Here is a 144,179-nt window from a genome sequence, read left to right as displayed (position 1 = left end):
CCATGATGTGTCTTCCTACATGGTTATTTAAGAAATGAAAAGCTTCACACTCCATCTTTAAGGGTTAAAAGAACCGTTGCTAAACATATAACACGCTAGAAAAATAATAATCACTGCAATAATGATCCATTCATAGATTCTTAAGTATTTGCCTATTAAAATCCAAACAGCGACTTTTTTTTTTGGCCGGACAGTATATTACATTTCCAAAAACATCTCTTAAGAATGTTCTATCTTTTTTCTTTTTCCTTTGAACACAATCGAAGTTATATTAAAAAAATATCCTGGCTCTTCCAAGCTTTATAGTGGTAGAGAATGGCATTCACGATTTTGAAGCCCAAAAAAGTGCATCCATTCATCGTATTTAAATCATATCCATTCATCATGTTTCCATATTTAAAACTTTATAAATTATAATAAGTAGCTTCCGACAAACATTTGTACGGAATTCAACTTACAGCTGAAACGTAACCTCTGACGTGATGCATGATGCAGAAGTAGTATAAACTTAGACGCCTCTCATGGTTCAAACAAATAGGGCTGGGCAACAAACTCAAGCTCCTCTTCTCTTATATCGAAATCCTCCACCATTTCTACTTAAAAATTCTCACTTTAGACTTCTAATTTGTGACTGGTGTTTTGTTTCGCTGTATCCTCTGCGCTTCTGTCAATACGTCATGCGTTGCGTCAAAGGTTACGCTTCCGCCGTAAGTCGACTTGCGTACAGATGTTTGCCGGAAGCTGGTTATTATACTATCCCTTTAAAGTATTAAAGTATTAAGTATCTCAAATATTTGAATTTTTCAAGAATTGCACTCTCACGAACATTCTTATGAACTTATTAGAATTAATCTTAAGAAACTTCTTAACTACTTTCTTAAGAAGATTTTCATGAATCTGGCACCTGAAGACATACAATAGCTTTTTTGTGATAAACAAACTGAAATTTAAATCTTTATATACTGATTATCTTCACCCGCAGCTCTCATAACAAATATGGCACCTATGCACAGGTTTGAAGTCATGAAGAATTTTGATGTTATAGACATTCAATTTGCATCATATATACATATTGGCGAGAAAATGATCAGTGAATAATGATTAATATTTTGGTCAACCACAAAAATCATACAGCTTCAGAGAAAATGGAATACACCCCATAAGTATATGGGATACTTTTATGGTGCTTTGTGTCTATTTTGGAGTTTGACGGCCTGTTGATCTATGATCTATGTTAAAAAAAACTCAAATAAAAAAGAATATGGGTCTGGAACATCATGAGTGTGACCATTTTAATTTTTTGGTGGACTGTCCCTTTAAGAACAAATCAATTCAAGGTATTCAAAATACCTAATAAGCAATACTGAATAAGCAACAAAACTCACCTTTACACACAGTTCCGTTGTCCACAGACTCGTACCCAGCCTTGCACACGCAACGCCCGATAGGTACCAGCCACTCCCCATCTCCATTGCAGTACAGTTTAATGGGTACATCCACTTCCTCTCCATTAGGTACACAAGTGCCTCGGGCAGACACCAGAGAGGTGCTCTCCGCCCCTGACAAGGTCTCCTGAAAGATGGCCCCATTCCGAATAATTCGGGGACATTTGCGATAGAAAACCTTTACGGCGATGAGCGACATGCAGCCTCCATAATCCTGAAAGGCCAAGTAGAAGCCATTACGGGACACCGGCCCAAAGCTGCGTACTTCCGTGTTGATCTTCATCACACGGCCGCCCAGGTCCACCTGGGAGAAACTCTCATCGGCCGCAATGGTGTCCACCTTGACCCAAGGGTTTTCCATCCAGGCGGGATACACCTTGGTGGCTACATCAGAGTCTGATTCGAAGTAGTACAGATTAAAAGTCTCCTTGCAAGAGCCAGGGACATTCGGGATGCTGCTGCAGTCTCGCACGGAGAACTTCATCTCCACGTGGATCCGTTGGGCACCCCGCCGCCGGATGTATTTGGTGCGCACCCAGTTGTTCTGGTTGGCGTCGAAGACATTGCACACTTGGTAGGTGCGGATGGTGTTCATGTTTTCGTCGTAGCCGCTCACCTCTTCCCACTTTAACCAAAGAACAGATCATTTTTGAATAAGCAATGTGTGTGACTAATAGTAAAAGCATGTTTTTCTTGCTATTTGCATATTTATGGAACATTCATTCTGGTTTCACACCATTACAGACGCATTATGACATTTAAGGTAAAAATGTGCAGAAGTGAGACAAACGACATGGACTGCATTAAAAATAATCTAATTTGGAATTCTTTCAACTTCTATTTCTGCACCACATGAGTCATGCTGAATTTGTGCACTGAATTATTCATTTATGCTAGGTCTGATCATCTAAATTATTTCAATGAGGCTCACCCCCAATGATGGATATATCGTCCAGCCCAGCTCTGCCGTTGCCGTCGTGGAGTCCATCAACACATCTGAAAAGAAATGCATACCAAAAACCTGTAAGTTTAAAATGCTGCCGCTAAGAGCCCATTACTGCACGTTTGAGCATTTGTAAGGTCATTGTTCTTCAAGTCTCTTAACAGTAATTATGATGCATAATGGATAGCTTTTCTGAATGTTAAATGAAGGATGACTCACACAGTGAGATGCAGAATAACAGTTGCCCATTTCACAGCAGTAATAGCTCACTATTTTTTGACTCTTATTGTTAATCAGATGTTACAAATGGCTATTACTAGATTGGAAGTGCTATCCATCACAGATGATTGATCACATCATGTTCTAACATCTGCTTCCCTTCACATTTAGTTTGGAATTGCCCCAGATGATAGAGAGTGCCTTTCTATTCAATATGGCAAGTAGGACAAAATAGTTTAGAAATATGACTCTGATCTGACATTTTGAGTTATTTAGATGGGTACAAGTGGTTTCTGCATATTGCCAGAAGCAGTCAATGAAACGCAAGGGTGTTTTTAGCAGCCTTTTTAGCATCAAAAAAGATCTGATATTAAAAGTCTGGTTGAAACCACTAAGCAGACAATTATTTTCACCTTATGGCCAAAAATAAGGTGAGTCGATACTAAAATAGCTTGTCAAAATAATTTAAAAATCAAAAACTAAAAGTGAATTTAGGTACAGGTATCTCAACATTACAATGTACAGTCTGAAAAATGGATATTCATTTTGAAAGATTACATTTAAAAGTCTTATTTTAATTAGTGATTTTAAAAGATTAAATGTATCTAAATATAAAAAAAGAGGAAATGAACATTCACAATTAATATCCAATATCGTCCAATATATTTCCAATATCAACTAAATAGTAATAATAAAAAACCTACCACTTCTTGACAAGCAAAGTTTTTTTAATGTTGATGCAAGGCCTTTTTATGGTTTCAATCGTCATTTAGACACCCACCCCTCCCTGCATAAATACGGACCAAATCCATATAAGTATGGAAAAAACATCCTGATTTCCTATTGAAACAGGAAATTAGGGCTGGACAAAAGTGTTGTTCCTTTTCTTTTACATAGCGAAATGGAGGCTTACAGGAGTTACAGATACATCAGAGTCATGATTTGCTACTTTTTAGTTGGAGACAGGTGGTATTAGGAGGGGCGGGACACTCTCATTCCTAAGGGCTTTTTATTGGACAAAAATCTATGCAGTGCAGGATGAGTCATCAATATTTTTAGTCTGTTTTCCCAGAAATTTTAAAGGGGTCCTTGATTATGATTTCACTTTTTTAACTTTAGTTATTGTGTAATGTTGCTTTACATCTGCAAAGTTACGACACTCAAAGTTCAATGCAAAGGGAGATATTTCCTTTTACAGAAATCACTTTTAAGGACTACAACAAACGGCTGGTAGGGACTACAACGAGCTTCATCCCGGGTTGGTGACATCACAAATTCCAAAATGTACATAAACCCTTCCCTCGGGAACACACAACAAAGGGGGCGAGGCCATGTAGGGGTGCTTTAGAGAAGAGGAAGAGTTGTTGTAGTAGAGTGTTGTTACCATGCCGTCATTTTACACCGGACTGCTTCACAAACAAGGGTCAATTCAACGCAGGATTTGCACAAAAGACATGCTAGTCGATGAGTTGAATCAACTCGAATAACTGCATAAATTTATCCACTAACCATTCAGAAACGTCCTGATGCAATCTAAAAGTTATAACTTCCTGAGTCTCTCCATCAGTGTCCGACTCAGGTTTGAACAATGTAAGGCTGAACAATGTTACTGACAATCGTCATTTTGGCTGCGTGAGATTCTCCAACTTTGTTGTTGTTGAACAACCGAAACACAAGCTGTTAAAGCTCCACGCTCTTCTGGAAAGGGGGCCGGGAGCAGCAGCTCATTTGCATTTAATTTGACAAGCTACAATAAATGATCTGTGGGGTATTTTGAGCTACAAAAAACTTCACAGACAGGGCATTATAGGTCCCCTTTAAATTAGCATATCTGCCAAAAAAAGTGATTTTTAAGGAGCACACTTGCATACAGACAGCATCAAAGCTAACAAATAAGAACTAAGTCGCAAAACCACCAACAAATTTTGATTTTATAGGGTCTTCATGTGAACATCCCGCAAGCCAATTGTGTGAAATATTCAGAATGGAGACAGGAATGTTTTTCCCCCCCCCAAATATTTAGAAAAATTAGAGTACAACCATCTGTCCAAGGCTGTAGTACGGTGTATAGCTGTTTATTTTTATGTATAAAAGAAATGTAACTGAGCATTTTTCATGTCATGAGGGAGGATCACAATTGGGGGTCCTGCCTGAGCATATGAGCCCCAGTCAAGGCAACATAAACACATCCAGTGTGACACACAGACTCCCCGTGGCATTTATGAATCGGAATTTGGCAAGTGGCAAGAGGACTTCCTGAGATCGAAGCCAGAAGCCCCGTGACACACAATCCTGGGATCCCTGTAAACACTAGCTCGATACAGCCTCAGCCATTAAGTGTCTCATTTATATTTCAGCAGCTTCTGCAGCTCAGGGGCAACCAAAGATATTTCTCTCAGGAACAGCAACATCACTGTGTGTTTAGGACTGTGAGTGTGAGAATATGATGAGCCTGGGAGGAAAATACAAGAGGAAACAAACAATCCTCTTTATAAGCTCATGGGTCAAACAAAAAAGCACAAAACATTATTATTAATACAGCCTCATTCATTCAAGTAAAACATCCCTGCAACAATATCAAGAAAACCAGTAAACTACAACTGTCTCTGCATTGAAAGAAAAAGTTGTAGCATTTCCCAGTACTTGGTTCACTGTTTAATCAAACCCCCACTCCATCTGTCCAGGCATTCATGCAATCTCTCTCCCTCTCTCTCTCTCTCTCTCTCTCTCTCTAGCTCTCTATATTTTAATGAAAAGTAGGGCAGCGGGAGCCCAAGTCCAGTACATATAATCCTTACAGGCTGCGCTACACTCTGTATGCCACACTGGATTAATCCCACGGGAAACATGGCGAGTCTTCACTGGATTTTAGGTCAGCGTGCCAAAGCACAACTTTCAGTCCCACATTTTTTATTTATTCATTTCATCACCCAGTTTGCACATGCTGAGCCGTGCCAATGCGGTGAACAGAAGCACGCACCCCACATCCACAGATCCTCATCATCCTCAAACAAAAATCACTCTCTTTAGGACCTTATGCTATCCATGCTAAAGTAAAAAAAAAAAAAAACATTTTTCTTCAAATGGAGACGAATATACCTCAAAATACCCATAAAAACTGTCACAACATCATAGTAAGCAGGTAGGATTAAGTAATGTTGATTAAAACGCACCAACATGATAAACATACTAGTTTCCTCCACTCTTGATGTTACTACGAGTGAGCCAAAATATCAACAGTGAAATTTTAAGTGGAGAAACTGGTAAACACTATGGGTAACAAATCTATGCAAGCTCAGTAAACACCATTTCATCTAACAGAGGCTGAGAAGATGAATACTTGAAGTTTAATTTGCTCTTGTGATGGTGCTCTTGAGAATCTATAAGCTACACTTAATGTTTTTTTTTACGGCCGCAATGTTCCTTTGTATTTTCATACTATGGGGCGTATGAGACAGCATAAAATAACTAGTTGAGACACATCTGGAACTCACTGAAATATAGGCCGCCAGATTACGACTAAACCAGACAAAAAGTGTGACGATAATTTAAAAACTAGGCAGGAAGGCTTTGTGTACGTCTATATACGGGATGCATGAAGCCCGATCACGAAGAAGTCACTAAGCCAAGCAACTTTCTGTTGGCCAGTAAGGCAAATTCGCATGGCCAACTTGAACCTGATGAGGAGTCTGCATGGGGAAATCTTTCACCCACACAGGAAATTCCAAATTGTGCAGATTTCTATTGAAATGACTGTATTTTGCCTGTGAAAACACGCAGAACAATGGTAAATGTGACTGCACCTTTTAGCAGCTTGAATCAGACTCACAAAGGTAGTGAATTGAACTGCTCTCTCACTGAATCGAGAATAATGTTTTGGTTATGTCCAATTCAAAATGAACCAGGAACTGTTAATGTGATGTAGACTATATTTTAGATAAGACAGAAGACATAGACAGTCTATTTATGAAAGTGTAAATAAAGATACACTGAGATTTACAACATCTACATTACATTTGCAAACTTAACGTAAATGTATTTTAATGAATCATGATATTTAAAAAAATACATTCACAAAAATATTATTAGTTATTGTTTGCAATATAAGGTCGAATTTTAAGGATGACCCGACTAATTTATTTTAGAGACATGCTGGAAAACATAATCAACACAACATTTCATCTTTTTTCCCCACAAACAGGCTGAAATATTCTATAAAACTTTTTTTCTTAATCTTTTTTTTGTCCAGAACCTTGATAAACATTCTCATTTCATGATGCTTTTACTGTCCTGATCTCCAACGTTAGTTTTGTCTGTTTTATTCAGATGGAAGCACAAAAATTGCCCTTGAAAAATTCATGTAGAGTTAAATCAAAAATTAAATCAAGCTTTGATCATACACGATATGCAAAAACAACCCCTCACAAACTATGCAGATCCCTATGGTATTTCATTCTATCAAATATTGCCAACACACGCACACATGAACACACGCAATACTGATATTATATAATGCTTATGTTACTGACATACAACAAGATCCATAAGTCTGAGACCACTTTGAAAATCTGGGACTCAAAATCTAATTTAACCTGGAAATAATTGGGGGGAAAAAAAATGTTATGACTTAAAATGAATTAGAAATATAGAAGCTTCTAGCTTCTCATCACTAATCAGATAAATGTTACACTGATCATGTGACTCCTTTGTACAGATGGTCAGATGTTCTTCCATTGAAGCAAAAGCTGCTCTTTAGATCATGAGGATCTGTTCTCCACAAACTTGTAGCGTTCATGTAGCTGCTGCTGCTGTAATTTGAAATGTGAAAAAAAAAAAAAAAAAAGTAAACATGACTATGCAAAAAACGTAAACATTATTATGCAACTGAAACAGCATGTACACACCAGTATATAGTGGATTCAAACAGTGCTGAACGTAATAGATATTCTAAACTGATCAATAGCTTCCATGTCCTACAATGAGCTGCTATGACACAATGTGAACATGTGAACTGAGGACACGCTCAGAATTCCGCATCCAGAAAGAGGACAGAGTGCATTGATCCTCTGTGCTCCAGATCTGTCAGTCAACCTGTGGGTGGGATGCTAAAACATTCACTAGACCACGGGGACCGCCACAGTGTGTCTGACTGTGTAAATTCACAATTCATCTTCAAAAGAACAATAGCACCAGTCTGCAATGACAAGTCTGCCATATAGAAGAGAGGATATGGTTTTGTAGTTTCACAGTATACTTAAAGGGTTGGATCACCCAAAAATAAATATTCTGTTCTGTCATCATTTACTCACCCTTGTGTGGTTTTCTTCTGTGGAACATAAAAAGAATATGTTCTGACAGTGTTATGAATATATATTCTTTAGTATTATTTATATATAATTATATAGCATATTAATTAGTGTTGTCAAAAGTTCCGACTTCAGTATCAAGTCGGTACTGAAATTTGCCCCAGCATTTCACTCTAGCATTTTGAGCACTGTTGAGTGGATTCTTAAACATATCTGATTGGCCGTTGTGTTCACACGCTCTACAGATATGTCTGTGATAATAGTAAAGTAAAATACCGTATTTCATTAACTGACATAATGTTAATTTACCATCCTATTGATGAACTAATATCTGTTTTGTACCTTTGTAATACACTGACAGCCACCAAACACAATTGTGATGAGAGTCACATGATGAATCAAAGTTCATCACAAGCAGCTTTTCCAGCTGAGAAGGACAATACTAATATATAGAAGGTGCACACAGACTAAACACACTAAACACAATCATGGTAACACACATGAAATTAAAAAATGCAATAAACATTCATTTAACAACATTAGATGTAACATAACTGATTAGAAAAATATAAGAAAAACTAAAAAGAAACATAGTTATTCAATTAAAAACATATCAAATGTGTAGTGTCACGCAGGGAATTGTGGGAATGTCAATTTACATTTTTTTTTTTTTACTGTAAATTATACAAGTAGACCTATACTTGTTCTTTTTCACTTCCAAAAACTGTAAATTTAATGGTATTTTACTGTAAAATTACATTAAATGTACGGTTAGATCTATTCCCTGTATATAGTACGGAAACTATCCGTTAACCAATTAACAGTTTTTCATCTTTTACCGTTAAAATCACAAACTTTTTTTTTTTTTTTTTTTTTTTTACAGTGTAGTCAATCACAGACATATCTGTTGAGCGCGTGAACACAATGGCCAATCAGATATGTTTAAGAATCCGCTCAACAGCCCTCAAAATGCTAGGGGGAAATGCTGGTATTGTCACATTTCTAAAACTGGGTACCGAAGTCAGTACTTTTGACAACACGAATATTAATATATTGAAGTGTTCTTTTTATTCTTTATATTTTCAGTTTTCATTTTAATTTGTTTTAGTTAAGCGCTTTTATCATTTTTATTAGTTTTACAAAATTAAAGTTAACAATAACAACAATGAATTTGTCCATACAATGAAAGGGGGGTGAAAACAACATTGGACCCCACTGACTTTAATTTTATAGACAAAAAACAAAACAAAACAAAACAAACACTATTTGACTTCTGTGAAGAAAGTCAGTCATACAGGTTTGGAACAACATGATGGTGAGTAAATAATGACAACATTTTCAGGGGTGAACTATACCTTTAAAGTCAGCATGAAAAGGAAGTTGCGATAGTCTTTTCTTCCCTATTGTGATGTATAATCGAGTGACAGGGCTTCTCGAACAAGAAAAAAAATGTAGGACAGGACTTGATTTTGTCCAGTGGGAACTGATTGGATCGTTGTCATTTGATCTCATGTGAGTGACAGGTTGTCCCTCCCTCGTGCCAGTAAACACATCATCAGAGAAGAGAAGGATGTTGTTGCAAGAGGGAGGGGGAAGTTATTTTGATTAAATATTACAAGGGCACATGAAAAAAAGACATGCACAGATAAATCATTTATAATAAGTACTGGCAACATTCCATAAAAAATAAGAATAGTCAATTTTTATTTCATGGTGACTTGATTTTATTTCAAATCAAGCAAGCATTTTCCTCCTAAATCCATTGTTGGATACACAATTGAGATTTTCTGACCTACAAAAGCTATTGATGAAACATTTCTGTGGTACAGTGGCAGTAAAGCATGCGCTGTGATCCAACAAGAGATTTGTCTCACTCTGTTATGTCAGGATTTCGAGCAGACATCAGGGGGACGTTTTGCCCATAAACCCCTGCATATCTCAGCTGTGTGACTGTCTAACATTTGCAGACAAGAGCCAAATGTGATGGCGCTGAATGAGCAGTGGGTCAGTGGAGCAGCCTGCTCACAGTTTACAGACCAACACTAATCCCCTCCTTTCCCAATTTACAACTCTCATCTCCATGGCAATGTGGGACAAGAGCCGAAAAAGCGCCCTGAAGCAGACAAACCATACTCTGATTATGTCTACTCGCATTTGGGGGCCAAAATTAACCACACCTGCCAATGATGAGTATATTTACAGGCCATGGAGGTCTACATTTTGCATTATTGCTACTTCATCCCTGCGATGAACAGCAAAGGTCGTTGATTATCCGAGAAGAGTCAGTCTCCATTTCTCTGTGATTTTGATCTGCATTTAGTTTTGGATGCTTATTAATGCGTTGTATATTACACATAGGCCTATTTGACTTCACAAAGATTACTGCAGAACTAAAAACTTCCTAGATTAAAATGATTGTCATTGAATAAAGAGATCAGAGGTCATGATAGATTTAGTTTTAGTAGACGGTTAGTCTTTCAAACAAATCGCTTGCGTCACTTACATCAGTGACGGTCTGATTATCATTCTTACAATCCGGCCCATGTCATTTTGCAGTGTCCAATAAAGTTACTGGCCAACTGCTAAGTTTTATTTGCAGGGCAAGCCCAATTTTTTGCTACATTTAGAGCTTTCTGAGTGTTTACTTCACCCCTGCTTGCACACTACCGTTTAAACTTTGGGGTCGGTGAGATTTTTTTAATCTTTTTGAAAGAAGACTCTTATGCTCACCAAGGCTGCATTTGTTTTATTAAAAACACAGTAAAAACTGTAAAAAATATAATTACAAAAATGTTATTTATTCCTGTGTTGGCAAAGCAGAAGTTTCAGTATTATTACTGCAGTCTTCAGTGTCACATGATCCTTCAGAAATCATTCTAATATTCTGATTTGGTGCTCAAGAAACATTTCTTATTATTATCATCAATGTTGAAAACAGTTGCTGCTTAATATTTTTATGGAAACTATGAAACATGGGTTTTTTTTAGGAGTCTTTGATGATGTTCAAAAGAACATCACTTGAAATTAACTTGAAATAGAAATCTTCTGTAACATTATAAATGTCTTTACTGTCACCATTATCGATTGAAAGGATTATTATTCTTTACAAAAAAAAAAAAAAATAATAATAATAATAATAATCTTACCGAACCCACACTTTTGTATATTCACTTCAGAAAATGATTTATTCAAAATGTACAGACGTGAGCCTAAATAGACAGAGAGAGTACATTCATGAATTACTAATGGAAAATACATTAACTTAAAAATAATCTACTCCATAAATACACTGAATGCAAATACAGTCTAAATGACTAATGTATGAGAAGGTAGAAGTTATAAGAAGCATCCCAAGATGATTATGAATTCATGTTTTCTACTGAGGCAGCAATAACAATAAAAGACTAAATTATAATTAAGACAACAGATGTGATATTAAACCAAACATGTACCCTTGTGTTTTCAGATAATCAGTTACAAAATCGAGGATTGTGGAGAAGTAGGTCATGAGCTTTTTGAAGTTCAATATTTTATGTCAGCTCTCTGTGGAATAAAAGCGCTTCTGCTCAACCACTGCGTATTGACTGCATCTGACTTCTGTTACTATTGAGGATATTATGATTATGCAATATCAGCTCATTATCTGGGATGTCCATTCATAATCATTTCTTGCTTGGCTTTGGGACATTCAATGCACGGTAAATGAGGAAAAAACATAATGAAAACATAATGAAGCTTACGCAGATCAAAATTATACATGGAACACATCCTGAGGCAAATTCTCTGCATTTAGAAAGATTACTGAGCAGAATATCTACAATCTTAAAATCAAGTAGCAAATTCAGAACGAAGTTAAAAATGATTCCAAAAGGTTCCAGTTGAGAAGGTTTTGACTGAAGACTGATGATCACTCAACAACAATCCATTTGCAAATCAGATTCTCGGTGGATATCGAGTAAATTAGCAGCTTCAGGCTATGAGAGCAAATTAACTTTTCATCTGATTTTTAATCACTTCGAATAGAGATTCTTTAGCTCAGGGATCTCTCCTCTCTTTTCATTAAGTTCACTTCGGAATGTAAAGCTTCTGGGTCAATGACTACAATTTATATCCAGATTCTTTTTCAAAAAATGAAAATATCAGTTTAGCACAGTCCATTAGACACCTGTGAGCAGTGACTGAGCCAGGTTTTAACCCTATCAAGTACATGGGGCTGAATTATATTGCATTACTGTACTGTATGGACTGGCATAAAAACATTTACTTTTTCAGTAGTAGCAAGATGAACGACTTTCCAGCTTGGGTGGCATACAGATCAGACGGGTGTGAAATGCTTAAAGCACCATATGAACAAGCACAAACAAAATAATCAAAATAAAAAGCAAAATAATATAGTCCACAATAATGCCATGTGCTCAGTGTTAGCTTAGCTGTACTTGGACTAATAAAAAATACAAAAATCTAGTGAGCATTTTCAATTTTGTTTTGTTTGCATTTTGTTTTTTTCTAAGGCACGTTTATAAAAACGACTTAAATGTCCTAACTGAACTAAAGCCTACTACTGGCTTAATCTAAGCCCTGTCTGTGAAACCAGGGGCCTGTACCATGATGGTAGTTGAACAAACTCAGGGTTATAGGATTAGTTTCGAGTCGACAAAACCAAACCACTCCAATCCGGCTTTGTTGGTACCATGATGCTGATCAGCAACTTTCTCTGTCAACTCAGGCTTTGATCCTGAGTTTGTGGAGCACGTGCACATGAATGCGTGATATCAGTGGTGAACAACCAATCACATGCCTTGCAACAGAGAGAAACTCTGATTCACTTCTCGCGAGAGAGGCAGCGTGATTCAAAACTCTTTTGCTGAAGGTTAAGAGATTGAAAAAAAAATTAAGAATTTAAATGCATTTACACTAAAGAAAATACTTGTCCATGAAAGAGGAAAAATAAAAGAAATGATCTTGCTCTATCAGTGCAAGTGAAACTTGTGAAGTTAGTTTATATAGTTGCTTGATAATATATAGCAATAGAGACTCAAACATGTAAGGTCACATGTAGTCATTTTTAAAGAGTTATCTATTGATTCTACAGCTTATTTATATTACATATGATCTATATATATTAATATTCATTTAAACTAAATGCTTAATAATAACTGTTAAACTAAAATTGCTTGTGTGTAATGGATTAATAATATAGATCATATAATAATTATATAAATCATAAAATAATTCTAATTATCATTAAAGCCAGACAATTTCATTTTTAAATATTTGTTTTTACTATATAGTGACCTTTAATTTGGAGGAAGTGAAACCGGGGGTGTGACTTTATTGCGTTGGATGTGTCAGTATCACTTTGCTTACATCTGATTGGTCCAATTTCGGTTTGAGATCTCTTGTCCAGAACATAACCTGTCCCGGAGCAGGTTAGCTGTGGAGCGTAAGTTACTATGGTGATTAACACCGCTAAAAGCCAAGTCACTTTCATGGTACCTAAAACCCAGGATTGGTGCAAACTAATCAAACTTACCTGGCTAGCCAGTGAATCCGGCTTCATGGTACAGGCCCCAGGCCTTAAGGTTTTAATTCTGGCTTTTTCTTCATTATGATATCAGAACAGTTGTATCACACTGACATTTTTGCTTTAAAATTAATTTTAAGTCAATGAAATGAAAAACATGCTCATAGACTTATTCAGGTCATTGTACGTATAAATCACATTTTTATGTATTTTTGGATAAATTAATAGATCTTGGCAAAATAAAGAAGTCATGTCTTTGACCCAACGGTGTGCCCACAACTTTGGAGAGAAATAACAGGAATATGATCCTGTGTGCTACTTATCTCCTCATCCTAAACATCAAAAGCTTTCATAAAATGGAAGGGTTGCTAGTTTAAACTTTTTTCTACTTTCTCCCACTGACCACTGCACTCTGCTTGTGCTCTCCATTTAAAAAATGAACCATGTCTGCCCACGTATGTGTGGTAGTAGTTAGAGAGATATTGCTCCTCGATAACAGCTGACACTTTGACATTTTGTTAGATGAGATTCTGAGTGTTTACACATACAAATTTGTTTTGTACCCTCATCTCTGCACTCAAAAATAGCATGGATTTAAATCAATATGACAGCGCATCAAACTGGCTAATAATTAACATTAAGAGGACAATCCATTTCACCTCATTTTATTCAAAATGATCACTCAACAAAACAGAGAGACAGATGGATAATTAAATTGTCAAGCAGATGGCAAGTCCCTCTTGGATACCTGATAATTTCACCATTTTGACCCTCTCACAAGCCTGTGGACAAAATCTTGTCATTTCATGAGAGGCCATATGGAAACTCCCAGTTTCACATCACTCATAAATTCATTGATTCAGAGACAGTTTGTTCTGTCTGTCGCTCTGCAAAGCTGACGGGCCACAGAGCCGACTGTGTCTAGCATGACTGAAATTGGTAAGGTTTGCCGCGCTTATGTAAAGGCTCGGAAAGATGTCGCAGATGCCAGAGGCAGGTCTTGCTCCTAATAAAGAAGGACGGGGGAGTGCAGAAAGTACTGAGGCCTGCATGACAAACGTCACATGGACCCTGCGCGCATACACGTCACACGATCGAACGATTGAACACAGGTGCTTTCTAGGACACACGGCTGCTGTTTTTGTATGGAAACTAAAAAGTTGGTGGTTGTATTCCTCTGATTAAGGATGGAAAGTAAAAAAATCTCCCACATCTACAAGGGTCAATGACGTATAAGAGGGTCCACAATGGAGAGAAGGAAAAATTTTACAAAAATCTTGGTCATATCATTTGTGTATTAATATTGGTTTCACGTGACTTTGAAAAACTTATACCACTTGCAGAGACAAGTGTATAAAAATGGACGTAAATCATGTGATGTAACCATCAAAAGTATAATTTCCCCTACACCAGGGATGGGCAACTGGCGGCCCGCAATATTTTTGCAGGTGAATCAGGTGAACTGTATTATATTCTGCTCAATTTTAATACATTTGCAAAGTGAGTCATGTAAAGATAGCTTTCAGATTAGGATATTAATGCTAACTCCAATCAGGAGAGGTCGTTAGGTCCTGCCGATAACCGTAATTAAAAGGTGAGTGTTGTAGGATATGCACGCTAATGTAAACGTATGAAGTATGAACAAAGAGGGGTATGAAAAATAGACCGGTCATGCCAGAGTTGCTCTCATCTCAGATTAAAAAGGTAAAATACAAAATCAGCACCTTTTTGAGTCGATTGTGCACCAGCAGGAGAGGCCACAAATTTCTCATTGAGGGCACGTTTACACGACAACGATGTATTAAAAGTTTTTCCTTTGCATCTTTTGCATACAGACGACAACATTGTCAAAATGATCCCTGTTTGCAAGGATCTGCGACTAAAAACGACTAAGAACTCTGTATTCTGCTGCCATGCCAGTAGACGGCGATGACACTTTGTAAAGAAACTACGCAGCTGTACGCATGCGCATGACGCCACCGTTTCCACAAATTTGCATTTTTGTGGTTTACACAGAGACGATAATAAAAAGTTCCACTTTGAAACTCGTTTTCAAAAGTTTGCGTTTTCAGGCCCACAAAATGCTGTTGTTTTGTAAATAAAACGGAAAAAAATCCATTTTTAGTTTAAAACTGTGTCATGTAAACGGCCACTGAGACAAGCCTTTTTGATAGTGGGAATGTTGTCTGAAATGAATGGTAAATGCATGTGTTCTTATATTCAGCTATTGTTAAAAATTATGTTATATTATTTTCATTCATGATAATGTGCGGATTTTGGTAATAACATTTGGAATAACTGTTTTTTGAATAAGCACTTTTTAAATGTTCTCTGAGGGTGGGTTGAGAATGTTCTGTAGGCGACTAATCAAAAATAGGAACTTTGTAAATTTGTTTGTTGCAAATTTACAGGCAATGCAACAGATGTTTACATTTGCTTTTCAATTGACAATGAAACTGCCATTGGAATTGGCATAATTGCACCAGTTTTATAGTTAAAAAAAAAAAAAAAACGTATTGCATTAATTGTACATTGATTTCCCTCAAAAAGAAAACTGAATAAGACAGTGTAAAATGTGTGAGTGTGGATTAGTAATCTGGCTCCTTATAAAGGAGAAAATTGCTGGCTTTCGTCATTATAAAAGTTGCCCATCCCTGCCCTACACCTTGAATACAGGTGAATGTACTTCTTAATCATCATTTTCACTATAGCTATCTATTACATTTGTTTCCAAGTAAAAACAAATGTATGTGTTTTTGTCTTTTTTTTTTTTTTTTTTTTTGTCAATGTAGTTTTTATTTTGTTTTTATTTATTTCAGTTTTAGTTATTTAAGTCAAGTTAAACTAAAAGAAAATGAGAAATGTTTCCTAAGCATCAAGCTAAAATAAAATAAGTTTTTTATGCAGGTATAACAAATGTTCATACTTTATTTCAGTTAGCATTTATTTTATTTCCAGTAGCTGAATTTCTTTTTAATGTTTTTAGTTTTAGTTAACTATAATAACTCTGGTAGGGAATTCAAATCATTGTATGAATTGAATTTTTAATGTATTTTTGAATAAACAGCACCTTATCATTAAAGCAAGATATCATTAAAAATTCACTGTAGTGATGTACTGTATGTGTCAAAATCTGATTCTGTGAAAATTACAAATAGTGTATTTTTGACATAACAAACAGCCACTAATGCACTGCTACTTTAATTTATGCACACTACTTTCTCTACAAAAGCCTGGGGGGGGGGGGGGGGTCGGCTTTTCCAGCACAGTCCTGTTATTATAGCTTGCAACATGATTGACAGAACAAAACAGAACAGGAGCTTAAGTGGCAGTCCAGCTATGTATTTTCTTCACATTACAGCAAATCATTTACTCGCTGCCCCTAGGCAAATGAAGAACCCAGCGAACAAAATTGAAACAGGACGGATTCATTAGATTAGTCAAAGCGGGGTCTAATTCACACAGACATCCCCACTCACTTGAGGAAATATCCATGTCCTTAGTCGCAGTCTAAGTCATGCGTGTCTCGATGCTGTAAACAATTATTTCACTCCCAAGATCTGTATCTGCTCTGAGGTGTGATGAATAAGCTTTTACTCCTCACATCCATCAGACAGACCAAACAAACAAACAGGAATGGACCGTGTGATTTTTAGGCTATGGCTAAGCTTAGGCATTGTTAGTGTATCACTATAAACAAATGGTTTATCATCAGAATAACTTACTAGACAAAACAAAACTCTCATCTGATGTTCCACAGAGAAAAATAAATATGAATGAATCATACACTCTTAAAAAATAAAAACATTAATATCCATGACCTTTTTCATTGCACAAAAGGTTATTTAGATTACTAAAATGTTCTTCAGACTAAAGAAAATGGTTCTTTTAAGAACTGTTCACTGAAAGGTTCTTTGGGAACCGAAAATGGCTCTTCTATGGCATCGCTGTGGAAACTCTGTTTTGGATAATAGTATTACTAAGACTGATCAAGAATAAGATGATGATATCATCAAAAAAATCATACTAAAAAGAAATGTATAACTACTGTAATGTTTCTCCTCCCATGTCCTGTTGCAACAGGTCTACCATACCAAGGAGGACCAACTGACTGACCAACCACACTGATTCATTCAATATAACAAGATTTCTAATGAGAATCTAAATGACTTCCAAATTTCTAAGAGGACATCTGCAGACATAATTATGTCCCTGTTTTTCTGAATATAAGACAGAATTCACTATCTTAGAGTTTAAAAAGAGATAGAGGTGCAGCTCTCCTGAAGGTTTCAGGTGATGATGAGGTGCTGATGCAGATCTCCAGGCAGAGATTTGAGACAATGGCCCACGTGTACTAACAGACTGGAGCATGACAGACAAAAATGTACTGTGGAAATGACTTTAAGGTATTCTTAAGATATTTTCAATTTCAATACTACTCTATTGCTCTTAAAACCCACATAGATAGCATTTTGGGGCACCTATCTGCATTCGTATTTGTAATAGGCTACCAGAAAATGCTCTACTAGGCAGTCCACTAGGTTTGAGAATATACATTCACAAATGTTACTGAAGATGTATCATTTTCTGAGACAGACATAGAGGCTCGATTATGCTGCTTAAAGAGACATCATTTACGCCCTCGTGTTGTTACAAACCTGTATGACTTTCTTTCTTCTGTGGAACAAAAAAGGCAGAATGAGCCTCAGTCACCATTCATTTTCATTGGAAAAGATGCAGTGAAAGTGAATGGAACAGACTGCCTAACATCTTCTTTTGTGTTACACAGAAAGGAAGAAAGTCATGCAGGTTTGAAACAACATTAGGGTTTTCATTTTTAGAATTTCATTTTTAGGTGAACAATCTCTTTAACTTTTTCTCTTTTTAAACAGTTTGTACTGATGTAAACGGAGTATAACAGTTGACCATTTCAACTCATTTATACCCACAGACAGTTGCAGTGCACCTGTTTTCCCTGCACTTTAATGCAAACGGAAGCCTTTAAATTGAGATAATATGACATGACTGTAAAACACTAGTATCAGCGGCTTTCTTCAAATTCTTATCATCTTAATTTGATCAATTTCATCAGTGTGATGTAGCGTAAGAAGTAACAGACATTTCAAAGCACACACGCTTGACACAGACACATGCTCTTACCTTCAACAGCCCACACAATCCGTATTATCCATAACAAACGAATTATATCCATAATTGCCGTAAATTTGGGCATTTTACTGTAAAGACCCAGAATATTCATTGAAAACTTGTCCGGCAGGCCATCTGTGAACACACTATGATCACAAGCTCTCGAATAAACCCCATCGGACTGGAAGAACTAAAGCAAGTTTGGACGAAACCAATGAAACGCAGACGAGGGGGCGGGAATGTGTGTATGACAAGAGTGATGCTCAACAAACCTGATAATCACTAGTGTCTGCAAGATAATAATAATAGTAATAATAATGTTATTATTATTAATATTATTCTTATCGTTGTTAGCCTATAAAAGCTAATTTACTACTTTAAAGTTATTAATAAATAAATTATAATTTTGTTACAAAAAAATACAACTGAACAAATTATCTCTGAAAAATTATTAATTTAAGTACTTTAAAACCTAAACCGTGTTTTTAAAATTAAAATATATTTTTTACGTATTTATTTTTATCTTTTCCTAGCTACTATATCTGTTAGCAACTGGTAACAGGATTATATCCATAACGTCAGTCATTTAAAACTTGTCTCGGAAGTCACGCAAAAGACGCTGTGGAAGCACTTAAAGCAAATAAATAATTATTTATTTCGAATTTTTAAATAAATATCATTCTTCTGTTTCATACAAGCCAAGTAATTTGCCCGGCATTCACTTGTTTGATCAATGACACTAAGAATTTATTTTATACCAACAGTGCCCCCTGGAGTTTGTTCTGTCTAGGTGCGGGGGGAGGTGGGAGGTGGGGGGATGAGATAGAGTGGTGCATGTGATCATCATCTATCAAATAGTTCTCTAATCCTTTGAGTCACTTGCGATTTTATAAAACTGACAGATCACACAAGGGGCTGGTGTGAAGAAGACAAACGACCTCGTTTCTCAACACCACTGCTCGTGATCTTTGACTCCCATGTGAGAACCTCCATGTGGTACTTCAGCCCTCATACATGGATTCATTTATATTCACAGTGACTTTAATAATATAATTTTGATTCCTAGATAGTGAAGATATTAGCACATGCACAGTTAAATTTTAAAAACGTTTTTCACAACAGACAAAAACATTTAACTTTTATATTTTAACAAAACATTTTAAATATTTATTTATACATTTTAAAAACATAAGTAAAAACATTAGTAAAATGAATACAGATTTTAAGTACAGTCATTTTTTAATATAAGACAGTATTTTACATGCACATTTGCTTGTATCTAAAAAACATGCAACTGAAGAGGAAAATCATAATGACTCATTAAAAATAGAGCATGATTATACAAATTTCTGTGAAAATCCAAACGGCATACAACAGAGCAAGAGCAAGAGAGGGATAGACTACAGGAAAGGCAGAGACGGAGAGTTAGGGATAGAGAGAGAGGGCGAGAGAGGGAGGAAATAGAGCAGAAGAATATGGAACTGACATAAAGGAATCTAGGATAATTCAGCCTCAAGATGAGTGAGGACTGCAAAACGGCAGACTGGAGATTCCAGGGGTCGTTTCCATGGAAACCTTTGCCCAGGGAGATTGGCGACCCTCCTGTCTACTAATGCTAGCAGAGCGAAGATTGTAGGTCACATATGGCACCAACAACCCAATCAGGTCTAATCTGTCTTGACTTGTGGGTCATGATTTGAACCATGAAACTGGTTTTTACTCTGGCTCATATCACTGATTGTGTGCGTGTGTGTGTATATATATATATAGAGAGAGAGAGAGAGAGAGAGAGAGAGAGAGAGAGATGCAGTAAAATGCATCATTCTGCTTAATAATTTGAATTAATTACATCTCACTGAACTTATGTAAATTTTCATTTAAAGTCAGGACCATTTCGGAGTGGCTAGCAATAGCAAGCTTTGAAAGCATGAGATCCCAACCTCTCTTCAGAGCGTTTCCAAAGCCACACCTCCTCCAAAAGACATGAACGCACACAGCAGGGTCTGCAAAGCGTCACAATGTGTTAAATCACCTCATGCCTCAAAGCACATAACATTACAAAAATAATGAATGTAAACAACTTACAGAGCTCTAGTTGTACCACCTGACTGCTGCAGATTCATTTCGGCGTTGATAGTGTTGACATAGACATAGATAGCATAGCTTTACGCTGATGACGTGTGATGTCTGCGTGAGCAGGGTGTGCGGAGGTATGGAAATACATATGTTGGAGATGTAGCACATCGTATCATTGCAATCGGACTGAATGCAATGATTGGACGAACATTTTTGGTTCGAGACTTCCACAGAAGATATATGTAAAAAAAATTTAATATTTAGACCACTTATATTTTTGATTGTTATCAGGATGTGAAGAGAGTTTCAACCAGTATAACAAAAAGTGTTAAAGGAACACTCCACTTTTTTTGAAAATAGGCTCATTTTCCATCTCCACTAGAGTTAAACAGTTGAGTTTTACTGTTTTCGAATCCATTCAGCTGATCTCCGGGTCTGGCGGTACCACTTTTAGCATAGCTTAGCATAGTTCATTGAATCTGATTAAACCGTTAGTATCTCGCTCAAAAATGAGTTTCCAAAGAGTTTCGATATTTTTCCTATTTAAAACTTGACTCTTCTGTAGTTACATCGTGTACTAAGACCGACAGAAAATTAAAAGTTGTGATTTTCTAGGCCGATATGGCTAGGAACTATACTCTCATTCCGGCGTAATAATCAAGGAAATTTGCTGCCATACCATGGGTGCAGCAGGCGCAATGATATTATGCAGCGCCTGTGACCTCCTGCTTGCACAGGGAGCGTGCCTTGCAACCATGGAGACATTTGTGAGAGACGCTGTGCAATATCATTATCAAATTAGCCTATTTTCAAAAAAAGTGGAGTGTTCCTTTAAATGTTATGAGCGTTATAAAAAGTGTTATAAAACAAATTGCTTACTCTACCTTTAATTTTTTCTTCTGTTTGTATCTGTAACTCGGAAGTCTGAAACTAAACAAGCTCAAAGAAGTTCAGCGACCCTCAAAGAGGGTCAGTGCGTCTTGCTCTGAACTCTACCATGAGAGCACAGACCCACAAAATACTCTCTTTTGTGAGAGTAAAAACAAACATGACACGGTTGACACCCCATCATGCCATTTTGATGGCTTCTGATAGTAACACGCACTGATACGGGTCTGGCTTTCTAATCCTGCTGCTCTAAATTGGAAAAATTGACCTTGCTCACAAAGGGTGACTCAAATTTGCTCTCTTTGACATTTCAGGACTTAGCAGAGCTTTCTGTTAAGATGAACAAGGCCTGGAGGATGAACGAATATTTCATGAGTAATTTAATATCTGGAGCACGCACAAGGTCCTCTGTGAATTAGGCTCTGAAAATAGTAGGATGGTATCAGTTGGCAGCACCCCAAGTCTTTAAGATTGGGGAAAGTCGTAAAGGTGTGGGCACAAAGAATGTGTAAAGAAAGAAAGAAAGAAACAGAATAAGTAAATATGTGACCCTGGACCACAAAACTAGTCAAATAGTTGTATCTCAGCCAAATATTGTCCTATCCTAACAAACCATACATCAATTGAAAGCTCATTTATATCAGCTTTCAGATGATGTATAGATTTCAATTAAAAAAAATTGACCCTTATGACTGTTTTTGTGGTCCAGGGTCACATAATAATGACAATAATATAATGGTATGGGTACCTAACATAACCTTTTCCCCCATCCCACACTACTACAGTTAGGTGTCACACAATTGATTTTGTCAGGTATAATTAACAGCTTGACATATGTTTATGTTATTAGATATGGGATTGTGTGGGCCCAATAAAACCAGCATGGAGCAGTCACAGCTTGTGCAGACAGGCTGATGGTATTGATCTCACTATCCGTTTAGACATGGAGCCCGAGGGGAAGGGATCTGGGGAGCAGCTCTCTGCCTCACTTCAAAACCAGGGGGGCAAGATCAAATAAGTAGTTGAGTCAAGCAAATGGCCACTAGTCAATAATTCTCTTTTCATGGCACTGATATCCACTTCATGCCTGATTCATTATTGAACTGGCTTCCAGGCACACAAACAAAGCAATGTATCTGATATTGTCAACAAGCCGATTTAATCACTTTAATAGAGGCCTATGGTAGTTTATTTTATGCAAATATTTCTTTAGGATCATCATTTCAACTGTTGTTAGCTGGCCTCTGATCTCTGATGGAGATTTAGGGACAAACACAACAGAAACACATAATACAGTAGAATTTGCTGCCCTCTTGTGACTAATGTTATTCAAAATAATGTCCAGCCATTAAAATCATATCGGATATCATCCGTGTGTCCCAACGCGCATATTATCCACCCTATCTGCCCTAAATAGTATTGAAAATTACTAATGTCCCAGAATATAATAACCTATTAAGACAAATAGAGTATTGTGCATATGCAACAGTATTGTGTGTATGCATGATTTATTAACAGCAATTTACTTTAAATTTTAATATATGTATTTTTTTTTTTTTTTTCAAATTTAAACAAAAAAATACATTATATTATATAGAAACATTTAAACAAAGAAAAGTAATGAGGTAAAATTAAAAATATATATGTAAAATATATATAAAGTATAAACTGATGAACAGAATGGATGTGTAAAGTCAGGAGTGCGGCTTTAAAGGAGGAGATCTTCAGATTATGACGTGCAGGCCTACAGTTGGCCGAGAGGATGCTGAGAAGTAAGTGCACGGGTTATTGTAAAGATTAAAGCATGGCTGGTGAGTGGCTGGTAAGCTCTGGTTATGTCTGTTATCAGCTTTAATGGAATTCCACTTTGAATCTTTTTTTTTTTTTTTAGAAAAATAAGTCTCTGTGTGGATAGACGTATCATTTAGGGGATATACAATGTGGCAGGAGGAGTAAACCCTGTGGTAAAGGAGTATACCTTGTGGTAAGACATTTTATCATTTATTCTACTGAGAATATTACATCTTACAGTAGAAAATAATATTGGAATCAATGTTTTGAGTAGTACACACAATGCTGTTTTACTGTTTCATCATGCTCATATAAAATATTACAGTTATCAGTGTAATTCTTTTTACAATTCATGTTAAAGATTAAATATATATTTATATTGATGTGATATGTGAAGTTCAGAAGGCTGCATCTGTGAAACTGTCCTTTCTCTTCAAGCCTCCCAGAGAAGGAAACCACTAGACTGCAAAGATGAAAGTGAAATGGACAAAGTTGGGAATGGTCTTCTTTCTGCTTCTCTCCTTTGTAATGATGGGCTGTTTCATTTGGCAGTACAGGCTTCCCAAAGCAAAACCAGGTAAAATGACCCAAATTAAAAAGGGCTACTATACTGTAGAAAGATCCAGGAAGTGGCAATCAAACATCAGTGAATGGATGGTGAATGCTTATATACATAGAAGAAATGATGCATTTTGTTCCCACAAGTAGAAAATCATGTTCTTGTTTTATTTTTACTCAATGGGTAGAAGTGCCTAGACAGCACTTACAGCATTGGGGAACATCCTTACATTTGGCTTTTCGATCTCCTTATGCTTAATTAATCATTTGCAGGAGTTGGCTATGGATTACCCACAGCTCGACGTAGTGGCTTGTAGATTACTGTGTGCTTTAAAGCCTGATTATCACTTGGGGGAAGGGAAAAAGAACTTTGTAAAATACATGATTATGAACCAAACACCCACCCCCTTCCTCCATTACATGTCAAATGCACTATATTATATAATGATAAGATATGAGCGAGGGCATTAACATGTTATTTTATATACCATATTTGCCGTGCATATAAATTCATGTGGGTCACACTGAAAGTTCTATATGTTTACATATATTTGACAAAGCCAACATATGATCTTTACACTTTACAGTGGATATAAAAGCTGCAAAAGAAGTGAAAGAGGAGAAGATGTGCCCACGTTTCCCTGAGCCTGTGCCATTGGTGCACCCGATACCTGTCCTCATGGAAGCTTTGGACAAGGTCAGTCTGCTGAAGTCAAATGATGAGTAAAAATCAAAGAAGTTCTTTCTATGTAAATTCCTAGACCACTCTGGTTAGAATATTAGTTCTCTTCTGTTTATAAATACTGATAACCAAATTGATAACTCTTACAAATATGATGTGCTCTAGGTGGATGCGCTTTTGAGGACCAGCATTGATGCCACAAAACTGCCGGCCGTTTCTGCCATTGTAATATTTAATGATTCTGTATTGTGGAATGGTAATTTTGGTAGAAAGAATGGAAGTGACCCGACATCTCCCCCAACAAATGAGTACACAGTTTACAGGTGGGTTACAGTAGCTTTGCACACTTATGATTTAAGTTTATGTTGAACATCTAGATAGTTAAATTACTGCGCTATATACAGTACGTGTCAAAAGTTTGGAAACATTACAATTAATTGTAATTAATGCTCACCAAGGAATCTTATGCTTACAGAGGCTGTATTTATTTAACAAAAAATACAGTAAAAACAGTAATTTTGCGAAATATTATTACAAATTAAAAGAACTGTTTTCTATTTTAATGTAATGTAATGTATTCCCGTGATTAAAGCTGTATTTTCAGCATCATTACTCCAGTCTTCAGTATCACAAGATCCTTCAGAAATCATTTTAATATGCTAAGGTAGGCTAACATTTCTTATTATTATTAACAATGCTGAAAACAGTTGTGCTGCTTAATATTTTTTGTGGAAATGGTGATACTTTTTTCAGGATTCTTTGATTAATAGAAAGTTCGGTTGCTCTTTATTTTACAGTACGTTCACTTACGTGTACTTAAAGTGTACTTACCTAAGAAAATATTGGGTAATATAAGGTAACCACATGGGTAAAGGTTAGGTGTAGGGGTAGGTTCAGGGCAAAGTCCCTTTCAATGAAAGTCTGTTCACTCGGCGGCCATATTTGCAATGCCTCCGGGCAGCTATTTCGGGCATCCAAGACCAAGTTCTATCTATTTGAATGGGGAAATCCTGAAATCTCAAAAACTGCCTGGCGAACTCACATTTAAATAACATATTTCAAATCAGCAACAAAATCTGACATGAACTGTCCCATAAATGTTGTTTCTTATTCACAAATAGCATTAAAAAAAGCTTATTTTTAAGGCTAGAAGAGTCAACGCGCATGTGCAGTCCTAATCGCGAGTCTTCGGTTTCTATGGGAACCGGAGCCTCTAATGGCAGCTGCAGTGAAGCAATGACTTTACCAATCAGCGATTGGCTCTTTTACTTAGAAGGCGGGACGTATTCCGCCATATTGCGTGTTGCAGTTTCTCCCATTCCTAACTAATGGGAGTGAACCGTCTTTCTATATCTATAGTCTTTGTTCAGGGTTAGTACCTAGTTATTACCCAGTTATTGTAATAGAGTACCTCAAGGATGACATGTTTTTGTAGGCAAAACCCGGAAGCAAGTTAGCATTTTAGGACTTCCGGTTCCATCGCCCTACAGTCTATGGGTTTTTTGAATGGGTTTTTGCTAAATTGCCTGAAATAAGGTCTGTGGTTAACAAAGCCTCTAAATATTTTCACGTTTTGATCTATGACATAAAACACACCAGTTATAACCCGCTTGTGATTTTTTTTAAACCTTTATTGTGTCTTAAAAACGGCGGTTGCTAACAAATTGCTAAAAGGGACTACTTCCTTTGGCAGGGGACTTTAGACGTCATCATGACAAACAGGACATTTGGACAGCATTTCTCATGAGAAAGTGGATAAGTATTCATACACAGCGCAGATCATAATCAGCGAGCATGTTTTTAAATAAAGTTGTTTTTTAAATAAAGTTTGAGGAAGCTTGGTGGTGGTGACGTTGATCTGCGACCATGGTGTGCTGTAGTCCGTTTATAGCCTACTGTTAGCTTTTTATATCTGACAGCTTTATTTAGGCTTCAAAATGTATAAATGTTGTGTTAACTTGTAAAGATTATCTTGATAGACAAAACGTGTAAGTGTCATAACCCTTTGTTAAACACAGAGCTTATTTTTTGCGATTTTCCAAAAGTCTATAGGAAAAATGCATAGGCTTTCGATCGAGGGAACCCGTGCGCCACTAACTTCCGGGTTGGCCTACAAAAACACGTCATCCCTGAGGTACTCTATGAATGAGCCCACATAGTATGTACATGAGGAACAGGACTGTAAAATAAATTGCTACTGAAAGTTCAATTAACATCATTTATTTGCATTTATTAAATGTATTTTTCAACATTGATAATAATAATAAATGTTTCTTGAGCACCAAATCAGCATATTAAAATAACTCCTGAAGAATCATGTGACACTGAAGACTGGAGTAATAATTCTAAAAAATTAGCTTTGTCACCACAGGACTAATTACATTTTTAAATGTGTTAAAATAGAAAACAATTCATTTAAATTGTAATATATAAACATTACACAATATTACAGTTTTTACTGTATTTTTGATTAAATAAATGCATAAGAGACTTTCAAAACATTAAAAAACTGTAATGTTTCCAAACTTTTGACAGGTACTGTAGGAGGGCCAAAAGCGTGAGTTGCTTAAAATGGACCTCATACATTCAGTGACAATGAATTCCACTGACCTGGAAAAGTAGATGCCCACCCTCTTGAACATACTTACATTAAAAATTGCTAGTATTGTGCATAGATAGCTATGGGCTCTTTATAATTTGATTCTTTGTTGTTTGTTATTCTACAAAAGAATTGCGAGCCTTTCAAAAATCTTCCCCACCTTGATGCTGTATAAACTTTGGGAGGATGGAAAAGTGGATTCCCTGGATGACCCTCTGGGAAAGTATGTTAAGAACTTCACCATAAAGAACCCTCTGGGGAAAAGATGGAGTCATGACCTCAAGTCCATCTCTGATGGCATGAGCAGTAAAGAGGCTCAAGCCCACATCTCCTCAGTTACCTTGAGAAGGATGGCCAGTCAGCTGTCAGGTGAGGACCACAGCATCTGTCACTGACCTCACCTTGGTGTTTAGATCAGTGATAGATGATTAGCAGGTATATAATTAGTGCATTGCCATTCCATGGTTCCATGTTCTGTAAAAATAAAGAAGGTGAAACCTGTAATTAGATCAACTGTTTTTAGACTAGGAGTTTTCACGGCTACCCTAATCAGCTCTGTTGCCTGACACGACTAAGTGGGTTTGCAACCGACCCGGTCCTCTTAGGAATGGCTCTAACATACTGTACTCAGCTTACCCCAAGCTAATGTTTATATAATGTGCCAGGAATACTGGTGCTGATTATTTTGGTACACTTAATTGCATTCAGAAATAACCTTTAAGTTGTTTTGACAGGAAGTCTACAATGGAATATTGTTTTGCCTCACTCATAAAACTGTTTATAATGAAAGACCATTTCTGCCTTGGAGTAAAAAATACAAAGATAACTGTGAGTTTATATCTCACAATGTGACCTTATGTCTTATTTTAAAATATATTTTACAATGTGTTTTATTTTTTTTATCCTAAAGCAGAAACAGGGTTCCATCATTTTAAGGACACACAATACAGTATATCAACATCAAATATAATATCTTCTGATATAAGAGATTTTTTATTTGTTTGTATTATTCAGGATTAGACCGATTTTTTTTTTATATTTTATTATTAAAGCTAATTTTCTCAATTTTCATTTACCTTACTTATGCTGTCATATAACACTCAAATAAAGTTAATCTTTAAAAACATTAAGAATTTACTAACACTGTTTATTGTAATCTTTATAAAATCTCAAAATGAATATCTATTTTCATAATACACATTATAATGTTGTGATGTAGCATTTAAAATGATTGATTTCTGTGTTTAGTGTTTTATTTTTTTATTAATTTAGACAAAATAGTATTCATTTTTAATATCTGCCATTTATCGCTTATCAGCCATAACATCTAAATAATAATTGGCTTGAAAATGAATATTGGTGCATCTGCATCCCCAATAATTTTACTTTCAAATCGCAAACTTCAGAATATTAAAATATCTTTCATAACTAATTTTTGAAAAGGCTGATAAGGTAAACACCATATCAAATGAATGAAAATATAAAATACTGGATATTCTGGATATTCTATACTGGATATTCTGGATATTCTGAAATTCTGGATATTCTTATCAGCCATAACATCTAAATAAGTATTGGCTTGAAAATGAATATTGATGCATCTGCATCCCCAATAATTTTACTTTCAAATCACAAACTTCATAATATTAAAATATCTTTCATAACCCATTTTTGAAAAGGCTGATAAGGTAAACACCATATCAAATGAATGAAAATATGAAATAGTGGATATTCTGGATATGAAATACTGGATATTCTGAATATTCTGGATATTCTGAAATTCTGGATATTCTTATCAGCCATAACATCGTATTGGCTTGAAAATGAATATTGGTGCATCTGCATCCCCAATAATTTTACTTTCAAATCGCAAACTTCAGAATATTAAAATATCTTTCATAACTAATTTTTGAAAAGGCTGATAAGGTAAACACCATATCAAATGAGTGAAAATATGAAATAGTGGATATTTTGGATTCATTTCTGATTATAGGTTTACCAAGGCGGCTCAGGGCGACTACATTACTCTGGAAAGGCAACACTCAGGCTGCTGTGGATTTATTACAAGATGATGTTCTCGTGGCTGACCCTGGAACAAAGTAAGTTAGTACATAGAATTTGTATTGAGGATGTTTAATGAATGAGAGGAGGTGTAAATAATTGACAACAGCAGATGCAGTCCATGCACTTGTGGATTCTCCCTGGAGGAAGTAATTCTAGTCCTCTGCTGTCCTCAGATGCCACTACAGCAACTTGGCCTTCTCCCTGCTGGCCCACGTGATGGCGGAGAAGGTAGCAGGGATGGATTATCAGCAATGGGTGTCTGAAAATATCCTGCAACCGCTGGGAATGGAGGACACCGGATTCGAAATCACCCCACAGATAGTGGACCAGATGGCAATAGGTGTTTACTCAAGTGGGCGGCCTGCACCCCTCTATGACCTCGGCTGGTATAGACCATCAGGGCAAATGTACTCCACACCTGCTGACATGGCCAAACTAGTGATGATGCTGCTGGGCGCATACTACCGTCAGATTCTCCAGCCCGACACCCTCAAAACCATGTTGACTCCTCTGTTTCGGTGTAAAAACAGTTACTTTGCAGATCAAACAGGCACACCTTGGGAGGTGAATGAACAGTTGGGTTATAACATCATACGCAAAGATGGAGATCTAGATGGTTATTCGGCCTCGATGTCCCTCGTTCCTCGCTTAAAGCTCGGGTTGGTCATGCTAATGGCTGGAACCAAACCTGAAGATGAGGATCTTGTGGCCAAGGCCTACAGTTATCTCATCCCTGCCATGGAAAGTGCCTTCAGAGATGCACCTCCTGTTCTCATCCCTCCTCCAGACGCTGCTCCCTACGTAGGCTACTTTACTTATAGCAACATAACATTCTATGAGATCAAAGCAGACACAGATGGAGTGCTGTCTCTGGAGCAGTTCGGGCCTCAAGTAGACACCATGGTTCCTATGAAGTATAGAAGTTTGAAGCTCAGTTATCTGCAGGATAGGGTGTTCAGGGTGGTGTTTGAGAAGGAGTACCCATGTCAGCTGAAAGTTAATGCTGCCTCGGTGTCTCTTGAATCTCAGGACGGACAGCTCTTTAACTTTTACATCTTCAACAAAAAGGGGCTCTCGCCAGGTTTTGATGTCCCAGGGTTAAACACTTATAAAGTCGCAAGGATACTTCGCAAACCGATTTTCAGCAGTTGAAGAAATTTTTGATCTTTGTGAAATCATTTGATCATAAATTGTTAAGTAAAGTGTCAAATTCAGAGGAACTTCAACCTTTGCTTGTGTACATTTTAATAAACATTTGCCTCAAGATAAGCACTGAAAGTATAGAATACATTTTTTGTTATTTTTATTTTGACAGTTTTAAAAATGTACATTTTTATGTAGGCTATAGTATCTCTTGCCATCTGATCGTTTGTCCCTTTTTTCAGAGGAATATCAGTACACAATTGACAACCATCCATTCATTTATGTGTGTTTCTGAGAAGCTTGAACTGCATGTCTTAATTAAAGTGTGTGCCTTTCCTAAGCATTTGCACCTCTCTCCAAAGTACCCAATGTTGAGTTTTTAATTGAGTTTAGCTATTAGCTAATATCTTGGTTTTAAACATTTACTTTTCTTTAAATGCAAACTAGTGTAAAAGGCCCACACCAAGGATGATAACTAATCGTTCTAACACTATGAGAATGATTATCGACACAGATGAACGATAAAAAAACATTGACAGCCAATCAGAATCCCACCACAGCGCATGCTTATAATAAACAGAATGTGTATTAGTAAAGTGTTAATAAAGTTATCGTTATAGTTATCTTTATAGTTATCGTTTTTGTGTGAATGGGCCTCATTTTATCACCCTACTTTTTATTGATAATGTAAATGTCTATTTTTTAAAAAGAAAAAAAAAATCTACTCTTACACTGTATATGCATATTAAACAAATAAAATAAAACAAAAAATGTTATATAAAATGTGTCCCCACATTTGTTTTGATTTATATCAGTACATTTGTATTCTCCAAAAATTTAGATACTAATGAAATATTTTGTTTCATAAATGAAATACTTAAATATTATGAAGCAGCTGTAAAGAAACAATATAGTAAACATTGTTAGCAGTGACACTACATCAGTGCTGTTGAGGCAACCAGAAATGTTGTGATATTATAGGTTATAAAATGTTGTGGCTCTGTGAATTTTAGCAATGGCCCCATATCACTTGTGGATACTGAGAACTGGGAAAATCAAGCTGTACATCACTGTTGCCTGTGTTAGAGGACAGTAATATCATAAAATGAGCGGTCAAAAGATAAGTGATGGAATAGTGTACTGTAGCTTCCCAGCAAACACAGAACGTTAACGTTAGTATTTGGTTCCTGTTCGGTTATTTTTTTGAGAACCAAATAATAACGTTCTGGGAACATTCTTTTTTGGTTTTATTTTTTTGCAACCATAAAATAACGTTCCCAGAACATTGCAGGGAGATTATTTTTAAATAACCTAAAAATAACTTATATAGAACGTTCCTTAATGGTTATTTTTAGATTATTATTTTGCAACCATAAAATAACGTTCCCAGAACGTTGCAGGGTGGTTATTTTAAATAACCTAAAAATAACTTATACAGAACGTTCCCTAATCGTTATTTTTAGGTTATTATTTTGCAACCATAAAATAACGTTCCCAGAACGTTGCATTGTAGTTATTTTTAAATAACCTAAAAATAACGTACCCTATACAAAATGTTCCCTAATGGTTATTTTTAGGTTAATATTTACTACCAATGTAAAAATTTAGGCTCTGAAATTAGTTTAATACAGCATTTATGTTGAAATGAGATCAATCAAAACGCAATATAATGATCAGATAAATTCAACTTTATAGCTAAAATATTAAGCCAGTGTTAAGCATAGTGTGAAAAGCACAGAAACATGATGTTAATCAAGAAGTTTTTTGTTTACGGACCAAAACAAGCATGTCCTGCCAAACTGTGCAATTCAGTGGTAAGAAATAAATGTACTGCTAAGTCAAATAATTGTTTATTCATTTCTTAATAATGTCTGTGAATAAATTTCATATTTTAAAAAAACATAGATTGTGTTGAATTCATCGTTATTTGGTGCTGAAGGAATGTAAAATCTGGGTAGACTACCCCGTGAAATATAGTAATTCCTAACCCATTAATGGCCAAATTTAATCTTCCATATGATGGTTGATGTACTCGGATTATTTTTTATTAATTAAACAATGAATAAAAACAAGATATGGTTTGTATAATACTGATTATAGGCCTCCATACATCCATTTTCCATACTGCTTATACTATACTGGGTCGCGGGTGTGCTGGATGATTACTGACGTACAGCGGGGTAATGAAATTGGAGTAAAGAGGTGATGGGGACGTTAAAATAACATTATAGGAACATTAAAATAAATTAAATTAAAATAACGTTATGTGAACGTTAAAATAACGTTAGGGGAACCTTAGAATAACGTTATGGGAATGTTAAAATAACGTTATAGGAATGTTAAAATGACATTAGGGGAACCTTAGAATAACGTTATGGGAACATTAGAATAACATTACAGGAACATTAGAATATCGTTAGGGGAACATTAGAATAACATTATGGGAACGTTATTCTAACGTTAAAAGAACGTTAAAATAACGTTATAGGAATGTTAAAATAACGTTAGGGGAACCTTAGAATAACGTTATGGGACCGTTAGAATAACGTTTTAGGAACGTTAAAATAACGTTATGGGAACGTTAGGATAACATTATAGGAACGTTAAAATAATGTTAGGGGAACATTAGAATAACGTTATAGGAACGTTAAAATAAGGTCAGGAGAATGTTAAAATAAGGTCAGGGGAATGTTAAAATAACATTATGGGAACGTTAGAATAATGTTATAGGAACGTTAAAATAACGTTATGGGAACGTTAGAATAACATTATGGGAACGATAAAATAATATCAGGGGAATATTAAAATAAGGTCAGGGGAACGTTAGAATAATGTTGGGGAACGTTATTCTAACGTCATAGGAACGTTAAAATAACATTAGGGGAACGTTAGAATAACATTATGGGAATGTTAAAATCACGTCAGGGGAACGTTATTCTAACGTTATACGAACGTTAAAATAATGTTATAAGAACGTTAAAATAACGTTGGGGAACCTTAGAATAACATTATGGGAACGTTAGAATAACGTTATAGGAACACTAAAATAATGTTATGGGAACGTCAGAATAACATTAGAGGAACGTTAAAATAACATCAGGGGAATGTTAAAATAACGTCAGGGGAACGTTAGAATAACATTATGGGAACTTTGGGATAACGTTATAGGAACGTTAAAATAAAGTCAGGGGAATGTTTGAATAACGTTCCCACTGATGTTATTTTAACGTTCCCCTGATGTTATTTTAACGTTCCTCTAATGTTCCTCTAACGGTTAGAATAACGTTATGGGTACGTTAAAATAACTTTAGGGGAACGTTAGAATAATGTTATAGGAATGTTAAAATAACATTGGGGAATGTTAGAATAACGTTATAGGAACATCAAAATAATGTAATAATGTAAGGGGAACATTAAAATAACGTTAGGGAAATGTTAGAATAACGTCAAGGGAATGTTAGAATAATGTTATAGTAACGTTAAAATAATGTTACAGGAACGTTAAAATAATGTTAGTGGAATGTTAGAATAACGTTATAGAAATGTTAAAATAACGTCAGGGGAACGTTAGAATAACGTTATGGGAATGTCAAAATAACGTTAGGGGAACGCTAGAATAACGTTCTACAACAAAAATACTTACGTTCTGTTTCCGTTAAGAAAACTTTCCTGTCTAACTAAAAATAAACCTTAAAAAAGAACGTTCTGGGAATCAAAAACTAACGTTCTGGGAACCAAAAATTATTAGCTGGGTTTCTGTTATCCAGCACAACGTGTGCCCACTTAACACTGTCATCTTACAGTTTATATACTGGGATAACGAAGAAGGCAATGTCACTAAGGCCTTTTAAATCTTTCAAAGATGAAAACATTTTTACCTGTCATCCTCATCCTTCACACCTTCATTTTGTAGGTTGTTCAAGTGAATCATCTTAATTCTGAAATCATCCAGCAATCATATGCAAAAAGTTTGCATTTTGAAAGAAGACTTTTGAAAGAAGTTTTTCCATAAATACATTTATAGCCTACTAATTATAATTAATTGCGATGGAGCTCACATTCTCTATGGCGGCATACAGGCTGTTCTTTTTATAGAAAGATTAAAAAAAATGTGTTGAAAGTGTGTGTTTAATTATAAGAGAGCATATTTATCTATTTATTACTATATAATGATTATTATTATGTATCAGACTGAAGCTTTTCGCAGTTCTCATGGGCTGAAAATGAAATGCGTGTTCAGCTGTGGACGCAAGATGTCACTGCAACATCACAAATCGGGGCCAAACAGCTCAATAAACATGGAAATATGGTTTGCATATTTTATATAGACATACAGAGATGGCATTAAAAAAGCAAGTTTTATCTGAAGCCATTCTTTTTGGCTGCCACATCGTTTATAATATTCTCCTTGGCTGTCATCCAAGTAGGTTATGAGTTCCGGACCCCGCATTCTGTACTTCCGTAACCGCTCGTTGCTAATTCCACTCTCCGAAGTTTCACGAAAACACCCGAAGTGAAACGAAAGGTCGGTCCTCTAGGACTGCTGGAGGCGGCCACAGCGCCATGTTGAACGGAATCATCACACTCCGTGGAGATACTCTCGTCAAAGAGCAGTTATAAACAAAGTGTTATTCATTTTCCAAAAGGGGCACACCTGTCAAGATCGCCCTGGCAAGAAGAGGCCAACTAGATCCTCGGAAACCCCGGCCGGGGAGGGGGAACAGCCCCCCAACCTTCAGCAATGAAGATAAACCACAATAAGCGCTAGCTGGCTAACTTCAGCCTGCTATTCTCTCAATAAGCTAGCTAGCCTGTTAGCTCAAGCTTTTCTATCCGCTCAGACACCGGCAACCTGCTCTTACAAGGCCCGGTGTTGACGTAACTCGCCAGCAATATTTTTTTACGTGCACTGTTTAGCCGCTAGCTAATTTATTTGTAAATATCTGTAAAGCCGTGCGTTTGTTTTTGTTTTTTTATTTGCAATGAGTTTGCCGCCGAAAGCGGTGCCGAAACCAGCCGCTGCCGCCGCCGCTGGAACTGGACCTGGAACCGGGCCGTCACCCTCGAGCCAGCTGCGGGCCCCCCTAACCACAGTACCGCTACCGCCGGGGACGCCGGTGGCTCAACAGCCTCCGCCAGGGCAGACATCGTATCCTTCTCTAAAAGCATATTACTCCATCACAAATATGTGTTTTTTTTTTCTTGTCTTTTTTTCTTCAAATCCTAGTGAACTGCCTGCCCGGACAGTATTTCTGAACATCTTAGGGATTCGGTTTGATGCGCATATGATGCCCGAAACTGCTGTCTAGGCAGGTGGGTCACTAGGTTTTGACAGCGCTAGAGTGTGTTGTACTGTGTACTCGCTAACTGAGTGTCAGCATAGCAAGACTAAATGTTTGGTTTGGTTATGGTTTAAGTCCGGTTTTGTTTCTTGAAACGTTACATGGAGGTACTAGTGCAGTGGTAACAGTGTTTATGTCAACACACAACCTGTTTAGTCTGATCCAGCCGTGACAGTACTAAAGCTAGCTCTCTTTTTCCGTGTCACTTGAAAAATAAGATACCGCATTTAAATGATTTTTAGATCATTATTTCATGATTTACTCACTATTTATGTTGTTACAAACCCGTATGACAAAGTATGGCTGACTTCTCACTTGTGCGAAACGCATAATGTAAGTCAGAATGACATCTTGTGTCACCATTCACTTTCATTGAATGTTTTTCCATATATTGAAAGTGAATGGAGACTAAGGTTGTGATTCTGCCTAACATGTCTAATATCCTTTTTTATAGTAAGGTAGGGTGAACTAAATAGTGTTCAGCTTATATGTTTTCCCATAGAGATAAACCATTTTGCTTGCCCTCAATGTCTTGTTTATATTTCTCTATGGATCTAACGCTCAAACCCTTCTCTTGTAACTGCCCATGTTTCCTGTCAGCATCTTAGTTTCTGTACAGAAAAGAGTTTATAGGGTAGTTTTATTGTATCCGACTACTAATATAACTTCCCCTTTTCATCATAAGAAAGTAAATATGTTGGTCTGGCATTTGCAATGAGTCTCTTAAATCTATCTGATTGCTTTTGGGAGATAAAACAGGGTTAAAGACTAAATTAGACTGTTTACAATGGGAATATAGTGCTAACAATGCACAATAGTGCAGTCGGAAACAATCAAGGCTTTCTCTTGGGTTTTATTCTTATTTATTTTTTATGATCGAGGAAGATTCCCCAAACGCATTTACAAGTTAATACTTTCTGTTTCTTTTTTTGACTATGTAAAAAAATGCATCCTCAATGCACTGGTTTCATTGTTAGTTGGCAGGAAATCTACTTGCAAATATTTGCTAGCAGAGAATTATTTGCTATAAACTCTAACGTGAGATAGAAGAGATCAAGCAAATCAGTAGCTGATCTTTTATATAACTCAAGTCAGTTTATATTTACATTTATTGTTCCTCATATAGCACTCTGATTTAAACAGGAGTGTATTTAGGCAGTGATGCACTGCATGGCAGACAAAACTTTTGGCGTATCTAAAGCAATTGAGGATAATTTTGAAGTGGAACAGAATGAAAACGAGACATTGTGACTGCTGTGTCATTGCAAATGTATATCTTGGTAAATGATACTGTAGCACTAAAAATAATCTGTAATCTACAAACCAGCTAACTGTGGTTGTAAAAGAGTGACGTGGTCATGGAGCATGAGAATACTATGATAGTGTCTTGGCATCATGCCAAGGGAAAGTTAAAATGAGTAACTAACAGCTGTTGTTTTGCGCTAGTTACAGTAAACTGTACATTATCTCTGTTTGAACTCTCTCTGTGTGTATGTGCCTGTGGTGCAGTGGAGGAGGAAGGGCTTCCCCGCCCTCTTAAGTTAACAATAGCCTAGTTGTACAGACAGAACTGAAGCAGCACGGATCTGCTGCTGTGCTGGAGATGGAAGACGCATCTCCATCCTCTGTACTCCAACAGCATGTTAATACACAATCAGCTTCTTGTGTATGACAGTTGTGCTGCACCTTTTTTGCAGCATGGATGATGATGTACATTTGTGCGAGATCCTCATTTCTTAGAGGAATCGCACAGTATGACTCCATCATTCAAAAGACACTGTTGTTTATTCAGTAATGTGAAGTATGGTTGATTATAAGGAGGAGTTTTAAGTACTAATTATGTAAAGTTTGCATCGTTTTCTGGTGTGGCTGGAGGTTGTGAGTTCATAGAGGAACAGGGAAACACTGTAAAGTGAGTTAGAGTAGAAAAAATATATGTTTCCTTTAAAACAGTTCCCTTCTTTTTAAAGACACCCATGGAAAAGAGAGCAGGGCTTGACACTAACCGTTTCCCAGACAAGTGTGAGAGAGTTTCAGGTCATTTGATGGATATTGGGTCCAGAATGGTGTTGTCTTTATGTTTGTTGATTGTGTACATGATTTTAAACCTTGCAAATATAAACATTTGCATTTCTGTTATGTATTGAATATTGTTTTTAGCGTATTTAAAAGGTACACATTTTACTAGTAATAACCGATGACATGGTGTTGTTAGCATCATGGTCTGCTGTTTGAGCTACAGAAATGTGTCAGTTCTGCTCATTTAAATGTCAAAAGATATTTAAATCAGTAAAATTAAATAATAATAATTTAGATTAAATCAGAGATGAAAAACAATTTTTGATTAAATGATTTATTAATGTGAATAATATATGCTAGCTTTGAGAGTATTAGATCCCACTCTCCCTTCAGAGCACTCTAAAACACCTCCTCCAAAACACATGAATGCGCAGGTCGCGCACAGCCAGAGCAGATTCAGCGTCATTACAGTTAAATTACCTCATGTCTCAAAGCACATAACATTACAATAACAATGAACGTAAACAACTTACAAAGTTCTAGTTGTACCACCTGACTGCTGCAGATTCATTTCGGCGTTGATAGTGTTGACATAGAAACGCATAAATCTGAGTCTGAGGATGTGAACGGCTCCGTGTAGAACATCACGGGTTGCTGTCTCTAAATTACGGTTATGACATTGCTTTAACGCAGCATAAGTTTGTTGTTTTGGTTCAGGAGGAACTGTAAAAGGCGGCTGCTGTTTGTTTTCGACACTCTGTGAGTGTCTGTGTACAACTCTGCATAGAGTTCGGACCGATGCAATGATTGATTTTCTGGTCCTCCTGAGACTTCCACAGATGATATATGTACTTTTTTTTTTTATATTTAGACCACCTCTATAGAGGGTATGCACGTGACGTCACCGTCGACCGTTATGACTGTGGTTACGCCCACTGAGTGGCAAAAGACTGAGTGGCAGCATTGGTTTTCAGCGAAAAACACATCCAAAAATGGGAAAGAGCTTTGCGACTGACTGTACAAATAGCTTTGACACAAAATCTGAGGTATATTTTTACAGACTGCTGAAAGCTACAGAAAAAATAAGCAAATAGGTAGCTGCAATTCACAGAAACAGCTGGACTCTAGGCAAAGAAACATGTTTTGCAGTTATCTTTTTGTGTCACAATGTTGGATTTTGGGGTAAAATCATACACTATATATTGTATTGTAATATATTGTGTTGACAACTCATCAATTAAATATTTACCATCTTATATTCTGCATAATTGGGTGTTTTTAAATAAACACTGACAAAAACTGTACAAGTTTTAGGCCTGGACGATACGACGAAATATATAACATTGATATAAGTGATCACTCTGATTTAGACCTACCTATATTGTAGTTATATAAAGCATTCACAGTCGAAAATCAGGCACATATAAATGTCAGGAAACACGATTCCTGGCTGCATGCCAATATCCATGTGTTAGGTTTCTTTGACATGTCATAAGGAACAATTTTGAGCCCAACCTTTAGTGTAATTGTTTGTTTTACTTGCGTTTTCGCAGTTTCCCCTATTAAATCCAGTCATGCAGCAGGTTCTTTTGCCACTCAGTCCAGCTGAGGGAGCACGTTCCGGCGGGAAAGTGACGTCTATGCATACCCTCTATTATTGATTGCTATCAGGATGTGAAGAGAGTTTCAACCAGAATAACAAAAAGTATTTATGAAAAAAATTGCCTACCCTATCTTTAGGCCCTGTCTCGACCTAGTATTAAGATGCATTTTGGTCAATCGGATCACAAGTGGACAACGATAAATACAGGTGTAAATGGGGTGTAAAGCGTTTTGAGCTTGTCCACTTTCGACCACTTCCAGAGGTAGTCGAAAACACATTTGACCGGATTGCTTTTGTAGTGGAAACGCTCATGTGGTTGAATGCTTTTGAACAGCCACAGAAGACCGCGTAATGCGTAAACATTATGGGAAGCGTGCTAACCAGATGGCATTTAAACATTATCGGCTGAAGACCCAAGTTTGGTTTGAAGACGAAAAACGTACGAAGCAAAGTGTTCTCTCACCATTCCTGCTTTCTAACACACACTCACCACTTTTGGCATGTCTTGCGGCTTAAATGAAAGCTGATGCTGTCTGTGTTTTTCCGAGAGCTTATTTGTCAATTAGATCGAAAGATCTGAAAAAACCCTTACGTTTGCCCACCCATAGACCCTCCCCTTGAAGAAATCAGGACAGAAATGGTTGAAAGTGGACAAAAGAGACAAAAATACCAGGAGTAAATGGGTATGTCTCCCTCATCCACTTGTGATCTGATCGACCAAAACGCGTACCAGGTGAAAACAGGGCCTTAATTGGGCCGGTGAAAATATTGGCATGGCAAGCAGAAGAAAAAAATACGAAGAAGATGATTTGTATGGATCTGTCATGCAGAACAGTTCTAGGTTATATAACTTTGGTAAAACAGGCTAATTAGCTAATTTGCATGTGGATAAATGTGATCTGCTTGACTCTGTCACCTCTTTTCATTCTGATGTTACTGTGCTTGAACAGTTTCCTTCATGCATCATGTGTGTTCTCCCACCTTGTTGCTGTGTTTGGCCTTAAGTACTTTCTTCCCCAGAGTTTTCCTTAATATTCATAATATTCAAAGGATTCAAAGAGTGCCGCCTCCCCTGGAAGAGCGAATCTTCCCCACGCAGTCCGTCACTGCTGTCTACACTGTGAGTTGAACTCTCCATTCCCCTTCTTTACATCTAAACCTGTCATCAGGTGGCTTCACCTTAGATGATCTGAGGCCTTCCCCTATTTGCTGCAGTCATTTTTAGAGGATAAGAAAAGGTCTTTAAAGTATGCTTTATAGAAATAAAGCCATTTTAGCATATTGTTTGATTGCTTGGACTCTTAAAGGAGACCTATAATGCCCCTTTTACAAGATGTAATATAAGTCTTTGGTGTCCCCAGAATATGTGTGAAGTTTCAGCTCAAAATACCCCACAGATAATTTATTATAGCTTGTCAAATTTGCCCCTATTTGGGTGTGAGCAAAAACACACTGTTTTTATGTGTGTCTCTTTGAATGAAAATGAGCTGCTGCTCCCGGCCCGCTTTCCTTTAACAGCTCGCGCTTCATTTGCTCAACAACAACAAAGCTGGAGTATCTCACGCAGCCAAAATGACGATTGTCAGTAATGGTTTTCAGCCTTACATTGTTCAAACCTGAGTCGGACACTGTTTGAGAGACTCAGGAAGAAGTTACAACTTTTAGAATGAAAAAGTGAAATCATAATCAAGTACCCCTTTAAGGGCCGTGACGTACCATGCCGACGATCAGCCGTTGGGCCGTTGGTGAGTGTCTGTCGGGCTAGTTTTTGCAGTGTTTTCCACATGTCGGCTCACGCAGTTCGCATGTGTGACACCCTGAATGTTTGGTCACATGTGTTTATATGTATATGTACATTTCCTCAATTTATCATATAGGTCTAAGGACTAAGTATTAAATTGATTCCACTAATATGTTTTATGAATATACTGTATAAAAAGTGAAAGCATGAAGAAAGAGCCAATACAGGGGTTTGGTTATGCAGAATACACTGTTTATTGATTTGGCTGGATCACATGTAAAGACTTCAAGAATTATTATTGCTGAATAGAGATATTCATGAAGTTACAAGACACTGTGATTAAATGATTGTAATAAAGTCATTACTAGAGCGGCTCAACTTTGAACAACAACGCAAATTTGACCGTCTCATTATTTGTTACATAGATTTTACTGCAGTACTGCCAACTGGACAGTGGGCGTGCTACACATGCTGAATAGGCGTCGGGACAGTCAGTGAGTGAGATTGCTCTGATTGGCTGTTCAGTTTAGCGAAAGTGATGAAAGCTAGCAAAGAAGTCAATACGGCACACACAAAAGGCTGCTTCTACATCTTACTGAGCACTCCAGTACGCAAATATTTGCATATAACAACATGACCCACCTGGAATGAAGAAAGTGATCAGCATGATTGATATTCAAAATGGGAAGCAAGCTCTGCTTTGTTTACGGTCTTTATATCTGCAGTCTTAGTTTCGGTTTCCCTTTTTGAATGATGAAAATAGACTGTCGATACCTAATGATATAGACAGTTATTTTCTTACATGCAGGCACAGAACGCACATGCTAGTTGACAGTTGGCTATCCTTTTGTTGTTTAAGCTCAGCTTTTTGGCCCAGACGCAGCTGACGCAAGTCATCAAAACAGCTGGCTTTCGTCACCTTAAAGGGTTAGTTCACCCAAAAATGAAAATTATGTCATTTATTACTCACCTTCATGTTGTTCTACACCCGTAAGACCTTCATTCATCTTCAGAACACAAATCAAGACACAAATTAAGACATATACAGTTGTGGTCAGAATTATTGGCACCCTTGATAAATATGATCAAAGATGACTGTAAAAAATAAATCTGCATTGTTTATCCTTTCAATCTTTGATTCATAAAATTAGCAAAAATCTAACCTTTCATTGAAGGAAAAGAATTGAATGTGGGGGGAAAATCACATTATGAAATAAATGTTTTTCTCCAAAACACGTTGGCCACAATTATTGGCACCCTTTTATCCAATACTTTTTGCAACCTCCTTTTGCCAAGATAACTCTGAGTCTTCACCTATAATGCCTGATGAGTTTGGAGAACACCTGACAAGAGATCAGAGACCATTCCTTCATACAGAATCTCTCCAGATCCTTCAGATTCCCAGCTCCATGTTGGTGGTGCTTCTCTTCAGTTCACTCCACTCATTTTCTTCAGGTCGGGGGACTGGGATGGCCATGGCAGAAGCTTCATTTTGTGCTCAGTGACACATCTTTGTGTTGATTTTGATGTTTGTTTTGGATCATTGTCCTGATGGAAGATCCAACCACGGCCCATTATTGGGTTTCTAGAAGAAGCGGTCAGGTTTTGATTTTTTTTATCTGTTGGTATTTGATAGAATCGATGATTACATGTATCTGAACAAGATGTCCAGGACCTCCAGCAGAAAAATAGGCCCACAACATTAAAGATCCAGCAGAATATTTAACCGTGGGAATGGGGTACTTTTTATCCATGTGTGCACCAAACCCATCTGGTGGGTTTGCTGCCAAAAAGCTCTTTTTTTTTTTAGTTTCATCTGACCACAGAAGCCGGTCCCATTTGAGGTTCCAGTCTTGTCTGACAACTGAATATGCTGGAGATTGTTTCTGGATGAGAGCGAAGGATTTTTCTTGAAACCCTCCCCAACAACTTGGGGATGGGGGATGTAGGTGCTGTTTGATAATTTTTTTTAAGCTTTCTGAGACTCAAGACTCAACTAATCTCTGCAATTCTCCAGCTGTGATCCTTGGAGAGTCTTTGGCCACTCAAACTTTCCTCAGCATTAGGACGATTTAGACACACGTCCTCTTCCAGGCAGATTTGTAACATCTTTAGTTGATTGGAACTTTTTAATTATTGCCCTGATAGTGGAAATGGGGATTTTCAATGCTTTAGCTATTTTCTTGTAGCCACTTTCTATTTTGTGAAGCTCAACAATCTTTTGCTGCACATCAGAACCAGATTCTTTGGTTTTACTCATTGTGATGAATGATTAAGGGAATTTGGCCTTTGTGTTTCCTCATGTTTATACTCCTGTGGAACAGGAAGTCATGGCTGGACAATTTCATGTTCATGATCACCCTGGTGTGCTAAAAAAATGTAAATATGATTGGGAATATACTTCAAAGTTATTTTACTCATAAAAAAGTAAAGATATTTATAATGTCTATTTCAAATAAATTATGTTATACATAACAGACTTTTGAACAGTAGGTATAGGCATTATAAATATCTTTACTGTCACTTTTAATCAGTGTAATGCATCTTTGTTGAATAAAAGTATAACTTTTCCTTGAAAAATTCTTACTGACCTCAAATTATTTAACGGTAGTGTATATTCAGCCACAGGAAGTAGTAAAAAATTGTGACATTAACCACGTTTAGATATAATAAATTTTGAGAGCACTAATATAACAATAATAATATAAGAATTGTGTGTGTATTAGATGTTTCAGATGCTGAAAAATTAAAGTTAAATTTAAATAATCTTCCAGATTTATTGTAAAAATTCCACAAAAAGTCAGAAATCATCCAAATAGTTACAAAAACATTTCCTTGGTTTATGTAACATTTTTAATATATTTCATTATATTTTATTTTTGGCTTATGTAGTATGTTTTTAAAATATTTGACATAAATAGAGGGCATGCTGGGTGTTTTATATCTTATGAAAAAAAAAAACACCCATATAAAGTAAAAATGTGGCTGCAAAATCATTCCAGAGAGCAAATGTTGCCCTTTAATAAGAAAATTGATTTTTGATAGCGGGCTGGAGTGACGTGATGTTGAGAGAGCAGGACTGATGATGTTTGAACAGTACTGAGGGAAGTGAACGGGTGGGGTGCTTTTTTCTGCTGAGCTGGTCTTTCTCCTGTTCCTGCTTCCTTTGTTGGGTCAGAAAGCCCCTCATTCTGGGAAACACAGGGCAGCATGTGTGATCTCACCCACCCCTCCTTAGCACAGCAGCACCCCACCCTAGAAAAGCCCAGGCTGCTGGGTAAGCAGTGTAATCCCTCCAAATAAGTGGGTCATTCTCCACCTGCTGATGTTGCCTGGGAAAGCCAGTCATGTGAATTTCCAGGTGTTCAGTTCAGACTGACTGATTGTCATTGAATCATGGTGTACGACCAAGGTGGAGATGTTTGATTTTACCGCAAGCTCATTCCAGATGAACACGTCTGGCTCGCAGATGGCCGTATTTTAGCCCTCATAGTAGATAAAATCTGTGCGCTCTCTGTTTGAAGCCTTTGATCTTCAAGGAAGTCGACAGGACTGCAGGTTTCCCGTTTTCTTTAATGAGTTATGGAGTTGCTCTGGCTGCACTCCCTCACTGTGCAACCAGCAAGTTAATCTCATTATCAGTTTCTGGCCCACATTTACAATTTATAATTACAGCAGCAACTTTGAAAATCCAGGGAGAACTGACAATGACACTGCACTCTCTCATATGCCTATGATGGACTGTAACCGCTGCTGGCTGTAATGAGAGCTCACAGGAGAATTTCATGTGGTGATGATTGCTATCTACATGTAAGCAGAGCGTGCTTGTAGAAAAAATCAGACTACAAGATCTAGTCTACAGTACACAGGAATAAAGCTTACTTTCTATTGTTTAACATTATTTGGGCTTTGTTCATAGTTAATTCATCAGTGACCATGAAGAAAGCTGCCTTGGACTATGGCGTCAAAATCAACATAATGTAAAATAATGTTAACCAAATAGCTATTGATTTGTTTTGGGTTAATGTTGCAGCTAATATACACTATTGTTCTGAAGTTTTAAAGTAACCTTCAAAGAAATAATACTTTTGGGACACATTTTATTGATCAAAACTGACAGTAAAGACATAATGTTACAAAAGATTTCTGTTTCAAATAAATGCTGTTCTTTTGACCTTTGTATTCGTCAAAGAATCTTTAAAAAATGTATCATGGTTTCCACAAAAATATTAAGCAGCAAAACTGTTTTCAATATTAATAATGATAAGAAATGTTTCTTGAGCACCAAATCAGCATATTAGAATGATTTCTGAAGGATCATGTGACACTGAAGACTGGAGTGATGATGCTGAAAATTCAGCTTTGACATCACAGGAATAAATTACATTTTAAAATATATTAGAGAAGAGTTATTTAAAATTAATATTTTACAGCATTACATTATTTTTGATCAAATAAATGCGGCCTTGGTGAATATAAGAGACTTCTTAAAAAATCTAAAACATGTTAAAAAAATCTTACCAACCCTAAACTTTCGAACAATAACATCGCTTCTCTTAAAATCAAAATTATTAAATTGTGGTACACATTAATTTACAGAAAGTTATGACAATAGCAAATAAATATCAGTTTGAAAAATGAACATTCTCTAAGGGAGACGTCGCAACAAAGACTTTATGTATAGAAAGACGATGCACTCATTTTACTATGAATGGGAGAAAGTGCGACTCGCAATATGGCGGAATAATTCCCGCCTTCTAAATAAGAGCCAATCACTGATTGATAAAGTCATTGTGTCATCGCAAGAGCTCCGGTTGCTATAGAAACAGTCAATTTTCTGAGACGCACATGCGCATTGGCTGGTCCGGCCTGAAAAATAAACTTTTAGTAATGCTATTTTAACATAAGAAACCACATTTGTGACACAATTGTTGTCAGATTTCATTGGTGATTTCAAATATGAAATTTAATCGTTAGCTTGGTGAACAGCTGTGGAGAATTTGATGTTTCCCCAGAGAGATAGGAGCTGTTCTTGCATGACTGAAAAAGCTGCCCGAGAGGGATTTCAAAGATGGCTGTCGAGTGAAATAACTTGTCTTAAAGGGACTTTGTGTTGCATTGCTGTTGAGGGTGAACTTTGACCTTCAGACTTCCTGGTCACAAAGCCTCCTCAAATGTGGGGTTACAGGAGAGAACTAATCCTCTAATATAAGTTTTAGGTTCCTTCTGGTATTTTCAATCCAAACAGTTCCAATGCCCCGCCCCCCCCCCACTTTTTTCTTTCTTTCTTCTCATTGTATATTGTTTTATTTGATAACCTGTCATGTTACTGAAATGAAATGGGTTTATGAATGTCATTTCATGTTTACTTTAAAAACAGCAATGCTTGTTTTGACTGACTCTAGGGTGTTGACAGTTATTGCTTTGTTTTCTCAGGTACAGAGACCCCCTGGCCCCCCATATACAGCACATGAAATCAGCAAGGGACACCCTAACCTAGCGGCCACACCGCCGGGTCACGCCTCCTCCCCTGGACTCTCTCAGGTATCAGTTCCAACACTATTCTCTGCGCATCTGTATGGTCATCCTAAAGGCTGGGAGGCAGGAGGAGGGGTGAGTGCACCCGCACAACTGCCTGAGTGTTTGTATGCTTGGTAGGGCTGGGCAATATATTGAATATTTGTAATATTAATAAAATATAAATAAATGTAAGCAACATTCTGAATACTCGCTGCAAAGATTTTATTGCAGTTTTAATGTTACGTTTTTAAAGGGAGAGTTCACTAAATGAAACATGAAAATGAAAATACTGTCATTTTCTCACCCTCATGTCGTTCTAAACCCATTAGACTTTGATTCGTCTTCTAAACAGAAGTGAAACTGTTTTTATTGAAACCTGAGAGATTTTTGTCCCTCCATTAAAGGGGTCATGAACTGCATTGTTTTATTATTTTATGTTTCCTATGGTGCACTTGTAATGTTAGTATGCTTTTTACATCAAAAATTGTCATAATTTTGAAATAAAAGGCATTTTTCCTACCCTGATTTTAGTCCTCTGATTTGAACGCACTGTTTAAAGGAGCGTGTCTGCGGTGTAAACTCCCACTGCTGTGATTGGCTAACATCTTTGCATATGAAATAGCTAAGTATTACTGTCTCGAAAACTTTTAGCATGTTTGTACTATTACAACTCTCAAGGTTAACTAATCATCAGGGCTCGACAATAAGGACTGCCCGATGGCCCGGGGCCAGTGTGAACGACGCTCGGGACAGTAGGCAGAACTGTCACTTGCCCGATCGGGCCAGAGCTGTAGGGTGTGCTATATCCTCTATGATATCGTAATTGTTGATTTAACGATCTGAAATTATCGAGTATGTCCCTCACTTTTCACAAAAACACACCTATTGAGTGCACGCATGCACTAAGTGATGTAGTCTAGTAGGTTAGACTAGTGCGTGTGCATATTTAGAGTACACGATTTCACTGCGTGATTTAGTCTATTAAAATGCATTTATAATGCATCAGAATTCAAGATAAGGGGCAAAAATGACCCTGTATATCTTTCATATTTATATAATTTAACATTGTTAACCAATATTAAACAAAGAGTGCCATTTTTCTACAAATATTTTTTAGCACGATTACAAATGTGATATTGATTTTATACAGCATAAAGTTTAATGAACAAGAACTTGATATCAAGTGACTTACATTTTAGACACCAAAATGCCTGTTTCGCTCTATTTCGCCTTCGAAAATAGTTCCAAAGTCTACACAGCATTGTTTTGTGTCTCTGAGCAACACTTCCTGAATGAATCAGCCGTTTGAATGAATCATGAATCTCAATGACTCGCTCATTAACAGGGACTTGCTGCCACCTACTGGCGGGTTTAATTTCACGTTTAAAGTGTCTTTTCATTTTTAAAATGATTTCAAATAACAGTATTTCATGTTTTATATTTTCAACATTTCAAAACATTATTTATGCATCTGTAACTGCTCTTGACTGATCCAACTTTAATAAAGTTTAATCTATAGTTATATAATTATACATTAGATTACAATTTCTGTACCTGAAAATCTCCTGTTTAAACCTACATGAAAAACTTGAAAAGCACTGTTTATTTCATTTATATGTTTGTTCTGTTGTATTTATTTTTGCTATTACTCATAATTTGATTATTTGTTACTATTTTATTACTTAATGTTTATTTTTCTAATAATATTTAGATCGTGGCATTAAAGGTTGCAGTGATGAACATTGTAGCCGATCACAGACATGTTGTTGAGCGCATGAAAGCAGTGGGCCTGGGGTCAATAAAAGCTTTTATTGGACTAACAAGGAAGTTTTCAGTTCTGAAACTTACAAGATATTTTTGTAGTATGATGACCTCTTATATATCAAAAGCTCAAGGAAAAGTTGATTTCTCAATTCATGACCCCTTTAAAAGTCCATTTTACCAAAACTTTGACATTTCAAACATTTCATAAAGACATTGTAAAAAAAACAAAAACCATTTGACTTGAGGTCTTTAATCCAAGTATTCTGAGACGACATGATCGTTTTATATGATTTGAGCTAGTACGGTTGAGCTTCTGTTTACCATATTTGATGTGCTCTGTGTATTTGCATTGATCAGTGTTCATACATAAATAAGTCTAAATAAAATCTGTTTATCATATAACAATTGGTGACAGAATTTTTGGTGAACTAACCCTTTGAGTCAAAATATTAGTCAGGGTTACTTGTGCCTTACAAGTGTTTGCAAAACATTTTAAATCTACTTTGAATTTTTTTAGGTGGTATTTGGTCAAATTAATGGGTTCATTGATTAAAAAAAAAAAAAAAATCACTATTTAAGCCAGTTTGAAGCGAATACATAAATATTGTGGTATATAATGAATGCTGCCAAAAGGCTGAAAATAAATCAAATTTTAACTATTTTGCCCAGCCCTAATGCCTGCCACCATTATTCAACACATCACTGTTTAGCTGTCTTGTTTCTCACAGATACATTACACACATTTAAAGGATCTTTAGAGGTCAGTAGGAAGGTATTTCAGATAACTGGGTGCAGATGTTGAAGATTTCCTATGAAACATGATATAAATCATTGATTTCTGTGTGTAAATCGTTTCTGATCTGTAAAAACATTGATTTCTTAGACAGGACAGTGTGTTTCCTTGAGTTAAGGCGGATTTGATCGCTTTTTTGCACTCCACGAAAATCTGTGAGACCTGAGCAGATAGGATTGTAAGTTTACATAATCTTTGGGAACCTGCTGTGCTGGCTGTCAAACAGAAAGCAGTGCGTCTTACTGCGATGATTAAATAAAGCTGGCGAACTAATAAGATGTTTGACATATAATCTTCCCAGTTTGCTAGACTCCTCTCTCTGCTGTGATGTTGGTCTGAATTGTTGACATTTGATAGAGACCCAACTTATCTGGGTATGCCGGATGGTCTCTATCATAATTAGCCTGTGGGGAAGTTATTACTTGTTTGTCATGGCGTAAATATGCTGATTACCAGTGTCTGTGGGTGTACAGAGGTCCGCCAAACTCTTGCCCTGTCACGCAAACACGCACACAGCCGACATGCACGTTGTGCCCGGTTCACTCTGCCACAGGAATAGAAAGTCTGTCAGGGTGACTCAGCTGTTCTCAAGCTTGTTATCTGTCTGAGACCAGCGCTCACATTCCCACTCCACGCCTGCACCGTACTGCCAGCACACCCGCCTATTAATAGGCTAAGAGTGCTCCAGAGCCTAAACCTTAATTACCCTTCTACTCTTTCCTCAATCAAAACATGTGCATGTGAATGCAGAGGAAGAATCGGTGAGGTTTGTGGATGTCAAAGGTGAATAGAGATTTACACCTAATAGATTTTGTAGCTGGTGGGTATCGAAAAATGAACATGGGTCATTTTTTCTACCATGTGGGTGGAACTGCTTCTGGAGTTCAGGCATGCAGCACTCAAAAGGTGGAATAATAGCAATCACATCTCGTCTCCATGTAGAGGTTTGTTGTGACGTAGCAGTGCTTAGCACAGAGTCTGACGCTTATAATTGAAGCTAGAGATGCTAAGCATTAAATCTTGTCATGATAGAATCAATGAATGCAATGAAGAATTGTTCTGACTGCATGCAAAAACAAACATACAGCTTGATCTGTGTAGTCTGATTCATGAATGAATGAGCAGTCTCTTTTTTAAAAGACTTTAAAGTCTTTAAAAGACTCCTGTGTTATTGGCAGAATCAAATCACCAAATCTTTCAATGGATCTGCAAGAGAGGTTATTGAATTAACTTGCACTACCATTTGGGGTGTCCCGATCAAGTTTTTTGTGCCCCGATGTGACTTATTGAATATTGAGTAGGTGTGTAACGGTACACAAACATGACGGTTCGGTACGTACCTCGGTACTGAAGTCACAGTTCGGTATGGGTTCGGTACAGCAGGTTTTTTTTTTTTTTTTATTAAACAGTGGTTTATTGAACAAATTGTTTCTCTCTGTTTCAATAAATTAAATTATAATTAACATTTTCTTAAGGATAAAAAAAAAATATCTATCTCTGCTAATGCTATAAACTATATACAGGGAGCCCTTTCTTGCACATTACTATAATATTAAAGGTTACAATTACCGACAGAGCCCAAACTATTAAATTCATTGCCATTTATTTTTAGATATAATAATCAACACTCAAAAAAACATGTAAATTGCACATAGAGCTGGTTTTGCATTAACTTCTAAATCTAATTTAAAAAATATATATATTTTTCACATTTTTTTTACTCCAATTCATTTTTTAAATATAATAATTTACACAGTTACTGTCATAAATTATTTTCACAACAAATTTATTTAAACATATTAAATAATTAAGAGATTACTAACAGGTAAAGTAAATATAATGAATTCATAAGCTAATATAGTGCTTATATTTAGTGAAATGTTCCCCTCTAGAGTAGGGCTGTCATGATTCCTTGATTAAATTTGAGTACTCGATTTTAAAAAAAATCCTCAATTGCAATTTACCTGTGTTCAGTAACCGGCAAAGTACCGGAAGTGCCACACTCCACAGATGAGAATTCATGAACTGCATTATTAGACAGTTTTCTAAGACTGCACAGTGTATTAAAACCATTTAAAAACCACATTATAGCATAGTGCTATTGTGAATACACAAAGGCTGCAGTTCAATTAAATAAATATATGCCCTGCACGTTTAATATATGAGCCTTAATTATGTGCGCCTCAGAGCGGCTCCCTTCACAGTAAATGTTGCTCCAGATGAACTGTTATCATTTACATGTGTGGAGCATGTCTCAAACTCCATCTCTGCATATGCTGTGAGTTTGGGTTGCTTATAATGTTCATGAATGCAATGTGTGGCATTTCATCAGATTTGTAAGGTAATTCATTTAAAAACCTGCGCCAGCACAGGAGAATACTGTACAATACTGTACATACAATACTGAGCCTATGTTTCTAAATATGGAACTATTTGTGGGATTTCAAAATAAAAGTTTAATATTTGCATGTTTTGATGTCCACATATTCTTGTTCAAGAAATTACAGTAGCTGTAGCATTTCTATATCATAAACAAGTAATCAAATATTAAAGATTAAGTGAACATTTTAATTAAATGTTGTTTGGCCAATATTAAACGAGGATCTGCTGTAAAGTTTAACAACAACAATCACCAGGCCGTTGGCGCCCTCTGTAGGCATTTGCTATAATATATAATGTGCATAAGATGGTTGTTTATATTATGTATATTATGTATTTTCACAGTGTTGTTCCATAAAACAATACTTACTTGCTTTTGATACTTTATTTGAACCAAATATTATCGCCTCATTGTTATTATAAAGGCTATCGTTTGCTTAGGTCTATTTTTATTACCACAAAAAATTATACTCGATTAATCGTCAAAATAATTGTTGGATTACTCGATTACCAAAATAATCGTAAGTTACAGCCCTACTGTAGAGTTAATTTCTCCCGTGAACTAACTGCTGTGGACATTAAATGACTTGCCTGAGGTAAATGTAATGCTATGTGAGATATTATTCTCAAACTGTTTTATTGATGTCTTTCCGCAGTTGAAATACTGTTTGAGAGATTACAGGCATACCTAGATCGTCTGTTCTTCTTCTGCACTTTTTCCTGTTGTGGCGGTTAGCAAACAGCGTTGCATTACTGCACGCGCCCGCTTCTGGTTTGGAGTGTGGATCACCTGTGACTGACTGTATTCGTCGTCTAACTGCACGGATCAGGGACAAATACATGTACTGTTATACCCCTTTATATATTGCTGTCAGCCAGCCAATCATCTTTGGATTCTTTCAGGAAAACCAAAAAGTTTTAAGTTTAAAACCTTACTCTGGATGACCCATGAGCCATCAATGTTCTACCCTTAAGCAAGGTAGACTGACAGCAAAATAAATGTACTGTAAGTTGATTTGAATTAAAGCATCTAAAGCTCTGTTCTGCCATCCTGTATAGTTCAATATAGTCCGAACCCTGTGGCACACAAATGCTCTGTTTGCGCCCACTCACGTCTGCTCAGGACTACGCCTCTGTTTCTCTCTCCTTTTCTCTGCCTTGAAGGCAGCATTGAGGAGATGGCAGATTTGTCAGTGTCAGCAGACCGCAGTGTTTGCAGCGGCAGGGAGTGGACACATTCACTCTGTCACCCACACTCACACAGCACACGCTCACTCAGCTGTAGGGATTTTATCAGAGAGGGTAATACTCAAATCCATCCTAACTGCTGTTTCTCCTCCTCTGCCGGTGGTCGTTCCTCCTCGACCTCTCTGGGACCCCGTGACTCCGCAGTCTCCGTACACACAGGGGCAGAATGCCGGCACAACCCCTCTGGTCTACTCTCCACCAACCCAGCCAATGAACGCACAGCCTCAGAGCCGCCCGGTGAGTGTCCGTGACTTCATCATGATAACATGTAATCTTTTCAAATTAGACTTCTGTTAGAAATGCTCCCTTTCTGCTAAGCGCTGTGCTGTTGTTTATAGTGCAGTTTGTGATGATCAGTTGGTGCTGTGTTTATATGGTACATATAACATGCCTTGCGTCATTACTTCCTCTCTGGATGTACGCTGCATATGCCATGCACAGCTTGTGGTTTATGTGTTTGTGGGTGATCATTCTTACCTCTCGCTTCTTTCTTTCTCTCTGATTCCCTCCCTCTGCCATGCCACTCTTTGCCTTCAATCAGTTTGCCACTGGGCCTCGTCCTACCCATCACCAGGTAATGTACGCATACGCATGGACTTCTTTCACACATCTCAAAAGCTTTATATTGTGTTTCTTAGACTAATGTAACACATTGATCCGGTTCATTGCGATCATTCAGAGAGATTGTTTACAGCTCCACTGCATTCAGGACCGAGAACTAGAAATTTGTCACGGGCCCTTTGACAATGGGGCCTCAGTAATGTCTGCTATGGCAGCTTTTTGACTTCAAGACAAAATTTGAAGGCCCTCCTATCTAAGCTGATACCCCTGGTGATAAAAAAAAATTATAAAAAGATATAAACGTAAAAATTTGACATCAGTTTGATGTACATCTTTATTTTTAGTGCATTTTAATTAAGATTATGTCAATATAACTACATTTAAATCATTTTTTGACATTTATGGAGCCCCTTAGAAGCTTCCTGAGGCCTGTAAGTTTAATAGCAAACAAACACTGAATTCAACCTGCATTCATTTAAAGTGATAGTTCACCCAAAAATAAAAACTGTCATTATTCTCAGTGGGTTTTTTTTTTTTTTTTCAATGGGGTCCAAAGCTCTTTAAAATCGTGTTTCTTAATAGGAAGGAATACATACAGGTTTGAAACAACATGAAGGTGATTAAATAATGACAAAATGTAACTTTTTGAGGTCACTGTCCCTTTAATGACACACAATTAGTTGGCTTAGAAGTGACACCAGTAATTGATTATGAAAACGTTGATCCATCATGGTCATTGTGACGTTTTACTGAATTTTAAATTTTGTTATTGATTCTGTCAAATATGCAGTATCTTGTGATCCAGTTAGTCAGACAGCAATTTGTCTGAGGCAGGTAAAACAGCAAGAAAGATGCAGCAATCTGTCGTAGAAGAAAGTCATACAGGTTTGGAACAACACAAGAATGTATAAATGATGGTGAACTGTACCTTTAAACCATCAAATGGTATCAGACTGCAGTCTTGTAGTGTGCTTAGTGTATTACAGGATGTGTTTACTACGGTGAGTTTAGGCTGTAGCTCAAACGAGTGAATCCTTTTGTTCAGAAGTAATAGCCAGGTGTAGATAGTAGATCTAGTCTGTAGTCCATTGTGAGCTTGACTTGCTACATGATCTACTGCATTCAGGGATCACCCTGTCTGGCTCTTAGAGCAGTCATGACACACACAGACAGAAACACACATTCAAAAATAAACGACTAGGATCAAACTGTTCAGCAGTATATGCAGTTCAGAATTGTTTGTGTGATTTGTTGTACTTTGAAGATTACTGGGAAATATTGGATGTGTAATTCTGCCTGAAAATGTGACCTTTTGAAAATTATCAAAAGTTGACAAAGTAATGACCTTTTAATTGACATAGGACCTTAAAGGCCATTTAAATATTTAGTTAAGGTCATAATTTAGGCTAAACAAGTGCACATTCACTGTATAATAATACATGGAATCCCAACTATGACCATTTAATCGTTTACTTGAAGTACCCCCTGTGATTTTTACAATAATAGTTCATACAATATATTATAATATTTATATAATAATATAATATTTATATTGCTTATGCTGTTTTTAATTGTATATATTTATTTAGGTAATTCTTTATTTTACCTTGTCCTTGTTACGTACGTTATATGTAGTTACCATAGTAATAACTGTAAATTATGCATAGTTGCATGCAATTAACCCAAAACCAATCCCTAATCTTAACCCTAAAATAAAGTGTAACCATTTTTTTTTTTTTTTCAGAATTATACATTTTTATTTAATTCTGCATTTATATTTTTTAACAAAATCATCAATTGCATTTAACACTATCACTATGTGTCTTCATCTGGGTGTGTGTTTCCTTCTCTGAATTATCCTGTGATTCATCGCACCTACAGTGAGATTTGAACTACTGTCTCTTTAAATATTGTCACAGGAACTTGTTTCTGTTCAAGACTCTCTGTTCCATCTCTTTTTTTCAGTTCATTGTGAGCGTCTGTGAGCGTTAGTGGATTTCAGGTCCTGTTTCTTGTGTGTTGCCACATAAAGATGATGTCACTTGGCTACCTAAAAAGCAGAGCATAGTGCCCTCTTGTTTTGTAAATGGCTTTCCCTGAAGGAAAGGCTCTTTGCATGCTCTGTATTGCAGATCTCTCCTTAAGTGTGTGTGTTAGTCTCTCTCTATCCCTCCATACCAATTAGTGCATTATCCCATTAGCTTCTCTCTCTTTCCTGCTTCCTGCTTCAATATTCAAGGGAGGATTCAGACCCATTCAGGTAATTTGCAGTCTTGAGGAAAATGCATGGCATGAAGTCCTCTGTTTCTCTCTCAACATCATCTTACTGCTTCCCTGCCCAGTCAACTGCACTGCAGCTACACACCCCAAAGACGGCAGAATCCTCCATTTCAGTTTACATCGCCTCTCTATATGTTCATGTTGGTCTGATGGGTTGGGCTTTTTGAAAGTGCTTGCTGTATTTTTATTTTATATTAGGTTTGCATGTTTCTGTATGCATCGATTGCTTCCTTTTGGAACTGCTTGTCGACGGGTGGATTCTCTGCTCTGCAATGTTGTAATGCTCTTGGAAACATTACTGCTAAAATGCAGACATTGAGACTCTGTGTGTCTGTTATCGGAAGATTTTCATGCTGTTGTTCAGCTGTTAGACATTGATTCCTAACCATTAATGTCGTAATTATTGACAAATGTGGATTTTTTTTTATTGCACCAATGATCATGAACACTAGTAAAAAAAGATGTTTTTAAATTGTTTTAATTAAAACATGACTGATGAAAGTGCAATGAGAAAAATAACACTGCAACAATGAAAAAATGTAGAACAAATTGACCCAGTATGTTGAGGATTGATCTGCTTGTGCTTGTACTCTTAATATATTTGAAATTGTGAGGTATTTCTGTGATGACAAAGCTGAATTTTCAGCATCATTACTCCAGTCTTCAGTGTCACATGATCCTTCAGAAATCATTCTAATATGCTGATTTGGTGCTCAAGAAACATATCTTATTGTCAATGTTGAATGCAAATGTTAAAAAAAAGTTGTAGTGCTTAAATATTTTGTGTCAAGCATGATAATTTGATTCTTTGATGAAAATCTTACTAACGACAAACATTTGAATGGTAGTGTATATTAAAACACAAATGTGTAACTAAGGTTTTCATAACGCAGTGGTACCCAATCCTGGTGCTGGAAAACCCCCAGCAATACACAGTTTAGGGCTACATCTACACTAATACGGATACATTTGAAAACGTGTCTGTTTCTCTACGTTTTGGCCTTCTGTCTAGACTGAGACAGCGTTTTTGTCCGGTAAAAACAGAGCTTTTTGAAGACGCTCTCTCAAATGGATAAATTTGAAAATGCTGTTTTCACATTGTAGTGCGGATGGTGAAAACGGAGGTATTTGAAAACTATGGATGTATGTTTGGTCATTTGATGCATATTGTTCAGGTAGATATCTGTGTATACCAGTATGTGCCTCCTATGTGCTGTTTACTGTCACAGTTTGCCAAATATGTTACAATATGTTGTACAATCTTCATATTACATTCCTGCAAAGATGCCAGAAAATTTGCTCGCAATTGCTGTCCTGTGGCAAAACATGAGGGCACTTGGGTTTTGGACCATACATGGAGTGGCGATTGAGTGTGACTTAAACGCACCAGTAAGTGGTGAGATATTTTGCTAATAAAGTGATTGTGCCAGAAGAATAGCAAGAGAACTTTATTATTTATGGTCTCTCGATATCATCTCAGTGAGCTTTTATGTTTTACGCATTCACAGTATGTTTTCTGACGTTTTCTGACATTACAGTATGGACAAGTAACTTTTGGAAAATGCTTGAAAAAAACTAGTGTGGATAGAGAGTGTTTTGAAACGAAAACTCAGTTTTCAAATATATCCGGATTAGTGTAGACATAGCCTAGATGTCTCCCTAATTAAACACACCTGATTCAACCCATAAGCTCATTAGTAAAGTCTCCAAGACCTCAAATATGTGTGTTAGGTAAGAAAGGCTTCACAAATGTGCAGTGTTGGGGGTACTCCAGGACCAGGATTGTTAATTGTTTTTTTGTTAATTGTTTGATATGTTTAAATTAATGTTCATACATTTGAAAAATTTTTTGGTTTAGTTTGGTCAGTTGCTTTTTGGTCATTTTACATATTATCATAAAGTGAAGAGTGCAGAATTATATGCCTTTTCAGTCAGTGTAAAATGGACAAAAACAAAATATGGCACTACAAAATATTGACCAAAAAAAAAGCACCTACTTTCAGTTCACCAGTGCGGAAGAAGCAATTAATCCTTTAACATGGCCAAGTATCTCCACAAATCCCCAGAAGTGTCAAAAACTATGAGTAATTCTTTTGTCAAAGAGGATGCCCACTTTGTTCATGTTCTCCAGTACATGTGAAACATTACAGTAGTTCAGCTTTTGACTTATGGCTCTGTAGATCCTGAAGTTGACACTTTAGTTTAAGCAGGTATTATTTGTGAACCATAAACTTGTGAATTACAAACTGTCACTCATGACCTAATAACCAATGTTTCATTAACCATATTCTAACAATAAATGAAGTATTTCAGTGATGTAATGAAAGAGTATTGCATTAGTGCATTGTTGTTGTCTAAAACTGGATAGTATCATTTGATTAAAACAGCTTTCAGTCTTATCATTAAAAGCATCATTGTCCCTGTACATGATAAAACAGTCATCCTGCCTGAAGAAGATCTGCCCCACTTTGTCCTTACAATTTATGTTTTTAAAAAATAAGCCGCTTAGCAGAGTGATATTAAAATAATCTCTAGGCTCATAATGTTAACTTAATAATGTGATGTGGCGTTGAAACTGTCAGGAACTCATTCTGTTGAACAAAATGGAAAGACCACATTGCCTTGGACCGCAGAACTACTATGTTAAAAGTAGTTTCAGGCCAGGGATTGAAATTTAGTTTTAAAAAGCCATCAAAATTGTGGACAAAGCTTTTAGAGGCAAATTATTATGTTTAAACTTATGAAAGTTCTTAAGTTATGGCTTGTTTCGTCCTCTTTTACAGTCTTTTCACTAAACTGAAAGGAAAATGCGGTGCATCACAATTTTTTCTTTTGAATAGATTATATATATATATATATATATATATATATATATATATATATATATATATATGTATATGTATATTTGACATTTCTCTGGGTTTATCTGTCATATTGGCAGGAAATATCTCATTGAGCTTGTCACAGTGCCTTCTCTTTGATGTTTGCATGTGATACTTTGCCAAAAGAAGGTATCTTAAAAGGCATAATCATGATGCCTACCTATTTGGAACAGCATTTGCATTGGAAGTGCCTATTAGGGCTGGCTGAAAAATATTGATTTCTCGATTTTAGTTGATTCTCATTTTGAAGAACCAATATCGATTCTTAAATCAATTCTTAGATCTTTCAGTCTATACTGTTTTCAGCTGATAAATGAACAAAACTTTGTAGTGCTCCTCCCATCTAATAAATCACAATAAGTTTTGTGCTTTGTCACTTCTGATATGAAACGTCTCAGCTTTCAAATTCTGTCAATTTTATTATGAAATTTAAACAATAAATACCATTTTGGTGCTCTTTAAAATGGCACAACAGATCATACAGCGCCTTCAGTTCAAAGGAAGCATTTGAATCTAATTGAAATCGTATTGAATCGCAAGCTTGTGAATTGAAATCAAATCGAATTGAATCGTGAAATTCATGTCAATGCCCAGCCCTAGTGCCGATGTGTGATGCCTTAAAATGCTGCCTGTGTAGGTTTTGGAACAGAGCTGCTGGCTCCTAATCATTGGTGACAGTTAGAGTAATAATGTATCTGCAGATAGTACAGCTACCGTCTGTGTTTCAAGAGCAACATGCTGACTCAGCTCTATTGGCCACACCCACAGTGTCGAATTGCTGTGTGAGAGCACAAGACTGTTTACCTGTGACAGGCTCCTCCCACCTGCTTTAGTAATCAAAATCCTTATCATAATTAACTGTACTCTAGGTTAGGCTGATTCAGACATGGTAAATGCCTTGAACCTTTTTATTTGGAATCTTTTTTCTTTAAGTAAATCTCAAGTGAAATGACTGCAAATGCTGTTACCTTATATGTCAATATATTGCATGATAATCATAAAGAAACAATTTGGCTCATGGCTACAAATATATCATGGTCTCATGGTTAATATTATTACAATTTTAAATGACTTTTTAAATTTATTCCTTTGATGGCAAAACTGAATTTTCGGCATCATTACTCCAGTCTTCAGTGTCATATGATCCTTCAGAAATCATTCTAATATGCTGATTTGCTACTCAAGTAATATTTCTTATTATCAGTGTTGAAAATAGTTTTGCTGCTTAATAATTTTGTAAAAAACAATATTTATTTCCAGGATACTTTGATGAATAGAAAGTTTAAAAAAACAGCATTCATTCGCAAAAGTAATCTTTTGTATAGTTACAAATATCTTTACTGACACATTTGATCAATTAAATGTGTCCTTGCTGAATAAAAATATTAATTTCTTCAAACAAAAATCTTACTGACCCCAAACTTTTTAAAAGTGTTTTTTTTTTTTTTTTTTTTTTTTTTTTTAATCAGAAATAGCTAAAACAGGTTAACTTACACTTACAAGGTGCAACCAAACTGCATTTTCTAGAGTGACTCCGTACACAAACACACATGATAATTTTTCAAATGTGGTTGTCACTTTTCCTGTAAAATGTAACACTGCTGCCTTTGTGTACAAAACATAATTAAGCAAGCTCACAGAATAGGAGTGACACCTGTATTTAGCCGCGGTGTTTACGTGGTCCTTATGACTCACACATTTCTGCAACAGTTAATACACTGATTCAGTGGGAAACCAGTTTTCAGTTTGGATGAAATTTGATGATTCTGTTGTTGTTTGGCGTTTGTACATGTGTAGTCACAAGTATGAGATGCTGGAGTCAACAGGTCTATTTGAGAAATTTATTAATAGAAAGTTCTCTTCATGGTATTATAAATAAGCACTTTAATTTACTGGTTATATTTGGAGTTGAAAAGAAAAGGCACAAACATTCTACTGTGATTCATACATGCATGATCTATTATGAAGACAAGTGTTTATCATCAGATAGTACCTATCTCTATATTGCATGCTACTTAGAATGACATGTTTTGTCTTTGTTTCTTGCATGTGTTTATATAAATAGTTGTACAGAAATGTGTTTACTTATTCAGCAGACTTCTTTAGATGCCATCTTAGACATATTACATGGCTGAAACGTTATATGTATCAGTTTGCCAAAGGTGAGCCACATAACTGATCTCTCCTGTCTTTTTCCTCACAGTTTTTCCAGAGGGCGCAGATGCAAACGGCCCGGCCCACCATTCCAAGCAACAACCCTTCCATTCGGCCCACATCTCAGACCCCCACGGCAGCGGTCTATTCCCCCAATCAGCCCATCATGATGACCATGGCTCCCATGCCCTTCCATTCCCCACAGACAGCGCAGTACTACATCCCTCAGGTCAGACAGCACAAGACTGCAGACACAAATCACAGCACACTTACTATATCTGGACCATGTGTTTACATCAGGTTATTTTGATGTGCTAGACTGTGTTTGTTGTGATGTTTATGTAAAAATTTGATTACAGATTATCAGTTTGTCTCAGGTTGATGTGTTGCTTGCAGTTATAAATATAATTTTCACTAATTTGTTTGTTGTGTGATTCTACAGTACCGTCACAGTCCTCCTCAGTATGTAGGGCCTCCTCCTCAACAGTACTCAGTCCAGCCCACTGGACCCAGTACCTTCTATGCTGGACCCAGTCCAGGGGACTTCCCTGCACCTTATGGTGAGTTTAGCACCCTCATCCCCTTCCTGTCTGCCAGCTTACAAATACCTGTGGGTTACTGTTGACTTTCTCATGCGGTCTGCTGACTTGCATTGATTTGCTGTTTACGGTTTTAATCTTGTAAGTCTGAATTTTTAGAATAAAAACAAGATTTTAAGATGAACTATCTTTATGTGATGGTTTGTCATTAATTTGGTTTTGGTTTGTTTAGTTTCGAAACATGTATACTTCTACATTGTATACTTCTATGTTGTTTACTCTAGGGCTGCAACAACTAATCGATAGTGACAAAAGAGTCAACAGTAGATTTCATTATCAAATTTCATTATTATATAGTAGTTTTTATATTTTAAATTCTTTTTTGCACACAATGTATAGCATAGTCTACACATATTATATTCATAGCCTTCAGTTGGCATACTGTTTGGAGGAAATTATCACATTTCAAACTGTTTTTTGTTTTATACATTTTTACTATATATATATATATATATATATATTCAAAGTTATATAATTAATTGAAAAAGGTTTTATATTTTAAGTTTGTTTTTTGTTTTGTTTTTTGCACAAGTGCATAGCATAGCCAACATAAAGGATTTACATTAATTTGCATACTGCTTGAAGAAGAACATTGGGCAAAACACTGAAAATATTTTTTCAGTATATTCAGAAAATAAAATGTAGCTTTTTTTTATCTCATTAATCGATTAATCAAAGGCGTGATCAACAGAATCATAGTTTAGTTGCATCAAATCTGGTCTGAGCGAGTCTTTAATATGGAACTTATTGTACGGTTTGTAAGCAGCAGGACCTCCCTACTATCCTGGGCAGCCCATGTACACACCATCTACACCCATCATAATGCCTACACCACAACAACCTCCACCTGCTAAGAGGGAAAAGAAAACAGTGAGTGTACATGAACTATTTATTCTGTGTCATCTTTATAGCAGTATTTAAATTGGAATGTCCCCATAATGCTTTGAGGAAATTAGTATTAAAAAACGTAATAGGTTCAGGTTTAATTCATAGATAATTAACCAGTAGGGTTGGGTTCTAATTGATTCCCAGTTTAGATTCCAATATGGTAAAAAAAGAAAAGTCAAACATTTAGATATCAAACATTTATTCTGTATTTTTGAAAAACATTCTGTAGCTGAATACCATGAACAAAAATCTTAGACTAATATAAATTTCAAGCATTTTTAAAGACAAGTATACAGTCAGTAATACAATAAGAACAAATAAGCAAATTAGCAATAGCACAAAAAAAATCCAACTGAACAAAGTTCAGAAATTTAAATCAAATGTAAAAATAACACTGCGTGTTTTTCTTTTTATAAATAAAATATAGATTAATCCTCAAAGTTACAAAAATTATTCAGTCAAGATCAGTGAGAGATTTTCTTATTCTTTTCAGTAATGACACAGACAGCAGCAGGTTTATTAGGCTGCTGTCACTCTAAGACCCAATGCACGGATCCAGTATACTGTTATACATGTATTTTCTTTCTCAACTGTTATAGTTCACTTAAGATATTACTGGCTGTGTTTATGGGGATATTTTGACATAATCTTGTTTTTATTTGTCCATTCAAGCGCAAGAAGATGTAAAAGAGAACTCAATTCAGTATTAGTGCACTATGTGAGAGGCGGCTTTTTGTGCGCTCGCTCTGGATATGCCCAGCACAGAAAACAGTGCACAAGTGTTGAATTGAGTTCTCTTTCATGTCTTCTTGTGCTTGAATGGTTTAAACCACATTACAATGCACACACAGGAATCGATAAGCGGAATCGAAATTTTAATTTTATAAGAAGTATCCGATTTCAGAATTGGAATTTATTTTCGATTCCCAACCCTATTAATCAGGCTTGGGTAATGCTGAACAGGAATTATATTGTACATGATGCTTCTGGTGCTTTATCAGTTAATTTTTCGTCTGCTTATTGTCCTCCAAGATCCGCATCCGAGACCCCAACCAGGGCGGCAAGGATGTCACAGACGAGATATTATCAGGGGTGGGTGGGAGTCGGAACCCAACCCCACCTGGGGGACGGCCTTCCTCCACTCCTACACCTCCACAGGTAAGACGGCCAATCACATCAAATCAAACTTAAAAATCCCATGCACACATACAGATTTAGCCTAATATTGTCCCCTTTCTAATTTCTGAACCTTAGGGGTAAGCTCTTTTGACTTGAGCCAATAAGCAACCACCCAGAACACCCTAACAAAGACACAGCAACATGAAAAAATCTAGTCAGAACACCATAGCAACCCCAACTATTAACTTTGTAGCCACACTGCCAGAGTTTCCATTCCTTCATAATCAGGAGTTTATCTTCTTATCTAAAGCCACAGCTTATGTCCTTAGGTCAGCGCCTTTGCTGAGGGGTTAATTACTTAACAATTTGATCTTTTGCCCACTAGCCACCAATTTTACGCACTTTTAATGAAGAACTCTGAATGTAGCCTTGAAACGTTAGCCGCTTTTCCACTGTCAGGCCGAATGGTTCTAAGAACAGTAAGGAACGGTTCCAGTTATATTTCCACTTGAGCTTGGTTCAGCACGATTACAAACCGCTCTCAACCGTGCTGGTGGAATGCGTGTAGTAACGTCGCCACTCAGGATTGGTCACTTGTCTGTTGCTTGGCTGCCAGTTTCTCTTTATCTGACCAAGTGTGCTATTTGAGCGAAGTTAGCGCAAGTTAATAATAAAATTAAAAGAAATATCTGATTATCCTCCATAACACAGTCTCTTTGCATCTCATATGGTCTGTAAACTCTTGCATTACAAAGGCAACGACTGACACATTTGAGTTACATTCCAAAGAGCTCCGTTATCAGCCCCACAGTGGAAAATGAAACCATATCCGTACCGGCTGGACCGAATTGGCACGGAATGGAGCAGTTAAGCAATGAGAATTGTTTGACCCGATGATGGAAAAGTGGAAATTGTTTTTCCTGTAGAAGTAATTTTGCATAATTCTATAAAAGTTATTTCGAATTTTTAAAAATGTTTCAATCTTGCATATTGTTACGTGTTGTAGTTCTGTCTCATGATTGTTTGTGCCGTCTTGGTCCATGTGTGTTCCCTTTACAGTGACTCCTCATCTACACACTCTCGTAGAATATCCCTCATCCTCAGTGTGCCTAATCCTAAACAGGGCTTTTCAAATTGGGGTCCTTGGGGTTATTATGTTAACATATAATTGTCTTTATAATATTACACATTTCGCACACAGTATAAATGAGTCTGAATACAAGAAAATATTTAGCCTTTATATAGTCACCAAGACAAATTCCTTGTGTGTGTAAGATCATTCTGATTATATTTTAGGATGTGGATCATATTTTGGCAGTGGGGTGGGGGTAGGGGGGCATAAAATTGTATAAAATGGTTTTTAAAATCCCTGTTCTAAGGCACAATCCCTGTAGATGGAGTGCTCACTATGTTTTGACACTTCCTCTGTCTTCTCTCCCTGAACGTTAACCGTGTCTGTCTCTCCTCTGCTCTCTTTCCCCTTTTCCTCCCCATGTTTTTTCCATTTCTGCTCCCCTCTCTCTCCTCTCCATTCTCTGTGTTTCTGTTTTTCCCGCTCTGTCTGTGTGCTGCATATGTGCCTGTGCCTTGTGTCTCTCTGTTGCTAGTTTTTATGTCCGCACCCTCATTATCCTCACATTTTCTACCTCAAATCCCAGCAGCTGAACAACCAGGTAGCAGATCACGGGCATGCAATGTATAATGTGGACAGCGCCCAGCTCAACTTGAAAACAGGTCAGGCTTTGCAGCAATCGCCACCTTCTCCCCGCCGGTTCAGAGTAGTGGTCCTCAACTGGTGGATCTTGACCCAACAATGGGTCACAGGTCTGAGAGTCATAGACATCAGGGAAAAAACAATCCTAAACGTAAATAACAAAATGCATCTAACCACATATAATCATGCCTTATTAAGACATCCTAAAAGCTGATAAACCTATTTATTTTGCTGAGGATAAAATACTTTCCAAGTTCCCTTATTTTTAATTGTTGATTTCAAAGGCTGTATTGTATCTCTATTGTATTTTTGCTTCCATCACTTGTTAGAAGTTTGCCAAATTAGGCTGATGCCAGCCTGGACAGGTTTGCTATGTGTCATGGCCTCTTGTTTTCAAAACCATGAACAAAATTATGCAAGCTATAGTTTTTGCATTTATTGTCCAATGTAAAATGTGGGCTCTGAAGCAAAACCAGTTGAGAACCACTGGTCTGTTTTTTTTTTTCATGATTTTAAAGGGATAGTTCACCCAAAAATGAAAATTCTGTCATCATTTACTCACCTTCAAGTTGTTCCAAACCTGTATGAATTTCTTTCTTTTGCTGAACACAAAGGAAGATATTTGGAAAAATGTCAGTAACCAAACAGATTTCACCCCCCATTTACTACCATAGTAGGAAAAAAAAATACTATGGTAGTCTGTAGATCTGTTTGGTTACTGACATGTTTCCAAATATCTTACTTTGTGTTCAGAACAAAGAAATTTATACAGGTTTGGAACTACTTGAGGGTGAGTAAATAATGACAGAATATTCATTTTTGGGTGAACTATCCCTTTAATTTTACATTGCCAACAAAATCACTGCAAGTACATTTTATGTTATTTATGTATGTTATGTATTCTACTATTCATTTTTAATTATTTAAAAATGAATAGTAGAATTTAAAACAGAAAAGCTTAAGATCACCACTTTCATGATGTTGCTTAATTTTGTTGCCAACAAAATCACTGCAAATGCAATGCAAAAGTTTAATATTTCGCCCAAAGCTACATACATGTATCAGATGTAGGTGTAATCTTCTGATGAAATGATTGATGTCTATTGTCAATAATGAAGACCAGTCATAAGAAGTCAAAATGTATGCTCTTTGATAATAAATTATTATTGTTTTCACCAAAACCATGAGCAAACTGAGAAAATAATTCCTACGTTCTCAGGATTTTCTGATATGATAAATCCTGATAATCACAATATCAGTTTATATACTGTACCTCTGATGCATTTCCTTGTTTAATTAATGGCACTAGATGACAAGCCAAAACCAGAGTTTGCTTCGCAAAGATCTGCATCTCCTGGACTGCGGCAGCCAGAGACTTCGTTGGAAAGAATTGATCCAAGCAGCCCAGTCCAAGAGCCCTCTCCCTCACAGAAAACTGAGCTTCCCCCCTCCGGCCCAGAAACGGCCTCAAGTGTAGCTACAGCCCCCAGTCCTTCCATACCTGCCTCAACAGTGGAGTCAGCTGACGCCCAGAGCCCATCAGCTGAGCCCAGCCCCACTAAAGCTGTCACACCAGAACCTGAGAGCTCTGAACCAGAGAAATCCTCCTCCTCAGAGCAACCCTCACCTCAGAGCCTGTCTGCATCTCCAGACCAGCCCGAAAAGGTTGTCAATGGGCTGACGGACACCGATGCTGCTCCCTTGAGTGAAGACTTGGAATCCCAACCAAGGGAAGTCTCTCCGTTGCTGCCTACATCCAGTGTGCCCCAGTCCCCCAGCCCGGAGCCCAGGCCCATCACACCGGCGCTGGACGCTGAGTCTGCGGTGGTAAAAACGGATAGTCCCTTGCCTCCTGCTGAAGACAGCGCTGGATGTTCTGACGTCCCATTCCTCTCGACCTCCTCTACTGCTGCTATCTCCACCACACCTGCACCTCCTCCAGGACTCATACATCCAAGTCAGGTTTCTGCAGGGTCAGCCAGGAGACCTTCTACAGGAGCAGAGCTCAAAGAAACAGGGAAGGAGATTGAGGCCTTGTCGGACAAGAGAGGCGAGCCTTTCTTGCAGTCCAGAAAAGGTAAGCACCTGGAATAAACAGCTAAAATGAATGTTGTAAGGGTCATTCAAATAACACAAGCTTTTTATCTGTACAGCTACATCTAGTGCACCAAAGACCTGGAAGAACCCAAAAAAGAACATGCCTGTAGGGCAAGATCAGTGTCCAGACAAAGAGGTAAAATAATTTCCATGTTTTTTTATGCATCATTTGATGCATCTGGCTTTTATTCTAAAGTAATCTAATCACAACAAACAAGTATTTTTCATTGAATTTACAATTTTTCTATTGGTTTAATTATATTTTTGTTCATAAAGGAACCTTTTAGTTGTGTTTTGCGGTAGTCAAGAGTTTCATTGCCAACAATGGATGAAACCAGTAAAATCAGGTTTAAAAAAAAATAAATAAAATAATGCCCTTGGATTATAGTTGTCTATACACATATTTGATACATCAGGGTTATTATTATAATTTTATATATGTAAATGATAGATAGATAGATAGATAGATAGATGATAGATATTTTTATACATAAATATTTTTATTTATTTATAAAAAATTATTATTTATAAAATAATTATATTTATTAGAATTATATTTAATGGAATAATAATTTGATTTTAATAATGATATGTTTGGCTGCATATATAAATAATAAATATAAATACGACCTCCCTCTCTAATTAAAATTATTTAAATTTTTATTTTAATAATACATTTTTAGTAATAATACATTTTTGTTATTATTGTGTTGGGCATAATACCTCATGAAATGCGTTATGTTCATTGTAATAATTTTTGTATTACTATTATTGGAATTGTTTGTATGACAGTCATCAGCAAAGAAAAATTCACAATCATGACAGCCGACATGCCACTCATATGTGCAGCTTTGTAGTATGTCAGGAATTTGAATGTGATTTAGCAAACCCTGTTGCTTATATTCAAATTAGTAAGGTAGGCTTAAAGTGGCTGTGTGTGTTTGGTAGGAGGACATGGATCAGCCCTCTATGGAGTCTGCTGCAGAGAGCCCCAGTCCTCCTCCTGTGGAGGTGGAGAGGAGGCCATCAGTAGGAGCTGTGCTCGAGGAGAACGGAGAACAGGACGTAGAGCCTCAGAGAAACGGAGCTGAACACGCCTCTGAAACTGAAAGCAGTGACAGCATCCACCCGCCTGCAGTCAAAGAGCCGCTGATCAAAGCAGTGCCACGTAAGGCCATCTCTCTACAACGTTCTCTAGTTTCCCACATGTGTATCTGCCAGGTTTTACCACTGAAAGCGTTTCTGCTCTTCTGCAGAGCCTGCAGAGAAGAATGGCAAGAAGCAGTACGATAGAGACTTCCTGTTGGGCTTCCAGTTCATGCCTGCGTGTGTGCAGAAACCAGAGGGGCTTCCTCCCATTTCTGATGTTGTTCTAGATAAGGTCAGCCAATATTACACAGGCTGTTAATTAAAAAATGTCAATACAATACCGTTATACTTGTACTAAATGAACAAGGTAAATTGACAGCCCTAGTTTGAACATATAGAATGGTAGTTTGAAGTTAATAATTGAAAATTCCCATAGGAATTTTGCTTGTACCAGAATTAATTTGCACCACACCATTAAATGGACTACTATGGGAATAAAGGGATATTGTAACCTGATTATGGCCCTCTTTTAAATCCCTGTAAAACTCATTACTGCTCTTGTACAGAGTAGTAAGTTGTTCTTTAAGAGAAGCCTAATGTGTTTCTGCCTTGCTGAACAGATTAACCAAAATAAGCTGCCCATGCGGCCAATAGACCCACGTGTGATTTCCAGAGGCCCAGACTTCACGCCAGCGTTTGCGGATTTCGGCCGACAGATTCAAGGAGGCAGGGGAGCACCGGTTCGTCCCACCTTCCATTACTTATTCTCTCATACAGAAAATAATATAGAGCTTTGTCTTAATAACTACAATTAAGTCAATTATTATGCTCCATAGACCCTCTATCTTAAATTTAATTAAATTTTTTCAATACTTAACACATGAATAAAAAGCATTTTCAATTTACATTATCTTAGATACACTCATAGAAACACTTATTATTCCTGTCCATACTATATAATTATGTCTGTTCCTTCAGCTGCTGAACGTTGGCCTGCGGCGCCCACCTGGACGCAAGATCATCACAAACGTGTCTGTGAACGATGAGGTGCAGCTGAGGACAACAGAGAATGCTTGGAAGCCTGGCATGAAGCGGGAGAGTGCCGTTGAAGATCCAGACGCCCAGAAAACTCAGGTCCTCCTTCACTTTCACTCCGTCCTGAACCAAATACACATTTCAGATGGCCTTATGTAGCTTATTTTGCAGTACGAAGAAAGTATGTTGCGGTATCCAGATGTTCAGCTATGATTAAATAGTTTATTACCTCATTACTTTCTCTAATACAAAGAGGAAATGGACCTTGGGATTGATTGTTGCCTTGGAGGACATTCAGTAATATGTTCATTGATGTTTTTTACAGGAGCTTTTCCGAAAAGTGCGTAGTATTCTCAACAAATTGACGCCACAGATGTTCAACCAGCTGATGAAGCAGGTGACTGACCTCACCATTGACACAGAGGAGCGGCTCAAGGGTGTCATAGACCTGGTTTTCGAGAAAGCCATCGATGAACCCAGCTTTTCTGTGGCCTATGGAAATATGTGCAGCTGTCTGGCCATGGTGAGTCAGACTTTCCATTAGTTCAGTAAATCACTGAATAAAGAATTTCGTGTTAATTTGTGATTTTAGAAGCGAATGGAGATTCAAATTAAATGTTTAGCTTGGGAAAGAGAATGTAGATTGCACGTCTACATAAGTCACGTACATGTGCTGTGTTTGTAGTTAAAAGTGCCCATGACGGATAAGCCCAACACCACTGTGAATTTTCGGAAGCTGCTTCTGAACCGCTGTCAGAAAGAGTTTGAGAAGGACAAGGTAGATGACGATGCCTTCGAGAAGAAACACAGGGAGCTGGAGGCAGCTACCTCGGTAAGTGCTTCAGCACCGAACGCATCTCTAAAACTGTTCTTAAACAGTTCACAGGCCATTTAAGTTTCCTAGATGTTGTGTATGATGTAAATGACACATGCCATGAGAAGATTCAGGTTGCTTAGAATTATTTGTGTGGATTTAAATGACATGCAATCATTTTTAAGCAGTCATAGGCATACATTTTTATTTATTTATTTAAAAATCTTAAATCTCTTTGTTTAAAGTAATAAAACAAAATGTCACTAATAATTATTGTACTGGAATCCAGATCCAATATTGTGCATAAGTACAGATACAAAAATTAATTGTACATGAGCCTTAACTAAATTAGCTGTAAAATTATTATTTATTAATACATTATTTTTGTATAATTATATGCATAGGAATAGTTACAGTTTGACAAATCAAATTGCTTTCATCTACTCACCCTCATATTAATCTGAAGTCTGAACTTTTTCCTTGACACAAATGAAAGTATTGTACAGTGAAGGAAAAAAGTAGTCCACATACCATAATCAGTATGATTTTTTTTTTTTTTTTAGTCAAAAAACAAAACAAAAACAATCTGATAGCTTTGTGTGAAGTTGTGATATATCCTTTTAAAGTCTGCATGACATCTGTTTTCTAAATGCATGTTATTGATTTCATTGTGAACGATTCATCCATGCATTTATTTTTTTCATTTCCTGAATAGTAGCGGTTCTACGCTAACCTGCAATTTTCGCTAGTTTCAAAACACACACCACACTGGATATCACCTGTCATTCATTTTCACTTTAGTGCAATGCTTTAACGGTTGGTGATATATCCTTGGAAAAAATCCTGAGATTCAAAAGCTAATGCCAGTGCGACTTACCTATGATGACTTGACAACTGAGAGCGGGCATTTCACTCACGTTGGAAGCGTCAACATCACATTTGCATAGGCCATACTATTTGAATTCATGTTTGGTTAACTGCCAGATTAAAATATTAAGCGGAACAATAAATTAACATTATTAACTGGTTAATGGTAATTTCAAATAAGCGTTTCTGTTCAGAAATATTACACTTGATTTAGTTTTCGAATTTTATGTTAAAATTCAGTTTGTTTACAGTTTTTGATTTCGATCCTTGAACTAGTTCAGAGCCCAAAGCCTTGAAACTGAAAATGATCTTCAGTTGTAGTCTGGGTAATTCTGATCTTCATAAGCTAAAATGCTGATTTTGCTGCAGTGGGCCCACAATGATCCTCTCTGACATTTTTTTTTTTTTTTAAATTATCATTCTTACTTTCAGGCTAGTGAGCGGGAGAGACTGCAGGAAGAGCTGGAAGAGGCGAAAGACAAAGCCCGCAGACGCTCCATTGGCAACATCAAGTTCATCGGCGAGCTCTTTAAGCTGCGGATGCTGACAGAAGCCATCATGCACGACTGTGTGGTGAAGTTGCTGAAAAACCATGACGAAGAGTCACTGGAGTGCCTGTGCAGGCTGCTCACCACTATTGGCAAGGACTTGGACTTTGAGAAAGCTAAGGTCAGCCCGGTTGATCCTAATCAGGAGGATGTCCTCTATAATGGGCATTAAAAATAATCATCCTCCTAAATCTGTTAATTGCTTCTGCAATCCATGTAAATGCATGGAGACTGTTGCTTATTTCAATGCAAATATGCAGTCTATGTCTTGGCCACTCTCTGCACTGCATAAACTAATATTCTTTGGCCTCTCTTGTCCAAAGAGTTTTGTGTTGTGTACTTGTTGCAAAAAGGAAGAGAAAACACGAAAGGTCACCTGTGGTGAGAACTTGAAATATTTTTCTATTCTTGGAGCTGTGGTATGCCAACTTTTCTCTTCCTTTTTGCAGTTTTTTTTTTGTGGTTGAGCACCCTCATTGAGATTTTTGCCCGTTGGATTGTGCACTTTGTGTTGAATCTTTGTGTACTTGTTGACAATTTGGGTTAAACCCTTGCTGGTCCGTACATCTCTCCAAAACGTATTGCTGCAATTCAAAACCTACATGTTAGCTTGGAAATGTTAGTCCCCAATGAGTCATTTTAATGTGCTCTGGTTTCGAAATTTGCTTTGGATTCAGCTGAGGACATGACTGTGAGGTGGTGCCTAATGCACTTGAATGGATGGTTCACAAACAAATTTGAATTCTCTCATTATTAACTCACCCTAATGTCATTAGTTGAATTGTTTTTCACTTTAATTAAAGGCAAATGTGAATTCCTGAGCTTTGTCAGCAGAATAACGGTTCATTATATTGTAGATTGGGGTCTGTTTATGTTTTCATGTCTTTTAAAGCTTGTGCTTACATATGGTTCTTCTTGTTCCTTTTAGCCACGAATGGATCAGTACTTTAACCAGATGGAGAAGATAGTAAAGGAGAGAAAGACTTCATCACGCATTCGGTTCATGCTGCAGGATGTTATTGACCTGCGATTGGTGAGTTGTTGTTTTTTTTTGTTTTTTTTTCCCAAGTGGTGATCAAGAAGTAAATTTAAAAGACAATGGTACAAGATAGTGTCCTTAACATCCTGTATGAGTGAATGAATTAACTACTTGTTCTATAAAGCATTCAAATGATGTAATCAAAGCATTTTGGCATTTTGTGTTCGTTTAATGTATTTTCCTATGGACCCTTTTCACATATCCGGTGTTCTCAGAAGCAAAAGTCGTCATAGTTGAGTAAACTTCTATAGCGGTGAATGGGAGACGACCGTAAATATAGTTTTTGAAAACAGTTGAGCTTTGTACTGTGAAGAACTTTAATATATATTTTTGGCAGTCATTCTGGTATTTTCAGGTCATTATTTGTGTTCTTTACTCATCTCAGCACAATTGGGTGTCTCGGAGAGCTGACCTAGGCCCTAAGACCATCGAGCAGATCCATAAAGAGGCAAAGTTGGAAGAACAGGAGGAGCAGAGAAAGGTGCACCAGCAACTGCTGTCCAAGGATAACAAGAGGAGACCAGGTCAGAAAGAGACTTCTGCTATAGGCTAATCCTCTTTACAGCTTACTCATTCCTGTGGGCCTCCTTTCTGTTTTCACTCACTGATGAAGCAACTGTACTCTGTTCCAACTATTCTTTCTCTTCATGTTGCAGGGGTGCAGAGAGAGGAGACATGGAGCACTGTGCCTATGACCAAGAACAGCAGAACAATAGACCCCACTAAGATTCCCAAGATCTCCAAGGTAGAGTCCAAACAAAGACACTTTTTCTTTGTGGTCACGTCTATTGATTGCTAGCACAGCTGTTTTAGAAAAAGAGTTTCTAGATATGCTGTTCTGCATATTTTTTCACACTCCCCCATGATCTTTTTGAAAGGGAGGAAGCATTTTCATGTAAACAATTGATCTTATCAGAATCACACTTATTGAGGTTGTGTGAACTACACTTTGCTACATGTCATTGATTCTGCTTTTTTGCAGGACTTTGACTTAAAGCATTTTGGGAAACAAAATGCCAAACAAAATGTTCATATTTTGTGAAGGACTATTAAACCAACCGGTCATAACTGGAAGCTCTGTATAAATAGGCTAGGTTTTACCATGCAAACTGTCTGCCAGCTAAAGCATAATTAAAGCACCACCCTAAAATATCAAAAGAAAAAAGAAAAATCTGGTTGACCTTTCCAACCCTATTGGCAAATCTCTTGTTGTAAGCATACATTTAGTGAGGCTTAATGGTGGTAAATTATTGAGAAAGTGATTTTTTTGCAGTTTGTAAATATGCTAATTACTATTTGACTCAACAGCCCCACCTGATGGTTGTTCTGTTTGCTTGTGTAGTAGCATCTTAGTATCTCATTGATTCTTAATCATGATTCTGGGGATCCGAATGCTACACATTTTATACTTTTCTTACAGACCAAGTTTATGTTCATGAAGCTTTCTGCTAATGAGCTGCTGATTTGAATTAAGTGCATTAAATAAGGGAGACATACAAAGTGTGCAGTGCTGATTGGCCCTTTCCCAAATGGCACCCTAAACACTTGCAGTCTTCCTACGAGTCCGCATTTTTGCGACGTAACACCACTTTGACTGTCAGGAAAAAGTCTGCTACAGAGCTCGCTTCAGTGTGGGCTCGGCAAAAGTGTCCATCGAGGGCGCATATTGACCACAAAGTGGGCGCTCGTGAGCACCCTTCTACTTCACCCTTCACGAACACACGCATGCATTGGCCATTGTAAGTCCACAAGAACGTAAGTGTATATGAAGCGTGCCATTTGGGACAGGGCTATTAAGAACCATTGATCTAAATGAATACATGAGAGACTGTTATATGATCTTACTGAAACTGCGTGTGTGCATTCTTCAGCCAACAATAGATGAGAAGATTCAGCTGGGACCAAGAAATCAGAACTGGATTAAGGGCAGCAGTGGAGGGGCTGGAGCCAAGGCCAGTGAGTCAGGTAAAGAAAAAGTGATGCAGTCAAACGTTGGCTGCTGGCTCTGTCAATTCCAGCTATTTTATAGTTTATGCAGGATTTTCTGGCTCTATACTTTGTGTTACAAATGTAAAATCTATTTAATTCCTTTTTTCCTGTTTTGCACCGTTTTTCTTTAGATGTCTCTCGTCCAAGTGCCAGTTTGAACCGTTACTCACCCCTGCAACCCTCAGCGCCTCCGGCCTCGTCTTTACCCTCTACATCCCCAGATTTTGATGCCAGGAGAGTTCTCAGCAGGTACTGTACACATGTAAAATATAGTAACTGTGAAGTAGAAGCCTCCTTTTTTTGAATTTGCTTACAAGATGCATTTATTATGCCTATATTATTATTATTATAAGCATATTAATAATAATATTAAGCATATTGAATGGCTCCTAACTCTTTTTGTGCTTCATTATTTATTTATTTATTTATTTATTTATTCACCATAAGCATATTATTGTTATTATTAGCAAATTATACTTTGCATTTATATTATTATTATTATTATTTATATTATTAATTTATAATTAGCATTTTATCTTAGCAAATCTTTAAATGAAAATATTGTTTCATTTGTAATGAATTGAAGGAAAACATTTTCACATTTGGAGATTCATGAATGTATGTTTTGGTGTGTTTGTGAATTTCTCAGTCGTGGAAGCTCAGGGCGGGAGCGCAATGACAAGCCATTAAGTGTGGGTCCCACTCGGACAGGGCCCATCTTGTTGGGTAGCAGCAATAAGGAGGCTCCCGAGGAGTCGGTCCAGGAAGTGTCCCGCAGAGACTCTTATGCCTCAGACACACCCAAGCTGCCCGCCAGCACTGCAGACAAGAGCAGACTGGAGCGTAGCCAATCCAGGGAGTCTGGTGAGCCGCACAGATACCATCACACACATTATGATACCAAAATGTGTTTTTGGTTACATGAAATACATTTGGAGAAAATCCAAAACTAAATGCTGTCTCTTATTGTAGCTGTTAAACTTGAAGTACTGTCAGGACCCTCTCCAGATAAAACTGCAGAAGAGGACATGGAGAGGCGGTCCAAGTCTATTATTGATGAGTTTTTGCACATTAATGATTACAAGGTTTGTATCTTTTTTTTTATTGCCAAAAAGGGCATTTTATATATGACTTATTAAACTTATCTCCCAGTCCAGAATGGCACTTTTTCTAAACATTTTATACTTGTGACGCAGGAGGCAGTGCAGTGTGTGGAGGAGCTAGAGCAACCTGCCATGCTCTATGTGTTTGTGCGGGTGGGTGTGGACTCCACGCTGGAGAGGAGTCAGATCACGCGAGACCATATGGGTCAGCTGCTCTATCAGCTCCTGCACGCTGGAATCCTCCTCAAACTTCAGTTTTTTAAAGGGTGAGATTGCAACACTTTTAACATTTTGAGTTCGCATGAAATAACTAATGCAATGATTAATCATTCAAAATCATTATAATCGATAATGAATTTTCAATTTTTTTTATTTTAGTGACTTTTATTTACTTTCTGCTTCAAAACAAGAAAGATTTTTCCATTAGCATGTTGTTAAGCTAATGCATATACACCTAAAGCCCGGAACACACCAAGCTGACGCCGACGAACTAGTGGCAAAGAAAGCAGACTGCGGGGTTGGCTCACGTTGGCAGCGTCTGGGTCCAAAGTTGCCCTCACACGAAACCGACGCTCAACACCCGACGGCCAAGTAGCACGTCCGTTCTGTGCCTGCGTAAGAAGAAATGCCTTTCCGTACCAGCAGGTGGCAGTAGCTGAACAGCCAATCAGAATGATCAGATGGCCCGACTGACCGTCGAGCTCCAACGCCAATTTAACATGTCGAATCGGCCGAAGGCTGACCATCGGCTTGGTGTGTTCCAGGCTTAACTCTTTCCCTGTCAGCGTTAAAAAAAAGTTGCCAGCCACCGTCAGCATTTTTGATCATTTTCACAATGTTATGGCCCCTAGAATATTTTGTGGTATGAATATCTGAACATGCAATATATCAAAAGAAAGAACAGAACCTTTTAAACAAAAAAAAAAACTGTTTTATTATAGCTTCATGCATTGTTTTTTTTATCAACACCTGAGTATTGATAAGTTTCATAAAAAAAGGAACATTTTGAACAAAAAGCTGAGACTACAACATGCATAAGCAATGCTTTTATCACTTGTTTCTGCTCTTTTTTTTTTCCTGTGTTTTGATCTGGAGATTCTATACTCTTTCAGAAGATGTGTAATAGCGCCCCCTACCATAAAACAGTGAAAGCCAGAAAAATTCTGTCAATGGCGGGGAAGCACTGTCTCGTAAATGACGGAAAATTCTGTAAATGGTGGGGAAAGAGTTAAGTGACCCATTACGTATAAAGTACTGTTTCCAGCCATTTATAAACACTATTCATTTATAGCACACCTTTAAGCTAAGCCTTTAAAAACCTATGCTAAAGTCTGTCGCCAGTCAAGATTTTGTTATGTAGATAAAGATTAGATCATGATTTTTCAGTTTTACCACAGCACACTATGAGTGTATATTAGCACCGTTTGTTGTTTGCTTTTGGGATCTGATGGAGCGTTTGGACCTGGAAACTATGATGTGTGATGTCTACTGCAGATACTTTGAAGCCCAAAGTATACTTTGGTTTTTATGTGTACACGAGGTACACGTGTATTATTTGCATGGAGCCAGATTCTGTACCGAACTCTGTCCTCTCAGCAAAAATTTTTTTGCACTAATTAGTTATTAGTTAGATACTGGCCCAACCTGTTGTTTCAGTCAAAAAAAGAAACAACGAACTAATACTAATAGATAGCAACAACAATAGACGGTCGCATTGACGACGAGCGCTCGTGTGAGGTGGTTAAGAGATACCCGCAAGCTAATTGGAGTACAATGACATTTTCATTGGTCATAACTTCTGGAATAGTAATATTGCATGAATTCTGTAGGTTTCGACTGAATACAGCTGTTTTCTATCAATACATTTAATACTGAAAGAAAAAGTAAAAACATTCAAAATCGACTCCAGTTGCCAACTTTGAAAAAAATGTCACATTCCATTCTGGGATTTCAATGTATTTGTTTCGTCCCAACAGGTTCTCTGAAACTCTTGAAATAGCAGATGATATGGCCATTGATATTCCCCATATATGGCTGTACCTTGCGGAGCTGGTGACCCCTGTACTTCGAGAGGGGGGAATCTCTATGAGAGAATTATTTAGGTGAGTTATTACCGCAGCGCAGTGCTATTGAATTCAGACTAAACTCATCGGCTTTAGTAATTGCCTGTACACAAGTTTAGTTTTATTTGCTTATTTTGTTTCTGCAGCGAATTTAGCAAACCATTACTCCCTGTGGGAAGAGCTGGGATATTATTTTCTGAAATATTGCACCTTCTATGCAAACAAATGGTAAGCTAAAACACTTAAAGCAAACATTTAATTTGTTTGTGTTGCTATATTTTTGACATTTTTTCTAAGTGGGAAGATGGTGGAAATAAATGTATTGTGTGTGATTCAGAGCCATAGGAAAGTGGGATCATTATGGAGGGACTCTGGGTTGAGCTGGGCAGATTTTATACCTGAAACAGAGGATGTACACAGCTTCATTACAGAACATGTGAGCCTTTATTTACATTCCCTTAGTCTAATATGTGCTAACTATCAAAACATTCACCTACTAAGCAGCTGTTCTGTACTGAACGAGATACATTTCTAATTTGACCTTTCAGAAATTAGACTTCACTCTTTCTGACGGCTCAAACCTGACCGAGGCTGTCTCTAAGAGAACGCTCTCGCCTGAGGAACTGAACAAGCAACTTGAAAAACTACTACTTGAGGACATGGCTGGCGATGAACAAATCTTCGACTGGGTTGAGGTAGATTTACATCCGGCTCCTCAGATTAATTTCATTGAAGGATGTGAATCTCTGTGAATGATCTTGTTATTGATGTGTGATTATTTATTACAGGCCAATCTAGATGAATCAGAAATGAGTTCACCTCCTTTCCTCAGAGCTTTAATGACTGCTGTGTGCAAGGCAGCAGTGAAAAGTAAGTGGCTCTGTATTTCTTTTACACAATAACAGCAGAGAAGTGTTTTATGTGGTGAAACTCATAAAAGAAATGGCCGAGCCATAATTAAACCCTAAATTTTATATATCAAGGACCATTAAAACCACCAAAAATACTTTTATTTACATTATAATATGACATTAAATCAGGTTTTTGGGTTTTCAACAGCCAATAATTGCTTGATGTACAACTAATTTTTCTGAAAAATCTAAAAATCTCACTTTCCCTCCAACATTAATTGAAATCAAAATGTAATGTAAATAAATCAATTTAAAGAATAAAAATACATCTATATCTACACTCACCAGCCACTTTATTAGGTACATCTTGCTAGTACCAGGTTGGACCCCCTTTTGCCTTCAGAGCTGTATTAATTCTTCATGGTACAGATTCAACAAGGTGCTGGAAAAATTCCTCAGATATTTTGGTCCATATTGACATGATAGCATCACGCAGTTGCTGCAGATTTGTTGGCTACGCATCCATGATACGAATCTCCCATTCCACTACATCCCAAAGGTGCTCTACTGGATTGAGATCTGGTGACTGTGGAGGCCATTTGAGTAAACTCATTGTCATTTTCAAGAAACCAGTTTAAGATGATTTGAGCTTTGTGACATGGTGTGTTATCCTGAAGTAGCCAACAGAAGATGAGTACACTGTGGTCAGAAAGGGATGGACGTGGTCAGCAACAATACTCAGGTAGACTGTGGCATTTAAACAATGCTCACTTGGTACTAAGGGGCCCAAAATTTTTCCAAGAACAGCATTACACCACCAGCAGCAGCCTGAATCGTTGATAAGGCAGGATGGATCCATGCTTTCATGTTGTTGATGCCAAATTATGACCCTACCATCTAAATGTTACAGCAGAAATCGAGACTCATTAGACCAGGCAACATTTTTCCAATCTTCTATTGTCCGATTTTGGTGAGCCTCTGTGAATTTTAGCCTCAATTTCCTGTTCTTAGCTGACAGGAGTGGCACCCGGTGTATCTTCTGCTGCTGTAGCCCATCTGCTTCAAGGTTTGACATGTTGTGTGTTCAGAGATGCTCTTATGCAGACCTCTGTTGTAACGAGTGGTTATATGTAGGGATGCACCGACTGTTGCGTAATCCTAGCGCTGCTGTCTGCGCTTTAAAGTTAATCAAATAACAAAAGATCGCACACTATTCTTGACTAAATAACTTCTGTAACTTTCATAAGTGTAGTGGACCCCATCCGAATGATGACCAAAACTTTACTGATGTTTTATTAAGTTTATTGCGTCCGTTTTCACTCCAAACAAATCACCACAAAAGCTAAACATTACAGAGCACAAGAAGTGCATTAAACTCTCTCTCTCTCCATTGCTTTATCATCAACATACAGCGAATTACTCAAAACACTTATTGCAACTAACAGTTAACAAATACATACAGATCTTATGCCTTTTCGAGGGATGCTTAATAAACGGACAAACTTTAAATCTGCAAAATAACTCTGAAGAACTGCATGCTCTCCTTGTCAGTCCGTAGACGAGAACACCCGTCAAAGTCCCACCTTAGTAAAGGAGATAGTGCAGATCTAATACATATTTAAACTTACAAAAAATATTAAAATGTATACAAAAACAAATTAGAAGATTAATCACAATAAAGTCTGTTACAATAAAGAAGGATTGAAATGCATTTAATTTATACAGTGAAGAATATGCGGTGTTATTTTACATTTGTTTACGTTCTGTACCTGAAAACTATTAAACCTACCTAAAAAGCACTGTTTATTTCATATGTATCTTTGTTCTGTTGTCTTTATGTAAGCCTGATCCAATTAAATGGATCCAATCGATGTTCATTAGAAATTATTTGATGATGCAGCAATAAACCTGCTAGTATATTTTAATGCAGGTGTTTTTGAACTTTGCTTATTTAAAACATGATCAAAATACTATCTATTTTGATGACAAAATTTCAAATAAGAGAGGAAGTGACAAATATCGGTATCTGTATCGGCCAATAATTGTTTGTTAATATCGGTATCGGCCCCAAAAAATCATATCGGTGCATCCCTATGAGTTACTGTTTCTATCAGCTCAAACCAGTCTGGCCATTCTCCTCTGACCTCTGGCATCAACAAGGCATTTTCGCCCACAGAACTGCCGCTCACTGGATATTTTCTTTTTTTCGGACCATTCTCTGTGAACCCTAGAGATGGATGTGCGTGAAAATCCCAGTAGATCATCAGTTTCTGAAATACTTAGACCAGCCTGTCTGGCACCAACAACCAGTCTAGCCATTCTCCTCTGGCATCAACAAGACATTTTCGCCCACAGAACTGCCGCTCACTGGATATTTTCTCTTTTGTGGACCATTCTCTGTGAACCCTAGAGATGGTTATGTGTGAAAATCCCAGTAGATCATCAGTTTCTGAAATACTTACACTAGCCTGTCTGGCACCAACAGCCACAGCTTTGTCAAATTCACTTAAATCACCTTTCTTCCCCATTCTGATGCTCAATTTGAACTTCAGCATATCGTCATGACCATGTCTACGTGTCTAAATGCATTGAGTTGTGGCCATATATAAAATGTGTGTGCATAATATATATATAAAAATGGAGGGGAAACTGCTTAGTGATATTTCATGAGATATTACACCCTATGCAAATATTTGTAACTAGTAAATAGTGTAGATAGTTGTGCAAATTTTAGCATTTAAAGGCGTTGAACAGGAATGCTGATAGTAGTGGGCAGCATCTTGTGTTTGCCTGTTATGTGGTACAGTTTCAACAAATCTTGTGTCTTCTGCCTGCAGCCGAGGGCTCCTCATGCAAAGTGGACTTGACCATAATCCAGAGGAGATTGCCTGTATTACACAAATACCTTAACTCAGACACAGAGAGACAGTTGCAAGCACTTTACGCACTTCAAGCTTTGATAGTAAAACTGGACCAGCCTGCTAGTGAGTAAAACCTTTTACATTCCCACTTAAACTCACACCAAATGCAATACTTGTGTTATATAATGGATGTTTTGTTCTTTATTTTTGATTTATACTTATTTTTATTGATGAACTTCCATATAAAAACGAACTGATAAATAAAGAGAGATTAAACTAATTTTTTTTTTTTTTTTACAGATTTGCTCCGGATGTTCTTTGACTGTTTGTACGATGAGGATGTGATATCTGAAGATGCTTTCTATAAGTGGGAAGTCAGTAAAGACCCCGCAGAACAGCAAGGCAAGGGCGTGGCCCTGAAGTCAGTCACCGCCTTCTTCACGTGGCTGCGCGAGGCAGAGGAGGAGTCGGAGGACAATTGACGAGAGGACAAACGGACACATTTGCCAACTAGTGCTGAAGAGACAATAGTCATTTAAACAATAACTGCATCAAATTAAAATGTAACATAACAAGCAACACATTATGCATCAGGATGGATTGAGTGCAGCAAGATATCGAATGGTACGGTTCACTGACGTGCAGCGACCTTATGATGACTTACAATTGCTGGAGCACTAAAAAAATGTATTATTTATAGAAATGTTGCATTTAAGTTTTTTTCTTTTTTTCTTTTGTTACTTTTTAAGAGGACTTTAATAATACAAACATGCAACAATGAAACAAAACGTAAGTTCAGACTCGTTAATTTATTTTTTTTAAGAACAGCATACACAAATGGGTATTTGACATTTGCAGACAGCCACAACGAGCGGTTATTGGTGGATAGAGAAATAATGTTAATAGTTTTATTAATATAATGACAATAACAATTATTAAACAACTTCTGTGATTTTCAAATTGTTGAAAATTTTTTTTTTTTTTGGGGTTGAGCACAGACGAGACCTGGTCTGCGTTTAGTACTAAAGTGTTTAGTACATGTTTAAGGTTATTATCTCAATAACCATACCAAATGTTCCTCTGCTTTAGCTTGCTCTTTGTGAAACATTTAATCTGGCAGAAACTTGCAGGAACTATGCATTCAGGGGACTGCTGGGATCACACAACGAGAGCTCAGAATGGACGTCAATGAGCAGATGGTGACGTGTACAAAACACTAAGGAGATGTTGCTGAACCTAAAGTGCTTGTTATTCTTCATACTGATAGAGCAAATTTAAAGCTTGTAAATAAATTAAAGACAAAAAAGATTCATAAAAATACAAAACTGGGGTGATGGTGTGCATTTTATACAGTGTTTATACAGGGCTTCGCAAGTTTCGTGTGACAATGGCTCTTATTTAGTCAACAGGTACAGTACCGTTCAAAAGTTTGGGATATAAGATTATTTTAATAATTTTTAAATAAGTCTCTTATGCCACCAAAGTTGCATTGATTTGATCATATAGTAAAAATAGTAAAACTGAAATAGTATTACATTTCTTAATATAACTGTTTTATATATTAATACATTTTAAAATATAATTTATTCTATGTACATGCAAGTAATAAAGGGTCTTTCAAATGTTAATGCTTTACAATAAGGTTTCATTTGTTACAGTAATTCCAGCTGATTTTAACATGTAAAAGGCAAAGAATTGGCTCTTTTTATGGAGTCCAACATTGTCACATAGAATGGTATGTTTTTTCAGAACACCAGTTTCAATGATTTCTGTCAGGTAGTTAGTATTTTATGATTGATATCAAAAAGGTCCCACAGCATCTTTGCAGGTCCATTCAGAAGTTTGGTGCTATTTGTTAAATACACATTTAAAGGGTTAGTTCACCCAAAAATGAAAATTGTCATTTATTACTCACCCTCATGTCGTTCCACACCCGTAAGACCTTCGTTCATCTTCGGAACACAAATTAAGATATTTTTGATAAAATCCTATGGCTCAGTGAGGCCTGCATCGCCAGCAATAACACTCCCTTTTTCAATGCCCAGAAAGCTACTAAAAACATGTTTAAAACAGTTCATATGACTACAGTGGTTCAACTTTAATATTATAAAGCAACGAGAAAAATAACAAAATAGCGACTTTATTCAACAATATCTAGTGATGGGCGATTTCAAAACACTGCTTCTTGAAGCTTCAATGCTTTATGAATCTTTTGTTTTGATTCAGTGGTTCGAGCGCGTATCAAACTGCCAAAGTCACGTGAACTATTGAAGTTTCAAAACACTTAGGGCTTAACAAAGCCTCGTTTACTGAAATCGTGATTTTGGCGCTCTGAACCACTGTTTCGAAACAAATGATTCGTAAAGCTTTGAAGCTTCATGAAGCATCATTTTGAAATCGCCCATCTCTAGATATTGTGGAATAAAGTTGCTATTTTGTTATTTTTGGCGCACAAAAAGTATTCTCGTCGCTTTATAATATTAAGGTTAAACCACTGTATTCACATTAACTGTTTTAAATATGTTTTTAGTGGCTTTCTGGACATTGAAAAAGGGAGTGTTATTGCTGGCGATGCAGGCCTCACTGAGCCATCAGATTTTATCAAAAATATCATAATTTGTGTTCCGAAGATGAACGAAGGTATTACAGGTGTGGAACGACATGAGGGTGAGTAACTAATGACAGAATTTTTATTTTTGGGTGCATTTCGCCACGTTGAAATGTCGTGACTCGGGCTCATTGGCTGCCGCATCTGCAGATAAAATAGTAGCGTAGTGTAGTTTGGTGATGCAAAGAGCAAAAAAAAAAAAAAAAATTGTGTGTATACATTATATATATATATATATATATATATATATATATATGTGTTTATCAACAGAGACAGAGTGAGAATCAGTACCTGTATGGCCGAAGCAGCAGAAAAGGTCTGATGTCAGAAGACAAAGACAAAAAACGAGTGTAAACATTGGTACGGCGTACACGAGGTGAAACAATTTGATAATGGAGAAAATCCTGAGTGACGCCCAAGTTTCTAACTTTTTGTTATAAAAGTAAAGGAATTAATTGTGTAAACAGCTATTCTGTAAACTATCAGTTTAATTAACATAAAACTCATTCTTACCCACGTCGATAGATGGCACTGCATCGTCTAACAATTGTGGTATTGGAAATCACACGAAGGACAGCGATGCTAAGCTTAAAAAAAAAAAAAACTACTTGATGCATTAGGAAAACATCCAAAAGTAAGTTTTATCCACTTAACAGTTCTGTTAAACAAAAGTGCATCTATTTGAGCTGTGATATGAGAATATAAGGTTTTGATTCTTTTGAAAAACAATCTGACAACTTCGTTTTCTCAGTTTTATTTTCAAATATAAAACAGAATCGGAGACTAGCTCTCAATAAATACAGAAATTTGATCAAATGATTAATGTAAAAATAGAGACAAGCTGCACCAGCTTCCCAAACATGAGTGCACACATTGATGGTTGGGATAGAAGCGATTTATGAAAAATGATTGCAGTTCATCATACCAATGAAGGGTTCAGAACTTAAATGTAAAGTGGTATTAACCACAGTCCTTAAACCTTAATGCTGGGAAATGTATTTTTGACATAGTGATTACACTTGAACTAAAAGCATGATGATGTGTGTGGAATCTTTGGGATATTTAGAATATTAGGCACATCTTGGAGAGTCAAAGTTTTCATGTCCATTATACCTGTGAATTATAGTGTCAGAAATGCCACATTTGAGTACAAAAATCTGAAGTAATATCAAGTGAACTGAGGAATATCCTGTGAGATGAAGAAACCTGAACACAGTTTACTACCTATAAATGATGGCACACTGCAAGGGCTAAAAGGTACAACATTTTCCTTGGCTAACCGAACATCACATGTTGCTGTGACAGTGAGAAACAGAACTACAACAACGTCACTTTATGACAGACAAATCACAAGTCCAGTTCAAAACAGAAAAGAAACTGTAAACCTGTTTGCATGCTACCATACGATGAACATTTGTTTGCACAAATGGCAAAGTACTTGTGCTTGTCTTCTTGACATGATGGATTGTCGCCCCCTCCCAGGCCTGTCACAGCTGAATACACAAGAGATTTGTAATCAAGTCACGCCATCATGCTTTAGGGATGAAATCGTTCAACTGTGACGAGAACTATACACAAGTTTGTGGTTTTGAGGAGCAGCAATCCCCAGGACCAAAAGCCACAATGGGTTGAGGAAACCAGTGCAGAGGTGTTAGGGTGTCCTTTCCAAACCAGGCAGCTGTGGGAAAGGCTACGAGTCCTTGAGCATACTGATGTGGGCAAAGATTTTCAGTGCGGGGCCCAGTTTGATGTTCATGGTGCTCATGAGATGATCCTCTTTGAGAAGCATTAAGGCCTGGCCATCGATCTCCTGAGAGCGAAACTCTTCTGCGATCTCTTGGCAGCCTGGCGCAAAAAAAAAAAGAAGAAGATTTTTTAGTGACGTTTAACTAATTTGCAACCCAAAAAGCGACAGAATATGATGGTAGCTACCTGGCAGAGAGCAGATGAATTCATAAACGTCCTCGACGTTCCACTTGGTGGGGTCGCTGGCCAAGAAGTGCTGCGTGAGGAGAGGGAGATCTCTACTGTGATCAAATCTTTCCTTGTTCTGAAGCCTTTGGGTTCCAAAGCTTGAGTTGGACAGTGGCGAAATGGGCTCTTCGTAGCTGGACATATCTGAACACTGGCTGGAATCGCCGAGACATGGATGAGAGGAGTGTGGGGACAACAAAGACGCTCCTCCCATGGCTGTTTGAGCCCTTGGATTCTATGAGAGAACACAAGTGATACAGTTAAGCTCATTTCTCCATAGATAACCCTAATGGGACACTGCAATGAGGGAAAAAAAAGAAAGAAAGAAAAGGGCTTTTCACACTGCACTTAACCCTGGGTTATCGTCGTTCTAAACACCGCTTTTAACCCGGGTAAAGGAACGTTTCACATTTGTAATTTAGAAGCAGGGTTAGCACTGCTTTTTACCCGGGGTTAAGAAACCCTGCTCTGGAGCTTTTGCGGTGTTACCCCTCATTGCGGTGCCAAAGAGCCACGGAAACACTGCGCATTGTACATAAACAGTAAACTCAGCGTTTGAGAGGAAAAATGTCAAATGCTGACAGAAAATGCTACAATTTGAGTGAAGAAAAGACCGTTTCATTCTATCTTTATAGTCCGAAATGTCCATTCACTATAAACTCGATAGTACAGTCGGCAATACGTGGATGCGCAATGCTAGAGCTATGTGAACAGGTCACGTGCTACGTTTATCTAATCAATGACACGGCAAATATGCAAATAAGAACGTTAACTCAGGGTTTAGGAATGTACAATGTGAAACGTCAGCTTATGAATACCCAGGATTAATTGTTAACCCTGGGTAAATTATGAGCAGTGTGAAAAGTGAAGCAAGATAACCCAGGATTCCGTTTGCCCAGGGTTTAGAATCAAGTGTGGAAAGAAAGAAAGAAAGAAAGAAAAGGGAATTACCCGTTTCCTGATATCCGTGCTGCTGTTTTGATGATTGGTGTTGGAGGCTTTCTGTTTCTTTGGGCTGTCTGATGTTGATTTTCTTGGGAAAAGTCCCATTCGCTTTGTGCATCCAACATTATACCTGAAAGAGAAGAAAACAGGTAAACCAACTACTCAATTGAGTGTTGCAACAAAATGCTGAAAAAAAAAAAAAAAAAAAAAAAAAAAAAATCAAAAATAATTTGTGGGCTACAGAAGGATCCACATACCTCTTTGCACACACCGTAGAACAAAACCGCTTGGATCTCTTGAAGTTAAACGCGAAGTCTACATTCCCACAGAATTCACATGACAGCACTGGCTCAGCAATCTGATTATTTAGCTCTGTAAAAGAGTTGACGTTATAGCTGATTGGACAACAGTCTGAGCATCAGTGACCCATCAGGTGTGTGACTAAAGGCTGGAATACACAACACGACTTTTCAAATCTGAACAGATTTTAAAACACTAAGCATCATACACTTGCCAACTTTGTAAATGGTTACAGAGAAAACCGGGCATCCTATACTAAACAACCGAGGATCACACACTACCAAACTTTCAAGTTGATCCAAATGCAACAAGCTCACACAGAAATGTGCCTCGTAGCTAGGAGATGCGTGACAAATGTAAACAATGCGTTCTAAAAATCGACTCATGTTTGATATCCTTCGGCTGGATGGAATCATAGTCTGAAGGTTAAAAAGGAGTCTGCTGTCATATACACTATGCGATTTTCTGTGAAAACTGTCATCTCAAATCTGCAGACTGGCTCTGACTTTCATCAACTTGTCCAGACTGCTAATCAAGCAAAAGTCGCGTAGTGTATTGCTGCATTATTATATCTCATTACCTTGCTGTGAAAGGTCCTCCATCTCAGAGTCTGCATTGTGAGACTGCTTTTGTAGGTCTGAATAAGCCTGATGCTGCTTCTGCTTCTTTAAATTCTCGATCAGCAAGGACGGACGTTCAACCTGGATCGATCCACAAGGTGTTGCATAAAAAACACCATTCACTACACAAGAACATATACTGCATGCTCCAAGTCTGTGGATTTAAGTTAGAACTGTGGTATATTGTCCACTAGAGGGAAGTGTGCCGCTTTTAATAAACAAGGACTTAAAATGGATTCAGTATTTTAAAGCAATAGTTCAGCAAAAAAGTTACTCAAAACCAATGACTTTTTGAAGAATATATTTGTATGCATACTAGTTTAGTATGGCATGAAGGTGAGTAAATGACAAAATTGGCTCTAACACTTAGGTCTGGTTTCACAGACAGGGCTTTAGGCTAAGCTAGGATTAGTTCAATTAGGACATTTAAGTTGTTTTTATAAACGTGCCTTAGAAAACAACATTACTGGTGTGCATTTTGAGACAAAACAATGGCAGTGACATTTTAAGATGTCAGTGCAAATTGCTTTCAGTTAAAACAGCTCAAACATGAATTTTAGTCTGGGACTAGGCTTAAGAAACCAGGGATTAGAGTTGAGTGAAAATGACTAGGAAGTGGGTCAATTTAAGTTGGGCATATTTAAAATACCATGGTTTACTATTGCAACACTAACTGCAGTAACTATAATATTTAGGCTTTTGCAACTTCAGCAGCTTTAGTTGTAGTTTCTATGACAAATAAGTTAGTTTTACAAGTGCCATTTATCTAACCATAATAAATCATATCGTTTCATATATAGTTTAAATACTATTATTTTACTAAGTACAAACTAAAAAAATTATCATAAGAGAAACCAAAACAAGTACAGCAAACATAAACAAGCACACGGGACTGGCTGAAATAAGCAGCACTCACGGGAAAAGGCTCAGCTCCCTCCTGAATCACGAATCCCTCGATAACATGCGTGAGGATCTGGGGCTTTACTACCGCCTGTGGCGGCGGTTTACTCTCGCCATTTTGCGGAGCGCTGCCGGTCACCGTGGGCGCATTGTTCCCACTGCCCGAGGTCATGGCTGGAGGTGAACCCACACCTGACTTCACATTCACTCTGCCTGCTGAACACAAGCACAACAGTATCCATCAGAAACACTAGAATACTGGTAGCAAATCCGAGATATTTCGCGAATCGGTTCTTTAGAACAGCTCATTTCAAAGATCCGATTCATTTATCTTTTTACGTGATTACATCATCGCGTGCTCAGTGACATTTTACCACCGTTTCAAAAGCCATGCGTGTTGTTTAGTTTACAACGTTCTTTACGTTTTAATAACAAGGGTGTTTATAGTAATTTCATAAAAACAGGTCGTTTAAAACATAAATATAATATTCGTATTAAACAATGGTAAAATGAATCTACATTTTATGGATAAGTTTCTGCATGTTTTATTAAAATGCCATTTATTAAAACTCAGTTTCGTCTGTTGATTAAACTATCATACAGTTGCGTAAAAACCTATTTACAGTATCCTTTATCTGTAACATTACTGCTAAAAGTTATTGATTCTTAGAGAATCGTTTAGAACGGTTTTTGAACTGGTGTTCTGACGATTCACGGAAAAGACCCGAATAAAAAAAACGATTCATTCACGCTATTCCATAACACTCTCATAGGTCTCCTAGTGTTTTCATAAAACGTATGAAATATCAGAGATCAGGCACACTGTATCAAGATTATACATGTTAAATTTATAAACTACTCTCGCATTATCAGCTCACAGGTAACGTTAATTGTGTTATACTGGACTATATGTATGCATGTGAAAAAAACATTCACGCCACCTGCAACCACTTGCTTATTTCTAACTGACCTGTAATGTCCGGTTAAAGCACACAACAAAACTGATTTATGAAGAGCTATGAGTCTATTACCACTATATAAAAAAAATACCCTGGTCAAAGTCAAAGTTCTTAGCACTACCCGTTTTGAAAAACTGCCAAATTTACGCCTGTACTGTAGCAGCATTACTCCCATGCTTCCTCGAGACGGTTCAAAACACTCGCATGCAAACAACACTTCGGCATCTAAAAGACCCGTCGCACCCCTCCGTCCCAGGACAAGTAGCGAGCAACTCTGTAACTTTATATCCTGAAATTTTGGCAGGGTTTCACACTGCAGACAAACACTCACGCACAGGCGTCCTGGTAATTGTCAACAGCACACGCCTTTGTTCCGCTCACGCACTCTTTACTTACACTTTCAAGCGCCAAAACAGGAAAACACTGAAGTGAATTTAGCATTCCAACGCTTCCGAGTACACTTCCATAATCCACTGGTGTTATATACAAAGCAGTACAACAAATGATCCGACCCAAACTTTCTTGTGTGCGTGGATTTGTTTGTTCTAACCGATTCCCTCAGTGTGAGCAGCGGGGCCGCACTCTCTAATCCTCTTTGTATGGGGGAACTGAATAGGAAACATTGCGCAGCTCCGATTGGTCCCTCACGCTTGGAATTAGGTCCAATAGCAGGTCGTATTAAGCACAGAGGCGTTCCGTGATTGGTTAAAACTCGTGAGCGGCTCCATGACAGGCGCACGTAGGCAGAGAAAGAGCATCTACTGCTCCTTAGCTATCTTTGGAATTGCATACTACCATACTACTATTTTAGCAGCATGGAATGCCACATTGCAGTACGCTCGACTTAACTGACTCATTTCTAGTGTGATGAATGAACAAGAAGCAATATCTAGATTTTTTTTTTTTTTTAATTTTTATATCTTTCTTGAATCGTTATTTCAGTGGACTTTAAAAAGTTTTGACATTTTTACATAAAATAAGATTGAAAATGGAAAAACGACCACATTCATTTCTCGTTAAATATGAGGTCATTGACAAAGTGTACCATACTACTGTTTCTTAGTTGGCTATATACAGTGAAGACAAGCCAACTTTATTCTAGTGCTTTGTACGATACAAATTGTTTCAAAGCAGCTTCTCAGTAATAAACAGAAAAATAACAATCAATGAACTTCAACAAATATAAGACAAATTGAAGTGATACTAGAATCCCAATGATTTAGCTAGGTCTAGATCAAATTCTGCATTCAATTATTTGTTGTAAACTATGGAGGTTGTAAACTATGGAAGCCCGTTTCCGCCACTAAATAAAAAAATTAAAACAGTAATTGCGACTTTATATCTTTAAATCGACTTTTTTTTCTCACAATTCTGACTTTTTTCTCACAATTGCGTGATATAAAGTCACAATTCTGACATATAAACTCGTCAGAATTGTGAGATATAAAGTTTCACAAAATTGTGAGTTTATAACTCGCAATTGTGAGAAAAAAAGTCAGAATTGTGACGTTATATCACGCAATTCCGAGTTTATATCTCAGAATTCTGACTTCATAACTAACAATTGTGAGAAAAAAAATCAGAATTGTGACTTTATATAACGCAATTCCGAGTTTATATCTCAGAATTCTGACTTCATAACTAACAATTGTGAGAAAAAAAATCAGAATTGTGACTTTATATAACGCAATTGCGAGTTTATATATCAGAATTCTGACTTTATAACTCACAATTGTGAGAAAAAGTCAGAATTGTGACTATATCATGCAATTGTGAGAAAAAAAGTCAGAACTGCGAGGAAAAAAGTCAGAATTGTGACTATATCACGCAATTGCCAGTTTATATCTCAGAATTCTGACTTTTTTCCTCAAAATTGCGAGCTATAAAGTCAGAATTGCAAGAAAAAAAGTCAGAATTCTGACTTTATATCACGCAATTGCGAGTTTATAAGTAATTCTTACTTTATAACTCACAATTCTGAGAAAAAAAAGTCAGTTTTTAATTACCAATTACCGTTTTTATTTTATTTTTTATTTAGTGGCAGAAACAGGCTTCCATAGTAAACCTATACCAATTCTTTGTACACTCAAAATAATTTTATACTAATAACTTTGACCAACCAGAATTCCATGTATTTATAGGACAATACTGCACGCTCCAGTCTGCACAAATTAAAATTGACTCAATCAAACATTAGTCCTGTGGTAATCAGTTAAACCATGCAAGCCCATCCACAGAAAAAATGTGTTTGTCTTCATAATGTTAGTCAAATTCTGAAAATTTTCTTCCCCTCTGGAACAGCGTTCCTTCTCTGATGACATCAGTCTGCTGCAAGGGATTGTAAAGAGGTGTGCTAAAATCAAGCCCCGTCCTCTATTTTTTCTCATTCAATATTCAGTTTCACTCGGAAATACTTCACAACACTGAAGTCGGTCAAAACTTCCAGTTCACATGGACTTCAAAGAGTTTTACACTGTTTTATGAAAAAAAAAAAAACCGGCAGACTGTTTTTTCTTTGTACAAGCAGACTGTATAAGAAATACTGTTATAAAACACCCTCTTGTGAATTACTCATCAGAAAATAAAATTTCAAATAGTCTCTAAAACTAATTAATCTACACTATTATTTATCTTCAGTACAACTGGGAATAACTATTTTTAACTTGTTTGTCAAACTCTACCCTGCATTAGCTGCAAGATTATCTCATATTGAGAGCAGACACAAATGTTTCGATAAGAGGGTCTTGGGTTCCTCAGGGACAAAGGGAGATCCAGGGTAACACAGGGGCATGTATAGTGAGTCTATCGCTCGTAAGATATACAACACCACTCATGTGCCACACTCAGCAGCTGGGAGTCGAAACACAATGGAGTCTAAGTATCATAAACTAAACCCAAGCTCGTCTCGCACTGCAATGCCAACGTCTGGAGCAATTACATCAATTGCAAGCTACTGAAACATAATAATTAATCAGGCGTAACCACAGTGATTTTGTTGTTTGCTCTAAAAAGAAGAGTTACTTTGATCTGAACTTGAACTTACTCAGTTGTATGAGACTCACCTCTATGCTAGCATGGAAATACCTGATTAAAGTGTGTAATCCCACACATGAAAAACCACTAAATGTGCTTCATCTAAAACAAAAATACACTTTAAAACTTTTATGAATGCACCATGATATTTATCAAGCAAAATTATCAGCATGATACAACATGTTATAAAAACATGACATGATTTATGATTCAAATGCTCTGACGCCGCAAGCCATTTACGTTCATAAAAGAGCAGTTTATCATCATTCATAATTTAACGTCTGAGAGGTTAGGCCTCCAACACACCTGCCAGACAGCCAGAGTGCATCCACCTTTATTCCCACGTCCCACTGAGAACAACAGAGTTCAGACCCTTGCCCCTAATTATAGCAGAAGCTGCCTGTCACACTCTCGCAAGTGCTTTGACTGGACAATAGACACTGGGGGTGTGACAGATCTACTCTTCCGCTTGAGGGGAAAGCTCACGTTGTTGGCCTTTGTGTTTTTGTGACTGGCAAACCTACAGATGGTGGTGACGTAGTAGCCACTCTGCGTCTGGCTAGACCAAGATTTTGCAGTCAGTATAGCTGGATGTGACCAAAATAGTTTTAATATTCCATGTCTTTTTTCAATATTTTTTTAATTGTTCAATAATAAATTGTGTTTGACAGTGTGATATCTTTGTAATGTGTAAATCTATAATAAAGTGTTTAAGATGACAATATTTAATGGTTGATGTGACATTTCCGTTTCAGAGAAACACACAGTATGTAATCAGCTACACTATAGTATATAGATTCACTACAGTGTATAACTACATAACATCTATATGATCGGTATTTTTAATCAAGCTTTTAACTGCTGGTTATTTTTGAAATTTTCACTTCAAATCAAGCAAAATTTAATATGATAATAAATAAATTATTATAAATCAACTGTGATACATTTTTGATATGTAAATCTAATAATATGCAAATCTAAAATAATTACACTACTTGTGTTTTGTTGATGTACCATCCCATAATGATCATAATGGAACGTGCTTAGTAGCCCACCCACTGCTGCTATGGTTACCTGTCTGTATATCACATTCAGCAACTTATGTGGTTGCTGAAATGTTTAAAAATGCTTGTTAAACATATATTTTTATATACATAAAAGTAAATATTTCTTATTCTACACATTGAATAAATATATGAATCCAAATTACTGATTATGTTGAGTGCATTTGATTGTTAGGATAAGAACAGGGAGACAAATTTATATTTGTGTAAATCAAAACACAAGCAATGCTTGCAGATATTGCTAAATTCAAAATTGCAACCTTTACCCTTTTTGAACCAACAAACTAAATAAATGAAAGTCATGGAAATAAAACAAATACATAATAAAATAATCAGTACCTTCTGTGTTTTCTGTGACTTTACTTTGATGAGATTGTTTGACTGATTGGGATTGCTCTGTTTGGGTTGGCTCTTGCGTTGGTATGGATAGCAGCTGTGGTTCGAGAGGAACAGGGTTGTCCTTATCTGACACATCCTGTGTGGCTACTTCCAGCTGGAATTAACGTCAGAACAGGACAAGGTCAGAATAGGAAGGAATAAGTGAAATTAGGATACATTGAAACAAAGAAGCAAGCCAATACATGACGTTCAATCCACTTACATGAGTTTGAACTGGCTGGATCTGGACATTAACTGCAGTAAGCTGTAGAGGTGCTGTTTTGCTGTGGCTCAGCATGGGCGGCTGTCCATTCTGGGCAAGTGCCTGCTGACTCACAGTGGTGGAATGGAAAATGGTGGCTTGTTGGCAGGTAACAGGCACTTTGGGCAGCAAAGGGATAGGGCACTGCTGAGGCTGAGCTGGCAGGGCAGGCTGAATGGCTACAGCTTGCACTGTGTGAGGATGAATGGTGGCAGCTTCTAAGAGCTGAGCTTGACCTCTCTGCAGTATCTGAGGCTGCTGCTGTATCACAAACTGATGCTTGTGCTGCTGGAGCAGCTGATGGGTCTGAATTTGGGTATATGCTGGAATAGATATAACAAAAGACAACTATATTTAATGATTAATGTGACTCATTTCAGGTTCAGAGAAACAACAGAGTATGATAAATCAGCTAAACTATAGTACATAGATACATATAGTGCATGATAGATAACTACGTAGAAAAAATAATATCTGATATGCGGATATTGTACTTTTCCATTGTACTTTTAATCGAGCTTTTAACAGCAGCTGTTAGTTGTTGTGCATAAGAAAGTTTGTGTTTGTGTGTGTATATATATATATATATATATATATATATATATACATATAACTGATTTACCATACTAAAAGCATGTATATAATACATTTACGCCTTGTGAAAATTATGTAAAATAATATCTCACTGGAAGATTTTATTTTAGACTATATCACTACATACTGAATGTGATGCTTGTGAGATTCCCTGAGGGGCTTTTCATTGTTCTATCAGGTTTGTATTGCTGACTTGAGGTTAATGGGTTCATTTGGCTGAGTTCAGCTTTCTGATCTGGAATGTCAACGGTAAGGTTTATAAAGCATAGCTCTACTCATCCATTCGTGAAGCGCCATATGACCTTGATGAATCAGATGGCTCCAAGTAACCTTCAGTTAGACACACTCTGACAGCCTGTGCTGTGGTAACTCCAAGGAATGCCAGCCTAATTTGTGCAGGACTTTTAAATGTGCTATGAGTCATTTTACAATGTTCATACTTTCTGGTCTATTAGGCTGAACAATGAAGGACAGTTGTTTTGGACTCTTTGTCCTAATTTGTAGAACGTTACTTGGACTTAGGGTTAGTTCACCCAAAAATGAAAATTACGTCATTTACTCACCCTTGTGTTGTTCCACACCCACAAGACCTTCGTTCATCTTTGGAACACAAATTAAGATACTTTTGATAAAATCTGATGGCTCAGTGAGGCCTGCATTGCCAGCAAGATCATTTCCTTTTTCAATATCCAGAAAGCTAATAAAGACATATATAAAACAGTTTATGAGAGTACAGTGGTTCAACCCTATTATTATTAAACAACGAGAATACTTTTAGCAAAAGATTCGAAGCTTCATGAAGCAGTGTTTTGAAATCGCCCATCACTAGTTATTGTTGAATAAAGTCATTATTTTGTTTTTTTGGTGCACAAAAAGTATTCTCGTCACTTTGTAATATTGAGGTTGAACCACTGTACTCACATGAACTGTTTTAAATGTTTTTAGTACCTTTCTGGGAATTGAAAAAGGAAATGATCTTGCTGGCAATGCAGGCCTCACTGAGCCATCGGATTTTATCAAAATGGTCTTGATGTCAAATTCCTCCAAGAAAACAAAGAGAGAGTGTTAAGAGGTTGTAGGAGTCTGTTTTTCATCGTTTATGTGGTGTTTTGTAGTGTCAAAATGAACACAATATTAGATAGTGTGCCATATTGAAACACCCTCCCCCGACAGCCTGCTAAGTTCAAAGCATTCATAGAATAGCAACAACAGATGCAGGGCCTTCTTTGAGCATTGAAGACCACATTCTGGTTCAAGTTCCACCCATGTTGATAAATAATTAACTGCTGCCCTTTCTCAGCACAGTTTAATATGACAAAAAAAGAAACGTCTGCAAAACCTCCTGGCCTTTGAGGGATAAGTGCTAAAGGATATCATTTACCCAGCCTCAATACTGAGTGCTACTTCAAACACGTGTATAAAAAAAATAAAAAATCCATTTATGTCTGTACTGTCATATACAGTATCGAAATCAAAGTATTGTGGAACATGATGACCAAACTCACATAGTATTTTCCTTAACTTTTTGCATTCCACTGCTCTGCTTTTCCCTTGTTTTTTTAATGTAAACATCTACAAGACTGACATGTTTGACTGTTCCACTCATGTCTCATTTCTTTTGCAGCTTCTCACTCTTGACAAAGCATTCTTAAAATGCACCGTTCAACTTCTAAAAAAAATTCTAGACCTTGCGTTTTTTCATTCCAATGCCCCACGTTGCATTCTTTCGTTGAAACGAAGTTCATTGATAAGGGAAGAAGGAAGTGGGAACCGGAAAATTTTTAACGCAATTTTAATTAAAAAAAAACCAACAACAACAAAAAGAAAGTAAAGCGGCAGCCCCTCATGGACGACTTCTGCATGAACTAAAACATACACAACATAAAGTCCCTTCTCTCTTATACTTCGCTGTCGTCACTCCTCCTTTTATCCGAACCACTGATTCGAAACAAAAGATTCGTAAAGCTTCGAGGCTTCATGAAGGAGTGTTTTGAAATCGCCCATCACTAGATATTGTTGAAAAGCCGTTATTTTGTTTTTTGGCCGCACAAAATGTATTCTCGTCGCTTTATAATATTAAAGTAGAACCACTGTACTCACATGAACTGTTTTAAATAAGAATTGAAACGAAATAAAATTCTCAAGATGCATTTCACTGCACACTGCATATTTAAACACAAGAACACATTCTGTGCGAACTTGATAAGCCTCTTAAAATAACTGCCAAAGTGGCTTGATGCAACACGCCACAACAATAAAAAATGTCAGTCTAGAGCAGGGCTCCTAGAATCCAAACACTGATCAAACTGACCTACCTGTAATTTTCAAGTAATCCTGAAGACCTTGATTAACTTGCTAGGGTGGCTTTGATTAGGGTTGGAGCAAAACTCTGTGGGGCAGTGGCCCTCTATGGCCAGATTTGAGGAACCCTGGTCTAGAGCATTCCTATATAACAGTTTGAAGAAAAAAAAAAACGTATGTGTTTTTCTCTGACTGGCTATTGATTACAGTCCCAAAGTAAAGGGGGTGGAGTTTCTTTGCTCATGTACAGACGTTATTGGTCTCTGAAGGAAAAGCTCTCCTAACTATTGTTCATTTCAGCTGATTAAAGAATCTGTTAGCCCACAATCTCAACCTTGATTAAAACAATTCATGGAGGCCCAACACTTCAGTTCTGCAGTGGTCACTCCAAGAAAGGTATGGTCTTAGGTTTCTCTCCAGTCGTGGTCCAAATACTTTGAGTTTCATGCTCCTGGCTATGTACTTCTCTTGTCTAATGAATTCCTTATGAAGAAAACACGGCCAGTGCGAGAGCGAGCCATTCAACACACCATTTCCATTTACCAATTGGTCTCTTCATAGACTTTTCCTCTCTAAATATAGTATATCCACCAAGATTTACCATAATAACAGGTCTTCATTTAGAAGCTACTGGAACTGGACAAATGTTTAAACAGAGCTGAATTCACTTATCATACTGCTATTTGTAGGTTCACGAAACTCTGTTAAGCAATGAGTGTGTAAAGAAAAACATACTGATGGATGGTGTTGCCAGTAAGTACTGACCCTTCTCACTGCTCCAGTGGTTTCTTTGGCTTCGTCTCTAGCTGTTCTTTGTATATATTGATGCTTGAACCCTCTCTGTCAAGCTTTCATGAAAGGAAATGGTCAGGACTTTACCACATACATAGAAACCCACACCCACAAATAACACATTAGCCCACTTGTGGTTTCCATTTGTATCGGATTGTAGTGGTCTACTGAAGGCTTGGCTTGTCCTGAGTGTGGCTTGTTGCTATTAATATGAATGTGACGGATGATGTGTTATGAGATTAATGGGCAAGAAATGGAAAAGTCTTTCTTAGGGGCAGTTTACACAGGACATATTCTTGTGTTCAATAAAGCGAATGAAACGGAGCACAGTAGTTTTTTAAGATGCCTTTTTATAGGTGTAACTGGTTTTAAATTTGGCATGCTGAACGCTTTTTTGCTTTCCATTGCGCTGCTTTTCCATTGTTTTTCTATGTAAGCATCATGCGGCAAATGTGTTTGAATTTGAATTTAGGCATCAAAACATAAATATATAGTATGAATTATGAAACACATATTAGTGTTTTTATAGATTAACTTAAAGGGATAGTTCACCCAAAATCATTTACTTGCCCTCTTGTACTTGATTCTTTGTTCTGCTGTACACAAAGGAAGATATTTGGAAGAATGTTAACCTGTTAATGCATGTTAAAGCTGATAAATAAAAAAAAAAACAACAACTCTCTAATACCTAACTGATATGGCACCAATATGTCGTGTATCCATAGGTATAATGACTCAATAATTGCTTAACATTGACATATAACATACAGTACTGAGAATTCAGTTCAGTATCGTAAATAAATAAATTGCTGATGTACATTACTAAATGAATGGCAGATATACAGGGACCACTTTACCAGCATCTCACTTTACTAGCATGTGGGGCAGATTGTGTCATCGAACCAAAAAGGCTGTACATCTGTCTCAGTGATAAAGGATATCCTTTCAGAGAAGCTGGGCTTTGGAGGGGACAAACAAATAGAGAACCCCAACAACTACAAATGCACACTAAGTAGGTGTGCTATCGTGAAACACTGCTGCCCAGTGTGCACCTCAGGACCGCTGCCACAGCAATCCGACACCCTGTTTAATGCTCAAGGCCAGATGTCCCTCTCACTTCAGCTTTTCTTGTTGTTTTCACTCCTCCATTAGTGAGACAATCGAGATGGTACACTTTCACTGAATCCTCCCCTCGCTGCTTCATGTTAAGACCAGTGTTATTTTAGTATCACTGAGATATAATTACAGTTTTTATTAATATTTTGGATTAGTTTTTATAATTTCTGTTTTCAAATTTTAAGTGTTTTTGTCATTTTTATTAAAATTTAAAATGTTAAAATATAAATGTCTATATAGTTTTGTCATTTTATTTTAGTTTTAGCTATTTTAGTATATCAAGTTAAAGTAAATGATAATTAGAAATGTTGCCTTCCTTAGCAACTAGCTGAAATAAAATAAGTTTGTTTATTAGGTTAAGTTTATGTCATTTCAAGTAACAAAAATGTTTTTATGAGTTCAGTTGTAGCTAACTATAATAGCCCTGGTTAAGACACAGGGTTAAGACCAGGAAAAGCACACAGCAACCGGAAGTGATGGCCTACCTGTGCTGATGAGAGGATGGCCCGCCACTGAGGTCACATTGGGACACACGTTCAGCTCCCGTGTTGTGAGGTCACTGGTTTTGTCATTTTTTCCCACAGTCTCTGAGGATGTTTCTGCAGGACTGCCCTTTGCAGCAGCTCCCTGAGAGTTTGGCTCCGCTCCAGGACTCTTCAGTCGGGCCACTGGCTGGCTAGTCAAAGAAATCTGCGCTGACGCCCCAGGGGACTGTTTCACATTTAGGCTCTGTAACTGAGACTGAGAGAGGGAGGAAGTGAGCACACCCTGCTGGCCACGAAGAGCCAAGTTCTGCACCTAAGCGGAGAGAGATAAAAGTGATTTTGGTGTGGCAACCAAAAAACATGATATATTAGTATAGATGTACTGTAAGACAGGCTGGTGTATGTTAGGGTTACCTGTCCACTGATGGGCGGCGTATTGATGGACAGAGCAGTAGCTTCTGGCTGAACTGCTGTGACTGAGGCAGTTGGGGTGAAGATAAGCTGGGGGGACAAAGGAACAGCTCGTCCTAGGCTCCTAGCTACTTGCACAAGATTAGTTTGCTGTGCCTGGAAATCATACCAAAATGGTTGCTTTATCTGAATGTATGAGTCACATTTATATAACAAATACTAGGCTATCAAATTTGACATCAGAGAGAGCACTTGAGCCATTTCAGCTGTTATAGTGCTGAAAGGGCTTCATTTTTCAAATTCTGGCAGATCTCAAACAGCTCATTTACTGCTAATCAGTTCCCAGCCAAAAACTGTTTTAGAGAAAATAGTTGATGTGCCAGTGAAAACATTTTTGGTCACCATGCTGTATTATATTGGGTTTTTTGAAAGAGCTGCAGCTGTGCCACATTTAAAATCCAAGGCCAAATGAAAAAGATGCTGTAAGATGGCAAGTATGAATGCAACACACACACACACACACAATGCCAAAATGGCAATTATTTTTTCCATTTCAAGAAAAATACTATTTATTCATGAGGAAATCTTGGAGAAGAATGTCCAGTAGCTGTGGATTTGACTGTGTTTATAACCAACACCACAGTGCCATTAGGGAACCAAAATGATCCATATTTACAGTATAAAATTTGAAATGGGACCACTTCACAATTCTACACAAAAACAAATTGTGTGCTTACTTAATTAACAAACAAATAAACTAACATTAAACACTGCCAATTTATTAATATATTACAGGTGTCTCTTCTATTCTATTCAAAATGTTTTAGACAAAACATCTTCTTTTCTTGGAAACACTGCTCAAATTGGTGATTTTAGTTTTCCCCAGTGTTCTTAATATCACTTAACATCCTTTTACAGTATTCCTTTAGCTAGCTTCTTAATGACGTCATCCTCTAGGAAAATACATCATATTGGTGCAATACAATAAAATTAAACACTGGGTTATGTTTGATAAAATAAAATGGGTTATGTTTAATCTGTGCTCATTATAATAAGCATTATGTAAAAACATTAGGTATGTCTTTATTTAGAAAGTACATTTGTGGTTGCGCGTGTGTAAGAGGATTTACCATCTGAGCTCGTAAATACATCTGTGCTTGGCTGGCGGTGAGCGTGGGTGTGGAGGAGCTTCCCAGCAGAACGGCCTGTTGGGCAATGCAGACTGGAACAGAGTTCCCACTCTGGGCTCGACTGATAAAATGAGCTGCCGCTGGGGATGTGGCCAGGTTTATCTGTTTTAACAAGGAAAAATCTTAACAACATGTGATTTTTATTTTCTGAAAGCTGTGCTGTCCAAATAATAAACCATATTCTCAACCAAAGCGTTACGAATTATCACATTCAGTCAAAAGTTAGGGATGCCACCAATATGTACATATAAAAAGTGGTTATATGTAAGTAATACCCACTGCCATTTTTTTCTGTAGCACTGCAGACTTGTTGAGTGAGATATCAGTGTCAGGTTTAACAATACTTACAGTGGTTTGTGAGGCCACAGTCTGCTGGGATGTAGTGCCATTTGGATTACAGCTTTGTCTTCCTGCCACTATACTAGCCTGTGGGGAATGAGTGAATGCCAGAGAGAAAGAGAGAGAGAGATGGTAAAATAGGGAAGGATACAGAGATAGGTCACAAGTCAAACCCAGCACTCATTAATCAATAACAACAACACTGAGCATGAGAGAGAGAGAGGGGCAGGAAGCAGATCCCTCGTTCCCACAGCAGTGTGAACAGCCTTCCACTCAACACTACAACCACACAATACTTTCAACTCTACTGTACTCCCCAAAGGGATTTCCATTCTGTGGATCCAAATTATGTTTAATTTTTAAAAAATACAAAAAAGTCATTATTTGTTAATTGTTTCCAAATAAATTATTTGTGCAGATGCAGTGTATCTATTTAGTGCACTCTCAGCATGTACCCATCAGGGTCTTTAGTATTCAACAGTAGAAAATATATATATATTTGAATTCACAATATCACAATTAAGTGAACACAGGGGTGATTTTTAAATCATTTCACTACTTTTGGTTTGAGTACATGTTGCCATTTTTACCATTTTACTAATTAACTAACATGAAAAAATGCCATGTTATTAAGAAATATCTTTTTTCCATTCAAAATGTTTTAAAACATGTTTTCTCTCTTGTTAAAATTGGTAATTATTTTATAGTTTTCCACAGTGTTTGTGAAATTAACAGCTTAAACCTCAGGATTAGCAATGGATCTGATGAATTATGAAATGTTTGTGGTAATAATTGGTTTGTTTTTATGATTTATGACATTTCACATAAATCTATGTGATATCAAAATTTCAAAAGCTGGTTAAAAATTTCAAAATGACCTTCAAGTTTAAACTTAGTAATGGTTTAGCTGACTTTAGTTCTTTAATTTATAGCCACTCAACAAATAACTGAAGCGAAGCTCGACGGGCTGGCCAAAAATATGAATCAAATCGTTCCTCAGTTGTTAAGAAATGCTTGTTACCCTTGGTTTCCTCAAATATCCACAGGATGTGGCTCTGCCAGAGCAGATTTTTGTTAAATTGTTGCAAAACATGCCTCTGGCCATTGCAAGGAATCCCACATCAATACTTGTCACAAGAGATGAATGACCCTGTACATGAGCTACTCACTGCACAATTCATAAAGAGCCATGTGTGATTTTCATTAGATCTCAAGTGCTTTAATCCAATTTCTTTATCTTCACACAGTATTGTATTTTAACCATTACCTGACTATCTTCACCGTAAACCACTATCTGACACAAGCATGCACATTTTTTCTTTATGTTTGATTAGCATGTTGAGAGATCACTGAACAAACTATTTCTATTGGTAGAATTAAACTCTTTATAGAGAAACACAGAATAGCTTGATCAAATATTAAGACAATAACTAGTTTGTTAGATCAGAGAACAATTTTGAGGAATAATAATGTACTAGCGTGAATGCCGATAAGCTTGAGCAAGCATGCATATGTTGATGTACAGTGGGGTCCAAAAGTCTGATTTAAAATCTAATCTAAACCTGGAAATTAATAGAAAGATAAGACAAAGTAATGTTATGACATAAAATTACTAAGAAACATTTACGATATAGCACTATTAATGACTAACAAGTCATTAATCAAATCATGTGAATTTATTGTACAGATGGTCAGATGTTCTTCCACTGAAGCTCAAGATGTCTGCATTTTTCTCAAATCATGCTGGAAAACATGTTCATTAGGTTTTACACAAACTGATGAAGTTCATGCAGCTTGTCACTAAAGCAAATAATTTTTAATGGCTTTTTGGGGCCTACTGTATATGTCTATGGCATGTATGCCCACCTGCTGCACTGCAGCCAGACTCAGTTGCTGTTGCTGTAGTGCTGCGGTCTGTAGCATGAGGTGTTGTTGTTGAGCTGCATACATCTGCTGTAGATACTGAGCTGCTGCTGTGCTGGGCTGCCTGTTCAAGGCCTGCTGGATGACCTGAGTAAGATGAGATGGGATGGGATAATTAAATAAACATGTGAATAATATTCTGCCCCCAGGGCACATATTATTTATAATGTACAACACAGAGGTGTAAAGAAAAACACTTCTCATTGTATCATGTGTAACCAGCACATACTGTTCTATGCAGAAAGAATGACTATAGCTCCCCGTTTGTAAACACAGAGGGTCGCTGGGTGCGCTCCAGCACGGCTGCATGCCTGAGTCATGACATGGCATGTGGGGTCACCGCCATCCATCACAGCAGCCTGACAGCATAACTACATTCCCTTCAGAGATAAAGTACCCCACCTAACATGATCTGTACACACTGTCTTCAGGGCGATCAATTTGAGAATTAGCCTAATTTTATTTTTTTTTTATTATTATTATTCTACTCAAATGAAAATTACTATTACTTATTTTATTCTCTGTTTCAGCTATCACTGGTTGAATTATTTGCATTCATTAGACATTTGGATAAACGCGTCAGCTAAACAAATACATGAATATTGGTAACAGGTAATTGTTTTTACACTGCAACAAATCATTTTCTCAATCAGTATTTTTGTCTTGTTGTCCAGTAAAAATATCAAAATACCTAAAACATTTACTTGACAAGCAAAATTCTGTAACACATATTAATAAGATTTTTCTATAGAATGTATATCTTATTCAGTCAAACCGAAATTTATTCAGACACCTTGAACATTTCATTCATTAATATAGTGTATTCACTATAGTTTAAAAAAAATGGTAATAAAATATGACAAGATCTCAGAGTTAAACTGTGTCAGAAAAAAATAAATCTTAATTATGTCAGATAACACTTAAGCAAAACATGGTCAGGTCAAAGTGTCTGAATAATTTTTGGTTCCAAATTTTTATCAGTTTTACTGGTAGTCCACTGTATGAAGATTTTTTGGGTATAATATGTCACAGTTTACTTTATTTTGCTATCCTCACTTACATAAATGAATTATAGTTTACCCACTAGTAAAAATATATCAAAAATGTCTGAATAATTTTTGGTTTGACTGTATATGTAATGTTCTTATCCTTATATGTTCTTATCTTATGGTTAATTAATAATTAATATTAATGATAACACTTTACAATAAGGTTTCATTTGTTAAAATTAGTTAACCAACATGAACATACAATGAACAATGCTTCTACAGCATTTATTAATCTTCATCAACATTTCTAAAATCAAAAGTTCTACATGAGTTAATACACTGTAAACTAACATGAACAATTGTTTTTCAATTAACTACCATTAACAAAGATTAATAAATGCTGTAAAATAAATTGCTCATTGTAAGTTAATACATTAACTACTTGACAGACATCTTGTTCAATAAATAAGCACTAAATAAAGAAATTATTGTTTCTTAAATCAGATTGGGGATAGATATTCTTAAAACAAATCTAAAAAGAAAATGATCAAAATATCCATATTCTTATTAAGAAGCATGATTAAAGTCTCTTGTATAATATCAACATGTTTAACAATGTACATACTGCCAAAAGAAAATAGATTTTACCCTGTGAAGACCAAATCTTGAGCTCTCGTGAATAAATCCATCTGGATTCTTACTGACCATGTGCTCAGCGGTACCCCATACTACCATTCAAATTTAGCTGACATCAGAGGTCCTCTTCTGAGCAGCCAATCACTGCTGGTCAGCTTTGGACTCACTCTGATTCATCACTGAGAATATTCAAGGATACTGGAGAATAAAAGTCTACTATATTGCTCTAAAACTGTTATATTTGTTAAAACAAATACTGTGCTACTAAGTAAACATCACTAAATGCAGATGTGACTAAAGATGACGATGAATGAGACCCTCATATTCATTGATTATAGACGTGGTTGCTGCACATAGCCTGTAGATGGTGCCAGAGGATAATGCAAATTTATAGGGTAGATGAAGGACTTGCAGTCACAATAGACTGACTGTGACTGATTTCTTTGTACCTGAACGGTCTGTCTGTCCGTGATTCCTCCATAGACTGATATCTGAGGCACAGCCTGCTGTCTGCTGGAGGAGTTTGATATGGTGTTGCTGCCGGTGGAGGCTAAGGTGGCGCTGGGGTTGGTGACACTGGCACTGGAGGCCACGCTGCCCTGCTCCTTCTCCATAGGGGGCCTCCGCCTGCCTGTGCCCAATCCACGGCTACTGTCGATCCTTCACACTCCCCTCCAGCTGAGAAAGACAAGTTGAAAGCCGTTCTTTATTCTGCTGACAGTGAGTGCTTTAACATGTCATTGAGAAAATCTCATGTTTTCAGGTTGTAAAACATACCCATACTATACACAGATTTTCTGGATGTAGTTCCACTGTGGTTTCTGATCAGTATGCCAATGACATATTCATACAGTCAGTGTTTGGAATTGACATCCATATATAATAACAGACAGCAGCGAAGCAGCCATTTTTAAAGTGGGCGGACACAGCTGTCAGTCGATGTTACCATCAAGAGCCAAACAAATAGGGTATCATAAATCATGGAAAAGCACAGTACTAGTAAAACTCCCCATGGTAACAGATATCTAGGCAGGCTTAATTTGTATTTTCCAGAGAGTTGTAAGAGATAATAAGTCAGCCAATTAAAAATTCATAAACACATTTAATGAAATGTATTAGACTAGTATTCAGGTAAAATACTACAGAAATTGAATAATCAAATGTAAAATAAAACACTGCAGTCTTCACTGTATGAATTAAATATAGATTAATCATTATTGCTACAAAAGTCATTCACTCAGGATGAACAGTGACTGGTTTTCTCTTTTCTTTTGTGTTTTGATTAGTATTAAAGGGATAGGTCCCCTAAAATTAAAGTTATCATTTATATGCTCGTCCATATAATGGCAGTGAATAGTGACCAGCATCAAGCTTTAAAAAATATGCAAAAGTATCACAGAATGATCCCATGCAACACGTGTCGTATATACCACATTTTCTGGGGGTGTATGATAGAGTTTGGTTTAAAAAAAAAAAAAAGATATTTATTGTAGCATATTATTTAAAGAAAATTCTGAATGATAACTATAGGCTATTAGCACACAATATGTTTTGTTTATTATATGCCTTCTGCAGTCACTGAAAACCATATTCTGCTGCTTTGTGAAAGTGGCACGGATGTGTTTCTGTACACATGTATGAGTATATGTCCATAGTCAATGCTTCTATTTTGGATTTAATACAATTTTTTTTTATCACAAATTAAAGGGGACCTATTATGCCCCTTTTTCAAGATGTAATATAAGTCTAAGGTGTCCTCAGAATGTGTCTGTGAAGTTTCAGCTCAAAATACCCCACAGATCATTTATTGTACCATGTTGTAAATGCCCATTTTTGAGTGGAAGGAAAACATACTGTTTTTATGCATGTATCTTTAAATGCAAATGTGCTGCTGCTCCCCACCCCGCTTTCCAGAAGAGGGCGGAGCCTGTACAACTCATGCCTCAGATTCTCTGCCAAAATGAACAAAACATCCGTTTGATTTTGATTATCATCTCTATCGCAGCCACGCTCATGTGACATTGCAGTTTTACGCACGTCCTGTGAGTATTAAACTTATTTCTCTTTTGCATCTAATTGCACTTAAACTGTCAAATACACACAAGGTTATGTCAAAAACACAAAGTTCATAAACACAGTTGGTTATGTCTGTGAACGTAAACAGCAAGTAAAGAAATCGCATTTGTATATTAGATCTGTGTATTAAAGTGACAGCAGCATAATATACAGTACCTACTGCTGTATGCTGTAAATATGAACCAAATAACAAAAGAAAAACAGAAAATCACTGACTGCTCTTGATTAAATAACTTTAGTAGCTTTAATAAGAATACATTTCTTACTTGAATGCTGCTGTTAAATGCTATGGCGAGGAAATAAACATGGCGGACTGTGTACAGCTCACTCAGGAGAGGAGCTAAGCTAAAGGGGCAGATTCCCTCGCCAGTCATGGGCGGGGCTTCCCCCCACTCTTACGTAAATCTGGAACCGCTCGTTTGGAGAGAGTGTTTATGATATATGTTAGGGTGACCATATGTGCCATTTTCCCAGGACGCGTCCTGTCCAGGATTTCTAAATTGCCTAAAATGGCTTGAGCCCTTGCCTCTTTAATCGTGAAAGTGGTCATATCGATGTGCCCCGGAACGTGATTTAGGAACGCGATTTCTACACGGAGGTCTGTGCAAGCCACTGTTCTTATTGACAGTCTTCATGCAATGCATTAAAATGTTGTCGTATTTGCAATACTTTGACAGTTCTCTGTAGATCCAGCCTTCTCGCAAGCCACGATTGGTTGATTATGTATAATGCACGCTATTGGTCAAATTATTTTTCAGTCATTACCTTCCGCAAATATGAAAACAAAACCAAAACTGGGACATTTTATTTAACTTAGAAATCCTGGACAGGATGTGTCCTGGGAAAATGGCACATATGGTCACCCTAATATATGTGGGGATTATGAAAAAAGGAGTGGGTGGATTTTTACCATTAGGCTGGTTGTTTACACACACTGTGGACACACATCTGTGTTCAAACGCCTTATAAAAGTGAATTTTGCATAATAGGTCCCATAATAGTTTAATAAAAAATTTTAAAGGAATGCGCAATACTAAAATTCTGATCTTTCCTAAAAAAGGCGGTAATTATTTTCATTCTATGGCTGATAACTTTTCTATTTTGCCTAAATTGATTAAAAATGAAACTAAAAACTAAAATCAGAATTGATTGTGAATTTAGGCACCACAACATTATAATGGACAGTATGAAAAATGGGGATTAATTTTGAGATTTGCTAAAGATTACATTTAACAGTATTATCAAATTAGTAATTTTACAGATTAAGCAAAGTGTTAGATGATGCCGAAGGTCATCTAAATTGAAAAAATGGGGAATGAACGTGATGATAATTAACCCCCAATGGCAGTTTCACAAGCTACTTCCAAAGCTACAAACAGATTCACTCAGACTACCTGCAAATAGCTCAGCTCTTCACTACCATGAGAGGAGATCAGCGTTGAAATGCTCACAGACTTCCACCTGTTTCCAATATACTTTAGTGGATTGCTGTGTTAAACATCCTGCAATAAATATCCATGTCACTCTCACACTGAGTCCCATTTGACAGGATCAGGATTTAATCCGTGCAGACAGGTCCTTTTCACCACTAAATACTCATATTTTGAATTCTCACTGAAAGTGACAGCTACACAGTTTGTTGGACGTTTTGCGGTTCTTTACTGCCTAACTGTAACACCTCTCAGAATTGCAGGCCTCAGTTCTTTTATGATCCACATGCCCACGCCAGCTCCAGTAGCTCTGAACAAATGTGAAGACTGAATGGCTGGAACAACATAACGCAGTCATGACATCAGCGCCAGAGGCAGCCCTAGGCTTTGATCCATCTGGGGATCTCATGGACCATAACAGATGTATCAACAGGCTGATCTCTGCTGTAAGGCAAAATTAATGCTTTGATTTCCACTCAGGTAAAACTGTCTTTCTGTCTTTGGAATGCATTTAATGACGCCACACTTGAAATGGTGATTTTCTGATTTAGAGGTAGTCAAGCATGTGACAAGCTGGTTAGTATGTCAAAAAAAAAAAAAAAAAAATCTGCACTTGAAATGAAAGAAAGATTACATTCTCAGAGCTATGGCTGATGTTCTGTAAAGGTTCTCTCAGTTACAAACAAAACATCCTTGCTGCAAGTTCTTTCAGTGTTAACAGGTTTAAAAAAACATTTACGTTATTTTTTTTTAATGGCCAGTTTAACCATTCTTCTTTTAAATATCTATGAGTTAATAAATTACCTGCAGTAAAAGACTAAAAGTCCTTAATTTTCAATTTAGTTGTTCAGTCATAGTAAATGGAGCCCCCATCCACCCTTCATATTCACCTTGTTTTAATGTATGAGTGAGGGCGGCCATTTGTAATGCTGTAATATTCTAAGAATGTTTTCCTAATGTTCTGAATAACTTATGAAAACATTATTTCCAAAAGTTCTGTGAATGTTAAACATTCTGAAAAACATTCAACATTGGGGAAGAAAAATGAATGAATGTACATGAATAAAGTTTTCATAACTTAATGGGAATTTTAGGAAAACATTCTTAGGGACTACTCACACAGAAAAACGCAAGGGCAGTAGAAAGGAAAAACCCACAAGGTCTCATTTTTAAAAAGTTGAACTTTCATTTTTGGAACAGCATGTCATGAGTGAGACACTGCAAAAGATGTCAGAAACAAGCGCAACCATCAAAGATGTCCGCCTAGCGCATGTTTACATTGAAAAACAATGCAAAATCAGCACAGTGGAATGCAGAAACCGCCCCTTTCAACATAAAATTGTTAGCTGGGAACATTCCACTAACATTTTAACCGCAGCTGATTCCATAACTCATGGATGTAGAGAATAAAACTGTTAGGAGGGAACTAAAATCAAATCTTAAAATTTTGCAGAATCAGTTCACAAGCGAAAAACCGAATCAGTTGCATTGTACTCACTCAGATAGTCCGACAGCTTCCACCACAACTTGTGACAGGATACAACTAGCACTACTCTTCTCTGGACCAGAACTCCTCCCAAAACAGATGACTGGGACCCAATAATGTCATTAAACAAACACACATCAAAGGCTGCTGCAGGGGGAAATGAGGTGGGGTTTTCTTCTTGGGGGCTGGGTGGACACTTGTTGGTCAAAATAAACCCAGCCCCACTTCCTTTACTCAGCTGAGGAACAGCTAGACCAACAGCGAGGCCGCTGATACACAACAACCAAATGGGAGAGATCCTCTTCTGCAATACACCTGCTGTTATATGTCTAACACGTTCAGAAGGCCCTAAAATATCACATTTTGAGTTATTTGTGTTTCTTTGGGTGCACATTAAGAGAAAAAAAAGAGTACCACAGCGAGATTTTCTATTATAACCCTAGATATGAAGTCATCAGAATATATTTGTGAAATTTGTTTGATCCCACTTGACCTTCCATTAGATGTGGAATCTTTCAAGGACATATAAAAGCTTAATACACTCCATTCTCCATTACCTTGAAAGAGAGGCTCGTCCTCTCTTTGTTGCCCCCCCCCCCCTTCTCTCATCTCATTTCACTGGCTAACAGCAAACTACACATTATTCCACTCAATTTGCTCTCTAGCCTGCATTAGAGACCTCCTCACCACACACCTCTGCAGATAACCGAACGTCCAGTGCCATCATCAGCCGAGTAACCTGCCAATAAAACCCTTTCACAGTCAGACAGCAAATTGAGTTACACTCAATGAAGACAAAAGTGCTTTTGGTGTAGCAACCAGGATGAGACTGCACTGAGCAATACAATGGGATAAGCCGGAGCTGTAAAAAACGAGGTTAGTCTGAGGTGTTCAGGTAGAGATGAGTTATCAGCACAATACAGAGGCCACATCAAACACAACTAGGGCTAACCCTCAGGGTAAATGACTGCAGATGGATGAGACACTCAATCTGTGCCTGTCTGGACAGGCCACAGCCAGGTTAAACCAGTCTGCTAGGATCACAGCTACGCGGCTATTCAAAAGATAAGCTAAAACCTGTCGTGTGTCTTGTCATGCATTTGTCATGTCATAAAATGACAGCTTGACTGAAGAGAACTGATTAATGGTCAGTCACTGTTGTAAATGCTGCACAAAGGTATATTCACATGTCATGCAGTGTGTTGCAGCATGTTCTACACTCACTGTTGTTAGATTCACTCAAACCATCCTTGTTTACATTACTTAAAAACTCATGTAACTACAAGAACCTAATTTAACTGAGTTGTTTCTACTAAAAATGAGTATTGTCAGCTTTACTTAATAAGTGTTTGTTCAGTCAACTTAACATTGCTGAGTGAAATGCACAAATTAATGTTGACATAACTTACTGGGCAGTGGATCTGTAGTTCTCGGCATGCTTTGCAAGGGAATGCATTAGAAGAGTCAAAGAAATTTTGTCAGCTTTACCTGAATTTCTTGTGTTCATACAACTAAATTGTTATTTGTACAAATTACTCAATATAGTTGTGTGGAACCACTTGACACTGCTTTTTGAAGTAAATCCAACAATTCATTTTTTGGAGCCTGGTCTCATTAGAAAAACGTATCTGTGGGAACATTTTCACAAGTCACAAAATACGTACCAATATGTACATACATGTACATGTTCATTTTTTTGCCGGAACAGATAAATGTGAATATGGTACGTTTTTATGTCGTTGGTTTTTATACGAATCACCGCAGTTCTGATTTGAAATTTTGTCCGGTGAATGGCGCTAAAAGTGTAGTGCTCCTTTATTTTTTAAAATAATGTACCACCAACACTACACCTAAACCTACCGATAGTGTTAACAAAAGCAAATGTGACATAATAAGCATCCATAATAGTGCCGTTTTAGCTTGTTTTGATCTCTCATCTTTGAGCTCTTTTACTGTGACTCGTTTTTTCCCGGATTCATACCCAAGGCTTCCTCATACTAAATTCGACTCCGTATCAGCTGAGCTACCGAGCAAGCTTGTTAAGTCAGAAAAGCGAAACATATGGAGCTGGTTAACCAATGCAAAGTCCAAAATATATTCGTTTACAAATCGTGCACTTTGGTAAAAAGCGTTTTGAAGTCATAACATAATATTGTGCAAGGAGACGTGAAAACAAGTCTTTATTAATCCATAATCTGACCCTGTAATCGTAACTGTGTATGAAAACAATTAAAAGCGCTTGCTGTTTTACTGCCTCTAGTGTTCATTTCTGCTGGAAACTGCAGTGATATGTACGTATTGGTACGTATTTTTGCGATTCGCGAAAACGTTCCCACAGGTACGTCTTTCCATGAGACCAGGTTGATTTTTTTGAGAGTATACTTGTTTTCTAAACTACATTTTGCTGTATATATAATGCATTATGCATGCAGTTTTTATGAGCTCATATTAATTGAGAGACAAGGTGATTAAAGTCATTTAAAAAAACTTTTAACCTAAAATCTTGGTTTTTCTATCTTACAACTACCCATTTATCTATTTTAATATTAATATAAAACATTTTAAAAATTATATTAAAAAATTAATATAAACATTTTTATTTTTAAAGATATTTTAAATGTAATATTTGATTTGATTTTTAATTTAAGTTAATATAAAATTAACAAAATTTATATAAGAATAAAAAAAACATTTGTTCATGTATTATTAATGAACATGAATTAACGAACAACAATATATTTATAAATTAACATGACCTAGATTAATAAATGCTGTAAAAAATGGTTAATTGTTAATTCATGATACCTAATGCATTAAATAAATTAACTGATTAAAATGTACAGTGTTTTTGTTTTGTGTAATATTGTTTTTATTATGTTGTTTGTAATATTTTGAATGGATAAATCAAATGTTAAGATTTATTATTATAATGGTTATTTACATTATATAGTTCAAACTAACTAACATGTTTTGTAAACATATGACATTTAGAGCCCTATCATAAACCCAGCACAATGCGACGCAAGTGTTTTTTGCTAGTTTCAGCCAGACGCAGTTATCATTTTCACGTCCAGCGCCCAAGTTGTTTAAATAGCAAATGCACTCACGCCCATCTGATCGCACATGGGCGTGCTGGTCTGAAAATGGTGTCCAGGCGCATTGTTGGCGCGTTGCTATTTTGAGGCAACTGAAAACGACTGCGCCACTGACCAAAAAACCTGGTCTAAAATCAATGGCGCAGTATTTTTTTATTTTTTTATTTAAAGGGCGCACGAGTAATATGCATCTATAGGCGGGTGCACAACGTGCGTACACTCTGCTTTTTACACACACAGGTATGCGCAGCAGCACACAAACATGCCAAATATTAAAAATAAAAAGATTCCTCTCTGGAGAAAATTCAGTCTTTCCACTTTCCACTTTCCATTCTGCCATGTAAATAGCGAATCCGCCATGGTGCAAGTGCAACTGGCTTTTAAAGAGAATGGGGGACGAGACTCTGATTGGTTTATTGCACGTTACGCCCAAAACACACCCATGACTCATTAAGGGACTAGGTACAACCCTTTTGGACCATGCGCCTGGCACGCCGACCATTTTTTCCAATGTTAAACTAGCAAAAGTGGATTCGGACACACCCTAAGTGCACATGTGCCATGCGCTTAGATCATTAAAATAGGGCCCTTAAATTAGTCACACTAACCATACTGCTAGTTAAAGAGTCTCTCAGGATATTAGCTTCATCACAGGATGCTTGCTGTCAGTTTTGACACCTTTGGCCAAGTGTGAGTAAACAGTAAAGCATTTAGGAGCTCCCACCATTAATGGATATGTCAGACGTAGAGTGTCACCTCCAGATCCGACACTCCAGAGATTCATTCTGTCAGATTCAATGATGAACACTTGCTCTGTAGCACAACAGTGTATATCACTCAGAAAGATTTCACTGCTGTGAAAGACTTTGACAAGACATGTTCACTTAGCAATGTGCCTGTTGAACATATATCAATGCTTGTCGTAAATCAGAGGCGGGGAGAGTTAGAAAAGAGAACACAGACAGAACCTCCAGCTTGTGTGAGTCAGAAACAACAAATGTTCAGTAACCATCTTCATTTATCTCAAAGACATGCAATAATTCAACAGAGCAGGTCTTCAGTACTTCAACTGAAGTTCTCCTTCTCTTGAGTTGCTCACCAACCACAAAATAGTTTGTAAATGTATCTTAACCTTGACAAGTCATTGTTCTGTCCTGCCAGAACTCTCTCTTCTCTGGTATCCATCATTCTTCACACATTAGCACATTCCCTCTATGTGGCAACCAGGCAGAGGAGATTTGTGGCCCTCATTTCCTTAAGATCCACCATAAAACTGCCGGCTTTGTCTGCAAGGGCCACAAGAACGGAGAAGGCATGAAATATGACCCCCAGTCGCCTTGGTATCAGTGTGAAGAGCGGGGGGTTTCTCTGTCTGACTGCTATCACAAGTCTTTTTTGAGGTGCTGTAGTTTGCATGATATGCGATGACAATAATGTCAGAAAGGGATTTGAACATAGAAGCCAAACAGAATTTTGCACATGCAAATATCCAGGCAGAATGGAAGTCTAAATGAGTATACAGACCGTGTGTTTGCATAATAAAATAGTCTGGTGTAAATAGAGAGCTACCTTATCTTCAGCGACCAAACGAGAATGCCAACTATGTGGTGTAATTTTACAATGATTTGGGATTCTGTGCAAAGCTATCATTTAAAATGGTGCCATTAACATATAAATTAGGTGTTCACAGAGCCAGATAAATTGAAACAGTGGCATGGTTTTGGCCATTTTGCTGTCGTTTTATTCAGCCGAGTGCTCACAAACTGGATGTGTATCATTTCTGATTATCAGGTGGAGTCCATGCATGAAATAACCTGAATTTGAACATCAGTAAAGCATTTAACACGGTATAACAACACAGGCCTCCCAAGCACACAATCGTTTGCACCATCTCATTATTATGTCTCAATCAAAATTTTAATGCCTCTAGTGGCACAAAATCACTTTAAAACATTTAAACAGCACTCTTGGGAGGCATGTGCTGTTCCTAAGGAATCTGAATATGGAGTCTAATAGCTGACTGTAGCCCATTAAATTCCAGCTTTTCCAAGGATTATGAGATGACAGTTTAGTCAGTGTAAAAAAAAAATATTTGTGCTGCTAATATTGAAATGAACAAAGGTTTTGTCTTTGAAAGGGATAGTTCACCCAGAAATAAAAATTCTGTCATTATTTAGTATTCATGTTTTTCCAAACCTATGACTTTCTTTCTTCTGTGGAACAATAGGGAGTCAATCTCCAAAAAGGACAACAACAAAAAAGCACCATAAATGTTTCATAAAATTGGTACGCTATGAACCTGAAACCATTTGATAGATTTGAGTAAGGAATTTAAGACATTTTGGATGCCTTGAAATTTTATTTTGACAGCTATGGTCACCATTCACTTTTAGTGTATGAAAAAAATGAAAATGTTGCTAAAAATCATACAAAATTCTAGAGTAAATGAGATTTTCATTCTATGGGGGTGAACTATTCCTTTAGCTTGTCTAAAACAGGTCACTAGTCCAGCTCAAAGATGCTCTCACACTGGGACTATAAATTACCATCTTCCTGCCAAAAGAGTGAGAGCTTTTCAGGCTGTATTCATCCCCTTTGTCTCTGCATAAATAGACTGCAGCCAGCAGCACACGTGGCCCTCACTATGCAAACTCCCAGAGCCGTAAAACTACATTACCACAGGGAAGGAATCAGATACACAGATGCCCCAGAGACCACTCAGTTTACAAAGCACTTCTAAGCCTTCCAGAATATAAATTATATTACTGACAGAACCTGAAGAACACAGGTGAAAATCCATTTGCACCTTTTCCCTGAGTAACAAAATTTAAAGCCGAAATGAATTTCTGCTACTAGCGTGACCAAAAGATAATGATAATGATTGTTTCAGGTTTCCTGAACACTCCTCCCATCTGCCATATAGTGCAACAGTTAGGTTCTGAAAGGAAAAATCCCATTCGTAATCTCCATAGGATGATTTATTTTTCATTATAACATATACCCCCGGTTTTACAGACAAGGCTTAAGCTAGTCCTAGACTAAAATGCACGTTTGAGCCATTTTAACTGAAAGTAACTTGTACTGACATATCTTAAAATATGTCAGTGTCATTGTTTTGTCTCAATATGCACACCAGAATTTTTTTTTTCTAGTGAACGTTTATAAAAGTTACTTAAATGTCCTAATTGAACTAAGGCCTAATCCTGGCTTAGGCTAAGCCCTGTCTGTGAAACCGGGCCATTAGCCTTTATGCATAAGCCCAATGCTGCTGTTGCATTGATTGAAATGTATAAATAATCAAAGCAATTTTTAAAATGTATTTCGCATAAAAAAAATTCAGTTTTGTAACTTTAGTTTTCCCGTATGTAAACACTACTTAAAGACAAAATACTTTTAGTGGTTGTTTCATAGCAAATGGTGACTGGTAGTTTGCCAGTTGCACATATAGCTAAAACACCTGAGCAAACCTTGTTCTTTGGAAACACAACCTGTCATAGTGACAGTCCTTAGGCGTGAAGCTGTCAGACAGTATACTTAGCAAACAGGGAGGAAGAGATGACAGATCCCTTATGTAATTTAAGCCCTCAGAGTTAAACTGCCTCTGTGATCTTTGATTTACTTCAGTCCTACGGTGGAAAGCCTAGAGTGTAACACAAGAAATGAAAAGTGACTGTAAATATTGAAAACCTCAGAACTATGAAGCTTTCATGTCTCTGTCGCTCTAATTTGTCAAACAATATCTAGAGATGTAACACTCAAAAAATCCATTAGACCTTGAGAACCTCCAAATCTGATAAGAACCAACAATGTCAGTTTTAATTAAAAGACACTTGACTGACAAATGTGCTACTTTAGGGCTTTCCTTCTTTCTGTGTCTCAGATTTAACAGTCATAGAAAAATGAATAATATGGTATTCCTTATTGAACACACCTTTAAACATTCCTCTCTGACTTTCTGCACCAGCAAAGGTTATTCGTGCAAATTATTATTAATTTTCTGTTATATGATGTATTATAATATGTATTTTTATATTATTATAATTTCTTGCATTTTTATTATAATGTTGTACCTTTATCTTTCATGTTTATTTCTCTCTGGAATACTTGATTCTGATTAGTCTGTCACAGCATTCATCATCAATTTTTTATATATAATGACCACTAAATTCTTTGTGATCATTGTTTCAAAATATAATTAAATTATTTCAAATCAAATCAGTATTTTATGTTCATTTTTGTATTTATTTGGTAAGTAGCTGTCGATTAGACGGTATAATGAATTATCACTGTTGAGATATTATTCTGCAATACTGACCTACTGACTGTACAATTTATCTTATTTTAGATATGCAAAGCAGGAAATGTGACAGCATTTCAGCATTTTGGGGAAATTCCGAAGTCTTGAAATCCACATGTATAACATGACTAATATGAACCAGATAAGTTAAATAGGTTAGAATATGTGCCAAATATCAGTGGTTGCTGCCCTTGCTGATGAGGAACCAAAATCATTAATGCCCTAAGCTTTGCTTCTCCCCAAAAAAAAAAGAAAGAAAGAAAGAAAGAAAAAGGAGATTTATGTCAAGCAGCTGTGTGGCTGTCGGCTGCTGAGCCGGGGAGCTGAGTGAGAGGGAGAGGAGGACGGAGAACACCTGGGCATGGAGCTCAGAGGCAGGCAAGAATCACTTTCATCTGCCCCGGCAGCAGTGGAGGGAGAGAGAGAGAGAGAGAGAGAGAGAGAGAGAGAGAGAGAGAGTTGTCTGCACTCACTTCATACACTCTCAAACAGTTACTACAGGCTGTCAGCAGCTTTCACACATTCTTATTCAGAGTCTGGTCTGCTTTACTCTGGAAAAAAAACTCCCTCTGCCAGGAAAGTGAGATCTGTGCACATTGAGTAAACAATTGTACTCATTATACGACTGTTAGTTCCGGTTCTTGAATTGGATTGGTCAAGCAGCATTACAAGATCACTTTGAGTTTTCACTGTTTATATCATTACACTCATCGGTTTGCACATTCCAGACAGGCTGCATATTTTTCAGTGACTCTTTCACCAAGTTACGCTGTTACACCAGTAGGTGTTCTTTATGAACTGAGACATTCATTCAACGATTCGTTCAAACACACTTATTCATTCAGGATCTAGACAAGCGACTGTCGTTATGAGTGAGTCATTGTATCATTCACTCAACCGATTCCTTCAAAAACATTGATTCATTCAGAAATGAAACGTGGCTACTGTTTTTGCTCAATAACAAGCAGAGAATTATCCTTTTTTTTTACTTCTTTTATTTTGGAACTATTTTAGTTAGTGGATAAAAAAATAGAGTAATATTAATATCTCAAATTATATTTTCATTTTTTAATTATTGAATAATTTACACTGTACTTTGTGTTATACTCTGACATTAATGAACAAAAACAGGGCATCGTCAACGGCTTGTTGTTGTAAATACTGTTCGATTTAGTAGTACTGACCTATTGAACTCAAGGACTGAGAAATATCGGTTATCGCTGATGCAGCACCCAGTTTGATTAATCACTTTCGGCGGTTTTCGACTCTTGAACTAGTGCATACACCCATTCTGCAAATATTTCTCTGAGGACAAAACTTGTCATTCTTCAGAAAAGACAGGAGAGAAGAGCTGTGCACATATCTAAACTTCAGATAAGTATCAGAAACTGTCAGAAATGAAAGAGAGAGCCCTGACATACGGTCTGTTTTGAGTTTGTGTTAATGGGTGAGTCACACGAGATCATCATCAGGCATGACAGAAGAATGTCATGGTAAGCAGCGAGGTGAACGCGTTCATTCACTAGGTCTGCGTCTCATCTTCATGAGGGCTCGGACAGCACTGTATGAAAACATCTTGGCTCATCTGTTACTGTTTCTCACCGCTTTCATCGCTGGAGATGGATCTCACCATTAGATGCCACATAACACATATAGCTGAGTCCTGTATAGCTCATTAGAGATCAAGGGGTCGCTGTATGTGCTTAAACACAGCCCTCCTCCCTCAAAAAAACCATCACCAGCATGTGATATATGGTCTATAATGGGCCGCTGTCTGTTAAAAGGGAAAGCAATTGTGTTTAGTGCTCTGTGAGTTGTGCATGAGGGATTTGGCCTACTAAAAAATCATTGTCAACTGGACTTAGGTGATTTATTCAGTTGAAATTTCTTCTAGAACATCTGTAGTGATACTTCAGTTTTAGAAAGATTACAGAAACAAATGCATTTGAGTGTTGCCAAAACAAGCCCAAAATAAGCTTAAAGTTACAATGAAATGGAAGTAGCAAAAGGGTTAGGTTGATTTTAAAGGACGGGGTTTAAGTGAAACTAAATAATTGGTCTGTCATTTTCGCAGGAAGATTGAGATATGACATTTTGATTAAAAATTATGAGGTAAAAAAAAAAACATCTACTGTTTAACATGCATTAACAAAATAGATTTTCATTTCATGCCAACTTTAAATACATTTCCTCTGGTGCACTTCTGTAAATATTGAGTAAATAATTCCAAAAATCAATGCAAATTGCAACTGCCCATATTTATAGAGAAAAAAAGCCCACTTATAATAAGTGAACGTGGCATCACTAATTCACTTCTGCCTGTTTTCTGCCTATAATGAAGAACTACAGTTTGTCCATAAGTGGCCTTGTGTTGTCATCAAACGTGTTCTTATTTTGCTTTAATTAACTTTTTGAAAATAGTTTATGGTCAAAGATAGCCCTTACATTTACGTTTTGTTGATTTTGTGTTGTTGCACTTATATTTAGTTCATGCAGTTTTTATAAACCACCCGTGTGCAATCTATTCACTTAAAGTTGTTACAGGAGATAACTGCAACATTTTGTTTCTTCTGCAGAAAATATCAGCCCTTGCAAGAGAATAATAAAGGAAAAACCTTGTATGAGTGTGCTAACTTCAGTCTATCTCTTCTCTCTTGACTACAGGAGCCTCATGCGCTACTCATCGAGCCCCTCATTTCCTGGTGCTTTAGGGGGACCGGAGTTGTATCCCTCCTGTTTGATTGATTATTAGTCTGACCTGAGGGTGAGGGTGAACTACTCAAGCTCATTGTGAGGCCCATGACACAGGAAAGGCAAGTGTAAAACATGAGGGTCTTACCCCAATTATCGTACAGAAGTGACCTGCCCATTGGCGGTTTGAGTCCAACAAGCTTTGCATGATTCATTTGCAAAAAACTGTAAGTACCTTAGTACTACAAGACACACAAATAATTAACGATAAACTATTGTTTCTTTCACTCTACAGCACAATTGCAGAAAAAAACATGGCATCTCATGTAACAACATGCTATAAAACATATCACATATAAAGCTAAGCAAAAGAGTCCAGATGTTCAGTGTCAAATTCATAAGATGACACTGGCAAGATTACACATAAGCGTCGCTCTTCTTGGATTTGTTTACAGAGCGTTGGGTCAAACTAGCATGTATCGAAAGAGTGCAGATGGTCTTGTTATTTGAGAGGCGATAGGTTAAATGAATTGTATAGCTGTCAGTCAGTCCACTATAGCGCAACACTCCCCTGTCGGGGAATGTATTGTCTCCGTTTGGTCTTGCGAGAGGTCTAAAAGCTTCTTGTGTACACGTACACTGAGCAAACTCATCGATAATCCTCAAAACATCATAAATGATGTGACGCATGTCTACATAAATCACTCACCTTCAGCTTTGGCTACTATTACCTAATATTGAATTATATATTCAGGTTGACATATTAAAAGGATAATTCACCCAAAAAATGACTCACACTCAAGATATTTTGAATTATGTTTTTGTCCATACATTGAAAGTCAATGGAGTCCAAAAAAACACTGAACCCCATTGACTTACACTGTACAACACAATTATGAAAGGTTTGTAATGACAGGAGGGTGAGTAAAAGATGACAGAATGTTCATTTTAGGTGAAGCATAATCAAGCCCACCTAGATAATATCTGTCAAGCTGTGTCGCTCTCTCTGATGTTAGTAACCGCACTGAAAGCAGTGGAGACATGTGGTGGAATTCTCCAAAGTAAACTGCTTTCATTGTGACGAGACGTACAGTACATGCACAGGCATACAAGCATTTATGCACTCTATTTAACATACAGACCACACATACTGTAGATATAAGGCACTAAGCCTGAAGAGACATATAGAAATTTAAGTAGGGCTTCCTGCTTAAGTGACATTTACAGTCACATATGAAGCAATACACGAAAGCACATCTTAATAAAGCTGCACGTACCTTCAGCACAGGCCTCGTCTCAACTTCAATCGCTTGTTTCTTTCCTGATATCCTACACCATGTCTGAGGTCTGCTCTATCCGACAGGCACAGACTACACCAAGCACAGAGGAGGAGAAAAAAATACAGCATGAATTAGCATTCCTAAAGTGATCACGTGACTTCAATGCACCAATAAGCCTCTACGGATTCGCTATGATCCACCTCTCGCTCCACCCTCCCCTTCTCTCTTGTTTCGCTCTCTCATAGAAACCCTTTGACAGGGTTGTGATACATGTGGACTGTTGATGCACCTATTTTTGCTATCAAACTTCTAATATTAAAAATCAGCCCTTCAGTTTGCATATTCAAAGTAAATATGTACAATAAATAGAAGAGTATATATAAAAAGGGTTGTAACATGAATGAAAATGCAAAAATGGTGCCACAAAGAGAGTGTAAATGCATGAAGCGGCAATGCATGTCTCCTGTCTTAGAGGCTGTGAGAAAGCAGATCAGCCTCCGCTATGATCCGAGGGAGGGAGGATTGCAGTCTAACAACAGCGTGCTAATGTTCTTTCTGCATGTGTGCACTATCCTCCATCTTATTAAAGTCTCTGTGTCTCATTACAGCCGGTGGGGGGTGGAAGCCTACAGCACACCTCTGTTGCTTGACCCTGACTTTTACGAGCCCACCTCAACAAAGAGCGTTAAACAGCAATCATGGCTGAATGCCGAACACCTAAAGTACACGACTGCGCCCGTCTCGCTCGAGGGAGACTCAAACATTAGGTTTTTTCGGTTGTGGCGTGAGGCAATAAAGTGGCTGGATGTGGAACAGGATGCTGAGATACTAAAAGCCGTTAAGTGATGGGATGTGTAATAGCTTGGGACACACAGGTGCATAAGCAGCATTGACATAATTAAACAGGTCAGAGGACAGCCAGGAGAATGAAGGGGGTGACTGTGCTATTCTCTGCTCTGATAATAAGTTCCTTATGCTTCTGTTATGTCTGCATGTGTGTGTGAGAGAGAAGACCGTTATCCCGTAATGAGCCTGTACAGTGTTTTATGTTTTAGAAAGGGAGCTGTTTAAATGAGGGAAATGTATCAGTAGTTTTAACTCGGATAACATGAAGACAATTTGTTGTTTGCAGAATTAAATTATTAGTTTTTATTTATTTGTTTAAATGTAAAAATGGAAACGTAAGAAATTCTGGAGTCCACTGGATAAGAGGAATTCAATCTGGATTTTTTTGTTTTTAGCTAGATAGGCTCTTACTCTACATGTAAATCAGTTTTTAGTGGTTAGATGTGGCAGTTTTCTGACACATTTTATTTAAATATCATTTGAACATGGCGAGGCAACTGAGTTTGCATGACCATACCATCTGTCTTATTTGTATATTATGCAATAATCTATTTTATAACTTTTGTTTTGATCATGGCCTGTTTTTAGTGAAACTAACAATGATCGCTACATTTTAACTGTGAAAACTCTTTTTATTCAGAAGCCCAAACTGAGTGAAAATATGCAATTTGGTGCAGTTGTTGATATTTATGCAGCCAAAAAGTAAAATGAAATTCTGATAGCTAAAGAGATCTTTATAACAGTACAGCAGAGTACTTACATAAAATGCATATAAATTTGTTGTCGTTCTAATAATATGTTACGCTCAAACGCTCAATCAAATTAAAGTGCCGCAGGATGAACACCTGATGTGTGACTAATTAGCATAAGCTTGTCATAACATTTTATTCTAGATGTCACTGATGCAATCTTAGGAAATGGGGTTTCATAAATCCAGTAAGGATTAAAGAGGCTTGCCTGATTTTGCCGAGTTAGACGCATTCCTGGGTCAACATATTTTTTTGATCCTGGAACAACATTCCTGTCTGAAAATTTAGTCCTAACCCTATCCGTACCCCTAAACCTAACCCTACCCATAACTTATCCCTAAAATCATAGGGAAATGATTGGTGAATAACACTGATGTAGAAGCACCAAACCCTGGTTGTAAGCCTGAACTTGACATAAACTGTATCTTGTCCCTCAAATCTGATTGGTTGATTAGAATGTTGTTCCAGGATCTACAAAGATGTTGCACTTGGTGAAATCAGGTTCTGCATTAAGCAGCATAGGCCAATGCAGTGACCTGAACCCACTTTATATGACTGATATACTAACACTAACGGCGCTGATGTCAGTGCTGCCACATTCCTTTCTGAAAACTACCAAATATATCATGCACAGGCACTGATAGATGATTAGTTCATCTATCAACTAATTAGGGAACAGTGAAATTTCACAACGTTGCAGGATTTCCTCAGATGATGTTTTATTTTAGTTGTAAAGGAAATCAAAAAAGTGAAGGGAGCATAAAATTGAGAAATGGTCGAGTCACACCTCTGTGTATCCGGTTAATGGCACATCCCATTTCAATTTCCAGAACAGGAAAGACTGACACTGGATTAGCAACCAAGGATCCATCACTCTTTATAAAGCTGCTGTCAGGGGCGAAAAAGAGCTCACCCCCACTCAGTGCTGTTCCTTATCAGCCGTAAACGCCCCAGTGTCACTGTAATTGCCCCTATATATACGAGATGCCCACCCCTTTCCCATCCATCTCCCTTGTGCTGTGCTGTAAATCACTCACCTCCTCTCAATGGGGGCAAACTGCTGCCTGTTCATCCACACACGTCGCACACATATGGAAGCCTATTTCTGCCACATAAGAAACAACAACAAAAAAAACATGCTTTAAGTCATATTTATGACATTAAAAAGTCGAAATTATGACATACTAAGTTGAAATTGACTTAAAAAGTGACAGAAATATCATAGAATGTTTTTTTTTTTGTCATAATTTCGACTTTTCGTCTTTTATATTATGGCATAGGCCTACTAAAAGTCATAATTATGAGATAAAAAGTCAAAATTATTAGTATGCCATAATTATGACTTAATGTCCTTATTTTGACTTCTTATGTCACAATTATGACGTTTTATCTCAAAATTAAAGGATTAGTTCACTTTTAAATAAAATTTTCCTGATAATTTACTTACCCCCATGTCATCCAAGATGTCCATGTCCTTCTTTCTTCAGTCGAAAAGAAATTAAGGTTTTTGATGAAAACATTCCAGGATTTTTCTCCATATAGTTGACTTCACTGGTCTCCAAACGGTTGAAGATAAAAATTAGTTTCAGTGCAGCTTTAAAGGCCTTTAAACGATACCAGACGAGGAATAAGGGTCTTATCTAGCGAAACGATCTGTCATTTTCTAAAAAAAAATGTATATGCTTTATATAAACAAATGATCGCCTTTCAAGTGGTTCCGCCAAAACCGTACTTTCGTATTCTTCAAAAAGCTTACGCTGTATGTCCTACACCTTCCCTATTCTACTTACGGAAAAAATGGAACTGGCGCTGCGTTCGTTCCGTAAGTAGAATAGGGAAGGTGTAGGATGTACAGCGTAAGCTTTTTGAAGAATACGAAAGTACGGTTTTGGCGGAACCACTTGGAAGGCGATCATTTGTTTATATAAAGCATATACATTTACATTTTTTTTAGAAAATGACTGATCGTTTCGCTAGATAAGACCCTTATTCCTCGTCTGGTATCGTTTAAAGCCCTTTGAAGCTGCACTGAAACTGTAATTTTGACCTTCAACAGTGGAGTCCATTGAAGTGCACTTTAAGAAGAATAATCCTGGAATGTTTTCATCAAAAACCTTAATTTCTTTTCGACTGAAGAAAGAAGGACATGGACATCTTGGATGACATGGGGGTGAGTAAGTTATCAGGAAATTTTTATTTGAAAGTGAATTAATCTTTTAAGGTTTACTAAAATATGTGGCGGAAATGGGATTCCATACACATGCCACGAACAGCAATTTCTCATCCCTGGAGACAGACATTTGTAATAGCAGGACTACTTCCTATTATATTTTCACCATCTTTTCATATGGTGCAGTTTCTTTTTCAGGTTATCTGTGCACTTGGAACTCCAAGAAGAACCATTTCCATCTCCTGCGGTGAACACAGCAAAGGTTCAGAGGTCATAATCAATGTTTACATGACATCACGCGCAATTACTGTCAACATGATCCATTATGCAAGACTTTGTCTATGAAATATTAATGATAAGTACAGGAATATCCCTGAAATATTTGCTCTACTTCTTTAGAATAACATTGGATTAATGCGGATATACACTGTATATGTACAATGTAATAAGTGAGTAGAATTTACCTGTTGAAAGCTGTTGTGAATGTGCGACGGAGACAAATACAACAGAGACATTTCAACCTTAGCGTTTCACTGTTGCCATCTACTGGCGAGTCAATGAAAATTCACATCCTAACAGCACGGTACAAGCATGTACTTTCTGCTCACATAAAAGTTTAAAATGTATTTAAAATTAAGACCTTTTTTCAGAAATTATACTGTACATGTCCCTTTTGAACTGCTATTGCAAGTTTATTTCAGTGTAAGATGGCCTGCAATTATATTTTGTTTATATCGGGTTTGTTTACGTTCAGCTGAGGGTTTACCAACCTTTTTTTTAGACCACCCCCAAATACTGTATGATGGTTGCCTTGTGAAGGGCTCCCTCATTAAGACATAAAGTCAGCTAGCCTATATATTTTCATAGGATTTTCATATATTTTCTTATTTGAAATAAAATTTTATCCTATATATAAACTATTATCTAGAAATATTATAGAATATTATTTGTAATATACTGTATAATAAATTTATATAAAATATTATAACGTTTTTGGGTAAGTTGACACTCACATGTTGACACGACATGTTTCCTCATTAGAAAACATAAACCTTAAAATTATGGCTGTCAATAAAATTAATCTTTTGAGTTTAGAAAGCAGATTGCAGTATTATTGTAATTGGGTAAATTTTTACATTATTGAATTCATTTTATTATTATTATTATTACACTTACTATTTTTATGTTATTATGTATTTAGTATATTTGTAAATAAATATAAATAATAGTATTTTATTTTATTTTTTTATTGTTTGTTTAACTCAGAATGCATTGCTTCTTGTTAAATGAAACCAGGCCAATATACACTATACCGTTTAAAAAAGTTGACATTTTTCTGTATGTCCGATCAAATAAATGCAGACTTGGTAACCATAAGAGACTTTCAAAACATTTAGAAAATCTTTTGAATGGTAGTGTACATAGAGAGAATTTTGTTTGTCATGGTAACCTGTGATCAGAATAAGCCACTATAGAACCTCCTGGTGTCTTGATTGCATTATGTGTATAATAATAATCTGTAATGCGAGTCTGAACAATCAGTGAGCTTTTCCAGTGCGACTTGTTAAAATGGTGGTCAAAAGCTGATGATATGGATATTTGCTCAGTTGCTGAATGGGGTTTCAGGTGATGAGAAGCATGTAACTGGGGTGTTTTCATATGTGATGAATGAGATGTGGGTAGTGGCTTGTGTTTTCCTTTGTGCAGGAGGAGCAGACAGCTGCTTCTCATTCTGTGCTTCTGATTCTGTCTTTCTCTCGTCAGCATGACCGCCACAGACGAGGCCAAACCTAGTGAGACCACCAGCCTGGTGAGGGAGAGTGATAGTGGCAAACAGGTAAGTCTCATTTTTTAGCATCCTGACATTTTCATTAAAAGCTAATGAAGTTATGAACATTGTTTTGATTCAAAACTGTTCGCACAGAATGTTTCTACCATGTATGTGCTAATGATTTTTATAGCATATAAACTTACATATTATATTTATTTTCTGCAGATTACACAGAAATGATTTCTGACTATAGTGTTATGTATTGGATTATACAGTGGCCCAAAAACGCAAGAGGCATGTAAAAATAAATTTGATTGCATTAGAAAATGAAACATCTAAGTTCACTTTCTAGAAATTGTCCAAACGCTGTATATATGTATATATATTTAAAAATGAATTTTTATTTAACACTTTTGTGAAACATTTTCCTTGTTTATCTTTCCTATTAGCTCATTTCTTAAGTGTCCATATACTTTTTTGGCCAAAACTGATGCATAAAAGTATAAACTGATTTTCCACAGACACTATTGGTCAGTTCTAGTGTTTTTAACTCAGCAGAGAAGCTGATTTGGGCAGGGTTTCCCTTTTCATCTGTGTTGAGTGCGCTGAAGTGGTCTGGACGGAAGTGGTGCTTGAGGTTTAATCAGATTATTAGATGGGACTGCATGTGCTTTCTTTGTAGCTCTCAAATGATACTCCCAGCCCAGTCTGTTATCATAATATTTCCGTGCAATCTGGTTCAATTCTGTGGCTGTAGTCTGAGTGGTCTTTGGTTGAAACATGATCAGTGCTTAGCGTCACACATCACTTGATTTTCACTTTTCTATCCCAGATGATCTCAAATCACATGATCCATACCCTTTCATGCTCTCTAATGTGCAAGAGTAGTGACACTGCAGTTAATGGAACAAACTAATTCGACATGCTTTGCTGTGTAATCCAGTCAGGAACAGAAGATACTTTAATAAAACATAAAGTATAGAAAAATTTAATATAAATCTTAGAATAAATCTTAAACCATCTTAATCTTAATTTATTAAATGATTTGTCTCAAAACAGACAATTATGTAAAATCAATGATCTGCATGTAAAATTCAAAACAATTCTAGCTAATAAGTCAAATAAATGTAACGAAGTGTAAAGACAAATAACATTAATCTCATATAACATACAATCACAATGAATATAATATAACAAAGCCATATAATGAATTAGAAAAAAAATAAATATATATCTAAATAGAAATAAATATAAAGTTTCACATATATTTATTTTTATAGCAGATTTGTTAGAAAATTGCCTTAAAGCTGCAGTCCGTAAGGTTTGCCTCTGTCGCCATCTCTGTTTGAAACCTGCGATTGCAGTTATTTATGGAATTACCATCTTTACGTGGGTTGTGCCTCGGCACGGCTCCTCAGCGCGGATGAATCTAATGTTTGCTGTCAGTCATGCTGTGTGGATACTGTACTTCGGAATCACAGATTGTATGTCTTGGAAGTATGACCAAAATAAGAATTTTCACTGGAAAATGTCATCTGAAGAAGTAAGTAACATGTCTGCCACTTTTGTTCTGACCAACTGAGAAAAAAAGCATTACAAAAAGCTAATGGTGATTAAAGCTAACGATCGCTTAACTCGGATCACGTCAAACCGTGCAAATGATTATTATTGTTATACTTTGTTCTCAAATTGTTAATGTTGACAACATCAGCATTGCGTGACTATGTGTTTTCAATGTATTACCTGTAGATTTCAATTCCTGTAGCCACTTCGCAGTCTGAAGTCTTTTGCTTTTGACCATGGGTGAATCTCCGGTTGTCACTGATGATTGTCATTTGGACTTTTCTGGATTACAATCCGCATCAAAATAAGTTTAATTATTGCAGCTGCTGTGAGAAAAGACTATAAATGATCCGCCAGCTGTAGTATCCTCCACATGCCATATAACCTACTAGCTGGGACTCCTTCTTCATGTAAACAGACGTGACATAATGACGCAAAGACGAACGGCTGGATGCTCGAATTTCCCATGGAAACCCACCAGTACCACCCGAATTAGAAAACATTATTACAAGCTTACCGTTGTGAATCGGGCTAAGGTAAATAGACAGTTTTGAACACTTGCTGGTTATGTACTTGTTCAAAATTGACTATGGATCATTTTTAACCAAAAAAAGTTATGGACGGCAGCTTTAAGTAGCCATAAGGATGACAGTGACTTATACCCCCAGTTTCACAGACAAGCTTAGTCCCAGACTAAAATGCGTATTTGAGCTGTTTTAACTGAAAGCAACTTGCACTGACATATCTTAAAATATATGATTTGTCTCCAGATTCAAACCAGTAATGTTTTTTTCTAAGGCACATTTATAAAAGATACTTAAAGGTGCAGTGTGTAAATTTTAGCGGCATCTAGCGATGAGGTTGCGAATTGCTCAGTACACTGCTCACCCTCCCTTTCGAAGCACATAGAGAAGGAGAGAGACACAGGACAGCAGAGAGTAGTCAGTCAAGCAATGAGGTTTCTTCTTACTTCTAACAAAGAACGGTCTCTGCTTCTAATAAACCAGACGACGACTACTTCTTCTTCTTCGTGTGTATTCAACGTAGTGACGATGCAAGCTGCCACTAAAAACACCAACGAAGAAGAACAACAACAAAATATTGATGAAATGCGCTCTGTACAGCAGTTTGTCCGTTTAGGGCTGCTGTAGAAACATGTCGGCGCAAAATGGTGACTTATCATGTAAGGGGACCCATGGTGTAGAAAATGGCTCATTCTAAGGTAATAAAAACATAACGGTTCATTATGTAAGGTCTTTATACACCACTGAAAACACAGTTATGTATATTATATTGCATTTCTGTCAATAGATGCACCTTTAAATGTCCTAATTGAACTAAGGATTAATCCTGGCTTAATCTAAGCCCTGTCTCTGAAACCAGGCTATAAAGTTTAGAAAATAATATATAATAATATAAATAATATAATTTAAATAAAATGTACAATTATATTACAAATACATATTTTTTTTACAAATTACATGCTTCAATGTAATACACACAAGAAATATTATTAGTGTAAACACTGCAACCAGTCCAGCAATTAAACCAATATGCAGTTTGTTTTCATCAGTCACACTTGAAGAAGCATCTGTTTATGAGGGAAAGCAACAGAAAGAAAGTCATATTGATATCAGTCATGTCATAATGAGCTGCTTGATTACTTGGTAGCACTTTATTTTACAGTCTGCATGTACATACTATGTACTTATTATAGTAATAACTTGGTAATAACTAGGTACTAACTTTGAACTTACCCCTAAACCTAACCTTGTATTGCCCACTACTTTCTTAGGTAAGTACACTTCAAGTACACTTAAGTGCACGTACTGTAAAATAAAGTGCAACTGATTACTTTATTTAAAATAGAGATTTTTTAAAATAGTGTTTTATAAAAGAACAATCTATTCTTACCCCATGTAAGGACCATCGGTTCTTGAAGACTGCTGTGCTTTATTTGACAGGAGTAATTGTGTGTAGCATCAGATAACAAAATTGTCATCTGAATCTGGTATGTTTGGTCATGATTTGGCAGGAGGCCTGTTGATATCCCATCTAAGGCTAGCTGTCCATCAACTATCCACTCCACAGTGATATCTTTAGGGTAAAACCCTGTCACCACACAGTTGAGAGCACCAGCGTGCTGGTGCCTGATCACAGCTTCAGGGCGTATAAGCGCAGACAAAACAAACTCAATCAGCAAGATAAACTAAAAATTCAATAAGCTGAGCACAATATGTTCTTGTTAAAACCGGTTTAGCAACATGCATATACCCTTGTTGTATGCCAGAATACATATAAACAACACTGGATACATTTAAACATGCACAAACACACTTGCCTTGTTGGTCAAGTATTGTTCTACTGTGTTTGTAGAACTTCTTGAGTCGAGGAACACAATCACGATGAATGTAAATGAGATTATTGTGATTCCAGAGCTCAAACCTGTCTAGAATGTTCTTAATGTCCAAATCTTGTGGCAAATATGAGTGCCATTGAGGGCTGTCCATGTCCATAGAGAGACTATACTCTCCATTGACTGAAAAATGATACAGTCCACTTGATGTTCCATTATCTCTCAGCTGACAGCCATACATTAACTGTATGAGTGGGCCTGAAAATACAAAATCATAATTTAATTAGAATTGGAACCATTTTAGAAAGCGTTTTCATTCCTACTGCGTAATATAACACTATACACTACAATGGAGAACTGACTCACTGCAGTATTGTAGAATATTGACACCAGTTCTCTATTAAAATGGCAAGCAAAAGCTATTGTGATTCTGAAAGCAGTAACTCTCTAGTGCTGATTACACTGTCCCAGATTAATGAAATGTTTGCAGTTATTAAATCTACAGCTCTGCGTTCAGGAGCTGATATCCATTATCTGCTAATACTCAATAAATTGGAAACCACTGGGCTTCTAGCTTCATAATTCCTCTATATACTGAGAGCCAAAACACAGTTATTTCATTTTATTTCTGGAAACAAACCCAACTACTATTTTGGAGGTCCTTTGTTTCATGGATAAACAAGTGATAGTTATTTTGATTTTGTTTGTACAATCATAGTGTGAAAATCCTTCTTCGGTATACATTTATGTGCCATATATATATATTTTTTTTTTGTTACTACAAAATAAATATCAAGACAAGAAATTAGTAAAATTCCTTATTATTTAATTAATGAATAATTAATTAATACAATACACATTTTAGAACACAAAATCATGTTAGTCAAACTGTGTATAATGTTATATTAATATTATTATTAAGATTTCATATATTTTGTTTTATAGTTCTAGTGGAGTTGTAGGACCAAAATAAGATATCGAAGCCTACCTTTCAGCCCCAGGGTTAAATTTGCATTTCTAGAAAACAGGTTGAAATAGCCAGTTTTGAAGTTTGTGCAATCCCTAAGATCTCTCCAGACAGTAGAAAGAGATTCCAGTTGGCCAAAGGGATGTGAAAAAACATCAGAAGTGCTGTCATAAGTAAATACTCTGTAATCATCAAGCATGCCATATGATGAGTATTTTGGCAAATGTCCATGTCTGGGAGCAAATGTCACATATATAATCAAACTGTGATGCCCTGTGTAAAAAAGAGAGAGAAAGAGAAGAAAAAAATATAGACTATACATTGCTCATATGACTGTGAGTATACTAATGCTTTGCAGTATAATGAACTTTTGTTAGAGCCACCACAAGTGATTTTACTGATGATTATCTCCACTGATTGCTACACTGACTGCTTAATATATAATCAAAACATACAATAAATCTATCGTAAATCATACGTTGAAATTAATGAAAGGAAAATTAGGCAGCTTACCAGAGTATTCCGCTTGCAAAGTCATCAAGGAGGACACCAACAAGAACTGTAATATTCAAGAAAAAAAGTAAAGAATATGTAGATATATTCATTCTACTCATACACCTACAGTACCTCTTGCAAATGGATATCCCATCAGCACCTTAGTTCTTACTACCAATTAGCTGTATTGAAATGTAATAGATTAATATAGTACTGTTGCAGCAGTCATCATCTGATTGTTTTGTAGCTACATTGTAAATTATAATACATTGTAAATTTTTTTCTTTGTTTTCTACTGCCTAATCCTATGTACACACAGTTCATTTATTTAAAGGAGTGACATTCACATCGTATCATCCAGGTAAAAGATCATAAGCAGAGTCAAAATGTCACAGGGAGTATGTTTTCGGTACAACACTTGCAAAGCCTACCGTGGTTTTCTTCTATGTTCCGCATCCGCAAATCGGTCTGAATGAATTAATAATGGTGTTAATGGGAAGGCTGGTTAAAAAGTAAGTAGTCTAAACAACTCACCCACTTGAAATCACCCACCACTTTATGTTATTCAAACTGACTTGATAAAGTGATCTTAGTAAGTAAGTAATCAGTAAGTAAGTAATTAGTAAGTAATCAAATTAACGGTAGTCTTCATCTGTCTGTGATCATAATGACGAACAGCTAGCTGAACATTAAACAAATAAAATAGCCTATAGGCCTACAGGATGAAATATGAAATGTATTACTGCTTTCTTATAGCCTATTTTGGAATGGCTTAAATGTAAAAATAATGAGAAATATACTTTATCTTAATTAGCGATAGAACAATAACAATGGTAATGTAAAAATACAAAATATAACTGTTTTGGATGTTGTTGTTGTTGTTTTCTTGATGTAGTGTAAGTAATGTTTATTTAACCTGAAAAAACTCCTCATTCAGAAAAGCACTGCACTTCACTGGTTGCCTTTAGCTATTGCATAAAATACAGAGAGACAGAACAATAGGTTCCTGTCAAAATTTTACATTTCAAATAGTCTTAATTCCTAGAAGTCATGTGATTAAAGTTCACAGACAGCTGTTGAAAAGCCTGTTATAAGGAACGGTGCTCAGACATATGCATTTCTTAGGGCACTCAATTTGTTCCTCATTAAAAAGGTTTTACAATTAAATAAGTTAACATAATTCAATATAGTTCATTATCAGACCTGTAGGAGTTTTCAGTTGCCATTATAATGACTTTTAGTCCAGACCATGCACTGTTTCATTTGTAGAATTCCAGTTTTCACACTGCAGAACATCTCATAAACCTAATGATATCTTTTCATGTTATAGGCTATAGGCCTACTAATAATTAATGCTAAAACACAACAAAACACTTTAGCAAGTATTTTACTTTAAGTGGATTTACAAAAAGGCTATATATTTCATTATTTAGATAAGTTGCCAAACCTGTATTGCTCGTTTTGACTAGCCCAGTGCTGTACATTTACTTTTGTTTTCAATGCCCAAGTTAACACAAACTGCATTCTTACCAGAAAAATCTTGTAAATTTTTGTGTGAGACAGATGAGACATCCCCACACTGATAATCAATTTGAGGTAGATGTGCTGTCTGTGATTCTCTTAAGTTTGTCGAAGCAGCTTCCAACAGATAACCACCATATACATACAGTATATACTGTTACACCCAATTCCTCAGATGTTTCTATACAATGTGCGATTAGCAGCCAGCGTCATTTCACATTGTCAACCTCTGCTGAAATCTTATTGGTCAAACACTCTAAGTATTTGGGTAGTCAATGTGACATCATGGTTTTACTGTCTATCATGAAAGTATAAATAAAATGTATTGAATTTCATGATAAAGATTAATGTGTGTGCGTGTGTATGTTAAATAATTATAATTTAATGACAATTTAATGTAAGAAACTCAACTTATTATTTTCTGGAAGCGTCTGCCATTGTTGAGTTCTACTGCCTTAACACTTGTCTATATTTTATAGAAAAAAAGTGGTATTTAACAGTTTTTTTCATCAGTTTTAAATTTAATTACATCAAATGGCTTAAGCTTTAAACTCTATTTAAAAAAAAAAACTATGAACAGCATTTTCAAATTGTAAATATATATATGCATGTATATATATATATATATATATATATATATATATATATATATATGTGCAATCTCTCCTTTTATGTTTTCACTGGAATCTGCAAAAAAAGATTTGTTATGAGGAAACAAATTTTAGCATGAGCCAAGTTACAGCCATGATGAAACATGAATACACGTGCTTGATGCTCATTCAATGAGTGTACTCTCAAAACAAAGCACAAATTATTTTGGTTTTGGGTCAGTGGCTTTGGTTACACAAGAAACATTGACAAATTCAGTAGTATAAAAAGTACAGAGATACAAAGCAGACAAAGTTACTTTTGCATTATTGCACAAAAAGAGAACTTCTGTTTTAGAAGATTTCAAAGCAGCCATGTGATTACCGTTCAAGTGAGAGAGAAAAATGGGAAATTACAATCGGCTCTTATGACCCAGTACTTGATTTCTATAAATACTCATCTATTTAAGCTATTTAGAACCTGAGAGTTGAGTCTTCAATGAGAAGAAGGAAATTTTGACCTTTAGCAAATTTCTATTGACTAGCTCAAAAACATTTCTTAGCAGTTACACATTCTAGTTCACTAGAGGTCAGCATTACACAGCTCATCCCAAAAGAATCATTACTTGGTCCTAAACATTTTGATAAACACTGTCTTTTTGTTGTGACTAAATTGGTCATAGGAAGACTTGTTTAGTCTATTATAATGTGAATGACAGAGTTTATTTTTGCATTTGTGCTTACCGAGAGGAAGAACAACATTGCCTTGTTGTCACCAGTTATTCCCCAGGCTCGTGGGGAGTCCTGACATCTCTGAGTCCAGTTATTTTGTTGCTTTGTTCTCCATTCCCTCCCCTCAGCAGGGTTCTTGTACAAAATATTATTCCTCATAAATAAGAGACTGAAGCTCAGTGGCTAGTCCGGAGAGACTCCATCTGTAACAATAGATGGGGAGACGTAATTTGTCCCTTGTTGCGAACTTCCGCTGTCAAATCAGTCCCACCCAGAGGAAAGAAAAAACAGAAGGAAGAACTTTTACTTAACATGTTTCAATTATGCAACGAAAATGCACTTCTTCCTCTCATGTCTTTAAGTTTGTCTTTAAGTGCTTTTAGTCAGCCTGTTCCTAATCAGAAATATTGCATACATTGAATTTATATATTTAAGTGTAAGACTGATTTAAAAGTCGTAATACAGTATATTCAACTACAGACTACTCTTAGTTCATAGAAAATTATACTCCTTCAATTCAAACTCATGATATGTCTTTTGTGGAATGATTTTCCCAGTGGACTCTTAATATATATAATCAAAGAGTTGTGACCAAAATGTCAGATGTGCATCTGAAACATTGCTAAAATTGTATATTTTTTGACTTTATTTTACTTTTTGATGCATTTGGTAGTTTATTTTTATATATACTTATATATAAAACTCCATTAGTAGATTACTTTATTAACACTGCGTTTAGTTACAACTTTTGGTGCATGATGCAGTTCATTTATAAGACTCTACTAATATGATATTTACTGTAATCCTATATTCAGAAGGATTAATGATTTTTTAACCTAATCCAAATCCTTCAGTTTAAAGTCCAACACAAGAAGCACTTTCATTTTAGACTTACTATTAGGCCCTTGCAGCTGATCCAGGCCACCAAGACAGATATACAAAGTTGTGGCAGAAGTGGGATTTCTGCCTATTGAACAGGGGCTTTCGGTGCTTTGTTGTCCACAGGCTCCGAGTGAATGCTTTGTAAAGGGCTCATTATCTGCTTTTTTTCCAGATTTCTAAGGGCAGACAGGACATGTCTCTAATTGGACCACTTGAAAAAGAGAGTACAGCACTACCCATGGGGGAACACAAGGCTCCTCGCCAATATAGATGGAATGGGCCTCTCCATTAGCCTGAGTCATAATGTTCCATCATTGTTAGTGTAAAAGTTTCCATTTAATCCACAAGAAGGTGGTCTTTCATTCAGTGCCATGAGCCTCAATGACAGTGCCAGTGCGAATAATGAAAATGACCGAGATGAGGACACAAAGAGAGGATAGTGTGGACGCTTGCTTGATCAGATTGGTCAAGCCTTGCTCAGACAATGACTGTCTTCGTTTGAACTTTGTGAACTGACTGACCCATGTGTCTAACCATATCATATTCACAATGTTTCAAACTAAGTGCTCTCTGAAACTGAAATATCATCTGTATTTAAATAAAAACTTGAGTTGCAAGACCTTACAATATAAAAATACTCTTCACATTTTTATATAGTAAGGTCTTTATATTTTCACATTTAGTTAATTTGGTCTTTAATAACTTCATCAAAAAGTAACAAAAGTAACATTCCCATAATGTTTGCAAAATTATAAAATAGAACAATCCGTTAAGGCAGGAACACACAAAGCCAATGGTCGGCCGACTAAAAGTTTTCTCAGTGTGTTCTGCACCGTCGGCAGAAGTTGGTCCTCGTCGGCTTTTTTTGGGCCGTCGACATGTTGGTGTCGGAGCTCGTCGGTAACGTCGGGCCATCTGATTTTTCTGATTGGCTGTTCAGCTACTGCCACCTGCTGGTACGGAAAGGCATTTCATCTTACGCAGGCGCAGAACGGACGTGCTACTTGGCCGCTAGCTGTCCAGCGTCGGTTTGGTGTGTTAAGGCCGGAACACACCAAGCCGACGAACTAGTGGTGACGAAAGCAGACTGCGGGGTTGGCTCACGTCGGCAGCGTCTGTGTCCAAAGTTGCCCTGACACACCAAACTGACGCTCGACACCCGACGGCCAAGTAGCACGTCCGTTCTGCGCCTGTGCAAGTCAAGTCAAGTCACCTTTATTTATATAGCGCTTTTTACAATGTAGATTGTGTCAAAGCAGCTTTACATTGATAACTGGTACATTATTTGGCTGCACAGCAGCTCTTAAAAGAATAGTGTCAATGCAGGCAGATCAAAGCACTGTTGAATATCAAATGTCAAGTCAAATGTCAAGTGTCCCCAACTAAGCAAGCCAAAGGCGACAGCGGCAAGGAACCCAAACTCCATCAGGTGACATCAGGTGGCAGACAAGTGGCAAATAGGTGTTTAAATGGAGAAAAAAACCTTGGGAGAAACCAGGCTTCGTCGGGGGGCCAGTTCTCCTCTGGCCAACAGTGCTTTGTTACGATTCAGGTAGCTATCATAAGTCCGACAGGATCGCAACATTCAAAGTATTTATTCCAGTTCCATCCAATTGAGGATTGTATTCATCACGGCTGTTGAGGAACTGCTGCAAGATGAAATGCCTTTCCGTACCAGCAGGTGGCAGTAGCTGAATGATCAGATGGCCCGATGGCCCGACGGACCGACGAGCGCCGACGACGATTCAACATTTCGAAGTGGCCGGAAAAAAGCCGACGAGGACCAACTTCAGCCGACGGTGTGTTCCGGCCTTTAGGCCAACTTTGGACCCAGACGCTTCCGACGTGAGCCAACCCCGCAGTCTGCTTTCGTCGCCACAAGTTCGTCGGCGTCGGCGTCGGCTTGGTGTGTTCCTGCCCAGTGGCGGCGCTAGGCCGGGGCTTGCTGGGGCTATAGCCCGACCAGAAATGTGCTTAGCACCGGCGCAGCCCCCCCAAGGATTTCCTAATGATTTTCCTGTTTTTTACTCGGTGTCACTTAAAAAAAAAAGTCATTAAATATCTAAAAATATAATAAAAATAAAATAAGAGTTAATGTTGTAAATGTGCGTGCCTATAAACAATGGTTTTAATGGGGGAGGAGTCATTACACGCTCAGATACGGCGCGCGCGTTAGGAACAGCGATCAAGCGGCTCGTCAACAGCCATCATATTGGAGAGCAATGAAATATAAAGCAAAAGACACTTTAGACACATCTCGGAATAGTTCAGAACATAACAACATAGATATTGTCCTCTTCTCTTGTATTGTAATCTGCTATTGGTGAGTAGCTACCCTGATCTTTTGAATATTCACTCATGTTATAAACGTCAAATAATATATATTTTAATATAAATTCTTGCGTGTTGTTCCCCCTAGCTAGCCTAGTGGTGATGAAAAAAATAAAGAGAAAATGTCGTTTTTGATCTAAACATATAGATTAATGCGTTAAACAGGCGTCTTTGACTGTTACATCTAGTCTGCTTTTACAGTTTCTCGCGACGCGTTGTAAAACGCCGCGCCAAGTTCAAAGTTCAACATCTGAAAACACGTCTCGACACCTGCGCTCTTTTCCATGTTGTTTGCGTTTTAATCACAAGCGCGTTCCTTCATTTAGCTCACTGCATACATAGACGTACGTACGCCTAAGATATGGGACTGTAGTCGACAATTTTCAATAAACCATTGTTGATTCAAATATCTGATAAAGCAATAATAAAGGTGTTAAGCAAAATTGATAGGCTACTGTGCTTAGTAATGTGTACACTTTACACCGAGGCCTTGTAAATGTATAGTTTAAGGTAAAAAATGGAAAATTAAAAAAGTAAAATGCAATAAATGCAGGGTATTGAAGTTATTGATGTATACTACTTTTTCGCCACTGTTCCTGCCTTTAAAGGCACAGTTCGCCCAAAAATGAAAATTTTGTCATCATTTACTCACCCTCATGTTCCAAACCTGAGTTTCTTTCTTCTGTTGAACACAAAAGAAAGTATTTTAAAGAATGTTGGTAACCAGACAGTTGACGGTAGCCATTGACTTCCATTATATTTTTTTTCCTGCTATGGAAGTCAGCGACTACCGTCAACTGTCTGGTTATGCATACTGCGCAAGTCGACTTGCGGCAAATGTAATACTTGCGTGTAGCCAAGTATGGCATTTCACCCATCCATGTGGGCACACAAACATTGAACACACACCCGGAGCAGTGAGCAGCCATTTTTGCTGCGGCACCCAGGGAGCGATTAGGGGTTAGGTGCCTTGCTCAAGGGCACCTCAGTTTTGGGTAATGAGAGTGGAAGAGAGCACAGTTCATTCAAATGTCCTACATTTCCTGCCGGTACTGAGACTCGAACCCTCATTAGGCCACAGCTGCCCCCACAAGAGTAATGGGTAACTCATCAGTCATGCCGAAACACTGCCACTGTACTGATTGGTTTTGGGAACCTGTCAAGGTTTATAATAAAACTAAGAGTAGGCCCACTGTAAATTGCTCTTACTGTCAGAACTTGGAGCATGCATTCAGTCAATGCCCTAAAATTCCAACCAATAGATGCTGGCATTGTGGCCTTGCTCATCAGGCTGCGCACTGTGGTCTAATGAAACCATGTCCGATTTGTCAGAAAGAGCATTTCCGGATCTTCCATGAGGTAAAATGAGAGGCCTGTCATAGAGGCATCCAAAACAGAGGCTTGCCTAGCAACCTAAATTAAAAAAAATACATTTTACCTTGGGTTAAGCATAGCGTGAAAAGCCCTATAAAGTCTCTTAAATCCAATTTAGCCTACTTGCTGTTTTGTAGTATTTAATTGTTTTAAAGCCAAACTCAAACGTGAGACAGTCATATGATCGGACAATGCTATTGTGATTGTTGTTGTGCTCAGGTGAGAAACTCGTGCAAATGAACACTCACAAAGCTGAGACAGGATTGAATTTCCAGTCATGTGAAGGTGAATCAGAGAGACTGTTGCACCGGCCATGTTTCAGCTCAAGTGGTCACATGATGTCATGTCCTTAAACTCATCCTTCACAGGAAAATATCATGGCGACCATTAACACTACACTGTAATTGTTACCTTAAGACCTTAATTCTACCTGACCTGACCCTCTAAAAATGACTTTTGTTGGTGTGTAACCTAATGTAGTCAGGTTGATATTAATAGCACTGTTTTGACTTAAAGCCACTTCATTTAGTTAAGATAATTATAACGATAAAAACGGTTTGTGTAGATTTTATAACACATTTTAGATTACCTGAGAACACATTTTTATCATATATTATGTAATGCATTTGCAGTCCTATTTTGGTAAACGCGCAGCATTATAGAGTTAGAACCGTGTCTTTGAATTCTAGTATTTGACAAACTGCAATAGTTCTGTTTCCAGTACATACACTTTGCATTCATGAATGGATGACCTTTTCATTTCATCCTTCACAGATTCACTGCTGTCAAGTCAGAGGTGTTGGCAATTATAGCCATGCAAACAATAATGCTTTCATTGATAAGTCTCCTATTCAGAAATAGACTAGAGATAAGTGTGAATGGACTGCAGGCTGTAAGCTGATTCAAACTCTCACCAGCTCTGTCATGTGTGGACCAAGACTTTCTTCTGTATTAAATGAATCTTAGAATCACTGATTTATTTTCTCCTAATTGTAAACAATCAATCTGGACAAATTGCTTACAATTCGCAAAAGAAAATGACTTTCGAGGGAATAAATAAGCCATGGCATAGACATATCTTTGATTTACTGAACAATACCAACCTACAGACACCCACCAAACATCCCACCCTGTCTTTGATCCATCGTTTGTTATTGTGTACAATGCCTATCAAAGAGCATTTATTTAATCCTGAGGAACCAAAGTCAACAGAAACTTTCCTTTCTTTTCGAGGAAAAAACCTTTCCTATGATAAGACAATAAAAGAAGTGTTTTTTGCATGCAATTTTGCCGGACTCTTTCCTACTGTGATGAACAAAGGCTAAGGATATGGTGTCAGGATAAAATAACAATGACAGTAATCAAGTCCAGGGGAAAAAAAGTGACGTTCATTTGATATATATGTATAAAGGGTAGGCATAATAAGCAGTGGCTTCAGCCTACACCTTTTTCGGTTATTATGTATATTTTTCTTATGAAAAATTGATTGCAAGGACCGAAATAAAAACCGATCTATCTATCTATGACAAAGTACCAGCACTACCAGATTATCAAACCTATTCAAGAATTTAATTATATAATTATTGAATTGTTTTTTTTTATAGAAAGCTGAATATTTCTCTCTGCCAGAAGGTCAGATCAAAATAGGTTTTTGGCCATGATTTTTTATAATTCATATAAAAAAATATATAGTTTTAAAAATGTATAAAATGAAAATTATATAAAAATGGAGCATTTCATTTTGTCATTATCAAGATTTAAGTAATTTCTTGCCATTCATTGTTCAATATATCCTATATATAGGCTATACATTTAGCCTATTACGCTAAAACATTTATCATGTGGATGCTCAAGTTATAACTAGTCTGAATAAGATTCGACCTTTTTCTCTTTTTTTATATGCATATTAAATATGGATAAGGCATGTGTTCATTCTTGCAGCAAATCTAGAAACACGCTCTCAGGATTGTCCAGATTACAACGAAAAGTCGACGCATTTACGTCACTCCATTGAATACGTGCAGCTAATCGGGGCGCCCATTTCCATACATGCCTGTGTACACATCGCTACACCAGAGATCGTATTATTATAGGGAGATAGGAGGGTCTGTATCTCTTACCATTGGAGAAAGCGTAACGGCTAACTTAATCACGTGCAACACCTCTCAGCCTATCGTGTAATGGCAGTGACATCAGTCGCAACATTCCCTAGTCTGCCTTCTCTTATCTACATATGGTTCCCAGCGAAAGTATCGTTTGGTGTAAAACATGCTGAAGATTAGCAAACAGGCTGTAGATTAATTAAATTATTAGCCATTTTCCCACAAAAGCTGTTTAATCAGCATAGTGAAGCCTCTCATCCATTGACATCCATTCAAAAAACAGCCTCCGGTCTCCTTCCCTGCGTACCGCCGGGGGCGGAGCGTTAGCATTAGCCCTTAGGCTTTTTTGGCTAAAGGTTGCAGGCTTGCCTTCCAGTGGCTTTGGCCACGCGGTCAGAGGTAACCAAGCAACAGCCAATCAGAGCCTGTGTTCGAGAATTTATATTAAGCGCTTTACACCACTGATGGCAGTTCTCGGAACGCACCTGACAGACTAAATGACAATATAAGATCGACTAATATAGGCTTCTTTCAAAATGACAAATGGGATGAAACATTGTGGATATTAAATTATATTTTCGCGCCGAATGTAATATGCTTTTTTAAGTGGATTCTAGGACTGCAGTTTTCCACCACAACGAAAAGAAGAAAATAATTATTCTATAACATTTTAAAAACTTGTTTTAACCCGCCACTATGGAGTCTGATAAAAAGGTAAGGTAATATTGCCTGCCTTATAAATATAGAGTAGTGATAATTTAACGGTATAGACTACTTTTAATTATAAATGTTGTGCTTTACCTAATTTTGTCATATAGCCTACCGTTTAGAAAGTTTGCCAGTAAAGCCTGTAACTAGATGGGAGAGAGTTTTATCTGTTTCAGTAGTTAAAACTGCCGGATTTCATCTAAAACAAACATTTAGAGTGACTCGAGTGGTCAAGAATATGAAAGCACATTTCATTTTGACGAACCAAACTCTTATTTATATTTTTGAGTTAAGGTTTATATTGTACCTAGACAAAATAAAATTGTGTGACAAATTTTTCACTGTTAAACTGAACCATGTTTCTTTCTTTTGCCTAAACCCTATTTTTTTGTCTCCAGCAACAAAGGTCTCGTGTCATGAGGTCTAAATCCTTAAGTAATGAAAATATGTGGTAAAACCTTCTAATGACCACAGTATTACTCAGATGTTTAGAGGAGAAACAGATTCATTACATCAACCCTTTGTTTCACATTGACATAAATTTGATTTATCTTGTTTGCCAGGGAAGTAAAGTGATGAAAGAAGAAGGCAAACATTAAGGTGATCACAGCCTCTTCTGAACAAGAGAACTAGACAGCTGCAGGGTTAGTTAAGGTCACTAAGGAAAAATAGACACAATGCTTTGCATTGTTAGTATTTACAGAATATTTACAAAATAAGAGAAAATGTGCTATTTTGAGACACTTGTCTCTTTCATTAGACACCTGCTTTTAGACCTAGAAGGAAGTTTGGCATGTTGAAATTTATAGTCAAATTAATTTGAAACATTAAATGGCATATTGATTCCCTTATTTCATACAAACTCAGAAAAAAAAACATACGAAAGCTGTCACTCGGAATCAACCACCACTTTGCACTTGATTAATGTATATGCATATGTTATTTATAACTGACTAATTTTTGTAGAACCATGAAATTTGGTTTCTTTTTATAATTGTGTGTTAATAAGAGAGCAGTGCTTTTATTATTGAGCAAGACTGAAGAGAAAAGTACTGTTGCAAACCTTTTAAGTCTAAACCCCTTTGTTTCAGTTGACGTTGTATTGGTTATTATTTTTTCTGTATGTTCATTTAATCTGGAATGTTAAGCTTTTGCTAAAGACTTGAGGCCTACGTTAACCAGTAAATATGCAGAAAAATGCACATTAATTCATTTGTTGTTGTTTTTTCAGGCATTTTCTACGCTAACTGCAATTAACTGCATGTATTAACCTGTGGATATAGATGTAAACACACGTTTGAGTCAGAGCAGTACAGAGCATGGCTGCCAGGGGGCGCAACTGGCCCACCGTGAACCTGCCACAACAGTTAACTTCTATTGCAGGGAATGTTTGCTAAAACGCAGCGGCCCTGCAGTGAGCAGGACTCCAGATTAAAACACTATTAAAAGGCTAGTGATGTAACCTTCTTACGCTTGAGAATAACTGGTTGTTGATGGGCAGAC

The 144,179-nt window shown here is 37.0% G+C and overlaps 5 protein-coding genes and 1 long non-coding RNA gene across 31 annotated transcripts in view; 3 read left to right on the top strand and 3 right to left on the bottom strand.

The window, feature by feature from the left end:
• The window catches only part of ephb2a (eph receptor B2a), a 70,769-nt gene extending 51,979 nt beyond the window's left edge, over positions 1 to 18,790 (bottom strand). For both annotated transcript variants that reach the window (XM_051880483.1, XM_051880484.1), the window contains exons 1-3: positions 18,598 to 18,790; positions 2,377 to 2,441; positions 1,386 to 2,070 (exon numbers count right to left, since the gene is read on the bottom strand). In XM_051880483.1, the coding sequence (XP_051736443.1) occupies positions 1,386 to 2,070; positions 2,377 to 2,441; positions 18,598 to 18,697 (850 nt within the window). In that variant the 5' untranslated portion in view covers positions 18,698 to 18,790. The remainder of the gene's footprint in view (positions 1 to 1,385; positions 2,071 to 2,376; positions 2,442 to 18,597) is intronic.
• A 5,018-nt stretch (positions 18,791 to 23,808) lies between these two features.
• Positions 23,809 to 31,246, top strand: lactbl1a (lactamase, beta-like 1a). 2 transcript variants are annotated; one of them, XM_051880184.1, is made up of 6 exons: positions 23,809 to 23,917; positions 24,486 to 24,595; positions 24,746 to 24,903; positions 27,310 to 27,548; positions 29,173 to 29,278; positions 29,417 to 31,246. In XM_051880184.1, exons 1-6 carry the CDS (start codon positions 23,812 to 23,814, stop codon positions 30,393 to 30,395), a joined length of 1,698 nt encoding a protein of 565 aa, XP_051736144.1. In that variant the 5' UTR covers positions 23,809 to 23,811; the 3' UTR covers positions 30,396 to 31,246. The 2 variants fall into 2 exon arrangements, with proteins under 2 accessions (XP_051736144.1, XP_051736143.1); XM_051880183.1 differs by having other exon boundaries at positions 23,812 to 23,917; positions 24,507 to 24,595.
• Positions 31,247 to 34,905: 3,659 nt separating this feature from the next.
• Positions 34,906 to 82,673, top strand: eif4g3b (eukaryotic translation initiation factor 4 gamma, 3b). Of its 18 annotated transcripts, none has more exons than XM_051879458.1 (35): positions 34,906 to 35,535; positions 40,401 to 40,470; positions 46,528 to 46,635; positions 52,940 to 53,032; positions 53,337 to 53,369; positions 55,596 to 55,616; positions 60,722 to 60,901; positions 61,115 to 61,232; positions 62,035 to 62,141; positions 63,183 to 63,317; positions 64,886 to 65,012; positions 66,302 to 67,069; positions 67,146 to 67,225; positions 68,038 to 68,257; positions 68,346 to 68,470; positions 68,799 to 68,918; positions 69,157 to 69,312; positions 69,539 to 69,736; positions 69,899 to 70,045; positions 71,327 to 71,563; positions 72,371 to 72,475; positions 72,867 to 73,005; positions 73,138 to 73,226; positions 74,353 to 74,446; positions 74,602 to 74,719; positions 75,120 to 75,334; positions 75,443 to 75,555; positions 75,667 to 75,839; positions 77,550 to 77,675; positions 77,783 to 77,864; positions 77,974 to 78,072; positions 78,185 to 78,331; positions 78,425 to 78,506; positions 81,325 to 81,471; positions 81,649 to 82,673. In XM_051879458.1, the coding sequence occupies exons 1-35, from the start codon at positions 35,369 to 35,371 to the stop codon at positions 81,828 to 81,830; spliced, it is 5,121 nt and encodes a 1,706-aa protein (XP_051735418.1). In that variant the 5' UTR covers positions 34,906 to 35,368; the 3' UTR covers positions 81,831 to 82,673. The 18 variants fall into 18 exon arrangements, with proteins under 18 accessions (XP_051735418.1, XP_051735409.1, XP_051735416.1 ...); XM_051879449.1 differs by having other exon boundaries at positions 46,528 to 46,704; XM_051879456.1 differs by having other exon boundaries at positions 40,371 to 40,470.
• Positions 82,674 to 84,694: 2,021 nt separating this feature from the next.
• On the bottom strand, positions 84,695 to 124,225 carry phc2a (polyhomeotic homolog 2a (Drosophila)). 7 transcript variants are annotated; one of them, XM_051879625.1, is made up of 16 exons: positions 124,155 to 124,225; positions 121,520 to 121,612; positions 105,617 to 105,845; positions 103,486 to 103,629; positions 101,629 to 101,706; positions 101,221 to 101,382; positions 100,094 to 100,246; positions 99,680 to 99,992; positions 94,353 to 94,714; positions 94,091 to 94,244; positions 88,712 to 88,911; positions 87,756 to 87,876; positions 87,133 to 87,247; positions 86,882 to 87,005; positions 85,889 to 86,165; positions 84,695 to 85,801 (listed from the first exon to the last, which is right to left on the bottom strand). In XM_051879625.1, exons 3-16 carry the CDS (start codon positions 105,779 to 105,781, stop codon positions 85,647 to 85,649), a joined length of 2,523 nt encoding a protein of 840 aa, XP_051735585.1. In that variant the 5' UTR covers positions 105,782 to 105,845; positions 121,520 to 121,612; positions 124,155 to 124,225; the 3' UTR covers positions 84,695 to 85,646. The 7 variants fall into 7 exon arrangements, with proteins under 7 accessions (XP_051735585.1, XP_051735586.1, XP_051735587.1 ...); XM_051879626.1 differs by having other exon boundaries at positions 88,712 to 88,908; positions 124,155 to 124,214; XM_051879627.1 differs by having other exon boundaries at positions 100,094 to 100,180; positions 124,155 to 124,213.
• A 3,214-nt stretch (positions 124,226 to 127,439) lies between these two features.
• Positions 127,440 to 135,540, bottom strand: LOC127504708 (uncharacterized). Its single transcript, XR_007927430.1, has 5 exons — positions 135,292 to 135,540; positions 132,458 to 132,503; positions 131,966 to 132,217; positions 130,536 to 131,235; positions 127,440 to 130,212 (listed from the first exon to the last, which is right to left on the bottom strand). It is a non-coding gene; the product is annotated as an uncharacterized LOC127504708 (long non-coding RNA).
• Positions 135,541 to 142,425: 6,885 nt separating this feature from the next.
• Positions 142,426 to 144,179, top strand: part of LOC127505366 (solute carrier family 2, facilitated glucose transporter member 1) — an 11,261-nt gene continuing 9,507 nt past the window's right edge. The window contains exon 1 of the mRNA XM_051880850.1: positions 142,426 to 142,682. Within this exon, the coding sequence (XP_051736810.1) occupies positions 142,665 to 142,682 (18 nt within the window). The 5' untranslated portion in view covers positions 142,426 to 142,664. The remainder of the gene's footprint in view (positions 142,683 to 144,179) is intronic.

Source organism: Ctenopharyngodon idella, chromosome 22 (assembly GCF_019924925.1).
Source record: "Ctenopharyngodon idella isolate HZGC_01 chromosome 22, HZGC01, whole genome shotgun sequence".
Lineage (NCBI taxonomy): Eukaryota > Metazoa > Chordata > Actinopteri > Cypriniformes > Xenocyprididae > Ctenopharyngodon > Ctenopharyngodon idella.
Note: the sequence above shows the minus strand (reverse complement) of the source record. Positions and strands in the feature narration are given on the sequence as shown.

Excerpts from the sequence above, each read along its gene's own strand:
- phc2a (XM_051879625.1), bottom strand. The coding sequence starts at position 105,781 with ATGGAGAAGGAGCAGGGCAGCGTGGCCTCCAGTGCCAGTGTCACCAAC. Across the intron at positions 87,877-88,711 it reads AGGGAGCTGAGCCTTTTCCC|GTTGAACGTCCGTCCTTGCT; the intron begins GTGAGTGCTGCT and ends GGATCGATCCAG. Across the intron at positions 87,248-87,755 it reads GGAGGACCTTTCACAGCAAG|AGCTAAATAATCAGATTGCT; the intron begins GTAATGAGATAT and ends ACTCTTTTACAG.
- lactbl1a (XM_051880184.1), top strand. The coding sequence starts at position 23,812 with ATGAAAGTGAAATGGACAAAGTTGGGAATGGTCTTCTTTCTGCTTCTC. Across the intron at positions 23,918-24,485 it reads GCTTCCCAAAGCAAAACCAG|TGGATATAAAAGCTGCAAAA; the intron begins GTAAAATGACCC and ends TACACTTTACAG. Across the intron at positions 27,549-29,172 it reads GATGGCCAGTCAGCTGTCAG|GTTTACCAAGGCGGCTCAGG; the intron begins GTGAGGACCACA and ends TTCTGATTATAG.
- eif4g3b (XM_051879444.1), top strand. The coding sequence starts at position 35,369 with ATGAGTTTGCCGCCGAAAGCGGTGCCGAAACCAGCCGCTGCCGCCGCC. Across the intron at positions 73,006-73,137 it reads GGATAACAAGAGGAGACCAG|GGGTGCAGAGAGAGGAGACA; the intron begins GTCAGAAAGAGA and ends TTCATGTTGCAG. Across the intron at positions 75,840-77,549 it reads AAACTTCAGTTTTTTAAAGG|GTTCTCTGAAACTCTTGAAA; the intron begins GTGAGATTGCAA and ends TCGTCCCAACAG.